Source organism: Microcebus murinus, chromosome 18 (assembly GCF_040939455.1).
Source record: "Microcebus murinus isolate Inina chromosome 18, M.murinus_Inina_mat1.0, whole genome shotgun sequence".
Taxonomy (NCBI): domain Eukaryota; kingdom Metazoa; phylum Chordata; class Mammalia; order Primates; family Cheirogaleidae; genus Microcebus; species Microcebus murinus.
In genome coordinates this window covers 52,726,460-52,848,216 of record NC_134121.1, presented here as the reverse complement: position 1 = coordinate 52,848,216, position 121,757 = coordinate 52,726,460, and the positions used below count along the sequence as shown (strand labels likewise).

At 34.7% G+C, this 121,757-nt stretch overlaps 1 protein-coding gene and 1 non-coding gene across 4 annotated transcripts; both read left to right on the top strand.

Moving 5' to 3' along the window:
- The first annotated feature begins 5,795 nt into the window (after positions 1 to 5,795).
- LOC142862335 (small nucleolar RNA SNORA40) lies at positions 5,796 to 5,903 on the top strand. The gene has a single exon (XR_012913398.1). It is a non-coding gene; the product is annotated as a small nucleolar RNA SNORA40 (small nucleolar RNA).
- A 22,633-nt stretch (positions 5,904 to 28,536) lies between these two features.
- On the top strand, positions 28,537 to 116,183 carry ABCA5 (ATP binding cassette subfamily A member 5). Of its 3 annotated transcripts, XM_012747413.2 has the most exons (41): positions 28,537 to 28,979; positions 31,154 to 31,261; positions 38,262 to 38,296; positions 38,789 to 38,905; positions 40,053 to 40,257; positions 42,794 to 42,955; positions 43,850 to 43,938; positions 47,168 to 47,397; positions 49,996 to 50,137; positions 51,212 to 51,400; positions 53,252 to 53,399; positions 56,630 to 56,798; positions 59,374 to 59,432; positions 67,688 to 67,798; positions 69,892 to 70,067; positions 70,659 to 70,778; positions 71,810 to 71,948; positions 73,519 to 73,609; positions 74,099 to 74,238; positions 76,997 to 77,116; positions 81,498 to 81,699; positions 83,836 to 84,005; positions 86,099 to 86,226; positions 86,657 to 86,794; positions 89,852 to 89,965; positions 93,855 to 94,025; positions 94,973 to 95,086; positions 95,484 to 95,618; positions 96,306 to 96,386; positions 96,904 to 96,995; positions 100,568 to 100,694; positions 101,348 to 101,465; positions 101,566 to 101,657; positions 102,785 to 102,960; positions 103,410 to 103,485; positions 103,608 to 103,702; positions 104,805 to 104,924; positions 106,826 to 106,975; positions 107,410 to 107,489; positions 108,753 to 108,808; positions 109,763 to 116,183. In XM_012747413.2, exons 3-41 carry the CDS (start codon positions 38,282 to 38,284, stop codon positions 109,868 to 109,870), a joined length of 4,965 nt encoding a protein of 1,654 aa, XP_012602867.1. In that variant the 5' UTR covers positions 28,537 to 28,979; positions 31,154 to 31,261; positions 38,262 to 38,281; the 3' UTR covers positions 109,871 to 116,183. The 3 variants fall into 3 exon arrangements, with proteins under 3 accessions (XP_012602867.1, XP_012602868.1, XP_012602869.1); XM_012747414.2 differs by lacking the exon at positions 31,154 to 31,261; XM_012747415.2 differs by lacking the exons at positions 28,537 to 28,979; positions 31,154 to 31,261; positions 38,262 to 38,296; ... (1 more) ...; positions 40,053 to 40,257; positions 47,168 to 47,397 and having other exon boundaries at positions 42,858 to 42,955.
- The last annotated feature ends 5,574 nt before the right edge of the window (positions 116,184 to 121,757 follow it).

The following is a 121,757-nucleotide window of genomic DNA, read 5'->3' as shown; positions in this document are numbered from 1 at the left end:
ATTCATTCTGATTATCCAAAGCCTTTCCTCTATGTCAGTAATTCAAGTCTTAATATATTCTATTCTGTTAATTGTTGTTTCTAATCTTTTATTAAGTTGTATAATTATGTAGTTTTGAACTTTTTGATATTTTTCCTTAGGTGAATATTATCCTTTTTTATTCCATTCTTGATCTATGATTCCTCTAAGGTGGTGCTTTCCCTCTTTCATGCTGCATTCCCTCTTTACCCCATAGGAAAGTTACAAGGTTACCAAGCTAATGCTTTTGCTAAGATTTGAGTGGCTCTGTTTGGACCTTGAGTTTGCTCTGCTATAGTATAGGAGACATCCTGACTCTTTTTTCACAGTATGTGATATCTGTTTTTCCACCTTTTGTGTCATTTTCCTCCATTTGCATGGCCTTTGAACCTGTGTATCCATCAGAGAGAGTGAGCCTCCTTGTTCATTTCTCTATATCACCTCTCACCCCCAACAATAGTTTTTACTAGTCCTCGGTTTAAGAAGAAAAGTAAATGAGCCAACTCAGTTTGATTGTCTACAGATTTGAAAGAGTACTTTTTTCAATATGGCTTGTGGCAGTAGGAGGTGGAGTGGGAAAGGCCTAAGAGAAGGGTGTACAGCCAAGTACTTCTCTGTTTCCCTCTACAGACACTTCCCTTTCTTTCTTTGTTGACTCTTTCGCTATTTGATTACAGTTGCTGATTTTTTTTCTTCCTGGTGATCCTTTTAAAACATAAGGCAAGTGACATCACTTCATTGTGTAAACTTCCTCAGTTGTCCCCCATCTCTTTGAAAGTGAAAGTCAAAGATCTTATACGCCTTTACCTCCATGACCATGTCCACTTCTCTGCCCTAGCTCATTCCACTTTGGCCAGCTGCCTTCCTTGTTATTACTCAAGCACAGGTATTTACCTGCCTCTGGGTCTTTGACCTGGAACATTTCCCTCTCCCCCAGCCCCAACCCGCATCCTCAGGGCTTGCTTCTTCTCCCCCTTGAAGTCTTTGCTCAAACACCACTTTCCTCAAAGTGACCTTCTCTGACGGAGCTATTTAAAACTGTAGCCCTCAACCCTTTCTCTGCTTGTTATTGTCATTTTCTCCATAGCACCTATCACTTTCTAAAACACCACGTCATTTATGTCTTCATTTCATTTCCTGTCTGCCTCTCCTGCTCTGCTCCCCGCTCCCTTCCAAGGTAAGCTTCACGAGCACAGAGAATTTTCTGGCTAAAATAGTTATCTCGCACATAGTATTTAGTATATGTTGGTTGAATTTATTTATTTGTTTGCTTGTTTACTTTGCTCATGATATTAAGGAGAGAAATTCCTTGAGGACATTTCCATTAAAACCTTCTCCCTTCTCACTTACTCTCAACAGCCCATTTAAAGTGCCTTGATGAAGCCCAGTATTGTTGCTAGAAAACCTGTTCCAGTGTGCAGTAAGCTTGTAATCAGGAGTCCTTCCTATTTATCCAAACTGTATCTTTAACCCTAGCCAGCTGGATTTCTTTGTTCAGTGGCGTAATATAGAAATAGACACATAAAGAAAATATCCTTCACTTCTCTGCATTGCAAGCTCTGTTTTGGTGGTAAGATAGATTGGGAAGTTAATAAAAAGGGGAACAAGGCGGCAATTGGAACTTTATTTGACTCTTACTATGACGCTTTTATTTGCCCTTTCTTCTTATATTTTCTCCCACAGCAACAAGAGCCATATTATTAGTTAATCTTCAGCAAGTGGCAATTTCTGCAAGTTACAGAACTGTGAGTTGTGAGAAGGTGGTTTCCTTCAAACTTCACTAGTAGTTTTTCTTGAGCCTCTGAGTCCCGAGGCACTTCAGGTAGTAATAACTAAATCTCTGCTAGCCCTTTCATGGATTCCAGAAGTATTTGGTAAATGAGATATTAATATTGAACATTTATACCATAATATATGTAGTTTAATGATACATAAATCCTTCATTCAAGTCTATCGTATTCTTAACTTCAAACCATCTCAGCTATATCCTTTATGTTATTATGAATTTTTCCCAGTTACCTGTGAAGAAGACTCTTAATAACTTGGTCAATAGACTAAATATGAATAATAATTATCACAATTATGTCTCAGGCATTGTGCCAAGTGCTTAACATGCAACATCTTATTTCATCCTCATAGTAATCTAATGATTTAGGTAAATTAAAGGATAATTTTTAAAAGCTAATTGCTAAAGTCATGACTGTCATACAAGTATAAAATGAACATATACAAATATTAATATAAAATACAAATAGAAAATATCTACAATTTTAATAACTTATTAATTAATGAGGAAACCAAAAAATTGTTATTACTGAGTCACAAGGAAATTCAAAGAACTACGTATGTATAGGCAATTAGGATAGCTGAAATTAATTTGCAAATAAATATAAAAAAAGTTAATAATCCAGAGGCAATGATCAATTGTATCTCAGTGAGCACAATTTAGATTTCTATAGATAAGAATCGTTTGTATTACTATCAGTATTTTATATCTTACAAAGTTATAAAATATTAATAGCTGAAAGACAATGAAAGGTGGAGATAACTGAAAAGGTTGTTTTAGACAGGACACCTAGTATTCTGTTTATTTCCAAGTCCTTCACTGTTATTCCAATTTTATAGATTTTAGGACTCAATACACAGAAATAAAAGATTAGCTTTATATATAAAAGATCTTTAATTTTTGGAAAACAAGAGATGAACTTTAAATAAAGCAAATAATCTCAGAATATTTAAGAAATAAACTCGGAGCTCAAGAAAATATTACCGATCAGTCTTCACATTTTATAGATGGAAGAATCTGAGGTTAAATAATTTGCCCATAGCTGACTGCTGGCAGGGCCAAGAAGAGAACAGAGAAACTCAGGCTTTCTCCAAGAGTATTATTTAAACAAACAGAAACAAAAAATGAAATAGATGTTTGTTGAACAAATGAATGTATTGAATTGCATCAAGATACTTCTGGCAAACCTTAAGTTCCCTATCTTTATTTATGAACAGGATGGAAAGTACAAGAGGGAATGGTGTATCCTGGTATACACCATTAGTATACTCTAAAGGAAGGTACTTGACTCAGAAACAGAGTAGTCACTTTCGCCAAGACCTGGACTTAATAACTATGAAACTTTGAATTTGGGCTGGCCCAGCTCTACTCTGAGAGCACTTCTGTGAAGGCCACATTTTTTTGCAGACCACTTAGGCACAGGTAGGATGATCTACCTGGTGATTTATGATACCTGCAAGCAATATGGTTGATAGTTTCATGTGGCTTATATGCTCCAAATTATCTTGGGATCATAAATTTCCTATCAAGCCAGGGCCATCACCAGCACTTCCCAAAAAACACAGCAATGGCTTTCCCAGAAGTATTGGCTCTTTTCAGTTGCCACCATGGGTTGAATGTGGGCCATAGAGGATCTCATTGCACTGTAGATGCTAACAAGCAAATGTAGCAAAGTGGCGCTCTCTTCCAACCAAACACACGAGGCAACTGGTTCTGCTGGCTATCGGCTTCTTCGGGAGTTCACGGTATCTGGCTCCAGCACATCCTGACAAACACTCTTACAATTACCTACAGAGGGCAGTGCTATTCTAGGCTATGCCAGAACATGGCTCTAGTATGGCTAAGTCCTTGTTCCTAACTGAACTATTGAGTAGTTTGTGCTCTCTGCTCGACGTGCTTTGATATATTAAGCACAGGAAACCTGTCTGTTTTTCAATAAATTAGACTCTTTTAGTGTCACAGCATAGTTTATCTTCCATAATGGAGGATGACATGACCAAGTATAAAATGTAATTTCTATGCAAAGTGTTGAAATTAATTTCAGACATTATTTATAAATTATACTCTTGTGTTGATAAGATATGAAATAATAACCTACTACATCAAAAATTTTAGAAAAAATTCAGCAAGAAAAGTTATGTATGTATAGAGGAAGTGTGGGCATATGTTTATACAAGTGTTTTTTTAATACAACTGCTTATACAGCAGTCTTGTTGTTTATGGATCCCAGATAAAAGTCAAACAATGGATTTCTCCAAAGGTTTTACATTTGCTATGTGAAATTAATATATAATGAGTTAAGCTAGGATGCATCTAATGGCAATAAATATATATTTTATTTATATATCTATAATATGTGTAATACATATTGAAATTATTATGCAGCTTGAATTAAACTAGTTTGGATCTAATGTGTTATCATCTAAAGTTGTATATAGTTTTTAAAAACAAGTTTGTTTAGCCCTTCTACTATATTTCTTTGTTTTCCAACTGAGAATTTTATTGGTTTGCCACTTATAGAGTCTACACTTTGAATATACTGTTATCACATTTAGTGCTCCCAATTGCATAATAATAATATCTATAATGATGTCCATTTTAAAGATAAGGATATTGAATGGTAAGTTACGTGCCGTTGGTAACATAGCCAGAAGGTGGTAAAACTAGAATTAAAACCCCGGAGTTTGTAGACCACACACTTTTAACTAGATAAAACTTGAATATTCTGTGCTAATAGTACAAGGTGAAAAAGTTAAAAAAAAAAGATAAAACTTGAATGGATACATATATTTAATGTGCATTTCTAATTAAAACCAATTTATTGTATTTATTGAAAAAATAATTTTCCCAACTGAAAACCTTTAGTAAGTATAAGATCTTATCTCCTGTAAAGAACATCTCTGTTCTATTAGGTTGTGTCTCCTTTTTCTTTTTGAGACAAAGTATCACTCTATCACACAGGCTGGAGTACAGTGGCATCATCATAGTTCACTGCAACCTCAAACTCCTGGCCCCAAGCGATCCTCTTGTCTCAATCTTCTGAGTAGCTGGGACTACAGGCGCATGCCACAACACCCGGCTAATGGGTTCTGTTTTCTTTAAAAAACTTAGTTAGAAACCTAAGGTGAGCAGTTAGTAATGAAATAGTTCTCCCTGCATTTATTCTTACCTCCTCAACAGGAAGTATTATGTTCCTTTCAGAATGCCTGATACCGTTTCCCCCAAAATAAGACCTACCCATAAAATAAGCCCTACCCCGAAAATAAGACCTAGTGATGGGTGTGGCTGCGCAGTGTATCTGCACAACCCATGCACTTCATAGTGGAGCAGTAAAGAAGACGAGCAGCCCTTCTCATCTGCCCCATTGTGACAGCTACTATCCCAGAGGTGACCTGAACGGTGCAGGCAGCCCCACCAACAAGGTCAGCTCCCACTGTCAAGTCCTGGCCATCCTGTGCATACTGCAATCTGAGGCTTTGAGGGGAAAATAACACATCCCCTGAAAATAAGCCCTAGGGTGTCTTCTTGACTGAAAATAAATATAAGACACTGTCTTATTATGGGGAAACACAGTAGCATACTATCTGTACCACCTTTATGGACTTTCCTCCTTGTAACATGTTATTTCTGTAAATACCTTTTCTTCTCTTCCAGGTAATAATAAACTGTGGGCAGGAGTGCTATCTTCTACATTTGTATCCCTTTTATTTACTACAAGAGTATACCTGTAGTGTGCTTAATAGTAATATCTTATATGAATGAATGACCTTTAACACAACCTCTTTCTGTGCACACACACACACACACACACACACACACACACACACACACACCGTACTTAACTCAATGCATTGGATTTGGGGGGTGGGATTGATGAACAACACAAGAAAAGGAAAAGAGTATGAGAGAAATATTGGAGCAGTAACTAATATAAGAGTTTTGTAGTAGGTTGCATCCATTTGAGGAATAAAGAAATTAAAATTACCAAAAGAGGACAGATATTAGCAAAAACTTATAGACAAGTGCAAAACAAAATCCTCATTTGCAACCTAGAACTCATTGTTCAGTATGAGTTTTGACACTTATGAGAAGGAATATTATAATACCTAAGATATTTTAAAGTGATGGGAATATTGATAACCATAAAAGATATTTCCAGGAATGTAGAATTGATGATCAAAAAGCAAAGGACATTAAGGAAATCTCAGCTATATTGACTTAGTATTCCAATTCCATGTTGACAAAATACATCAAGATGGCCTTCAAAAAAATTTTTATTTTTAATTATTATGGGTACATAATAGTTATATATCTTTATAGGGTACATTGATTTTTTTGATACAAGCATACAATGTGAATTAATCAAATCAGAGTAATTGAGGTACCCATCACCTCAAGCACTTAATATTTGTGTTAGTAACATTTCAATCTGACTCTTTTAGTTATTCTAAAGTATACCGTAACTTATTGTTGGTTATAGCCACTTTGTTGTGCTATCAAATATTTTCATTCTATCTAAATATCTAACTATATTTTTGTACCTATTAACCATCCCCACTTTATCTCCTCCCACCTCCCTTCCCGCTACCCTTCCCACTCTCTGATAACTCATTCTATTCTCTGTCTCCATGACATCAATTGTTTTTGATATTTACCTCCCACATATAAGTGAGAGTATATGAGATTTGTCTTTCTGGCTTGCCTTATTTCACTTAACATAATCTTCTCCAGTTCTATCCATGTTGTTGCAAATGGCAGAATTCCATTCTTTTTGTGGCTATATAATATTCCATTGTGTATGTGTACCATAATTTCTTTATCCAGTCAATGGATAAAGCAAAATGGATAATTTGTTTTCCATTGATGAACAATTTTTAGGTTGATTCCATGTTTTGGATATTGTTAATAGTGCTGCAATAAACATCAGATATCTTTTTGATATACTGAATTCCCATCCTTTGGATATACACCAAGCAGTGGGATTGCTGAGTGATATGGTAGTTCTATTGTCAGTTTTTTTAGGAACCTCCATACTACATAGTGGTTGCACAATTTACATTCCCACCAACAGTGTAAGAGGGTTCTCCTTTCTCCACATTCTCATTAGCATTTGTTATTGCCTAACTTTTTGATAAAACCCATTTTAACAGGGGTGAGATGATATCTTATTGTAGTTTTGATTTGTATTTCTCTGATTAATAATCTTTAGCATTGTTTCACATACCTATTGGCCATTTGTATGTCTTCTTTTGAGAAATGTCTTTTAAGATCCTTTGCCCATTTTCTAATCAAATTATTTGATTTTTTTCTATCAAGTTGTTGGAGTTCTTTATATATTCTAGTTATGAATCACTTGTCACATGGGTAGTTTTCAAATATTTTCTCCAATCTTGTGGGATGTCTCTTCACTTTGTTGATTGTTTCCTTTGCTGTGTAGAAGCTTTTTAGCTTGATGTGATCCCATTTGTCCAATTTTGCTTTGGTTGCCTGTGCTTTGAGGGTGTTACTCAAGAAGTCCTTGCCCAGACCAATGTCCAGAAGCATTTCCCCAATATTTTCTGCTAGTAGTTTTATAGTTTCAGGTCTTTCATTTGAGTCCTTAAGTCATCTCAATTTGATTTTTGTATATAGTAAGAGATAAGGGTCTAGTTTCATTCTTCTGCATATAGATATCCAGTTTTCCCAGCACCATTTATTTTAGAGACTGTCCTTTCCCTACTGTATGTTCTTGGCACCTTTGTCAAAGATAAATTCACTAGAGATGTGTGAATTTATTTCTGGTTTCTCTGTTCTGTTCCATTGGTCTATGTGTCTGTTCTTATGCCAGTATTATGCTGTTTTATTTATTATAGCCCTGAAATACAATTTGAAGTCAAGTAATGTGATTCTAGTCTTGCTACTTTTGCTCAGGATGGATTTGATTATTCTGGGTATTTTGTGGTTCCATATAAATTTTATGATTATTTTTTCTATTTCTGTGAAGAATGTCATTGGTATTTTGATGAGGATTACATTGAATCTATAGATTACTTTGGAGGGTATGTACATTTTAATATTGATTTTTCCAATCCATGAGCATGAAATCTTTCCATTTTTCTGTGTTCTCTTCCACTTCTTTCATCAATGTTTTAGATATCTTTTACTTCTTTAGTTAAGTGTATTCCTAGGCATTTTATTTTATTTGTAGCTATTGTAGATAGGATTACTTTCTTGTTTTCCTTTTCAGGTTGTTTACTATTGGCATATAGAAACCCTACTGATTTTTGTATGTTGATTTTGTATCCTGCAACTTTACTGAATTTGTTTATCAGTTCTAATAGTGGTTTTTTTTTTGTAGAGTCTTTAGGTTTCTCTAGATATAAAATGATATAATCTACAAACAAGGATAATTTGACTTCTTCCTTTCCAATTTAGATGAACTTTATTTCTTTCTCTTATCTGATTGCTCTAGCTAGAACTTCGAGTACTGTGTTAAATAACAGTGGTAAAAGTGGGCATCCTTGTCTGGTTCCAGATCTTAGATGAAAGGCTTTCAGTTTTTCCCAATTCAGTATACACTGCTGTGGGGCTATCATATATGGCTTATATTGTATTGAGGTAAGTTCCTCCTATACCCAGTTTTTTGAGAGTTATTATCATTAAGGGATGCTGTATTTTATTGGTGCTTTCTCATCATCAATTGAAATAATCATGTGGTTTTTGTCCTTTGTTCTGTTGATATATCACATTGATTGGTTTGCTTATATTGAACCATCCTTGCATCCCTGGGATGAATCCCACCTGATGATGATGAATAATCTTTTTAATGTGTTGTTGAATTTGGTTTGGTAGTATTTTGTTGAGAATTTTTGCATCTGTGTTCATCAGAGATATTGATTGGCCCATAGTTTTCTTTTTTGCTGTGTTTTTGTCTGGTTTTGGTATCAAGGTGACACCAGCCTTGTAGAATGAGTTTGGGAGTATTCTCTGCTCCTCAATTTATTGAAATAGTTTAAGTAGGATTGGTACTGGTTCTTCTTTGAATGTCTGGTAGAATTCAGCAGTGAAGCCATTGGGTCCTAAGCTTTTCTTTGGTGAGAGACTTTTTATCACTGCTTTTATCTCATTACTTGTTATTGGTTTATTCAGGTTTTGGATTTCTTCCTGGTTCAATCTTGGTAAGTTGTATATGTCTAAAAATTAATCCATTCCTTCTAGGGCTTACAATTTATTGGCATATAGCTGCTCATAGCAGTCTCCAATGAGCCTTTGAATTTCTGCAGTATCAGTTGTAATGTTTCCTTTTTCATCTCTGATTTTATTTATTTGCCTCTTCTCTTTTTTTTTTAGCCTGGCCGAAAGTATGCTAATTTTGTTCGTCTCCAAAAAACAATCTTTTCATTCATCCTATATTTTATTTATTTATTTTCAAGACAGGGTCATGTGGGCTAGCATGCAATGATGTCATCATAGCTCACAGCAACCTCAAACTCCTGGGCTCAAGTGATCCTTCTGCCTCTGCCTCCTTAGTAGCCAGGACTACAGGTGCATGCCACCATGCCCAACTAATTTTTCTATTTTTTGTAGAGACTGGGTCTCGCTCTTGCTCACGCTGGTCTCAAACTCCTGGCCTTAAATGATCCTCCTGCCTTGGCCTCCTAAAGTCCTAGGATTATAGGTGGGAGCCACTGCATCTGGTATACCCTACATTTTAAAATAGAATTAATTTTTATTTATTTATTTTGAGACAGAGTCTCACTCTGTTGCCCTGGCTAGAGTGCCGTGGCATCAGCCTAGCTCACAGCAACCTCAAACTCCTGGGCTCCAACGATCCTTCTGCCTCAGCCTCCCAAGTAGCTGAGACTACAGGCATGCGCCACCATGCCCGGCTATTTTTTATGTATATTTTTAGTTGGCCAATTAATTTGTTTCTATTTATAGTAGAGACAGGGTCTCACTCTTGCTCAGGCTGGTTTCGGACTCCTGACCTCGAGCGATCCATCCGCCTCAGCTTTCTAGAGTGCTAGGATTACAGGCGTGAGCCACCATGTCTGGCCTAAAATATATTTAATAACATAATCATTTTCCTGTGGTTAAAGAAACAAAAAAATACTTTGTTGTATAATTTTCTATGTTGTGTCACAACATGCACAACTATTAATAATTTCTGAACATTGTATTCTTCTATTTTCATTTTTTTTTTTTTTGAGACAGGGTCTCACTCTGTTGCCCAGGCTAGAGTGCTGTGGCATCAGCCTAGCTCATAGCAACCTCAAACTCCTGGGCTCAAGCGATCCTCCTGCCTCAGCCTCTCAAGTAGCTGAGACTACAGGCATGTGCCACTGCATCACCATGCCCAGCTAATTTTTCTATTTTCAGAAGATATGGGGGTCTCACTCTTGCTCAGGCTGGTCTTGAACTCCTGACCTCAAGCGATCTTCTCACCTCGACCTCCCAGAGTGCTAGGGTTACAGGTGTGAGCCACAGTGCCTAGCCTGTTTTTCTATTTTAAATTGCAAATAAAGAGTATGATGAGTATATATAAACTCACATCTAAGACTACATTCCAGTTACCGACCCTTACTCTCTTCTGCTTTATACCAGGTACACAAGCTAGACTGGTAGAAGTTGAATTACTAGTTCTAAGGGTATGAACATTGCTCAATTGTGTGTCCCTAATTCATATACTGGAGACCTAATCCCCATTGTGACTTTATCTAGAGATAGGATCATTAGGAGGTGAGGTCACAAGGGTGGGACCCTAATCGAATAGGACTGTGATCTTATAAGATTGTAAAAAGAGAAAGATATTTCTCTCTCTCCTCTGTACCCTCACCCTGTGAAAACACTGCAAGAAGGCAACCCCCTACAAGCCAGAAAGAGAGACTTCAGAAATCAAATCAGCTGGCACCTTAATCTTAGACTTACAGAACTGTGAGAAATAAATTTCTGTTGTTTAAGCCACTCAGCCTACGGTCTTTTGTTATGGGCGCAGAAGCAGACTAATAAAACCATTTTTAAAGTTATCAACACACGTTGATATCCTTTCCAGAAGGATGTTACCAATATACACTACTTTAGCAATATGTAAGAAGCCCCATTGCCCTGAACCCCCACCAACATTCAAAAAAATTCTTGAACTTTGTTCTGATATAGATATATCCTAAAAGTTTTTAGAAGTTCATTCTTTTAAAGTTTTGTTTCATCAGAATTGCCCCCTGAGTGTTCCACAATATTCTGAAGTTCCCAGCTTAGTATTTCATAGCGAGAAAAATGTCCATTCAAGAATCCCAAAACATCTCTCCTATGTTTTACCTGTTAAAAAAAAAAAAAAAAAAAAAAGAATCCCAAAACAGGCTGAGCACAGTAGCTCACCCCTGTAATCCTAGCACTCTGGGAGGCCAAGGTGGGTGGATCGTTTGAGCTCAGGAGTTCAAGAACAGCCTGAGCAAGAGCGAAACCCTGTCTCTACCAAAAATAGAAATAAGTTAATTGGACAGCTAAAAATATATAGAAAAAATTAGCTGGGCATGGTGGTGCATGCCTGTAGTCCAAGCTACTTGGGAGGCTGAGGCAGAAGGATTGCTTGAGCCCAGGAGTCTGAGGTTGCTGTGAGCTAGGCTCATGCCACGGTACTCTAGCCAGGGCAACGGAGTGAGACTCTGTCTCAAAAACAAAACAAAACAAAAAAAGAATCCCAAAACAAAATAAACAAAAACATAAGAAAATTTAAAACTTTCCAGAATATTATCATCTCCATTTTTATGTTCATGGAATTAAGAACTTGAGATGATTCCAAGGCCATGTAATAACAGGATCAACAATCAAAGACTATGATATAGCCTCTGCAATTTAAAACACTCATTTGTTTTGGACAGAAAGATGCCATTTTTGTTAGAAAATAGTAATACAGAAAAATTGCCATAGACACAAAAAATACACTCTACCTTTGTAACCTTAAATAAGTCCCTCACTAGTAGAACACTCTTCCTGCAAGCACCCTAAATTTTTGTACGTTTCATGCATATTTTCTCTCCTTCAACTCGCAATAGAAATAAATGGCCTTTCTATTAAGTAGCTAAGAAATAGGCTGGAGTTAAGAACTAAATTTCACTTCCCCATCTAGTTGTATACTAAGAACATTGTACTGTGTTCTTCGACAAAATGCAAATATTTGTATCATAAGTTAGTTTACTATTAAATAGTAACAGAAATTCGCCAATTAACGCCACTGACAATTATCTTCAGGACAAATTCACCATGTTATGACTTTATGGCTGACTCACTTTTCCATTCTTACTCCATTCTTAACTCATCTGTTCCATTCAGTATTACTTTACAGTACATCGTGGACTGTTTTCCTAACTTGGCCTTGAGTTGGCACCCAGTGCAAGGAGATGAAAATATCTTTCACGTCATTCTGTCTTGCCTCATAACATTCTCAAACTGTTTTCCACATTTTAACATTTCAAGGGCAGTTCTTTCCTACTGGATCCTTTTAAAGTGTTGTCTACAGAGTTGATAATAGAACAAAGAAACAGAAAATTAAATTCACCTGTGTTGATCAAGCAGGCAAACAAAGGGTAATTTCTAAAGTCAATCTTACTGAAAACCCAGCCAGCAATGCCCTCAACACAGAAAGTTTTGCTTATGGGCTTTGAGTTTGCATCTTAATGTAATTTTTATAGCATCAATGTTGGTTTTCATCTACCATAAATGGAAAAAATTAAAAAAGCCACCACAAAAACAAACCACTTTGTTGAGGAATTGAAATGATAATTTGAGCAGAATGATGAGTGGATAGGGTATGGAATAAAAATGTCAGCTCTTCATATAGAAAAATGCTCTATTTCAGAAAAAAAAAATACCTCTGGTTCAAGAAAAAAGTGACTTTAGTGATACCTTTCTCTTTTTGAGACAGAGTCTCACTCTGTTGCCCTGGCTGGAGTGCCGTGGCATCAGCCTAGCTCACAGCAACCTCAGATTCCTGGGCTCAAGAAATCCTTCTGCCTCAGCCTCTCGAGTAGCTAGGATTACAGGCATTCGCCACCATGCCCAGCTAATTTTTTCTATATATTTTTAGTTGGCCAATTAATTTGTTTCTATTTTTAGTAGAGACGAGGTCTCACTCTTGCTCAGGCTGGTTTTGAACTCCTGACCTTGAGCCATCCACCTGCCTCAGCCTCCCAGAGTGCTAGGATTACAGGCTTGAGCCACCATTCCCAGCCCTAATTTCTTAAATGTCTGATGTAGGCTTGAAATTGTACAGAAAAATGTAATTAAGTGTGTATAATTTACTTGAAATGAAATTTGGTTCAAATTTAATTATTCTTCGGTGTCCACCGTACTGTGGAAAATGTGTTTTTTAAAGTGTTATAGAAGAATATTTCCTTATATTAAAATCAAATAAAACTGCATGCTGAAAAATAATATCATAGTTTCAATGGAGACTTTGAGAAAAGACTTGTGTGTAATTTAAAGAACATTTTGATTCCCACATAAAATTAGATGGTATTTCTCTTCTTTCTGTTGACCAAAATGCACCCCCTCTGATAGATGGTATCAGAGGATATCCTAGGACAGCGATGGCAATTCCATGTCACTACACTTTGGCCAGGATGTAGGGAATTGAATGTACTGGTATTTCCCCTCAAAGGGAACCTTCTCTAATAATAGACAAGTGTGACATAAAAATACTAACTCAGCTTATCAAGACTGTCCAAAATAATAATGTATCTTGACAAATTTTAGACAAATTAGGCATTATCAAGCCTTGATCTAAAAGAAAAATAATAGTATTGTGTGATTACTGTCTCAGGCTATATGCTAAGTGTGTGACATGTATTACTTCATTTAGTTCTCATAACAGCCCTATGAAATACTTAACTAATATTATCTTTCTACAAAGGAAGAAACCTGTTTGTTTTCCCAAGGTTACACAGCCAGGAGGTATTGGATCTATGATTTGCATCTGCATCTTAAAAGCCAATTTAGTGTTTCTGATCCTGTGCAAAGTCCTCTAGGATATTCTTGTGATAGAAGAGTTAGAATGTTTCTTTGGTTACTATATTATTAAAATGTTATATTTTATAAACAAACTGGATATAAATCAATTTTTCCCATTCCCTGTAAAGCAGCATTAAGATATAAATTTGATATTTTGAAACCAATACCTTAAGTTTTCAACATGCTTGATTTGATAACTGAAAAGCCTGATAAGTAGCCTCAGTTTCCCTAATGTAGCTATGAATGAAGAGGCCTGAGACAGCTCATTGTCTTTGAGCTATTTTATAACTTTGCAGGTTGTGAAAAAGTTGGGGTGAAGCAGATTATTCTTGTCCCTAGAAATGCAAATTAATTTTGTTCAGAGGAATACAACTGATCATTGCTCTGTGCATACTGTTCAATTTTACATCCATTTGTAAATTTAGTTTAGCTTTTCTGATTGCGTGTGTATTGTTTGAAGTCTCCTTTGAACCAGTTGTGACTCCTTACTAATTCCCATTTTTTAAAGAGCTAAGTAAAACATTTATCATATGTTTATTTTGTATTTGTGTACAACTCATGATTTCACCAATTAAAAGAAATTCCTTTAACTCTTCTTTTATTCATTCCTTTCTTCCATTTGGATATCTATTATAGAGGTTGAAAAACCACAGTCCAGGGGCCAAATCCAGCCCCAATCTGTTTTTGTATAGCCCACTGGCTAAAAATATGTGTACATTTTTAGTAGTTAAGAAAAACAATATTTTGTGGCACGTGAAAATGTTACAGAATTCAAACTTTAGTGTCCGTAAATAAAGCTTAATTGGAACACAGCCATGCTCATTAGTTTAAATGTTGTCCAGGGTTGTTTTCCTGCTTCAAAAGCAGGGTTGAGTGGTTGCTATAGAGATCAGGTCTAATCTTCATACCCTTTGGTTCCTCCCTTTTCACCTATATATTTTAACTCTTTCCTAGATCCCTGCCGCTCCTCACCCTCACCAGACTCCACTGACTGAGAGCATTCTGAAGACAACTTAGTTCTCCGCGCACAGGAGAATCCTTGAGGACTTCCTTAGGTCTGAAGGCACCAGGGGGGCTGCCCACTGTATTGCTATTTTGTTCCCCTTGTTTGTCTTCTCTCCTACAAAGCAATCTCTTCTTAACTCTTCCTCTGCTCACCCTCTGCCTCCTCCCTAATCCAGCCAAGTAGTATGACAAAAAATTACATTCAATTTTTTGAATTTCATTATTTTATATCTTGGATTATATAAATTTTTAAAGTGTGGAAATTTGTCTTCTTTCTTGTTATATAAGTAGTGTATCTAAGATCCCCAGTTTTGCCTCTTGGCCTGCAAAATCTAAAATATATTATCTCTAGCCCTTTGCAGAAAATGTTTGCCTCACCCCTACCCCTTCTATAAAGGAAAGGTACAGTTCTACTCCCTGGGTGTATAGCAGGAACCAAGAAAGAAGTAGTGCCTGCCCTTTCAGAACTTCTGTTCTTACAGGAGAGACTACAAATAAGCAAATTGATAATGATACATGTGTAGGGGGTATCCTTGTTCTTAGAAAATACCTACCACAATATTTAGGGGGTAAAAGGTTATAAGGTATGAAACTTAGTCTCAAGTGGTGCAGAAAACAAAACAAAAACTCTGTGTGTGTGTGTCCACAAAATTTAAAGAGGGAAAGGGTGTTACCCAAGGATTCTGCACTTAGCTACATTATGATTCATGTGTTAAGGTAAAAGAATGATTTTATACACACAAGGAAGTACATCACTCTTTTATTATTGCTAAAAAAAAAAAACTATTTGAAAACAAAGGCAAATGTAATACTCCAAAAATTCTATGTAGAAAAATAATAGAACTCATAAATAAACCCAGTTATTTTCATTAAAAAACACTAATAAGTTAGATAAACAACTTGTTGGCTGAATTAGATTAAGGGAATAAATGGATGTGTCCAGTGATTCAAAGACATTTAAAATAATTATCTGAGAATGTATTGCACAAATCTATACTGATACATTAGAAAATGGAGAACTTTTTGGAAAATATGAGTTTCCAAAATTTTTTAAGAAGACCAATAACAATAGTGCAAACATAGTGTTGTCAGTAAATAACTCCTGTGAAGTGCCAGCCTTGAACACTTTCAATGGCAGATTCTTTTAAAACTTCAGGAAAGAAAATATGGCAAGTTGTCACTGAAGATTCCCATCCATAATATGGAACTATTTTTGGGAAGTGGCTAAACAGCTAACATAGACACTTCTCTGGCAGCAAAGTAGAGCCACATAGCCATTTCTCATAAAGGAAATGTAGGCATAAGTAATGAATGTCACTTTAGGATCCAGACAGTTAAGAAGAGGGCCTTTTGTTCCTTAATGCTTTCTCAACCTTTCTGTCCTCAAATGGATGAAAATGCCCAGTGTATCCTTTTGAATTGCTATGTAAGAAATACTAAATAAATATCACTCATATTTGACCTATTGTATGTTTTTGGGTCAATTTGTCTATTTGGTCTATTAGTCTATCCTAAGTGATACACTATGTAAGTGTATCTGAACAAGAGGATTATGTTTTCTTTATTATTATTCATACTTTTTCTTTCTTGTTTTTTTTCTTTTTTTTTTTTTTTTGAGACAGAGTCTCACTCTGTTGCCCTGGCTAGAATGTCGTGGCATCAGCCTAGCTCACAGCAACCTCAAACTCCTGGGCTCAAGGGATCCTACTGCCTCAGCCTCCCAAGGAGCTAGGACTACAGGCATGCGCCACCATGCCCGGCTAATTTTTTCTATATATATTTTTAGTTGGTCAATTAATTTCTTTCTATTTTTAGTAGAGATGAGGTCTCGCTCAGGCTGGTTTCTAACTCCTGACCTTGAGTGATCCACCCACCTAGGCCTCCCAGAGTGTTAGGATTACAGGCGTGAGCCACCAGGCCTGGCCTTCTTTCTTGGTTTGTAAAGAATGAATATAAGCCATTTTAAAACTACCACCAAACAACAAAAATAAAAAATTATTTGAAAAATAAAAATTTTCAAAAATAAGTCTATACAAAAAGGCAATCAATCCAACTTAGAAAACTACCTACCCATCTTCTTAGAAAATGACACGAAAATATGCCCAAATAATAGTGGGTGACTTAAAAATATCTAGTAATCTGGGAATCAGAAACGTACAAATGTGACTATTTTTTTTTTTTTTAAATTTGACAAGAGCCCTTCTGAGTCAGCCTTTAGGCTGAAGTGGGAATATGGAGAAATTAAAAGGAACGGGCCTGGCTTTGTGGCACAGTTATGACATTAGTTGTTTATATTTCCTATCCTATCCCTCCTCTAGCATATTAGGTAAGTTTGTATTTCTGTTCCCTCTTGGCATCAAATACCTTCATAAAGTCCTTTGTCACTCTAAAATTCTACCTATGTTAATACCTTATTTTGCATGTTTATCCTTTTAAGTATCCTCCTAAGGAAATGTGCTCTATCATGTCTCTTTCCTTGAGATTAGGGTCATAAAACAACTGCTATAAAGTAACATAAGCCACATTCTACTAAGTATTAATAACATAATATTTATCATGGTTGTTCTCAAATCTGGCTATCAGACTTGTGTGGAAACTCTTGTAAATATAGATTCCCAGGTTCCATAAATTAAAGATTCGTTTTCAGATCTTTGACCTGTTCTGACAATCAACAATAACAAATATACAAATAAAAACTTCTCAGATGAGCCTTCTGCCCAGCTGGTTGTAGGATCTACTGACATCATACTCTTGTCTTATGGTTGGCTGTCTACATGGTATCACCTCTTCACTATCATTTCAGTTTTTTGAGGTCAGGGCCTATGTTTTCCAATTTTGCATCCTCTAGTGGAGTGCCTTGTCCATATCACAGTAAGAACTCAATGACCATTTGTGGAATTCAGTTGAATAATGGTTGAAATTTCTTGCCAGTTATATGCATATCACTGTACCTTTTTTTCTATATAGTGACAAAAGTATTATGATTTTCATAGTCATAATTATAAATATTCTTATTTATATTAATAGTATATAAAGTAACTTTTCTCTCAGATATGTAAAAGGATTAGATATAAAAGCACCAAATGGAAAGAAAAATAAACACTAAAAGAAATACTAACAGAGGTCGGGCGTGGTGGCTCACACCTGTAATCCTAGTACTCTGAGAAGCCAAGGCAGGCAGATTGTTTGAGTTCAGGAGTTTGAGACCAGCCTGAACAAGAGCGAGACCCTGCCTCTATTAAAAAAATTGAAAGAAATCAGCTGGACAACTAATACATACATATATATACATACATACATATATATATATATATATATATATATATATATATTAGCTGGGTATGGTGGTACATGCCTGTAGTTCCAGCTACTCGGGAGGCTGAAGCATGAGGAGGAGGAATGCTTGAGCTCAGGAGTTTAAGGTTGCTATGAGCTAGACTGATGCCATGGCACTTTAGCCCAGGCAATAGAGTGAGACTGTCTCAAAAAAAAAAAAAAAAGAAAAAGAAAAAAAAAGAAATACTAACAGAAAATATAATTGACTTTTTGAGAGCTTTGGGAATCAGCGGTGATTTTTTAAGCTTAGAAAACCTGGATCAAGAAAGATAAATATGTGCTTCTCATATTATTTCTTCTCATTTCCAGTGTCTTTTGGCAGACATTGCTAATAGATGACGGCATTCTTTTACACCAAAGTGGGACAGGGCTTGAGAATACTTCCTAACCCAGTATTCCAGACAGCCAATAAGGAATTATGTGATGAGCAATGTGAATGAAAAATCAGTTGTCCTTTTTGAAATAAAAGAAAAAGTAGTGAAGTTTGATTAATTTAAAATGTTATTTCTTAATTTTTTTTAGTCCTTTCTTGCTTTCCATTTGAGTGATTTTTTTCTTCATGTATAAGTTATATATCTACTTTTTAGAAGTATACTCGTGGGAAATTAGTGTGATGATGATGCAAGTGTCTTCAAGTCCATCACCAACGGGCTAGCCTAGACAGGCTCACAGACCAAAATTAAGATGCTGAAATCATGTTTATTAAATCAATTTAAAGCATACAGAAGGAAGCAAGGAGACACAGTAGGTTAATAACGTAGTTAGGAAAGGGTACAATTGGTATGTTAGGATCAAATTACCTGAATTCTATATTACAAATTGTTCATGTCATCTCTCCTATTCTTCAAAGTATCAACTTTTCCCAATAACATTGTGGTTTATAAGGACCCAAGTCGAGGATGAGCAAAGTAGGATCCACAGATGGAAGGTGCCTAGAACCAATTCATATTTTCTCTACCAGAAAGACTCAGGGACTAGTATGCCTGGCTTTAGTTATAACCTTGTTGGGCACCCATGGATTTTATCCAAATGTCTTGAGCAGAGGGCAGAAGGGGCCTCATCTGTCTCTAGAATGCTTACCTAGACCTTCTATCCCTTCTGTCTCTGTGTTCACAACACATGTGCTCTGCTTACTTTATCAGTTTCTAACTCTAACATATCCATATATCTTCTCTTCTTCCTTTCCTTTCCTTTTTTTTTTTTCTAGTCCCTGAATTGAATATTCTTGAATGATGCAGCAAATACACGACAGGAATAACTTTTGAAATTTTTAACATGCATACTTGATTTCACAATGTCCAAAATTAATCAATAACTGTAGCCTCCTCTCAAAAAACAGAATTTAGAAAGAGCATATTCCACCCTGACTTCCTCTTCTTTCATGTTATAGCATTTTAATTTTCTTGATTATTATATATCATTCATATGCTTTTTTTTTTTTTAAGACAGAGTCTCGCTTTGTTGCCCAGGCTAGAGTGAGTACCATGGCGTCAGCCTAGCTCACAGCAACCTCAAACTCCTGGGCTCAAGCAATCCTGCTGCCTCAGCTGGGACTACAGGCATGCACCACCATGCCAGGCTAAGTTTTTCTATATATATTAGTTAGCCAATTAATTTCTTTCTATTTTTAGTAGAGACGGGGTCTCGTTCTTGTTCAGGCTGGTTTGGAACTCCTGACCTCAGGCAATCCACCTGCCTTGGCCCCCCAGAGTGCTAGGATTATAGGCGTGCAGATGGTTTTTTTAAAAAAATTTATCCTGTTAAGGACTAACTGTATTCTTCCATGAGTCATTTTTTTCTTTATATATGAGAAATTCTCTGCCATTTTCTCTTTGAATAGTGCTTTCCCTCCATTTTTATTTCTTTTTGGAATTTCTATTAGATATGTGTTTGAACTTCTTATATCCTTAAGGATGTAATATAACTTCACTTTATATTCTGTATTGTTTTAATCCTCTGTGCTATACTGTGGGTAATTTCCTCAAATTTATTTTCCAATTTAATAATCATCTCTTCCACTGTATCTAGTCTATTTAATCTATCTGTTGAGGTTTTTTTTTTTTTTCAATAGAACATAAGCTCTGTGATAATAGGGAATTTGCATGCCTTATTCACTATTTCATCGCCAGCACCTAGAACAATGCTAGAGCTTTGTGGATGTTCAATAAATATTTGTCAAAAGTATTAATGAGTTGATAAATTCCTATTCTTTTTCAAAGATTTCTATTTTTTATCTTATCTTGTTCCTTCACTTGACTTTTATTTTCCTTCTTTTATGTTTTTAATCATTTTATGGATTTTTCTTTGGTAGTCACTTTCAGGTTGGTTTATTAACTCAAATTGTTTGGGCACTGATTTTTCTATTTGTCGTATTTTTACTCTGCCTTGTGGTGGACTGTTCCCTTATGTGACATGCAAATTTTACTGAGAGCTCATCTTTAGTAATGGTTGTTTATTTTGTGGGATTCTGTTGTGTCCTGAGCTATGCAAGTGTCCTTATCAAGGATCTTAACATTTCCTTCTGTGAGGGCCTGGCAGTTTCTCTGTTTCTAAGCTTAGGATTCTATTTTCAAATGATAATGTTCAATTGGAAATAAACTGCAACAATCAATTTTCATGGGAACCATTATTCTCAGCCCCACCCAACCTAGATTACTGAGTTAGAAGATAAGCTTCTTAGGCCTCAAAAAGTGAAAACCTCTTTTGAGTTCTAGTTTATGCAGGAATGTTGTTATTTCTAGCTCAAATGTCATTCCTAGGTAGAAAGATGATTTGGTTCCACAGGTCGTGCTAGTGAATTTCATCCAAGAGACTATTATTAAGAATCACCATCTCATTTTTGATTCTTAGAGTTTTTGGCAATAGAATATGGATATTACTATTAAAATCAATTCACCAAATAATACTGTGCTAAATATTTCAGGGTATACAGATGACTAACATAGTTTCTATACTCAAGATGCAAACATTATATAATACAAAGGCTAAGAAAGGTTTATAAATAATCATAAGGCAGAAAGTCTTCAAGTGTTATAGAGATGCACATAGCTCTTTAGAATAATGCATGTTACATTTATTATTAAATAAATTACTGAGCTTGTTAAAACAGTGACAAGGGAATCAGAAGGCATTTTCTAATAGTACTAAGAGGAAACACTTCATGGTAGTGGTGCTAGTTGAAATGTGCCTTGAAGAATGATTGGGATTTCTAAAAGTAAAAATGGAAAGGGGAGGGAGTGGCTTTTCCAAGTACAAGGAAAAGCGTTAGTTTAGACAAGGGGCTGGGAGGGTGGAAGGCATCCAATAGGGAACAAGTAGTCTAATTTTCCGGATCAGGATGTTAGAATGACAGTATTATTAGAAAGTAAAAATAAAGAAATGAAAATAAAACATAGAGTAGGAGGGTGGTACAAGGTGGGCAGGAATTTAAAGGTAATTTAATTTTACATTTCTTACTGTCATATTTATCCAAAAAGAAAGGGTGATGTTGAGTTAATTTTTAAGGATAAATTTCAGAATTAGGATCACTTAAAATTTAGATTGGGCAGTGTTTTCTTCTTAATGACCTCTGATTGGTTAGTTTCACTAGTTGCCAGGAAGGTAAACTGAATCAGCACTTTTGTCTTTCAGGCATACAAGTACCATCTAGTGGCAAAAAAAGGCAACCACAAGAATGGAATTCTCTCTATATAGAAAACATTTACTTGTTTATTTTTTCACTTGTTAATTTATATTATGATTAGCTAATGACAGTGGGCCATGTTCTACCTGGATAGGAAAATGGATTAGTCTAAAACAGTAACATTGCTTGATTATTAGAGTAAGAGAATGTGAGATCAGATTCAAATGGATTATGGATAAAGAGCTTATTAAATATGAGGTATTTGAGAATTTTACATCAGGAACTTAACACCAAATTATATTTTGGCAATAAAACTTAAATGAGGATATGAGCTTGTAGGCAGAGTTGAAAAAACCAAAGTCAGTGTAAATGAGAAAAAGGCTGAAATAGTGAAGGTAACAGTATTCTTCCAGAATGTTCTCTCTTTCCCCTTTGCCTAACTCTTACTTAATCTTCAGTCCTAAATTTAGATATGACTTCTTCTGGACATTTCTTGACAACCCAAGTCTGTTTTAGATGACTATCCAATGTCCTCCTACAGACCATGATGCTACTGACCACACTTCATTGTCACTTTCTGTTTAATAGCCTTCACTACAGTGTATATTCCTGAACAGCTGGTACCATGTCTGTTTCATCCACTGTTCTATCTCAAATGCTCAGCATAGTACCTGACATATAATAGGCACTCACAAATATTTACAGAATGAGTGACATATTAATGAAGAAAGTAACTGTAATGGAAATGTGCAGGTTACAAATATTAAAAGTTAGCTTAAATAAGAAAATAAAAATATTTTCAGAAAGTAGTGGAAAAAATTTTTCTTTACTTTATATTGATTCTTTTTTTTTTTTTTTTTTTTTTTTTTGAGACAGAGTCTCACTTTGTTGCCCAGGCTAGAGTGAGTGCCGTGGCATCAGCCTGGCTCACAGCAACCTCAATCTCCTGGGCTCAGCGATCCTACTGCCTCAGCCTCCCGAGTAGCTGGGACTACAGGCATGCGCCACCATGCCCGGCTAATTTTTTGTATATATATTTTTAGTTGGTCAATTAATTTATTTCTATTTTTGGTAGAGATGGGGTCTCGCTCAGGCTGGTTTCGAACTCCTGACCTTGAGTGATCCACCCTCCTCGGCCTCCCAGAGTGCTAGGATTACAGGCGTGAGCCACCGCGCCCGGCCTTATATTGATTCTTTATATGATGTCTATTTATTTGTAATTTTTGGTGCTTTATATTATAGTTTTCAGAGTACTTAACTTCTTTCTGCCTTGGTGGAGGAAACATAAGAGTACATAGCTCATGTGTCATTATAGAGATTAAATAAAGGACTATACATAAGCATATAGAACAGTGTATATAGTACATATTATGCCTTATGTGTCTTAACAGTTAGATTTTATTATTTCTCATATTTCATCTCATAAACTTTCTGAAGCAACCCAGAGAGTCAAAGAAGACAGCTATTTTATAATCTTATTTTACAAATTAGGAAACTAGTGATTACGAAAGATAACTATGAGTAATATGTGATTATGGAGAAACCTCAGTTATTAAGTTTCTGAATCCACAATAGCTAAGTAATCATTCATTGTCCTTTCTATGGCATCATGTAGCTGGCTTAGAGGGAGATAAGAAAAGAAATGACATTTCGATGCTAAATAATCACAGTGCTACGATGCAGAGAATGAAAATAAATTTTCTATTGCTGCTGTAATAAATTGCAACAACATGATTTAAAACAACCCAAATTTATTATCTTACCATTATGTAGGTTAGAAGTCCAACATACTGGTCTTTTTTGGATAAAGTCAGGCTGTTGGCAGGGCTCTGTTCCTTTCTGGAAGCTGTAGGGCAGGGTCTGTTTCCTTCATTTTTCCAACTTCTAGAGGCCACCCACATTACTTCCTCCCATCTTCAAAGCCAGCAAGGGTGGGATGGGTTCTTTTCACATCACATCACTCTGGCATCCTCTTCTGTCCCCCTCTTCTACTTTTAAGGACCTTTGTGATTACATTGGCTCCCATGAGACAATCAAGGATAAGCTCCCTATTTTCAGGTTAGCTAATTAGTAAACTTAATTCCATCTGTCATCTTAATTCCATCTTTCCACATCCGTAACATATTCATAGGTTCCAGGGATTAGGATGAGGATATCTTTGGAGAGGTCATTATTAGTGAATTCTAAGGGAATAGCATCCAGGGAATGAAAGGAAAGAGGCAGGTGGGGCTTGCATTTTCAAATGGAAGTGTCAAGGGTGCAGGGTAACCCTCACATTGATCTTGACAGACACAAAAACCTCTGGATGTATTTTGCATGGCTAATCTAGAATCTATCCTACTTTGCACTGTACAGTTTTATTTTTTTAACTTGAATGTAGAACTTTTCACATGTTTCTCTTAAATTTTATCTTTTAGGTTTTAGCTCAGAGTTTAAACTGTTAAAATAATTTTGTGTTTTGGCTCTGTCTTCAATCATATGTTCTGTGCTATGTAGTTTTTGTTTCATCCACTGATTTGACCAGAATGATTTATATGTCTTCACTGTTGTAACTTATGAAAAAATATGAACAAAAGTCTGCATATAATTATCCAACTAACTTTGAATTCACTTAATTATATCAGGCTTTTACTTTAGGTTCTTAAAGACAAGGTATCATGAAAGACTAGGTTAAATGCTTTGCTGAGATTAATTTATAATATGGCTAAAAAATTCCATCTTAACTCTTAAGATCAAATAAAAAAGAAGTATGGTATGCATGACTTGTTTTATTTTAGTTGCTTTGGTTCCTAGCGACCACCAAACCCTTTAATACATTATATACTCTGAAATTTTACTTTTCTGTTCTACAGTTTTCAGTGTCTACCTTTACATCATTTTTAAAAAGATGATCTATCATCTTTTTCAGTTTTTACAGTTTCTCAGAACTTACCAGCAATGGGTCTTAGGTTACCTGCAGACAGCTGTGGGATATAATTTGAGCCTGGAAACATGAACTTATTTGAAACACACAGGTGTTCTTTTACTGCCTCCTCACCTATCTCAAATTTCAGTTATCTTCCTATATTGTTTCACCTCTATCAATTTAAAGTCCATTTTCTTTACTGAAGAGAGAAAGAAAACATAAATTCAGTCTAGACTATCTTTAACCTTTACATTATTCTTTTAGGTAAATCGCAAACTTTGTGTTTATAAGAACCTACAAAAGCTTATTTACCTTTGCCCTCTAAAACATTCTCTATTTTAATTAAACTAATTTTCCCAACTTTTCTTCTTGATGTTACCAAGTAACTCGGCTCTCAATGATTTTTCTATACCACTTTATAATTTACACCATATAATTTAACAGTAAAACTAATATTATCTTACCTTGTTTGATGATTTTTAATTATTTTTTGTCTCTCAGAATAATTGTTGATTTCTTTACCTTTCTTTTGGTTCACCTGGAAACCTGGGGCTCTTATGAAGCAAGAATACTAGGCATGTGGTAAGTACTCAGTGGTTGGTTGAATTTTAAATATCATATTTGGCTGTATGTTCTTCAAATGTCAATTTTCTAGAATAATTTTCCTATTTGGAGACAGAAAGGATAAAATACTTGAAAAATTTTTTCTTATAATATAAACAATATTAATAATAGTGTTAGTAGCAGCAATAAATATCAAACAAACTAAAACTACCTTTAGAAATCATTTCCTTCTCCAACCTCTCCCATGGAACCCTCCACCAATCATTAATTCATCATTTCCTAAGCTATTGAATAAAAATTTCAGCCACATTTGGCATATTCTATTGGTAAAGATGCTTGATTCCCTGTCTACTTTGTCAGCTAAGACTACATTTCTTTGTCTTGCCTCATTCTAAACAAAAGGACCAATTTGAAATTCTGTGAAATTATACCTAATTTAAACTCTGAATTTAGAAACCACATCACTTCTCTCGGCAGCATTTTTAGCTTTCTAGAAATGTTAAATGTTTAAAAACAAACACTAGTGTTTAATAATAATATTGAAAAATGCCCATGTAATTTTTAATGTATTTATAATCATGCAAACTAATGTACTAATTTGACATGGGAAAAATTTGCTGTGACAATTTAGTAATTACGCTCTTAATTTTGGCAAAAATAGAATAGGAAATCCATTAAATAAGGCTTTGGCGTCTAACAAATAAAAAAGTAACACAAGTAGAATCCATTGTTCCCCAGCAGGAGGTTAGGTTGTAGGATGGTATTTAGGGTAGCAAGCCTAATTCTTTCTCTACATTAAATAGTGTCAAAATTCTGATTCACTGTTAATTTTGTACAGCTAGGCAACTTGTTAAATCTCAGTCTGCAACTCCTTTGATCTCTGTATTCCCATCTGATTTATTTAAGAAATTTATTAATGAGATATGGGGATTTGGGTTGCCGCCATGGCAACCCAGCAGTATGGCTTGTTTTTATTTCCTAGATACAAAAGCTCAGAAAGGAACAATATATCTTCCCTGCAGCTGCTTATTTAGTACTGGGCAGGATCTGGTAACTACAGAAATTTGGATTGAGATTATGTGGCTAAATTGTTTACAAGGTACAAAGTGTGATAAACAGCCTGCTCAAAAAGACAGTAAAATATGCCGTGGCCCATATATTAATTTGTAGCAATTTTTTTATTGAAAGGTCTTATCATTCATCCTATAAGAAGAATTTGACATACTCACTTTCCATGACTAGATAGTTTTTGTTGAGTGAGTGGTGACATTTTGTGGAGCTGATAATATTTGCATACTCTTTTGTACATGCGTTTTCTCACTGGTAGCATTATCAACAACATTTACTGTATACTGTGATGTAGAAGATCTGAAAATTTAAATTGGTATAAAAGAAAAGCTCTTAATTTCAGACTACTTACCACGTTTCATTGAAGAGATAGTAAAATAAATAAAATGATGTGAACGAGATGGTAGCGTGTGTGCAGTTGAGAAAGGAGTGAGGTCATTTTGTCTGGAGTGATGAGAGTTTTAGAGAAGAATTGGGCTTTGGTCATGTCATTTTGAAGCAATAGTCGAAGAGTAAGCCAGACAATGAATGACAGAGAACATTATGAGGAAAAGAAACTCAGAAACAAATTGTTAGGTTTCAGTCAGAAACAGTCGGTTCTTGGCGTTCTCATGGCCGAAGAATGACCAGACACGCCAAAATTAGGCAAGCAGGTAATTGAGGTTTATTGAGGAGAGAAAGGTAGGTATATAGGGCAAAAGCAAGATAAAGTCTTAAAGAGCATGGTACATACTCCACACACGATGACCGGATCCAGTGTCACATCAGAACCAGCAAGAGGAAGGGCCGAGAGAGAGCGCTTGGCTGTGGGCTGGGTCTTATTTTATAATGCCTGTTAGGCACCGCCCTCATAGTTCAGAGGTCACCAGAGCACCACTTTGATTGGACAGTTGGGAGTCATATGGCCTGAGCCTTAACTACGCACAGGGGTTCTAGGTCACTTTTCGGACTTTATGGTAACCATAGGGCTTGGCCTGTGGGCTAGAGAGTCCTCTGCATTCTTTTTTGCAGCTGGCGGGCCAAGTTCTGATTGGCTGATTCAGTCAGGGTTGGGCCAGAACAAGATGGGGGCAATAGCACCCACTTTTGTCCCTAGGGGACCCAGGATACCTTACTATCTACCTCACAAAATGCGTAGAATAGTTGTAGGAATGAGTAGACTTCTGAAGTTAAAGCAAGTTAAAGGTACTAGTGAGAAATGCCTTTGGAGCGTTGGGGTGAAAGTATAGTTCAGTAACATTTTTGCCAAGTTTATCTTTGACCTACATTTATTTACTAGGCTACTGAGAATGCATTCTTCTGAATTTGTAGCTAAAATGTTTTAGATCTTTGAAAAAGAGACAAAATATATCATGAATAGTTTCCATTTGCTGCCTTCTTTAGTTTTCTGTTGCAGTTTCTGGACATTCTTGTTCCTCCTCTGCCTGACTCCCACTGCCCTATCTTTTAATCATCATGGATTCTGATGAACCTCTTTGACTTCCTATTTAATTCATATTCAGTAAGAAAAGTAAAACTTGATTCCTTGATTTTGTGTGTGTGTGTGTCTTTAGAATTTAGAAAGCAGAGTGATTTGTTGGGGAGATTTGGGTTAAATTTGAGAAGCAGAAAAAACAAAGATAAGTTTAAAAACTACATGATGTACACAGGTTTGACAGAATTTTTTCTTTAAAAAAAGGTCTTTGTGCAGGGAAATGTGACTATACAGAAAACTGGAGAGGAAAATATTCAATGTTAGTATTGTGAGCTTTTATTTTCCCCACAATAACTTTTGACCACTATTTAGGTCACTTCGAAACTCAAAACACATTGTATTTTTAGCGAAACAAGTGCGGTATACAATCTCCCACAGATGCCATATGTCTCAGGCCGTTTGGAAAATTCAAGATCTGCCACATTCCTAGACTTTGATGCAGACGCTGCAGGAACTACAAGCATCCTCAATGTGCAGCCGGCCTAGGCAGGTGAGAACCGGTGAGGAGGAGAAGCTGGCGAGGACTAGGCAGCAGTTATGGAAATGGGACACAGCACTCCAGACGCTGCGGAGGGCGCTTGTAGAGGCCCACCCAGTGCCAGCAAACAGATAAAGGATTCTTAAATCTAGAAAGGGCTAGGGAGGCAGATGAGGAGCCAGCTGCGGGCCAAGGTCACCCGCTAGAAGGCGGCAGGGCTGCGACTTCAAGCCTGTTGTTTTGCCCGTGCCTCAAGAGATAGGGTGGCGACATCTCCACAGAGGAGGACGATCCAAGTCGCCGAAAGCCCTGGGAATGAGTCTCGAGGCCCGGTTCCAGCGGCTCTGGGGACAGGCAGGCCCGGGGGACCCAGGCCACCGTGAGTCAGCGCTCACCCCGCCCCCAGGGGCGCTCCCCTTCCGGGCGCGCGGCGCGGCCTGCGTAGGCCTGGGCGCGCGAGGCCGCGTGGCGGGAGCGTGCGCGTACGCGGGACTGCGTTTCCTAGGAGCCTCGCCATTAGGTGCTTTAGGCAGGAGGCGGGGTGCGAGTTTGGCGCCGCGTGCTCCCCTCTCAGGCGCGCTGCCGGTCTTGCCTGCGCCAGTGTGCGCCGGGGCCGCGCGACGGGGGCGCGCAAGTGCGCGGGGCCGCTCCCTCACCCATTTCCAAGCTCTGTCACTCCCACGGTCTCCGCTGACTGAGCGAGCCCGGGCCTGACGACGCTGCAGCTCCGGCCCTGAGGTGAGAAGGGCGTCGTGGCGAGCGGCGCTTGAGGCCCTCTTGGGTCAAGCCGGTCCTGGGGTACTGAGGGGGTCCGGGAGCAGCGGCTGTAGGCGGCCTCTGCTGAGGGGAGGGAAGGGGAGTCGGGGTCTGAGGTGTGGGGCACAGCGGGCTCGGCAGGGGCGGAGGTGGCGAGCTGAGGGAAACGAGCAAACCTCTCGTTTGCCCGAGGAAGCGCGATTTGCCCGCCCGAGGGCTGCAGGGGTGTGGATGGCGGGGCTCTGGGCCGAGGACGCCGCGGGGAACCGTGGGGACCGAGTCTGGCCGTGGGACAGTGCGACGCTGCAGTTGGTCGGACGTGGTCGAGTCCATCCTCAGAGCAGCCTTTGAGAGAGAACGAAAACAGAATGTTGTCGCAGCAAATTTTCCTCCGAACAGCTGGATAATTAGCACTTGCTGTTTATTCCTTGGGGGGTTTTGGTGCTGCTCATTATCGCGTCTGTGAAAAGGAGTTTGGGTGAGAAGAAAATGCGCAGGTCTCGCTTGACGCGATTTGGGGAGGAAATACCCTGCTTCCTAAAACACTCAGAAAAGCTCCCGGCGTGGGAATATTTCAGCGGGTGGGAAAGCTAGGTAGGGCTTGAGACGATAATAGCTAAAGGAGGGTTTCTCCAGGACTCCTTAGGCTTCTGTTTACGTTTTGGATAACTAAATCTGAAAATAATAAAGATAACCACGTTTACTTTCTGTCGTGGGCCTTCTGAAGGAATCTAAGGGGAAAAAAGTATTTGTTGGACCCTAGCTATGTGCCAAGTTCAGTAGTATCTCGTTTAATTCTGACAGCAGCTCTGTGAGGCTGGGGGTGTTATTCTAGTTGGGCAGCTGTGCAAAATGGGCCTCAAAGTGGTTAAGTTAATTTACTAAGGTCGCACCTTAGTAAAAAGGTGCAGCTGAGATTTCAACCCAGGGATGCTGGGCTCTAATTCTGGTGCTTTATGCACTATATTTTGTGTTTGCCCAGAGAGCACTATTTTTTATATATATATATATTTTTTTTAGGGAAGAGTCCATAGGAGAGAATATGGTTAGGGCAGTTAGGGTGTTTGGGGTATTTGTATTAAAATCAAACTAAAGAGGCACTCATTTTCCAATATGTGCTGTTTAAGTGTATTTCCCTTCAAATGGGGTTTAGTATAGAGAAATCTTACATTGACTATAAGAACAAATTTGTTAATGTTCATTCAGTGTCTTTTACATTCCAGATACTTATACTGTGTGCCAAGAGTACCAAGATGAATACAATTTATAATCTCCATTCTGGAGTTTGATTGAGAGAGTCACTGTATAAAAGAATTTTGTAACATTCCATGAAATCATATCTTTACTAGTATGTGCATTGTTTTATTAAAAATAGTTTTAAGCACAAACTTTTAGAAACATGTATGATAAAGTTTATTGGATAACTTGTGGTTTGTGTACCATTGCATTGTTTTATCCTTCAGCAAAAAATACTATCATAAAACTTAGGTTATGTTATATTGACAATTAGTATTTTGTTTTAGTGACCAGCTTCAGTAAATTTTAAAACAATAGAAAAGATGAGAGCATTTATAATTTGTAAGGTAAAAGGCATATTTTATAGTGCTTTTATTTTATTGATCGAAGCCAATAATGTAGCTGGGCCGGAATTTCTTTCATGTGCCAGGTATGTTTTAATCTCTCCTTCCAAAAAAAAAAAAACCTCAGTTTAATTTGGTATTATTATAGCTAATACCAAATTCCATTTAAGTTTTTGTGGTTCAGAGTTCTAATAAAAACTGCCTTTAGTTTAAGCTGAAATGGCACATTGTTGAAATGTTACTTTAGGCACAGATGTAGGTGGGGGATGGAAAGAATAGGGGCAGATTTTTAAAGTTTCTTCTGATTGCTTCAGTTTTTTCAGTGAAATAGGAATCAAGGTCCCAATCTGAGGGTGATACTACAAATGGGAGCTTTGAAGGTTTGGGTATTGGGAGAGGAAATGGACTAGTGAAATCTGTGATTGCCAGGAAATTAAACAATTACAATTACGTGTGAAAAAGTGCAGTAGAGAAAATGTATGGGTACACAAAATAAGGGTGTCTAATTTTGCATACCAGGTGTTTCATTTTCTTTTTTCATTTTTTTCTTTTTCTAAATTTTTTTTTTAATTGCAGCATATTATGGGGATACAAATGTTTAGATTACATATATCGCCTTTGCCTCACCTGAGTCAGAGCTCCAAGAGTGTCTATCTCCTAGATGGTGCAGACTGCACCCATTAGGTGTGTATATACTCATCCCTTCATCCCCCATCCCATCTGCCCGACACCTGATAAATGTTGCTACTGTATGTACACTTAAGTGTTAATCAGTTAATACCAATTTGATGGTGAGTATATGTGATGCTTGTTTTTCCATTCTTGTGATACTTAGTAGAATGGACTCCAGCTCTATCTAGGATAATACAAGAGGTACTAGATCACCATTGATTTTTGTGGCTGGATAGAACTCCATGGTATACATATACCACATTTTATTAATCCACTCATGTATTGATGGGCACTTGGGTTGTTTCCACATCTTTGCAATTGTGAAATGTGCTGCTGTAGACATTTGAGTGCAAATGTCTTTTTTTATAGAATGTCTTTTTTCCCTTGGATAGATGCCCAGTAATGGGATTGCTGGATCAAATGGTAGTTCTATGTGTAGTTCTTTGAGGTGTCTCCATGTTACTGTCCACAGAGGTTGTACTAGTTTGTAGTCTCACCAGCAGTGTATGAGTGTTACTATCTCTCCACATCCATGCCAACATTTATTGTTTTGGGACTTTTTGATAAAGGCCATTCTCATTGAAGTTAAGTGATATTTCATTGTGGTTTTGATTTGCATTCCCCTGATGATTAGAGATGTTGAGCATTTTTTCATATGTTTGTTGGTCATTAGTCCATCTTCTTTTGAAAAGTTTCTGTTCATGTCCTTGGCCCACTTTTTTGATAGGGTCGTTTGATATTTTCTTGCTGATTTTCCTGAGTTCTATATAGACTCTAGTTATCAGCCCTTTATTAGATGTGTAGCCTGTGAATATTTTCTCCCATTCTGTAGGTTGTCTGTTTGCTCCCATGATAGTTTCCTTGGCTGTACAGAAGCCTTTTAATTTAATCATGTCTCATTTATTTATTTTTGTTGTTGCTGTGATTGCCTTTGGGGTCTTTTTCATAAATTCTTTGCCTAGGCCAATGTCTATAAAAGTTTTACCAATATTTTCTTCTAGATTTCTTATAGTTACATGCGTTAGGTTTAAGTCTTTTATCTTCCCTGAGTTGATTTTTGTGAGAGGTGAAAGTCCTGGATCCTATTTCAGTCTTCTACATATAGCTATCCAATTTTCCCGGCACCAGTTATTGAATAAGGATTCTTTTCCCCAGTTTATGTTTTTGTCTGCTTTGTCAAAGATCAGATGGCTATATGAAGATGGTTTTATATCTGAGTTCTCAGTTCTTTTCCATTGGTCTATGTCGCAGTGGTTGTGCTAGTGTTATACTGTTTTAGTTACTATAGCCTTGTGATATAGCTTGAAGTCTGGTCAATTGATGCCTCCCAATTTGTTCTTTTTGCTTAAGATGGCTTTTGCTATACAAGGTCTCCTCTGGTTCCATACGAAGCATAGAATTATTTTTTCTAGATCTGCAAAAAATTATGTTGGTATTTTAATAGGGATTGCATTGAGTCTGTAAAGTCACTTTGGGTAGTATAGACATTTTAACAATGTTGATTTTGCTGACCCATGAGCATGGTATGGTTTTTTACCTGTTTATGTCCTCTGCTATTTCCTGCCTCAGTGTTTGGTAGTTCTAGCAAACCAACCCCAAACCCAGCAGAAGAAAAGAAATAACAAAGATCAGAGCAAAACCTAAATAAAATCAATAACATACCAGGTATTTCATAATCCATTTCCAGTGCTTGCCTTTACAATGTCATCTAGAATATACATCAGCACCCCTTGCCCCAATTCACTTTGCCTTGTACCTCTGCTTTTCCATAAGTCAAGCCATTTTGGGAGTCTAGCTTTTCCATTTTCTTTCTGCTTGGAAATTCCATTCTACTCTTTCACCCAATTGCACTTATCACATTACACTAAATTTTATCTATATGCAACGATGTTAACAGTGCCTAACTTTTTTTTGCACCATAATATTTGTTGCATAAATCCTTCAGTACATGTTAAGTGAATATTCTACTTTTCTTGCTCCCCCTTTTCCTTTTAAGCCTGTATCAAAAGTTAGCAAACTTTTTTCTGTAAAGAGCTAGATAGTAAATCTTTTAGGTTTTGCAGACCGTATGGTCGGTCTGTCGATAACTGTGCCATTATAGCACGAAGGTAGTCATAGACAATATGTAAATGAATGAGCATGGCTGTATTCCAGTAACATTTATTTATAGACACTGAAATTTGAATTTCATGTAATTTTTACATGTCACAAGATTATTCTTTGATTCTTTTTTGACCATTTAAAAATGTAGAAACACTGCTGGCTCATGAGCGGTGCAAAACATGTGGTGGGCTGGATTTAGCCCCCACCTCCTCTAGTGTAGTTTTCAGACCCTTGATCTTTAAGGACTTTCAGGAAGCCTTGATAAAGGAATCTGTGGTAAGATGAAATTGGTTATAATATTGCCATTTATTATAGAGAAGCAAAGATAAATAAGAAGATCTTTTTTTCATCAAGGATCTCATAGTCAAGTTCAATATTAAGACATATAAACAAATAATCACACAGTATGGTTACTATAATTACAGTTGTATTTATTGGGTATAGAGGTAGAACAAAGGAGTGGTAATCAGCTCTGAGTCAACCTTAACAATGAGATTTAGCTGATATGATTAAATATTGAGTTTAGTTGGGCACAAAAGTCTGAGAATAGTCACCCAGAGGAAAACAGGCTCCAAAAAGATGGGGCCACTGCTCTAAAATGGAGAGATTTGATGGTTGTTTATAGGCAAGGTCTGAGGAAGTTTAACAGGATTACATCATTTTCCATAAAAGGTTAGTGCATAGTTACAGCAATTTACTGGTTATAGGCAGTGTTTCTTTTTTGGGAAGGATGTACTTAACCTTCCACGTTAAGGATATAATAGTCAAGGGGTCTTTTGTCCTAGTTGCCATCTGATCTGAGCTGGGAACAAGAATATAATGAAGGAAGTTAATCTATAACAAAAGGTCAGTAATGAAGAGGTTAAGCTCCAGTGACTCAGTCTCCAAAGTTAACCTTCCTCAGGCCCTAACAACTTTTAGAAGGCCCATATAGACAGCCTATTTGTTTCCTTTCACATCTGCTTGGGCAGACTAGAAGTGACCTCTAACAGTCATCTGTTGGAGGTAGGAAACATATTTTTGGCTAAGAGCCTTTCTGAGAATCTTTCAAGAATGCTAAGAAGGTGACTGACCACATCTCTTAGCAGGATGGCTCTAAACATCAAAATGGCTCAATTTCTTTATTTAATAGGATATAATCTTAATTCATTCCCTACAGAAATAAACATGGATTTGTTTTTTTAATTAGGTCTATATATAAAAATAAATTTAAAATTTTCAAGGGTATTTAACTGTTACATAATAAAAGGGATTTATTTCACTGATATTTAGTGTCTCTTCAGTACTGTGCACCTTTCTCCCCAAGGGCAAATGTTAATTGCCAGAGACAATGCGGTCTCAACACCTCAAGAGGAAGCAAAATATTTTTCCAAGGACTCCATAATTTGCAAAGTATCTTTACAGTGGAGTTAGTATTATATTATTATGCAGAGCAGTCCTTGCTTGATTTGTAGCCCTTTTCAAATTGCCCCTGCTTTGACACTGTAGGTTGGAGGGTACAGGTGACTGAGGAGGGCATATGTTCATTGTTGAGTCAGTTTGCAAAGACTGGACTACAGCTTTGAAGTTACTGTTTTAGATGAACATTAAACTTTAAAAGGTTTATGAACAACCAATGTTAAGAATGTTTCATTCTTCTTCAATTTAACATTTTCACATGATTAGCTTAGAGCTTACGAATGTAAGAAGCATCAGATTATTGAGGTCATAACACTGATTTGTCGCGCCCGCCTCGCCAGCAAGGAAGACGTGGCAACTGGAGTTCTTCTGACAGTGCTTTAATGGGGTTCCCTTTAGACTTACATGATGCGGAAGACCCAGCCCGGCAGCGCGCAGGCTGCTATATACCCTAGAAGCACAACCCCTAAGCTGGGATAGGCCGCTCAGCTGTCGAGCCACCAAAGCATTAGTCCATAGCAGGACCCTTCGTTTGCATGCTTGCGCCACAGGGCAACCGACAATTGCGCGTGCGCTGAACTTGTTTGCTGCTCTAGGCAAAGCCGGAAACAGGCGCCAACTTGTAATGGCGTTGACACCGCGCCCCACACTGATTCATCTGTATAACTTTTCATTTGTCTTAATTTTCTACACATGAGGTCTTGAACTCCTGAGCTCAAGCAATTCTCCTGCCTTAGCCTCCCAAGTAGCTGGAACTGTAGGCATGCGATCATCTGTATAATCTGATAATAGATTTCATACTTTCTTTTCATGTTTTTTTCTCTTTGTACTTTTGCCATCCATTCTGGGGAATTTCCTTGACTCAGTTTTCATCTAGATCACTAATGTGGGCCCAATGTGGTGGTTCACACCTGTAATCCTAGCACTTTGGGAGGCTGAGGCAGGAGAATTGCTTGAGGAATTTGAGACCAGCCTGAACAACATGGTGAGACCCCATCTGTCCAACAAATAGAAAGATTTGCTGAATGTGATGGTGCACATCTGTATTCCTGGCTAGTTGGGAGTCTGAGGCAGGAGGATTGCTTGAACCCAGGAGTTTGAGGTTGCAGTGAGCTATGATGACACCACTACACTCTAGCCTGGGCCACAGAGTGAGACCCTGTCTCAAAAAAACCAACAAAAAAACCACTAATTTGTCTTTAGATGCCATTTCCTCCATCTCTTGATGTTTTTATTTCTATCAGTCTATTCATTTCCATGTTCTCTAATTATCTTTTTCTTAATTGCATTGTTCTTGTTTTGAGAATATGATATATTCTGTGTTATTCCTTTGGGGATATTAGCTATACTTTTGTACACAGTAGTGATCAACATATATTATTATTTGCCATGTACCAGGTACAGTTTTCAGCTTTATATGTAGTAGTTCTTTTAGTCATTCTAACTACTCAAAGAGGTGGGTACTATTATTACTCATTTTACAGATGACAAAACAGGCACAGAAAAGTTAAATAACTTGTCCAAGGTCTCAAAGCTAGTATGTGGCAGAGATAGAATTCATGTTTAGTTGTTTTGGCTTCACAGGTCACACTCTTAAGCAATATATTCTTCTACTTCAGGCATTAGTAGTTCTTGTGTTTATTGATTTTGGTGCCTTTGTTATATTGGTTAAGTTGCTTTTGGTTGTAAGAAATAGAAGCTAATATGGAAGCTAATAGGGCATTTTACATACTCCAAGGAAGAAAAATCAAGTTTTGAGCATGGTAGGTATCACACTTTAGAAGAAAGCTTAGTAGCAAGAGTGTCTGAACTTTCTTAAATATTGCTATCAATGTAACTGAGTATCCATGACTTCCATCCAGTCTCTGAGTATCTTAGTTAAAAATTCCATAGTCCCAGGAGAAAATTTAATTGTTAAAACTCAAGAGTAGTGGGGATGGTGATGGTTTGTGTATGTGTTAGGGCGGTATGTGGGGAGTACAGTTTAGTTCTGCTTTAAAAATCTCTGACTAGCAGTAGAGTGTGGAGAGAAGGACAGGTTCACGGACTTCAGACAAGGCCGTTAGAGACTCAATCTTGATTTCAGAGAGCAGCTCTTAAAGAAGGGAAAATATTGTGAGTCCATCAGCTACTCTATGAGGGGACTGTTACTTATAAATGAAGAATTAAGCATTTAACATTCAATTTGAATTAATAATTTAGTAGTATCCACCAAATCAATGTGTTTTGGCAGTTACCTTGAATGTGTTTGTGCTATCTTGGTTAGTGTTTCTATGTTTGTCTTGTAGCAAATCATCCTTGAATGAATATAGCTTTTTCTTCCTTCCTTTCTTTTTTCCTTTGGCCTAGAGATGCTTATCAATTCTTTACCAAATATGATATAATATTAATGAGGCTGTTGGAAGAATTTATTTTAATGTATCCTCCACTTTTGACTGCTTTTGCTTTATTATTTTTAATTTACTTATTTAATATGTTTACATTATGTCTCAATGTTTAATTAGTAATTTATTGCTTTTTAACTACAAATACATATTAATTGGAAAATAGAAAAAAAAAGCACAAAGAAAGTAAAAGTCATTTATAACCCTATTGCTAATTTTAAAAGAAATCTTTCTAGTCTTCTAGTCTTTCTTCTGCACATATAAAGAGGATGATCATTTAAACCAAACTTTAATTATATATATTTACTTTTTTGGAGAAGACAAACTGCCTCTAAAAAGTTGTCTGCTTTCTTTACCTTGGTGGAGATGGTCAGCCAGCTTAAAACAGATTGTCCTTGGTCTAGAGGGGAGTCCTATCAGTGGCATCCATTAGGTAGGTTTATATAAAACAAGGGAGTACCAATTGCTCTGGAAGAAGGTGTAACAGGATCTTTTTTTCATCTACTTTAAGCAGCTTTCTCAATAGCTCTTAGTATGCATACATTCTACATTACTGGAGTGAGCATTACTTGATCCTGTTCAATTCCTATTATTAAATAGGAATGACAGAGATTGTAGTTGAGACTCTAGCCACTTTTTTGAGATCCAGCTAGAAAGCTAGGGTTTATTTGCTTCATTATGCCACACACTTCTGCAACTGTAAACCACCACATACATTTAGGGCTCAGTGGCAGGAGGTAGAGAAGAAAAGCAGTGGGGACTGGCCCTACCCCTCTTAGAACTATAGCTGTATTGAATGGAGAGGAAGGTTCTCCTGCCTTGGAATTTTGGCTGCAATACTTTCATTTCTGTAGTCTGGTACTGCCACCATAGGATTGCTTGGGGATAGGGACGTAAGAGAATTCAGAAAAGAAAAAAAAGATTTGTTATTTCTACATTGTCCCTGATCATTAAGACTGCCCTTTCCAATTCCACAATCCAGAACTAAAGTGCTGCTTCTGGAGTTCTCTCTGTGATCAGTTAAGGGGATACCAAAGGAGAAAAAGCTGTAAGCTCACTGCTGGTTTGGCAGTATTTCAAATTCTGATCTTTCTCCCCTGTTTCACATGCTGCTATTTACTTTTCAGAGTCCTCAAATTGCTGCTCCATGCATTCTGTCCAGGTAGGAGAGACGGCTTGATGTATGTTTAATTCCATTTTACCTGGGACTGAAACATGACTATTGGTTTTTGTCATTAAAAATGACATGTGTTTTATGCAGCAGTCCCCATCCTTTTTGACACCAGAGAGCAGTTTCATGGAAGATGACTTTTCCATGGATCATAGGCTGGGTCGGGAACGGGAAGTGGTGGGGGGGAAGGCGGCAGAGTTCAGGTAGTGATGCCCGTGATGGGGAATATAGATGGAGCTTCTCTCACTTGCCTGCAGCTCACCTCCTGCTGTGAATAGACCAGGTTCCTATGTTTCATAGAAGACAATTTTTCCACTGAGGGGTGGGGACCGGGGAGGCGGAGCTCAGTGGTGATGCATGGCCCAGTTCCTAAAAGCCCACAGATCAGTGCCCAGCTGCTGCTCTGGGATGGGAACTGCCCCTGTGCTATGTGATTCTTCCAGGTTTGTTTGCTTTGTGTTTTTTTCTCCTCTCCTTTAATAGGCTGATACAGAAAACATGGCCACTGCAATTAGGAAGGTGGGAGTTTGGAGACAGACCAGAACACTCTTACTAAAGAATTACCTAATTAAATGCAGAACTAAAAAAAGTAGTGTTCAGGTAAGTTAAATGACTCTCTCTTATGCTTTGTTGCAGTTTATTTCGCTTTGACCTGTTCTGTCTTTAAGAAATGATTTATTTTGCTGAATATATTTTTATTGTAATTTTATTTTTCTTGCTCTCTTTAATTTGCCTCTACAGTAAAAACTTGTGTTAGTCACAAAAAAACTGAATTATTTGATGCTTTCTAAATGTTAAAAATTTTCACCAGCAAATGGGTATTAACGGATCAACACTTAAGTGGACATATAGGAATAACATTCACTGGGTGTTGGTCGGGTGGGGCGGGCATGGGCAATATATGTAACCTTGACATTTGTACCCCTATAATATGCTGAAATAAAAATAAATAAATAAAAATAAATGTTAAAAATTTTAATAATGATTCCTGCATTTTGTTAATTTCTAACATCAGTGCTAAATTTTGAACCTTTAGGCATGCATTTCCTGTTTCATGAACTGACGTTCTACAATAACTTTGTGGAACATTATTCTCACTTTAATTTTCCACAGCCTCCCATTTTATGGACTGTGGGTTGAGTTGTCCAAGATTATTAAAATTTTATTACAGATTTGTACCGACAGCATACATTACTTTAAGTGTTTTTTTAAGGCTGGTCAAGCATACATTACTTTTAAAGGTAAAAGAACTCTGGCTAACCAGCTAGTAATAATTTTAAATGATGAAAATACATTGTTCATCTTCATGATTTTAGTAGTATAAATTTAGTTATAATTAAAGTATGATTTCTAATCCAGGACTGAATAAAGACATTTTTATTGTGATTTCTGTAGAGATGTTTGGTAAGTTACTTTAAATAAAATCACATGAGTAAATTTATGTTTTATATCAATAATTTAAGATGTTTAAATATTACCCTTTATATTATTTTAATATGTGACTGGATTTTTAAAATATTTCAGTAAAACTGAATGCAACGGAAAAATTATCTGATATGCCTGTTGGGTTGGGTAAGATGCTCAACACAATACTTTTGGGATAGAATTGCTTTTACTTTTTGTATATTAGAAAAGATCACCAATTTTCTCATCTTTTTTCTTACTATTAGTTATATTTTCATAGAAATCTTGATGATTTTTGCTGTAATTATTATGCTTTGTAATCACTTTGTTTCTTTTATTATAGGAAATTCTTTTTCCATTATTTTTTTTAATTTGGTTAATACTAATTAGCATGATGCATCCAAATAAGAAATATGAAGAAGTGCCTGATATAGAACTTAATCCTATGGACAAAGTTATCCTCTCTAACCTAATTCTTGGATATACTCCAGTGACTAATATAACAAGCAGCATCATGCAGAAAGTGTCTACTGAGCACCTTGTTGATGGTATTGTGAGCTTATGTACCTATTCTGTCTATAACACAAAGCTTGTTCAATATTGATCAGCTTGCTTTACTGAGTAAATAGTCTTAACACTTACAGATGTGGTCTTCCACCAAAGTATAGTTTTAATTTTAATTATAGTATAATTTAGTTCTGCCTTATGTTTCTTGTGAAACATTATATTCTTGGTGTAGGTAGCATATTTTATGTATTTTCATATTTTATATTTAATTTTTAGACCATTTATAGAATAGTATAAGTATATTTGTATAGGATGAAAGATTTGATGGAATATTTCATTTTGATTCTGACTGTCATATAATAATTGAGAAGCTAGAAATATATGATCAAGATTATAAAGCAGTAATCTTTTCAGCTTGCCCTACCTATTTATGGAGGTATATGGTATAAACTGAAGTAATACCTAAGTTTGGAGACTTTGACTATGGCAAAGTCCCTAAGTTTGTTTTTCTCAATGTGTACTTCTCACAAAGAAATGGACTAGAAAACAGTGTAAGAGTGAGGTGCCAGTGAGCTGAGCCTAAAGTGGCTGTGAGAGAACCTAAAGCAAGAACTGGAGAAAGTATCTGAAATGTTTATACTGTCAGTGATTAAACAATGAAATGCTGAATTGTAGAAAATAGCAGATTAGCATGTTGGTTTATGTCATATAGGGTAGTTGTGATTGACTTCTATTATATATCATCACATTATTGGATAGTACATCACTGAATGGAATATGCAAGTTATGCAGTCAGAAGCCAAGTAACTTTTTACCCATTGGTTTCTTTTTCAGTTTATTTCTATTTAATATTATTAACAGACATATATGGGTATATTATATGTTTGTTGGTCCATCATGTTAAACACAGGTCGCATGGGTTGCTGTAAGAGTTTAGTGTACATGCTCAAAAAACTCATCAGAGGCCGGGCGCGGTGGCTCACGCCTGTAATCCTAGCACTCTGGGAGGCCGAGGCGGGCGGATTGCTCGAGGTTGGGAGTTCGAAACCAGCCTGAGCGAGACCCTGTCTCTACTAAAAATAGAAAGAAATTAATTGACCAACTAAAAGTATATATACAAAAAATTAGCCGGGCATGGTGGTGCATGCCTGTAGTCCCAGCTACTCGGGAGGCTGAGGCAGGAGGATCGCTTGAGCCCAGGAGTTTGAGGTTGCTGTGAGCTAGGCTGACGCCACGGCACTCACTCTAGCCTGGGCAACAAAAGTGAGACTCTGTCTCAAAAAAAAAAAAAAAAAAAAACTCATCAGAAATGTTAAGAATGAAATTCATTGGTAATTTTGAATAGGAGGAAAGGGTATAAAGAAATGCAAGTCAGTGTGTATTAACTTAGATACCAAAATAGTAGGAATATATTAATATATAGTTTTTTTTTTTAAGTTCTATCTTTTTAAAAATAGAACTATCTGAAAATGGGTTGTACAGTGTAGAGACATACATGATAACATCACTGGCAGGATGTCAAACTAACACCCCCTTTATTTAGGTCAATCCTAGAGTTCCATGTCCACCTTAAAGGTCTGGAAAATCATTTAACATTTAAGTTATACTTCAAAATTTACAAAGAATTTTCATGTTTGTTACTTCACTTCATCTTCACAACAACACAGTGTGATCAGTTAGGTATTATGGATGAGGACACTAAAGTTTGGAGAGTTAAATTGCTTACCTGCTCACACAGCTAAGGAATGATGAAGTTAAGTGCTAATCCTATGTTCTTTCCATTTCTCCAGATGTTCTGAAGCTTTTGTAGTGAAGATTAGTTGCTTATAAACAAAACTGCTATAAAATATTTAAAAATTGGTCTTATCTGATGTGAAAGAGTGATTACAATATTTTCTGCATGTATCTTCTAAGAAAGGAAATTAATACTGGATTTAAATGGCAATTTTTATTCAAAGAAGGGTTGTGTCATAGTTACTAAAATACATACTTAGTTTCTGAGAAGGATTAGGGAATTTTCTTCATAAGAAGAAATATTTAAAAATAAAATATTCATTCATTTATTATGAAGTTATTTGTTTTAAGATAGTAAATAAACCACGTTACTTATCATTTTATAATTTTATTACTGCCTGAAATCTTAGTTTAAATTTGAGAGTCTATCTGAAAGTAAGCCTGCTGGTCAATGTACTTTAAAGAAACAAGATGGTATCAAAACTATTCAGTATTAAAGTTTGGTACAATTCATTGAAGTTCTGAGAAATAGCAATCTCTTGATGAAATATGAGTTTTGCATACTGTTTCATACTATACTTGATCATTTTCATAACTATTACCCTGACATATAATTTCTGTAATCAAATGACACCTGAGTAGTCTGTAAAATTGTACTATTCTTTTATTATGTGTTATTTAGTATTACATTCTTGGAGGAGCTGTCTTCATTTTTTAAGAAGTTAGAGAATAAAACAAATGTGCTTATAAAATATTCCATTCATCAAAAATAACTGTAACTTTGACCTGTGTTATAGTAAGCTATTTAAATTTGTGAGTTAACTATATTAAAATATTTTGCAGTCGTAATTACTGAAGAATATGTAAATGAAAAAGAAATGCTAGCATCGAGCCATTCTAAGACCGGCAACTTTGTAGGTGTGGTTTTCAAAGACTTCATGTCCTACGAACTCCGTTTTTTTCCTGATATGATTCCAGTATCTTCTATTTATATGGATTCAAGAGGTAAACAGCCCTAAATAATCATTGAAAGTCAATTAAATGCATATCTTTTGCTGCTTATAGTTCATATGCAAAATTTGATATAGTCCAATATTGGCATTTTAGAATTTACTTGTTCAGATAGGAAAACTATCTAGTATAGCATAAAAATATTTGTGTTTAGACAAATATCTATATGTACATAATATAAAATGTATTTATATAATATCCATTTTAATTTTAATACATTTATATATTATGATAGCATAAAGCAAAATTGTATTTTGAATTAAATGATTTTTCTAAATCTATATATTTTTTCAATGTAATTGCTTTTGCTTATGGTATGGTACAAACCTTTAAAATCTCAAGGTCTTCCACCAATAAACTTGATTAGTTTTACATATGAAACATAGAAAACAGCCTTCAGTTGTTTAAACCTGTGAATAGATACTATCAACCACAAATATTTATTGAACATTGTTAAAGTCAGTATGCCAAGTACTGAATTTGTGACTCGATTCCAAATAGCCCTTACTGAAAATTCTTTTTTTCTGTTTGCTTAAGCTTGACTTTTCCTTGCATATGGAAGTGGTTTGAAGCTAGCTCACTATAGAATGACATACCTTAAACAGAAATGAAACTTATTATAACTATGTTTATAATTAATTTCTCTCTTTACATTTTTATTCATTTACTATTCAGTATTCTAACACATGTAACCATTTTATTTCAGAATTTAAAATAAACTATCAGGAATCTTATAGATATTTGCCTTTGAAGAGCAATAGCTTATTTTCTTTTGTCCTGTAAAGACTGATTGATTACATGATTTTGGTAACGCTGCGTATGTTATCTTTAGAAGAATGCACTTGCATGTTTTATAAAATCTTAAGTCTCACTTTTTTCTCCCCATAGCTGGCTGTTCAAAGTCATGTGAGGCTGCTCAGTACTGGTCCTCAGGGTTCACAGTTTTACAGGCATCCATAGATGCTGCCATTATACAGGTAAGTATGATAAAGGAAGAAAAACAAAACCCCAAACAATTTTTTAATAATTATTTCCTAATTCTTTACAGTAAGATTTGGTTTTACTGCTCTCAAATGTACAAAATACATCAAAATATTTATGTCATTAAATATGAAATGTCTGATTTCAAACCAAAAGTTTAGTTTATTACATCTGAAACAAGAAGCAGTATAATTAATCAAAGTATGTGCGTAAACTATCAACACAGTTTTTTTTATTTTTGAGACAGAGTCTCACTCTGTTGCCCAGACTAGCGTGCCGTGGCATCAGCCTAGCTCACAGCGACCTCAAACTCCTGGGCTCCAGTGATCCTCCTGCCTCAGCCTCCCGAGTAGCTGGGACTATAGGCCTGCGCCACCATGCCCGGCTAATTTTTTCTATATATTTTTAGTTGACCAATTAATCTCTTTCTATTTTTAGTAGAGACAGGGTCTCACTCTTGCTCAGGCTGGTTTCAAACTCCTGACCTTGAGTGATCTTCCCACCTCAGCCTCCCAGAGTGCTAGGATTACAGGCGTGAACCACCACGCCTAGACTATCAACACAGTTTTGCCATCTTAATGGTAGCTTGTTTATGCCAGCAGCGAAGAAACCTGGAGAAAGAGTGGTGATGAGATTGCAAAAGGTGTTTTCCACAGCTTGTTGAGAATTGAATATTTTTCCATGCAAGAAGTGGTCTAAAGCCAGGAAGAAGTGGTGGTCAGTTAGTCCAAGATCTGGTGAATACAGTGGATGACAGAGTTTTGAAGTCCAGGCTCTAGTTTGAGCAGTGTTGTTTGTGCGACATGTGGTCAAGTTTTGTCTTGCAAGAGGATTGGCCTGTCTCTATTGACCAATCTCAGCTGCTTAATCAATCATAAGCATCCTCATCATTTCCTCCAATTGGTTGTAGTAGACATTTGCTGTAATTGATTGACCAAGTTTCATGAAGCTGTAGTGGGTAATATCAGCATTGGACCACCAAATGGACACCATTAGCTTTTTTTGATGAATATTTGGTTTTGGACTGTCTTTCGGCACTTCATCTTTATCAACCATTGTGCCGAATGTTTGTGATTGTCAAAAAGAGTCCATTTTTCATCACATGTAACAATACAATGTAGAAATGGTTTGCCTTTATGTTGTGACAGCAAAAAAGGCAAGCTTTGAGATAATTTCTCTTCAGACTCTTTTTTAATTCATGTACCCATGCATCTAACTTCTTTACCTTGCCAATTTGTTTCAAAATGGTTCAGTATTGTTGGAATAGTAATGTCAGACCTTGCTGCTAATTCATGCATAGGCTGAGATGAATTTGCTTCCACTATAGCTTTCAGCTCATCATTATGCAACTTGGTTTCAGGTCGCCCACATGGTTCATTTTCAAGATTAAAATCACCAGAACGGAACCTCTCCAACTACGTACTGTGTGTTCATTAGTCACACCCTTCTCAAACACTTTGTTGATATTTTGAGCTGTTGGTGCTGCATTTGTTCCATGATGGAACTCATGTTAAAAAAAAATCACATGAATTTTTTTTTTTTTTGAGACAGAGTCTCACTTTGTTGCCCAGGCTAGAGTGAGTGCCGTGGCGTCAGCCTAGCTCACAGCAACCTCAAACTCCTGGGCTCAAGCGATCCTGCTGCCTCAGCCTCCCGAGTAGCTGGGACTACAGGCATGTACCACCATGCCCGGCTAATTTTTTTTTCTATATATATCAGTTGGCCAATTAATTTCTTTCTATTTATAGTAGAGATGGGGTCTCACTCTTGCTCAGGTTGGTTTCGAACTCCTGAACTCAAACGATCCACCTGCCTCGGCCTCCCAGAGAGCTAGGATTACAGGCGTGAGCTACCGGGCCCGGCATCACATGAATTTTTTATCCGTGGTTCATTGCTCTAAAAAAATTGGAAAGATAATCACAAGCCAAACCATGCTTTTGAAAGAATGAGGATGTACCTTCACAATAAAAGTAAAATAAGAAGTGACAAAGTGAAATGTCACAGGTATCAGCTGTTAAACTTAGTACTTAAGGAAATCAGTCATTTCAGACTTAATAGCCTAAACATGGAACTTATTACAACTTTTTAAAGAAAAAAGATAACCAAGAAGTCTTATTTTCATGAAATTTATTTTTAAAAATCTTAATTTTGTGTCTGGGCTAGATAGCAGTAAGATCAATTTCCTTGGTTAGAATTCAAACTATTCAAATTAAACATATCTCATTCCTCCATGTTCTGTAAGTATATGCTTCTTTTTTTCTTTTTTTTTTCTGTTTGCTTTTTCTAATTGCAATTTACTTTGCCACAAAATAATTGTAATTTAAAAAATGTATAACAACAATGTTTTCTACTAAACTATGTATATTTAGACTATGTATGAGTAGTGAGAGAGCTGGAATCAAGACCTTGTATAGGAGTCCTATCTCTTTTAGTTGTTAGACTGCTGTATAGTAAAATGACTGCAATAATATACTTCTCTTGGCAGCATTGTTGTAAGAACCAAAACAGATGATGCATGTAGAATTGTTGTACAAACTCTTGCAACGTAGTGTAAATGTAATGAGGATATGTAGTATTACACAAATTTAATAGTACAGAAGTTTAAGGTAAAGATAGTAAAATATGAGATATATCACATTGATGATTTTATAGGGCTTATTTTTGTTTTGGCCAAAGATTGTAGCCATCCACTACCCAGACCATACTTGGGTAAATAGGCAGGACAGATCTCATTTTAGGCATTCAGTTGAATGTTAAAAATATCATATGGCATAAATAGTTTTATTATTTTGTCTGTATGTGCTACATGTACAGATTTCAAAGCAATAGGAGATATTTAAAAGAACAGTTTTGAAACAAGAATGATGACACTAATAATCATTCCTAAATTCCTAAATTTTGAAGGTGTATACTTTTTTTTAAGATGCAATAATTATCATCTTGAGATGATAATTGTGCAATTTTATTTTTTTTGACAAATTATTTAATCAAAATTTGTATACTCACCAACTTTAAACTTTATTGTATGCTTTCGGAATGAATTAAATGCAGCATTCTACTCTATCTTCATGTGGAGGTCACTCACTTTATTTCAAGTGTGTAGCTTTTTGAGGATTATATTTGTACTAGGTTATTCACTATGTTTGGGAATATAATTGTCACATTTTATTAGGGACTTCTATGAGAACTAAATTAATTTAATGTGTTTACATTTTCTAATTATAGTTGAAGACCAATGTTTCTCTTTGGAAGGAGCTGGAGTCAACTAAAGCTGTTATTATGGGAGAAACTGCTGTTGTAGAAATAGATATCTTTCCCCGAGGAGTAATTTTAATATACCTAGTTATAGCCTTTTCACCTTTTGGGTACTTTTTGGCAATTCATATCGTAGCAGAAAAGGAAAAAAAATTAAAAGAATTTTTAAAGATAATGGGACTTCATGACACTGCCTTTTGGTACGTTATTAAAATTTATTACTTAGTATAATTAAAATTTATATTAAATATACAGTTTTCAGAATTATAGTTTTGATATTTACCCAGCTTAATGGTGCTGCTTTAGAGGTGCTGCTTCTGTTTCCTTATGATGATGACCTTTTTCTTGGAATTTGAGACTAGTCAACAAGCTTCAACAACTTATTAGCTTGCTTTAACATAAAGGATGAAGAATTGGAAAGCTTATATTGCCAATACATGTTTACATTTTATTTCACATTTTGTTTGAATCCATGAGACATGCTCCATATATTTCATTGTATATTTCAGAATATGGAAAATATTAAATCCTGAAAGTTAGAAATTATTTGTTATAGTCCTCCCCTAATATTATAGCATATACATGATATTAAAAATTTAGTTAAAATAATTCAAGTCCATATGTACAGTATGTAGACTTTTTTTTCATGGAAAGTTTTAGTTACTTGGGTGAATTAAGATAAAGAAAATGCAAATAATTTATAGAGAAACAGTTTTTAAAAACGTATTCACACAAAACTGTGTCAGCATTTTAATACAATCATAATTTCATAGAAGTATACATTTTTATAAATATTATGAGTGTATTTTCCTTACTCTTCCCACTATGTAATAAGAAAATTTGTTTGAAGCTCATTTTGGGATAAGGTTAATACTGTGCATGTGAGTTGCTATTGTCTATTTTATAAAACTTTATTACAGTTAGCCCATTGTAACAATTATAACACTTTAAATTATGGGTTTATTGTGTATAACATATTTTCTTGCTTTTCTTCTGTTATTTTAGAAGTGATTGGCTTTTAAGATGTAATGGATTATTAAAGTATTTTGTGAGGAAACAGTAGCTAGATGAAATTAGTCAAATCATTCTCTTTTTTTTTTTTTGAGACAGAGTCTCACTTTGTTGCCTAGGCTAGAGTGAGTGCCGCGGCGTCAGCCTAGCTCACAGCAACCTCAGACTCCTGGGCTCAAGCGATCCTTCTGTCTCAGCCTCCCAAGTAGCTGGGACTACAGGCATGCGCCACCATGCCCGGCTAATTTTTTCTATATATATTAGTTGGCCAATTAGTTTCTTTCTATTTATAGTAGAGACGGGGTCTCGCTCTTGCTCAGGCTGGTTTTGAACTCCCGACCTCGAGCAATCCGCCCGCCTCGGCCTCCCAGAGAGCTAGGATTACAGGCGTGAGCCACCGCGCCCGGCCCAAATCATTCTCTTAATGCCTCAGTTTTGCCTCTGTAAAATGATTCAATTTTGGTGATTTTGCTACCTTTTAGCCTTAACTCAATGATTTTTTTTTTTTTTTTGGAGACAGAGTCTCGCTTTGTTGCCCAGGCTAGAGTGAGTGCCCTGGCGTCAGCCTAGCTCACAGCAACCTCAAACTCCTGGGCTTACGCCATCCTGCTGTCTCAGCCTCTTAAGTAGCTGGGACTACAGGCATGCGCCACCATGCCCAGCTTATTTTTTCTATATATATATTAGTTGGCCAATTAATTTCTTTTTTTATTTATGTTTTATAGTAGAGACGGGGTCTCGCTCTTGCTCAGGCTGGTCTAAACTCCAGAGCTCAAGGGATCCTCCCACCTCAGCCTCCCAGAGTGCTAGGATTACAGGCGTGAGCCACCGCGCCTGGCCTTAACTCAATGATTTTATGACAACATGCATTAAATCATGAGCTACTAACTTGAAAAAATAAATATATAATAAAACTAATACTGTAGCAATTCCATTGAGCTCTGATTTGAAGAGAAATCTTAAGTAAAAATAATGAATTCATTGTTGATCTTGTTGATCTCACATTGTGTAGTTATGTAGTAGTAATTATGTCATTGATTAGTGAAATAGCTTTTATTACAGTTACAAAAGCTATCGGAAGTTTCATTGCTGCACATACAATAAAGAAAATTATTATATTGATTCATTAAATTCTTGTATTTTAAGAAAATCTGAGGTATTGTACACTGTTGAATTTTAAGACTATTATATTTAAATTAATCATGAAGAGCCAGGCGTGGTGGCTCACTCCTGTAATTTCAGTGCTTTGGGAGGCCAAGGTGGGAGGATTGCTTGAGTCCAGGAGTTTAAAACCAGCCTGGGCAACAGAGGGAGACCCCATCTTTGCAAAAAAAAGAAAAATTACCTGGGCATAGTGAGTGGTATGTACTTGCAGTCCTATATTCTTGGGAGGCTGAGGCAGGAGGATTACCTGAGCACAGGAGTTTGAGGCTGCAGTGAGCTATGTCACGCCACTGCACTCCAGCCTGGGCAACAGAACTAGACGCGGACTCTAAAACATAAATAATTAATCATGAATTGCTATTAATTTCTATAGCTCTTTTGATTCTTTGGAGAATACTATTTTATCTCTACATCAGATTACACTTTTACGAAAACTTAACTAATGCTGTATTTCAATTATTTAAAAGAGTATTAATTTTCAGTACATGAACATACACAGAAATGAGTACACTGACTTTTAAGGATAAAATGGCTAAAATAAATATGACATTTTGTTTAAAATGATTGTTTAACTGTTAAAGCCTATGCATTTGACCATAAATGTATTTGTATTCCCATTTTAGGCTTTCCTGGGTTCTTCTGTATACCAGTTTGATTTTTCTTATGTCCCTTCTTATGGCAGTCATTGCAACAGTTTCTTCGTTATTCCCTCGAAGTAGCAGCATAGTAATATTTCTACTTTTTTTCCTGTATGGATTGTCATCTGTAAGTATTTTAACTTGACATGGAAATAAAGAACTTTCAAACTACTTGATAATACAGAAAAATTTTTTTCTTTGGTTTACTTATAGTAACAGATTATTACTTGGCTATTGATAAATGACTTAGTAATAAGTGATATAACATTATTATACCTCCATAGTTTTAAGAAAGTTACAAAATATTCTCAGGTTTAGATTTAATTTTTTTCTACATGATGTATTTCACATACATTTCCTCTGAATATACCTGTTATTATCTTTAGGTGACCATATATGTAAATAAGATTGTCTAGTACTAGATGTTTTTTCTTTGTCTTCATGAAATCCTGTCAGTTTCAAGTTAATTTATGCAATAGGATGATGATTTTTAAAGATATGTCTTTGTAAATGTAGTTCTTTAACAGTCTTGATAGTCTTTTGGCATATTGGCTGAATACTTGGGTATCAGTGATCAGTCTTTGTTTTTTGTTTGTTTGTTTGTTTTATTTTTATTTTTTTTAGTGCTGCCTTTTGGCTGATAGTCTTTGTTTTAAGAGGTTCCAACTTCCATTTTGTTTGGTTTATGTGCCTCTCCTCTATCAGTTAAATATTTTGGCTATCACCCCTGTTCATTACAGTGGTAAATTATAAGTAACTCTCATAGTTCCAAGTATAATTGCCTGCTTTTGTTTGTTTGTTTGTTTTTAACTGGCTTTCTATCTTATCAACACAGGAAGTTTAAAAGATGGGTCTGGTATTTAAAAGTTTGTGGACTTATTGTTTTGTTCATGTATTTTACACATCTAACTGCAGAAACACATGGCTGTATATGGCTTCTGTAGTGTACAGTTGGTCATCATGCTAATCTTTGATATACCTATAAAATGCAGTATTTAATTGTTAATTTAAATTTTTACATGTATATCACTATTTATATGAAAATAAAATGCCTTACCATAGTTTTTAGAAATTATAGTTGTATTTTAATTAATGTATTTTCCAGTGAAAATAACTTGTTCTTTCAAAAACAAAATTTAATTTTGGTTTCATACCGGTGTATATGAACAATGCAATTAATGTTAATATTTATGTTTTATAGGTATTTTTTGCCTTAATGCTGACACCTCTTTTCAAAAAATCAAAGCATGTGGGAATAGTTGAATTTTTTGTCACTGTGGCTTTTGGATTTATCGGCCTTTTAATAGTCCTCATGGAAAGTTTTCCCAAATCATTAGTATGGCTTTTCAGTCCATTCTGTCAATGTACATTTTTGATTGGTATTGCACAGGTAGGTAACATTAATTTTGTATTCACTAAATTTTTTCTTGATTTGCAAAATATTATTTTAAAAGTTCAGCATGAGAAAGGATGATTTTTGAGTACTAGAGTACATTTTATATCTAGTTTTATTTATATTTTTTCCAATTTTACATTTTCAGTTAAATGTTCTGTTGATAAGTTCTTTACTTTTTACATTAGTATATCTTTGTAATCTGTTTCACTGCAAAAACTCAGTTTGTTAGAGCAGCAGTCCCCAACTTTTTTGGCACCAGAGACTGGGTTTCGTGGAAGACAGTTTTTCCATGGACAGGGGCTGGTGGGGCTGGTTTCAGGATGATTCAAGCTCATTATGTCCATTACATTTGCATTCGCTTCTCAGTGCTAGCGTTGGTCTCAGCTCCACCTCCACCTCAGATCATCAGACATTAGATTCTTATAAAGAGCATTCAACCTGGATCCCTCACACAACTCAGAACTCTCACATGCACAATTTACAGTAGGGTTCTTGCTCCTTTGAGACACCGCTGCTGATCTGACAAGAGGCAGAGCTCAGGTTTTGATGTGAGCAGTGGTGAGTGGCTATAAATACAGATGAAGCCTCTCTTGCTGTGTAGCCCTCTTCCTAACAAACCAGGGACCTGTACAGGCCTGGGGGTTGGGGACACCAGTGTTATAGTCATTGGTTTAAATGTCAGGTAATTCTGATTGCTCTATGGCTTAGTTACATTGCTACCATTTGTAAATTTATCTCAAAAGAATGCCTGGCAGAAAGTTGTGTGTGGAGCAGAACAAATATAGTAAGTGTAGAGGTGAAATAAGTAGGCCTGGTAACTTTTATAGGCCTAGGCTTCATAGAACTGTCATTTATCTAAATAATATTTGGATTTATAAATTTGATTTTTAATAGTCCTTACAGTAGTTAGGTTAACTAACCTTAAGTAGTTAGGTTCTAAATGAAAAAAATCTTATGAGACACTGCTTTTTATAATAGAACATAAATTTGAATAATGTACAAATAAAAAACATAATTACTAAATGTAAGAGATTACTCATGTTGGTTGGGTAGAACATTGACTTAAGAGATTTAATTAAGATAGGTTATTTATTATCTTTGAGTGAAACATTTTAATTACTTGAAACCTAAGAGCTATTGTTACACATTTAGAGAGTCCACTGGGCCACCTTTCTCTTATGAAGGAAGAATTATAGATTCATAGGTTTTTGTTATTAATGAAAGGGCCTCTCGTTGTCATTTAATTCATCTACTTCATTTTGCAGATCAGGGGACTGAAATCCAGAGTAGTGAAATTAAAATTTATTCACTTAATGGCAGGGCTGGGACCTAAATGAGGCTTCAACCTCTCATACATTTTTCTTTCTATTCTATCACATATATTATGAATACTTTAACAATTGTGTTAATTAATCAAAATACCTTTTCTCTTTTCAATATTGGAAAGATATCATAATTTTATACTCTAATATTTAATTTATTTGATTTCTAAATGGACTATAACCTTTTTGTTTACATTACTTACTATTAACATCATGCTTTACTTTTATTTCATTTGATAATCATAACATTAGAATTAAGTCCCCCTAGAGTGGATGTATCCTATCTGAAGCACAGCATTAAAAACATGATTGAAAGGAATTGTGATAAACTTATATTTGGGTAAAGTCTTTATTGTTTTCCTTATAAATTTATATTACTGATTTGGTAAACTGTATAAATCTGTTAAAAGGCCTGGTTTGGTACTATTTGTTACTCTGGATATAATGAATAATGCTAAGTAGTGTTAGCTTTTGTTTGTTTGTATCATATTTACATAATAAAGTTTATGTTTCTATTTTTCAGGTCATGCATTTAGAAGATTTTAATGAAGGTGCTTTATTTTCAAATTTAACTGAAGGCCCATATCCTCTAATTATTACTCTTATCATGCTAGTACTTAATAGTATATTCTATGTCCTCTTGGCTGTCTATCTTGATCAAGTCATTCCAGGTATATGGGTATTTATTAAATTTTACTTAAAGATTTTTAGGTTTTTTTGACCACTTAGGGTCAATTTAATTTTAATTTTTTTTATAATCAGAGTATCCTAAGTCATATTCATTGTTACAGCTTTTAAATTGATTTAAAATAAGTATATTTTATACCTTATGCCTTAGCCACTAGTGAACATAAGGAGCTTGTGTAAAAAGAGAACAGATTTTTTTTTCATTTCTGTAGATATAGGGGGTATGAGTTTTTTTTATTACGTGGATGAATGGTATAACGCTGAAGTCAGGACTTTTGGTATACCCATCACAAGAATACTGTATATTGTACCCAATAGGTAGATTTTTATCCCTTACCCCCCCTCCCATACTTCCCCCTTCTTAGTTTTTAATGTCCATTACACTACTTTATGACCACATATACCCCTCGTTTAGCTCCCACTTATAAGCGAAAACATGTGGTATATGTTTTCCTATTCCTGATATTCCTTAGGATAATGCTCTCTAGTTCATTCAAGTTGCTGCAAAAGACATTGTTTCATTCCTTTTTATGGCTGAGTAGTAGTGTGTGTGTGTGTGTGTATGTGTGTGTGTGTACCGTGTTTCCCCGAAAATAAGACAGCGTCTTATATTTATTTTTCCTCAAGAAGACACCCTACGGCTTATTTTCAGGGGATGTGTTATTTTCCCCTCAAAGCCTCAGCTTGCTGCAGCACGCACAGGATGGCCAGGACCTGATAGGAGGAGCTGACCTTGTTGGTGGAGCTGCCTTCACCTTACGGTCACCTCAGGGATAGTAGTTGTCACAATGGGGCAGATGAGAAGGGCTGCTTGTCTTCTTTACTGCTCTAAGATGAAATGCATGGGTTATGCAAATACACTGCGTTGCCACGCCCATCACTAGGTCTTATTTTTGGGGTAGGGCTTATATTGTACAAATGCATAGAAATCCTGCTAGGGCTTATTTTATGAGTAGGTCTTATTTTTGGGGAAACATAGTACATACACACACATCCCCCAAATTTTCTTTATCCATTCCTTAGTTGATGAGCACTCAGGTTGATTCCATATCTTGCAATTGTGAATCATGATGCAATAAACATTTGGGTGGAGAGCAGTTTGTTTTGAAAGCCTTAAGTCTCTAGCTGATTTTTTTAACTTGCTCCTTCTCATGTCAGTCTTTTTTAACTAAAGTATTTTATTTTATCCTTTAAGGTCCAAAACTACAAAGTATCATTCCCCTCATCTCCTGTTGTGCATCTATAGCCAATATAGCCAATTCCTTTATATTCAATAGTAACATTAAATATCCAACACCTTTTCTGTCCCCTTGAGTTCTTCATTACTCTTATCTATATTCTGTGCCTGTACTGCCCTTATATGGTAACTACTAACCATATATAGCTTTTTAAATTTAAATTAATTAAAAGTAAATAAATTAACAATTTATTTTCTTAGTAGCACAAGCCCCATTTTAAGTACTCAGTGGCCACATGTGGCTGTTAGTTATCAAATTGCATGGTACAGATATAGAACTTTTTCATAATTGCAGAAAGTTGTATAACACTTGTCTAGACCACTGTGGTATCTCTCATTTAGTTACCAACCTCAAGTCTTTCTAAGCACTTCAACACTTTTTAAATCACATTTATTATGTGCTCAGAAACTTTGCTGGGCATATTCTGGTGAATTAAATAGAAACTCTTTATATATTAATGTCTTCCACGATACTTCTGTATATGTAATCTCTTATCCTCCTCATCCTCATTATTATACTTGATATCTGTCTATACAGTCTTATTTACCTATTTAAAGGTATATGCAGTACATCAGACTATTTTTAGCTACTCTTAACAGAAAACCTTTCTAATTGGCTTACACAAGGAGAAATTAACTGTCTCACTTAAAAGGAAATACAGAGATAAGATGGATTCCAAGTTGGTTGACTTGCTCAACTATGTCATCAGGGACCTACTTTCTCTGTGTTTTTGCCACCTTTGTTTCAGTCTGGCAGATTTGCTTTCCTCAGGGCTGTAAGCAATAACTGGGTGTTATGCTTCTTTGTTGATGTCCAGTGGAAGAGGAAGGATGCACATCTTCCTCCAGCTAAGCCCTTTGCTTCTATCTGGTTGATTACATGCTTGCTGCTAGAACAGTAACAGTCACCAGAGGAATGCTGAGTACCGATTAAATGAATCAGAATCTACTCTGTGTTTGGGATGAGATCCCTTTGAAACATATGGCCACCCTAAAAGAAGAATAGATATTTCAAAAATGAGGGGTACAGGTTTTTCTGGGGGAAAGGGGAAAAATGGAACATGCTGTGTGGGCAGTTATTACTGTCTACCATTTCTAAGCCTCATATTTCAGTCCTATTGCTGTGTTGTTCTCCTAGTTCTGTAAAGTCTCACAATGAACTATAGCCTCTTTTCTAAATACTACCTGTGTTCAAAAACCATCTAAGATGGCACTCATTCAAGCCTGAGCTCATTCAGCCTGCATTATATTCTAGCCATTTGGTATATACTTGTACACATAAAGATATAAGTTTCTTTAGCATAGAAAATGTGTTTTGGTCACCTTTATATCCCCATGAACTCTCATCAGCTCTGAAATTATTTATGGACTAGAATAAAACTTTGATTTTTTCACATAATGTTGATTTCATACTTTATACCTAAACTTTATTATTTTTATTTATTTATTTATTTATTTATTTATTTTTTCTTTTGAGACAGTCTCGCTTTCTTGCCCAGGCTAGAGTGAGTGCTGTGGCATCAGCCTAGCACACAGCAACCTCAAACTCCTGGGCTCAAGCAATCCTACTGCTTCAGCCTCCCGAGTACCTGGGACTACAGGCACGTGCCACCATGCCAGGCTAATTTATATTTATTTATATATATATATATTTTAGTTGGCCAATTAATTTCTTTCTATTTTTATAGTAGAGACGGGGTCTCGTTCAGGCTGGTTTTGAACTCCTGACCTTGAGCAATCCGCCCGCCTCGGCCTCCCAGAGTGCTAGGATTACAAGCGTGAGCCACCGCGCACAGCCTAAACTTCATTATTTTTAAATGACAAAAAATTAGTAATTGTGTACAACATGATCTTTGGAAATATGTATACATTGTGGAATGATACGTGCACTTTAGATGTAGGTTGTCATGTGTTTCAAATACTGCCTTTATGATTTAAAAACTAAGATAATTCAGTTTCTTAATGTTTATTTTTCAGGGGAATTTGGCTTACGGAGATCATCTTTATATTTTCTGAAGCCATCATATTGGTCAAAGAGCAAAAGAAATTATAAGGAGTTATCAGAGGGCAATGTTAATGGGAATATTAGTTTTAATGAAGTTGTTGAGCCTGTTTCTTCAGAATTTGTAGGAAAAGAAGCCATAAGGTATGATTCAGTCTTTGGCAATTTAGGTATAAGAGCTGCTGATAGAACCTACCACATTTAACTTCTGTACTTTAAAGATGTATGTTAGTATGGTGTCTTAGATTTGGTAGGCACTTCATGATTTTAAAACATGGTATTAATAAAGGCTATTTTTATGTTCTTCTTTTCTTTCTTTTTTTTTTTGAAACAGAGTCTTACTCTGTTGCCTTGGCTAGAGTGCCATGGCATCAGCCTAGCTCATAGCAACCTCAAACTCCTGGGCCCAAGCAGTCCTGCTGTCTCAGCCCCCGAGTAACTGGGACTACAGGCATGCACCACCGTGCCCGGCTAATTTTTTCTATATATTTTAGTTGGCCAATTAATTTTCTTTCTATTTTAGTAGAGACAGGGTCTCACTCTTGCTCAGGTCGGTTTCAAACTCCTGACCTTGAGCTATCCTCCCTCCTTGGCCCCCCAGAGTGCTAGGATTACAGGCATGAGCCACTGCACCTGGCCTATGTTCTTATTTTTCTTTGCAGCCATTTAGAATAAAGTTGTTGCTAGGTTTGAAATTTTATGTTTCAGTGGAAATTTTTAAAAGTAATAATACCCAGTGTTTATATAATTAATCTTAAAGGCTTTCCCATTTTGTAATTCAAAACAGAACAAATATTCTGTGATTTTATTCATGCTACATTGTCTTATACTACATATATTATCCTCTGTTAAAACTTTAGGGTTTTGTGACATAATTAGAATATCTCTTTAATTTTTAAGAATCACAGAAATTAGTTACTATTCCTTGCTAGATCTGTTACTAGCAAATTTTAAAAAACGAAGAAGAAAAGAAATAAAAATTTAAAAAATGAAGTATGTTTTTTAAATTTAAGAAAAATATAAAAGCAGAGACTCAAAATTCTTAAGATGATGTAATCAGTGGGCCATTGGTCTTCTTTCTCAAGGATAAAATTTAAACTAACAAAACCATTAGTTTCTTTAAAAAAATAAAAAAATGTAAGGTGGAATTGAGAGAATCTTTCACATTTAGAATGGTTTGAAATGTGTGCTGACCTTAAATAACACCTGGTTTATATCCCCATTCACTGATGTAACAAGTATTTGATTAATCAGATGAAAAGAAATGTATAAACTGTGTGAATCAAATGCTTCTTTATACACACACACATATATGTATATATATATATTATATATATATATAGGCAGGATCTTGCTGTATTGCCTAGGCTCTGGTGTGGAGTGGCATGATTGTAGCTCTCTGTAACCTTGAACTCCTGGGCTCAAGCAATCTTCCCCCTCCTGAGTAATTGGACTGTATGCATGCACCACCATGCATCATCACTTATTTTTAGATGTTGACTTGGCATGAAAAATGAATGAATGGCACTTAAAATGGAGAGGAATGCTGTACTTTTCTCTTGTAGCTTCTTTGAAATAAGTTTATGGTAGACCCATGAACAACATGAGGTTGAACTGCACAGGTCCACTTATTCACGGATTTTTTTCAATGAATATATCAGAAAATTTTTTGGAGATTTGCAACAATTTGAAGAATAGCAAAAAAATTAAAAGGTTAGGTATGTCATGAATGCATAAAATATATGTAGATGTGAGTGTATTTTATCACTTAATACCATAAAATATACACAAATCTGTTATGGAAAGTTAAACTTTACCAAAACTTAAAGACTTACCATACACAGTGCCATTCACAGTCAAGAGAAATGTAAACAAACATGAAGATGCAGTATTAAATCATAGCTGCATAAAATTAACTATACTCTATACTGTAGTACTATAATTTCGTAGCCACCTCCAATTGCAGTAAGCTTAACTGTTGCAAGTATCTGCTTTAACACTGTGTGTCACTGTCTCCTTGCAAGCAGTTCATCTCTCCAGTAAATTACATATCACAATAAAAAGTAATCTCTTGTGGTTCTTGTATATTTTTTATCATGTTTAGTGTAGTACTGTGAACCTTGAATACATACCACCATGAGATCCATAGGAAGTGTGACTAGTGATGCTGGAAGTGCTCCCAAGAAGCAGAGAAAAGTGATGGCATTAAAAAATAGTTGACTTGTTTGATATGTAGCATAGATTAAGGTCTGCAGCTTTGGTTTCCTACCATGTCATACAATTTATCTTGTAAACAAATGGTGTAAACTTATAGTATCAATAAATACAATACAGCACTGTAAACTACCTTCCTTACAGTTTTCTAAACATTTTCTAGCTTTATTGTAAGAATATAGTATTAATGTATAACATACAAAATATGTGTTAATTGCTTCCGTTATTAGTAAAGCTTCCAGTCAACAGTAGGCTATTAGTAGTTTAGTTTTGGGGGAGTCAAAAGTTATATATTCAGATTTTTGATTGTGTGAGGGGTTTGTATCCCTGACTCCTGAGTTCAAGGGTCAACTATAGTTATTGTCAACTTTCTTTGATTTTTTGTTTTAGTAGGAAGGTACCTTATTATTCCTATTAAATATGACAGCTTTGATAAAAAATATTACACATACTTTAAATACTTATAAATTGCTTTAAATACTTAAAATAGAAAACTGTTTTTCAGAATCAGTGGTATTCAGAAGACATACAGAAAGAAAGGTGAAAATGTCGAAGCTTTGAGAAGTAAGTAGCTTTCCTAGTATTTAGTCCATAGTATTAAAGTACAAATGGAAAAGCAATTTGCCTAGCTTGTGGAAAATTTAAACTTCTCTGCCATAATTTTCTGTCTTGCTTTTAAAGATCCTTTCATTTATTTAAATGATTAATATCTGTAATAAAACTAACATTAAAATTGTAAGGGCAAAAAGTAATATTTGCTAAGATGGCAAATACTCAATTATTCAAACAAGTCTATATTCTTTTTCATTTTATTATTATGCATGTGTATATGTGTTAGTTGCTTTTTAAAAATTCTTTTGGCCTAACATAGGGTTTCTTAACCTCAGCACTACTGACATTTTGGTCCTGATAATTCTTTGTTGTGTAGAACCATCCTGAGAATTGTAGAACATTTAGCAGTGTGTTATGTCAGTGTTCTCCAGAATTAATAGAATACACACACACAACAGACACACACAGGACAAGTGTGAGGGCAGAGTTGGAGAGGTGGTAGAAGTTTAAGAAATTGCTTCGTGAGGTTGTGGAGCCTGGTAAGTCCAAAAATGCATACAGTAATTTGGAAACTCAAGACAGAGTTGAAGTTGCAATCTTGGGTCCAAAGTTCATAGACAGGTCAACAGGCTGGAAACTCATGCAGGAATCTATGTTATATTCTTGAGTCAGAACTCCTCCTCTAAGAAATCTCAGTTTTTCCCTTAAGGCCTTAAACTGATTGGATGAGGTTTACCATTATTAGCAAGGGTAATCTGCTTCAAGTCAGGTGATTATAAAAGTTATTGACATCTACAGTGACACCTACACTAGTATTTGACCAAATGACTAGGCACCATAGCCTGGCCAGATTGACCCATAAAATTAACCATCACAAGAAGCATTTCTGGCTTCTACCCATTAGGTGCCCATACTAACCACTGTATCCCAGTTGTGACAACCAAAAATGTCTCCAGGCTTTGCCAAATGTCTTTTGAGGAGCAAATTAACTAAGTAAGTAGGGTATAGTGGTATATTGCTAATATGGTTTTAATTTGCATTTGCCCAATAACTAATGTTGTTGATCACTTTTTTCATATGATTATTGGTATTTGGATGTTTTCTTTTGTGAAATACCTATTAAGTTTTTCTTACATTTTGGGTTCAACACCTTTGTTAGATAATAGATATTTAAATATCTTATCCCAGTCTCTGAGGCTTGCCTTTTAATTCTGCTAATAGTGTCTTTTGATGAACTTAAGTTCTTAATTTAAATGAAGTCCAATTTATAAATCAATTCTTTTATAGTTACAGTGCTTTTTGAGTCTTTATTCAACATTTTAGATTATATATCACTTTCAATGTAAGTTATTCAACTAGAGGTTATTGCCAATGCAAAGAGGCAAGAGAAAGAAACAAATGGCATCCAGATTAGAAAGGAAGCAATAAAACTTTATTTGCAGTTGACATGATTATCTATTTTAAAAATCTGATTAAATCTATGAGAAAATTAGTAGAACTAAACAGTGAGTTTAACAAGGTGACAGGATACAAAATAAACATAGAAAAATTAATTGTATTTCTAATATGTTACCAACAAGTAATCAGAAATTAAAATTAAAAATATCATTTATTATAGCATCAAAAACATTGTATGCTTAATAGATAAATCATACAAAAGATGTCAAAGACTCATTTTCTGAAAAGTACAAAACAATGCTAAGAGAAATGAAGAAGACTTAAATAAGTGGAGAGCAATACCATGTGCATGGGTCAGAAAACTCAATGTTCAGATGTGAGTTCTACCCAAATTTCAGTAGATTCAAACTCAACCACAAATCTATTAGGCTTTTTTTTTGTTGTAAATTTTGACAAATCAATTCTAATATTTATATAAAAATGCAGATGACCTAGAATAGTCCAAACAACTTTGAAAAAGAACAACAAAATTGTAGGAGTACCATTACCTTGTTTCAAGACTTCATATAAATGCTATAGTAATCAAGACAGTGTAGTTTTGGCATAAAAACAACAGAAAAATGGATCAATGAAATAGAGGAGAGAGTATAGAAATAGACATATATGGTTAACTGATTTTCAACACAGATGGAAAAATTTACTAAAGGATAGATTTTTTAATGAATGTTGTTGAAACAGTTACATATCCATATGTAAACAAAACAAAAACCAGAAAAAAGTGAACTTTGTTCTATCCTGGGTACCATATACAAAAATTAACAGAAAATATATCATACACCTAAATGTAAAACCAAACACAGTAAAACTTCAAGAGTAAAGAATAGGAGAAATCTTGTTAGACCTTGGATTAGATAAAAGTTTTTTCAATATACCACCAAAAGCATAAATCATAAAATAGCTCATTGATAAATTGGACTATCAAAATTAAAAAATCTTGTTGTAAGATACTGTTAAAGAAATAAAACAAAAACAAACCCACATACCTGGAGGAAATATTTGTAAATCGTGTATCTAATAAAGGACTTGTGTCCAGAGTATATAAAGATGTCTCAAAACTCAATGTTAAGAAAATAATCCAATTAATTAATAAATGGACAGAATATTTGAATATACTTTTTGCCAAAGAAGGAAAAAAGGTAGTGAATAAGCAGATGAGAAGATGTCCAACATCATTGCTCAATAGGGCCATGCAAATTAAGACCATAATCAGATATCACTACTTATTAAAATGATTGAAATTAAGAGACTGATCATACCATATATTGGTGATCATGTAGAAGAATAAGAACTCTCAAACACTGCTGGAGGGAATGTAAAATGGTACAACTACTTTTGAAGATAGTTTGGCAGTTTATCAAAAAGTTAAACATATACCTGCTATGTGATCTAGCCATTTCACTTCTAGGTATTTAGCCAAGAGAAATCAAAGCATAAGTCTGTACAAATACTTATACATAAATGATCATTGCAAATTTATTTGTAATAACCAAAACTGGAAACAACTCAAATGTCTATCTCCAGATAAATGGATAAACCAAATGGTATAGCCATACGATGGAATGCTATTCAGCAATAAAAAGGAATGCACTATTAATACAATCTATAGCATGGGTGAATCTCAAATTATTTTAAGTAAAAGATGCCGGACATAAAGAGTATTGTCAGGAGATTCCCCAGCTGGCAGGGCTGAAAACAGGGTGTCACGCAGGAATAAGAAATGAGACAATAGAGGAGAAAGAGTGGGGTCAGGGGACTCAAGGCTTTCCAAACCAAGAGTCTTGAGAGTAATTTCTCACTCATTTATTTTAAGAACAAAAGATCATCCTAAATCATACAAGCAAACAATGTTCTATAGAGATCCCACATGCAAACAAGTTCTAAAGATTTCTAGAAAGATTACAATAACCAGGTACAGGTCATTCAGGTCGGCTTTAAAGATCCACTGAGTAAGATATCCAGGTGCACAATCTATTTCTAGCCTAAAATAAAATAAGAACATAAATCTTGGGATCATGGCCAGTCCAGTTTTCCAGCAGGTTGGATGTTCCTGATTGTAATCCTGGAGCAGTTTTCCGCCCCAGGAGAGAAACTGTTTTCAGTTCACCTTGTCCTTGGAATGTCCTTACCATTTGGAAAATAGCCACAGCTATACAGACTGTCATGTCTGCAGAGGTTTCTACACCAGCAGTCTCTCCAGGTCACCCCAACATTTCTAAGCTACCCCAACAGGGTACATACTATATACTTTTATATAACATTATAGAAAAACTATAGTGAAAGAAAACAGATTAGTGCTTGCCTAGAGGTGGGCAGAGGTGGGTGGTAAGAGGCAGGAGAAAGAAGTTTTAAAGGGGCATCAAGAATTTTCTGTTGGAAAGGTTATGTTCATTATCTTGATAGTGGTAATGATTGTATAGTTGTATATACATGTTAAAACTTACTAAATTACTGACATATATATAATTTATTATAAACCATATCTCAGTAATGCTGTTTAAGAAAATTAAATGGTTATATATGTTATCTTTTAGCTTTTGGTTTCTATTCTCTTCTACTGATCTATTTATCCTTGTTCCCACATTGTTTTAACTACTGCAGTTTTTTTTTTTTTTTTTTTTTTTGAGACAGAGTCTCACTTTGTTGTCCAGGCTAGAGTGAGTGCCGTGGCGTCAGCCTAGCTCACAGCAACCTCAAACTCCTGGGCTCAAGCGATCCTCCTGCCTCAGCCTCCCGAGTAGCTGGGACTACTGGCATGCGCCACCATGCCCGGCTAATTTTTTTTTTATATATATCAGTTGGCCAATTAATTTCTTTCTATTTATAGTAGAGACGGGGTCTCGCTCTTGCTCAGGCTGGTTTTGAACTCCTGACCTTGAGCAATCCGCCCACCTCGGCCTCCCAAGAGCTAGGATTACAGGCGTGAGCCACAGCGCCCGGCCACTACTGCAGTTTTATAGTTAGTTTTGATAACTTTAAATTTTGTATTTTGGGGTCTTTATATTCCCATGTAAATGTTAGAATCAGCTTGTCAATTTCCACCATAATGTCTGTTTTGGTGAGTTGTTTATTTTCAAAGAAGTTGTCCATTTCATTTAAATTGCCAAAATTAGTTGTAATTTATAATTGTTTTGATAGATCTTACAGTGTGTTTATTAATTTCATTACCCTTTTTTTAAGGAATCAACCTTTTGCTTTGTTGATTTTCTCTATTAAAATTTGCTTTGCATTTTACTGATTTATATATTACTATTTTTGTTATTCTGTATTACTACTTTCTTTGGGTTTAATTTGTCCTGATTCTTGTAGCTTCTTGATATGGAATTAGTTACCTATTTCTGTGTTATAAACCACCCTAAAGCTTAATGAGCTAAGGCAACCGCTATTTTACTATGCCTAAGGAGTCTGGTTTGGCTGGAGAATTCTTAAGTTACCTTGTGGTTTATCTGGGACTGGCCTCACATAGTTGGCTGTTAACAGGCTAATTCCTGTAGTGGGCTGTAGGTGGGGTTGTTTGCCTGTTCTACATGATCTTTCATCCTCCAGTAGGCTAGCTGGAGGATGCAATTCAGTATATTTCATTATGCCATTTTTCTTTCTCCCTTTACTAACTTCTTAGTTATACATGTCTTTTATAATAGTAATTACTTGTTCAACATCTTTGACTGATTATTGACTAATAAATTAGTGCTTTACTATTCTCCAGATAAGGAAGACTAGGACCTTACTTTTTATCCCTGCTATAACTCATATACTATTATTTTCATGTATTTTAATCTTACATGTAGTTTAAACCAAAGATAATATTGTTTTTAAAAGTTCCTTTAGATTTACCAGTATACTTAACATTTCATTTATCTTCATTACTTCCTACATCTGATCTTCCATCTAGGATAATTTTCCTTCTGCATGAAGATCTTTTAGTACTTTCTTTAATGCAGGTCATTTTTTTTTTTAATATCTTTTTTACACCTTTCGTTTTGAAGGGTATTTGTGTGAGTGTATAATTTTAATCTTGGCAGTTATTTTCTTTCAGGGCTATAAAATGTAATTCTGTTGTCTTCTTATTTCCATTGTTTAGGCTGCAGAGAGCTATCAGTTTTATTATTACTCTGTTGTTGGTACTGTTTATAACCTTTTCCATGACTATTTTTAAAGATCTTTCTGGTTGGTTTTTAGTATATTTTTGCAGTTTTACTACAGTGTACTTCAGGAGTTTTTTTGTTTGTTTTTACATTTATTCTGCTTTGGTTGTGTACTGCTTCTTGAATCTGTGGCTTGATGTCTTTCTTCTGTTTTAGAAAATCTTCAGCCATTTCTTTTCTAATATTGCTTCTGTCCTGTTTTCTCTTTTCTCTTACTTTAGGATTATTATTACTACATGTGACAACTTTTCATTTTATTCCATTTATTTTTTATTCTCTAATCTAAATTGCTTATTCTTTTGCCTCTGTGCTATTGTCTAGATTTTTTCCCCTGACTTTTCTTATTCACTAATTTTTTTCTTTAGTTGGGTCTAATAAGTAAGCTAAACTATCTTTTGAAATCTTAATTTATTAGGTCATTAAGTATGAAAGGTCCAATTTCCTTAAGTTCTAAGTTTGACAGTTGATATCTCTGACATTTCACTTGGACACTTCTTGAGTTTTTTTTTTTTTTTTTTATTGTGAGAGTACATCCTGATTCTTTCAAATGCATGTTTTGGCTTATGATTATCTTTCAGATTTTTTTTAAGAGCAATTTTTGTGGAACCATGGATAAGTAAAATATTCATGTTATTTTTCAATATGAGTTCCATCGTGGAACCAATGCAGTGAAGACAGCTAGAAATATCAATGAAGTATTTGGTAAGGATGTGGCTAATGAATGCACAGTACATTGATGGTTTGAGAAGTTCTGTTATGGTGATTTTAATCTTGAAAATCAGCCACACGGCGACCTGAGACCAACGTGGATAATGATGAGCTGAAAGCTATAGTGGAAGCGAATCCATCTCAGCCTACATGTGAATTGGCAGCAAGGTTTGATGTTACTATTCCAACAATACTGGACCATTTGAAACAAATTGGCAAGGTAAAGAAGCTGAATAGATGGGTACTGCATGAATTAAACAAGCATCAGAAGAGAAATCATTTGAAGCTTGCCTTTCTTTGCTGTCATGACATAAAGGCAAACCATTTCTACACTTTATTATTATGTGTGATGAAAAATGGACTCTTTTTGACAATCTCAAGTGTTCAGCACAACGGTTGGATAATGATGAAGTGCCGAAACACAGTCCAAAATTGAATATTCATCAAAAAAAGCTAATGGTGTCTGTTTGGTGGTCCAGTTCTGATATTATCCACTACAGCTTCATGAAACCTGGTCAATCGATTACAGCAGATGTCTACTACAACTAATTGGATGAAATGATGAGGATGCTTGTGATTAAGTAGCTGGTCAGTAGAGACAGTGCAATCCTCTTGCAAGACCACATGTTGTAAAAAACAGTGCTGCTCAAACTGCAGAAGCTGGACTTGGGAACTCTGTCATCCACCATATTCACAAGACCTTGCAACAAGGGCCTACCACTTCTTTCAGACTTTGGACCACTTCATGCAAGGAAAAATATGCAGTTCTCAACAACCTGTTGGAAAAGGCTTTTCACGATTTCATTGCCACTTGCTCTCTAGACTTCTTCACTGTTGGCATAAACCAGCTATTGTTAAGATGGCAAAACTGTGTCAATCTATGGTTTAAAACCGCCACATACTTTGATTAATTGCACTGCTTCTTGTTGAGATATAATAAACTAATGACCTAATATCTGTTTAAGTTTTTGTCTTTTCATTTGTTTTTTTATAGTTTCTAGTTGTTTGCCTGCGTTCACTTGTGAACATGATAGCATAGTTATTTTAAAAGCTTTGTTGTAAGGTGCCAATATCTGCATCTCGTATAGGTCTCTTTCTATTGTCTGTCTTTTCTGTTGCTTTTTGGCCTCATCTTTCCTTCTCCTGACTTTGCTTTTATTTTTCTGTGAAGTAACTATTATACCTCAAAAGGATGCTTTATTAAGTTATATAAGTTCAGAGACACAAATTACATATGTATGTGTTTGTGTATGCAGTTTATCAGTGTTTCACTTTTTGCTTCTTTGAGATAATTATATTCATGGTCTTCCCTTGGCTTTCTTGCTACATCTGCAATTCTTACATTGTACCTTTAAGATACTGTTTTTTGCTTGCCATTTACCTTCCTTCTTTTAACTTGGATTACAGGCCTTGGGATGTGAAACTTTTTCCGTTTTGTTTTATATTTTAGCCTTCTTAGCCTAGAGTCTTGACTAATCATTTCTGCTTCATCATTTCAGACCCTTATCTCCTGTTTTCCTTCCTTCATTTATGTATCCATCCATTGATATTTCTGCATTAAACTGAACCTTTCAGGCCATTCTGGTACTATTAGTTAATTTCTAGTTTTTTGCCAATATATGTAAAGTGCCTGTAAATAATATGCTTGGGAATAAATTTTTATTTATTTTAATTGTCTTGGGAATTCTCAAAAGTCAGTATACAGAAAACTCCCAAATATTTTGTGTACCCCCCTAAATCTTACTGTATGAAAAAATAAAGTTTATTTTTATTTACTTTCATACTATTCATACCATTGACTCTAATAAATAAGCTATTTAATATGCTATCAAATATGCTGGTTACTTTAAATATGCCTATAAATTTATTGCCTTTAAGATTGCACAGGTATTATGAATTGCCTTGAATATCTGAATAGAAATAAAAATCACATTTAAGTCTTCTTTTTTCCTGAACTAGATTTGTCATTTGATATATATGAGGGTCAGATTACTGCATTACTTGGCCACAGTGGAACAGGAAAGAGTACATTGATGAATATTCTTTGTGGACTATGCCCACCTTCTGATGGTGAGTTTTCTGACTTAAAAAAAAAAATCTCCTACTTCATTTTGTTAGTGTTATTAACCAAAGTTCACAATATGATTATTTATCCATGGAATGTACACTAAATGATGTTTCTCAATGACTTGGGACCTAGTTTTGTATCTGTAAAGGTGTTTTCTCTTTTTCTGGACTACACACATTTGGTTGTTTTTAATAGAAAATAAAAATGATTCCATCATGTTTAATAAAGTAAAAAGGACCTAATTTTGTACATGTTTCTACCACATCTTTATGTGTGTGTGTATTTGTGTATACATATATATGTTGTTTACATGTGTGTTTATTCTTCATTTACAAGGAAAGAAAAATCAGTAATTTAGTTGAAATTTAAATCAGACTTATAGACTATTTTAGGTTGAGAAAATACAGATTTCTAAATGTGTAGCAATAGTAAAAAACTTTATGATAAATGTCCATACCATCTCTTAAAATAGAATTTTAAGAGCAGTACCTCAGAAGTATAGTTCTGATATGTGATTGTTCTGTAGGTGAGAATTCAGTGTAGCAGCCCCACATTTTCACAATTACCAAATAGGATGGCAGTACAATTAATATATTACTTTACAAAAGGGCCGATTTTTTTGTTTTGTTTTGTTGTTTTGAGACTGAGTCTTGCTCTGTCGCCCAGGCTAGAGTGTTGTGGCGTCAGCCTAGCTCACAGCAACTTCAAACTCCTAACCTCAAGTGATCCTCCTGCCTGCCTCAGCCTCTCAGAGTACTAGGAATATAGGTGTGAGCCACCATGCCTGGCCCAAAAGGGCTAAATTATATTGAATCTGCATTTCAACCCTTTAAATGTAGTTTAACTTTTAAAATTAGTTTGATTTTGTTCTTAATGTGTCATTCTTTGGTGGTCATAATATCTTTAATTTTTATAAGAATTCATGGTTTTAGGCCGGGCGCGGTGGCTCACGCCTGTAATCCTAGCACTCTGGGAGGCTGAGGCGGGCGGATTGCTCGAGGTCAGGAGTTCAAAACCAGCCTGAGCAAGAGCGAGACCCCGTCTCTACTATAAATAGAAAGAAATTAATTGGCCAACTAATATATAGAGAAAAAATTAGCCAGGCATGGTGGCACATGCCTGTAGTCCCAGCTACTTGGGAGGCTGAGGCAGTAGGATTGCTTGAGCCCAGGAGTTTGAGGTTGCTGTGAGCTAGGCTGACGCCACGGCACTCACTCTAGCCTGGGCAACAAAGCAAGACTCTGTCTCAAAAAAAAAAAAAAAAAAGAAAAAAAAGAATTCATGGTTTTTGTTACAATTCTCCATATATTATCACACTGATCTAACAGTTCTTTTTTTTTTTTTTTTTTTTTTTTTGAGACAGAGTCTCGCTTTGTTGCCTAGGCTAGAGTGAGTGCCGTGGCGTCAGCCTAGCTCACAGCAACCTCAAACTCCTGGGCTCAAGCGATCCTTCTGTCTCAGCCTCCCAAGTAGCTGGGACTACAGGCATGAGCCACCATGCCCGGCTAATTTTTTCTATATATATTAGTTGGCCAATTAGTTTCTTTCTATTTATAGTAGAGACGGGGTCTCGCTCTTGCTCAGGCTGGTTTTGAACTCCCGACCTCGAGCAATCCGCCCGCCTCGGCCTCCCAGAGAGCTAGGATTACAGGCGTGAGCCACCGCGCCCGGCCGATCTAACAGTTCTTAAGTGGGATATATTAGTATTCAGTTCATAAAAGAAAAGCTGGAATTCAAACAGATTAAGTAATTTGCCCAAGATCACACAGCTAGCTAGGATAAAACTATGTCTGGAGAATTGTTACTGGAATATAAGTATAAATAATGCACCAATGGATATTTATGTTTAATGTTAAGCTTCCAAGTTTCTTGTTCTTCCCACTATGTAATATGACCAGTAAGTGAAGAAAAATGAGATCAAAATATAAGTGAAATACTAATATGAAAATGAGGATATGTGTTGTATCTTTTAAATTTATGTTGATTCTTACCTTATGCGTCTATTATAATTGAAAAAGTTATTAGGATACTTTTAAACATATACATTTTAAAATAATGTACTTAATATATATTTAAGTATATATTTTGCTTTTAGGGTTTGCATCAATATATGGACACAGAGTTTCAGAAATAGATGAAATGTTTGAAGCAAGAAAAATGATTGGCATTTGTCCACAGTTAGATATACACTTTGATGTTCTGACAGTAGAAGAAAATTTGTCAATTTTGGCTTCAATCAAAGGAATACCACCCAACAGTATAATACAAGAAGTATGTTATTCATATAGAAATCTTTACTTTTATTTCCTGTAAATTAATAACTTTTTGAAATAACTTGTGCAATAAAAATTTGTTTGAAAATCTAAATATAAAACCTTTCCTGAGCCAGTAAACATAGTCATTGCAAAGAATTAGAATTTGGACTAAATGTTATAGCACACATAAAATAGTTCTTGTTTCATCTGAATGATACTCACCTCTCTCCTCCCCTTCCCCTGTCTCATTTCTTCCTTCTTTTCTCTTCCCCCAGCCCTGCTCCATCCCTCACTATTCTCCTCTTCCTCCAACCACATACATTCAGAGCCTTCGCCATGATCCCATCTTATTCCTTCCGCATTACTCGGGAAGGCACAAAAGTAAAACAGATCTTTCCCTCAAGAATCTTGTTATCTGTTATTTTCAAAATTATATATAAATATATGTCAAAATTAAGTTCCATACTAATTGAACATTTTTAAATTTGATATTAAAAGTACTTAACACATATTACTTAAATGATTAAAATACTTAAAAAGTAATATTGATAATTACATAAATGATATGATGTGTTAAAATAACCTTGTTTACACTTTACTTTTACAGGTGCAGAAGGTTTTACTAGATTTAGACATGCAGGCTATCAAAGATAACCAAGCTAACAAATTAAGTGGTGGTCAAAAAAGAAAGCTGTCTTTAGGAATTGCTGTTCTTGGGAATCCAAAGGTAAATAAATACTAGCTTTACAGATGAAATCATTTTAAATTATGTTGAATAAAAAGCAGATTGTAGAAAGATATAATACATTATGTAAAGTTTAAACATACATAAAATACTATATGTTATCATGGATGGAATCATATTAACAAGATTTTAAAACTGAAATCAGAAAGATATATAATATCTCTCTGATACTGGCTACCTTTAGGAGGGGAATGGAAGATACGGACTTTCGTTATGCCATGTTCTATGTCTTTAAAAAATGATCTGAAGGAAATATTTTAAAAAATAACATTGGTTAAATTTGAATGGTGTTTTTAACAGTGTTGTATTGTTCTCTGTAGTTTTTAAAAAATATTTATAATAAGTTCATAATAGAAGTTTAAAAATAGAACAAAATCAGAGAAATAGTTCAATTTGTCACTGTCCTGCTGCTTTGTGTTTGTTTTGTGCTGTTGCCTGCCCTGTAGAAACAGGGAAACAATTCATGCACTGCTTTGCACAGTGCAAGAAAGCTGCCAGGGCATGCAGCTAGGATAATTACTCATTGATCCCCAATCCCCACTATCCAGCCACATTCCCCATTGCTGCTTGGGGATGACTCTGGATTATGGCCTTATGTTAAAGAATTTACCTCCCAGCCCCCACCACTGTGTTTTTAAAATTAAAAATAGTCTTGAACAAGTTGCTTCCCTTGAATTAATATAGAACATCTTTAAAAAGCAGTTGTTACATCTACAAATTTAATTGCTAAGGTTGCGAGCAATATGTTTTTCTTTTTATTTATCTGATTGTTATTATACTTATATATTACAGATGTTAGTCTTTTAGGATTAACCCTAGGAAAATATTCACATGCCAAACTTATAATTTTTAAAATTTATGTGAACTTAAATATGAGTGAAAAGCTCAGATCAGATATATTTCTGATTGAAAATAGTAGCTTGAAATGGGGAAACTTTTTAGTGTTTACATATATTTTACAGATTTTAGTTTTTCTGAGGATTCCCTGCCCTTCCCTACCCCTTTTTACACAGTTACTACTGCTAGATGAACCAACAGCTGGAATGGACCCCTGTTCTCGCCATATTGTTTGGAATCTTTTAAAATACAGAAAAGCCAATCGGGTGACGGTGTTCACTACTCATTTCATGGATGAAGCTGACATTCTTGCTGGTGAGATTTTTGCTTTATTTTGAAGAATTAAGGTCAAAGGGAAGGTGGACATAGAGATGCTAAATCCTGAGGAATAAATGGAGAAACTATGTTACCTAATGTTGTATGTTCATAACAAAAAAGTTAAAAATTTTTTAAATGACATATTTTTATGTTGAATATTTCTAAAATCCCCTTAAGTTTAGTGATTTTCTAGGAAAACTTATAGAACTCAGCATATAGTCATACTCATGGCTATGATTTATTATAGCAAAAGGATACAAAGCAAAATTAGCAAAGGGAAAAGATACCATGTTTCCTCAAAAATAAGACCTACCCATAAAATAAGCCCTAGCAGGATGCGCAATATAAGCCCTACCCCAAAAATAAGACTTAGTGATGGGCGTGGCTACGCAGCGCATCTGCACAGCCCATGCATTTCATGGCGGAGCAGTAAAGAAGACGAGCAGCCCTTCTCATCTGCCTCATCATGACAGCTACTATCCCAGAGGTGACTGGAAAGGTGCGAGCAGCCCCACCACCAAGGTCAGCTTCCCCTGTCAGGTCCTGGTCATCCTATGCGTGCTGCAAGCTGAGGCTTTGAGGGGAAAGTCTCCTCAGTGAAGTGAGGAGCAGGACTCTCTGCTTTAGGTATTGTATGTCCCCAGGGGGAAGAAGGAAAGTTGTGGCTTCCATTTTACTATGATGATGTTCCAGAAGAAGATGACTTAACTATGTTTGAATAAATATAGATTATTGTACCATACTTAAAAAAAAATAACACATCCCCTAAAAATAAGCCCTAGGGTGTCTTTTGAGGGAAAATAAATATAAGACCCTGTCTTATTTTGGGGGAAACATGGTACATGAGGCAAAATCTAGAGGAAACTAGTCACAAGCTTCCAAGAGTCCTCTCCCAGTGAAGTTACACAGGATGTCCTTAATTTCTTTGGCATTGAATTATAACATGTGTGAAGTGTCTACCAGGGAAGGTTATTAGAGACTAAGTGTATAAGATTCTTATTAGGTGCTGGTCATATGTTACCTCTGTCTAACACATATCAAAATTGTAGACTCCCAGAAGGAAAGCAGGAGTTCAGTTTAAATCACATTGTTTGTATAGTTTAGGCATAGTGAGCCACTCTTAATTTGTTTAAGGAATGGTGGGAACCCTCCCCAAATCTAAGTTCCCTGATACCAGCCTAGGGCCAACCTTGTAAGTAGGCCTAAGGATTGCAGTCTCAGACCTACTGTGTAAACTCTTTCCTGGACAATTTTATGCACATACACACATATAAAGAATCCAAGTTTAAGTCAACACATGATTTTTAATAGAGTCAGACTGCTTGGATACAGTTCCTAGCTTTGTTACATAATAGATATATGAAATGTGTAAGCAATATATTTTCTTGCTACTTCAGTATTTGCATCTGAAAAATAGGTGATGATAATCTAGCACCCTCATTATAAGGTTGTTGGTGACTCTTAATGAGATTATAACATGGGTGTCTCTCATGATTATCCATAAAATATAAATGCCAATTAATGCTGTTATTAACTTAGAAATTGAAATATAAATCTTTATTTGCAGATAGAAAAGCTGTCATATCACAAGGAATGTTGAAATGTGTTGGTTCTTCAATTTTCCTCAAGAGTAAATGGGGAATTGGCTATCGCCTAAGGTATCATTCATTTTTTTTTTTTTTTTTTTTTGAGACAGTGTCTTGTTCTGTTGCCCCAGCTAGAGAGCAGTGGCATCAGCATAGCTCACTGCCACCTCCAATTCCTGGCTCAAGCATTCCTCCTGCCTCAGCCTCCCAAGTAGCTGGGATTATAGGCACATGCCACCATGCTCAGCTGATTTTTCTATTTTTTGTAGAAATTGGATCTCATTCTTGGTCAGCCTGGTCTTGCTCTCCTGACCTCAAGCAGTCCTCCTGCATCAGCCTTCCAAAGTGCTAGCATTACAGCATGAGCATGCCTGGCCTATTGATCATTCTTTATTGACTTTATTCTTTATTATACTCTTGATCTACTGTTGTTACTTTTGGGGTTTGTCATAGTGTACTTTGTGACCATATTTTATGGCGCTAAAGTTAATATAAAGCCATCATAATTTACTTTTGGTTTGTTGAATAATCATTAACAAATTGGTTTTTGGTATTCTTTAGCATGTACATAGATAAATATTGTGCCACAGAATCTCTGTCTTCAATGGTTAAGCAGCACATACCAGGAGCTACTTTATTACAACAGAATGACCAACAACTTGTATATAGTTTGCCTTTCAAGGACATGGACAAATTTTCAGGTACTACTTACATTAAGTTTGTTGGGTTTTAAACCAGGGTCTTTTACTGAGAATGGGTTTTCTTGATTTTCTTTTTGTTTACTTCTCTACAATGCTCCCAGATGACCAGAGTTAATGTTCTGATTTTATAACAAATTATATGGTGAACCCCTGAATTGTTTTAATTGAGGCATTATTTTTTAACGTTTTAATGAGGAACTCAAACTCAAGTCTCCTTCTTCTGTTTAGGAATTGCTTAATAGCCAAAAGGTTATTACTGATGTAGGTATGTAGCATAGAATTTTTTTTTTTTTTTTTTTTTTTTTTTTGAGACAGAGTCTCGCTTTGTTGCCTAGGCTAGAGTGAGTGCCGTGGCGTTAGCCTAGCTCACAGCAACCTCAAACTCCGGGGCTCAAGCGATCCTCCTGCCTCAGCCTCCCAAGTAGCTGGGACTACAGGCATGCGCCACCATGCCTGGCTCATTTTTCTATATATATTAGTTGGCCAATTAATTTCTTTCTATTTATAGTAGAGACAGGGTCTCGCTCTTGCTCAGGCTGGTTTCGAACTCCTGACCTCGAGCAATCCGCCCGCCTCGGCCTCCCAGAGAGCTAGGATTACAGGCGTGAGCCACCGCGCCCGGCCTGTAGCATAGAATTTTTATAGCATTTATCTCATAATTAGAAAAAATATTTTCTATAGTAGCTTAATTGTCTTCTTTTTTTTTTTTTTTTTTTTTTGAGACAGAGTCTCACTTTGTTGCCTAGGCTAGAGTGAGTGCCGTGGCGTCAGCCTAGCTCACAGCAACCTCAGACTCCTGGGCTCAAGCGATCCTTCTGTCTCAGCCTCCCAAGTAGCTGGGACTACAGGCATGCGCCACCATGCCCGGCTAATTTTTTCTATATATATTAGTTGGCCAATTAGTTTCTTTCTATTTATAGTAGAGACGGGGTCTCGCTCTTGCTCAGGCTGGTTTTGAACTCCCGACCTCGAGCAATCCGCCCGCCTCGGCCTCCCAGAGAGCTAGGATTACAGGCGTGAGCCACCGCGCCCGGCCTTAATTGTCTTCTTTAAAAAAAAAATCACCAGTTAACTAGATTAAAGTACGTGTGCCAACTTAATGCACTCTGCCTGTCATTTTTAATAACATTTATATACTACTTACGTTGTGCCAGATGCTGGTCTGTGCCTTTTGCAATTATTAGTTTATTTCATTATCTCAATATTTCAACAAATACATGAGATTATTGCTTTTATTTTATAAATGAGGAAATTGAGGCATAGAAAGATTTAAGGAACTTGCCCAAGGTGACAGGTAGAAAGTGGTGGAGCCGAGTTTTAAACCCATGCAGATTGGTTCTAGACCTCATGTTTTTCACCACCATACTTTTTTGCCTTTCGTATTTCTTTGATAAATTGTCACAATATTTCAGGGGATTTCAAAATGTGTTCTGGAAACACTTGAGGGGTCGACCCTAAGACTTCTTGAGGAGTTGATAAAGTCAACATTTTTCCTTAATAATACCAGGATACAATTTGTCTTTTTGAGCCTCAGATTTTCATGATTATACTGTTTTCCAGAGATGGCATGACATATTCTATCACAACAGATTGAATTCAAGAACAAATATGAGAACCCATCAGTCCTCTGTTAAGATGTTTAGACATTAGAGATTTGCAGAAATATAAAATAAAATTACATCTTCTTCTTATTGACTTTTTTGTTTGAAAAAATAAATTTTTTAAAATTTATATTAACACAATAGATTTTGTTATCTTAAAAAGAACATTTAAATGATTTCTATGCATTTTCTAGTATATATTTTTCCTTCACTTTTTAATATAGCAACATTCTCAGGGTTTTTTTTGTTTTGTTTTGTTTTTGTGACAGAGTCTCACTCTGTTGCCTGGGCTACAGTGAGTGCCATGGCATCAGCCTAGCTCCCAGCAACCTCAAACTCCTGCGCTCAAGCAGTCCTTCTGCCTCAGCCTTCTGAGTAGCTGGGACTACAGGCATGTGCCACCATGCCCAGCTAATTTTTTTCTATATATTTTTAGTTGTCCAGCTAATTTCTTTATTTTTTTTTTATTTTTTTTTTTTTTAGTAGAGACGGGGTCTCGCTCTTGCTCAGGCTGGTCTCAAACTCCTGAGCTCAAATGATCCACTTGGCTCAGCTTCCCAGAGTGCTAGGATTACGGAGGAGCTCTGAGGGCTTCTTCCATTGCAAGATTTGTTCTTTTATGCCTAACACTTTTGCATCTACTGGTCTCATTTATGACCAATGATTTAATCACAGTTTTCACACAGAATATTCCTAAATCAATGTTTCTAGGTACATTTCTTCCTAGATGCACATATATCAATAGCATTTCCCTTGGCCTATTTGGGAATTGGTACCAGTTGGTTGTGCTGTGTCTCTCCCTAGATATCCCACTCACATTTACAGTTTAACATGACTTCCACATTGCTCCTTCTGTCCACTATGCTTGACATCATCTGAACACTGGCATCATCTTTGACTTGAACCTCCGTGCCCAGCCACGTTCTCAGTTTTAATTTCAAGTACTGTAAATATTTCTAATTATTTATAATATGATAAATATCTAATATATTTGCCTAAAGAAAATTCCTTTGAGGTTCATAGCAGTTCATGAGAATGTTAAAGGTGTCCTGAGACCAAAGAACCAGGGTGCTAGCAGGGTAAATTTGGTCATATCTTATTTTTAAAAGATATTTTACAATAATTCATGATAGTATGCATTTATTTTTTTCTTTTAGGTTTGTTTTCTGCTCTAGACAGTCATTCAAATTTGGGTGTTATTTCTTATGGTGTTTCCATGACAACTTTGGAAGATGTGTTCTTAAAGCTAGAAGTTGAAGCAGAAATTGACCAAGCAGGTAAAAACATAACTAACAAAACACCTTAGGCAATAAACCAGACAGAGGGTGAATAAGACAAATAATTATATAAGCATGTGAAATTATTCTAGGAATTTGTCCATTTCCTCAATGTTTTTGAGTTTATGTGTGTAGAGATTTTTGTAGTATTCAGATATTTTGTGTTTCCATGGTATCAGTTGTAATATCTTCTTTTTCATTTCTGATTGAACTTATTAGGGTCCTTTCTTTTCTATATCTGGTTAATCTAGCAAGAGGCCTGTCGATTTTGTTTATCTTTTCAAAGAACCAACTTTTTGTTTTGTTAATCTTCTGTATAATTCTTTGGAATTAATTTCATTTAGTTCTGCTCTGACCTTAGTTATTTCTCTTCTTCTGCTGGGTTTAGGATTGGTTTGCTCTTCATTTTCTAATTCCTTGAGATGATTCATTAGATAAAAGGCTGATAATTAAAATCTACAAAGAAATCAAGCAAAGCAGCAAGAAAAAAAATCAAACAACCCCATTAAAAAGTGGGCAAAAGACATGAACAGAAACTTTTCAAAAGAAGAGGCCAAACTAACATATGAAAAAGTGCTCAATATCTCTAATCATCAGGGAAATGCAAATCAAAACCACAAAGAGATATCACCTAACTCCAATGAGAATGGTTTTTTTTTTTTTTTGGAGACAGAGTCTCACTTTGTTGCCCAGGCTAGAGTGAGTGCCGTGGCATCAGCCTCACTCACACAACCTCAAACTCCTGGGCTCAAATGATCCTACTGCCTCAGCCTCCCGAGTAGCTGGGACTACAGGCATGTGCCACCATGCCCGGCTAATTTTTTTTTGTATATATATTTTTAGTTGGTCAATTAATTTCTTTATATTTTTAGTAGAGACAGGGTCTCGCTCAGGCTGGTTTCTAACTCCTGACCTTGAGCAATCCGCCCGCCTCAGCCTCCCAGAGTGCTAGGATTACAGGCGTGAGCCACCGCGCCCGGCTGAGAATGGCTTTTATCCAAAAATCCCCAAACAACAAATGCTTGCTTGGATATGGAGAGATAGGAACACTTAGGTACTGTTGGTGGACTGCAAACTAGTACAACCTCTATGGAAAGTAGTATGGAGATACCTCAAAGAACTAAAAGGAGACATAGCGTTTGATCCAACAATCCCACTATGGGGTATTTACCTAAAGGAAAAAAGGACATTTTATAAAAAAAGATATCTGTACCCAAATGATGATAGTAGCACAATTCACAATTGCAGAAATGTGGAAATAACCCAAGTGCCCATCAGTGCATGAGTGGATTAATAAAATGTTGTATATGTATATCACGGAGTACTATTCAGCCTTAAAAAATGGTGAACTAATACCTCTTGTATTAACCTGGCTGGAACTGGAGACCATTCTAAGTGAAATATCACAAGAGTGGAAAGACAAACACCACATGTACTCACTGTTAAATTGGAACTATTAATAATCAGACAACACGTATGTGTACATATGGAAATACAGCTCTTTGGAAATCAAGCAGGTGGGAGAGGGTTATGATAAGGAAAAGAAAAAGAATAATTCCTGTGCTTTTAGCTTGAGAACTGAGAATGGGATTGCCATTTCTTGAGAATGAGGAAGTGAAAGGTTTATGAAAAGAAGGAATCCAGACATGAATTTTGGCTATATTGTTTGAGATGCATCTGGAGCTAAGTGAAGATGTTATGGCTGAAAATATGAATTTGAAATTACTCATCAATAAATGTTGCTGTGGAATTGGATGAAATCACTTAGGTAGAGAGTGTAGATGAAAGTAGAGGGGCAAGCTCTGAGGTGAGTGGTGGAGAAAGAGCAAAAAAGGTATGACCAAGAAGGAGCAATTATTGCTTATTCTTTTTTCAGAAAAGAACGGAAATGCAAAAGCCTAGAAAAATGGTGTTTCAGGAAAGAGGAAGCAGTCAGTTATTTGTCGATTGCTAGGAAGGATAAGAAGAGGACAGAAAAATAGTTTTGGTACCATATAAGACAGCGAGAGATGGGGAGTGGTGGCTCACGCCTGTAATCCTAGCACTCTAGGAGGCCGAGCGGGCAGATTGCTCAAGGTCAAGAGTTCGAAACCACCCTGAGTAAGAGTGAGACCCCGTCTGTACTAAAAATAGGAAGAAATTAGCTGGACAGCTAAAAATATATAGAAAAAAATTAGCTGGTCATGGTGGCACATGCCTGTAGTTCCAGCTACTTGGAAGGCTAAGGCAGAAGGATTGCTTGAGCCCAGGAGTTTGAGGTTGCTGGGAGCTAGCCTGATGCCATGGCATTCTAGCCCAGAGAACAGAGCAAGATGCAAGACTCTGTCTCAAAAAACAAAAACAAAAACAAAAACAAAAAACAGGGATTTTATAGTGTGGAAGACAGTGGTGATCTTGACAAGAGCAATTTCAATGCTGTGGTAAGGAGCAAGGCTGGATCTGTGTAGTTTAAGGTAAGAATGTGAGTCAAGGAAGCTTTTCTTATAGTTGAAGGTTAGCAAAATGATTGTGATGGTAGATAAGGAGCATGAAGGAAACTGGGATGTTAATTCACAGTTGTTAAGAGTCAGGGTTCTGAGAATATATGTTTTGTAAGAATGCTGAGTGGCTGATGATTAAAGTCATTGTGAGACCAAAGTCAAGAGTAAAGCTGACTATTCCATCATGAAATAAACTTCCAGTAGAAGAGGAAGATTTTTAAAAAAAAAAAAAAAAAAAAAAAGAAATAAACTTCTGTCGTGCTAAACTCAATCAGAAATTTTATAAAAAAATTATTACTAGAATTTTACTTATTCATGGTTTTGGTAGTCAAATTTAAAAATATTGGCCTTCTTCTATGGATACAGTATTTTGTCAGAATTGCCAACTCTAAAATTTCTCCTATGGTATATATTTATAATACCAGATCCTCACTTTTAAATGTGGTCAATGGAGAAGCAATGTGTTTTGGGGTTCTTCATTTTTCTCCTGTTGTCATTTCTGGATCAAAGAAGATTTATCTGAAAAGTGGCTGTATGTGATTTTGTGTTTTTTCTTTCTTTTGAAATTTTGAAGTGATGAAGTTGGCATTCTGCTTTTAATTCATCCCCACAAATTGTGGAAGAATCTGAAATAAAACTTTCTATTGAAAGTCTTTGTGGAATTAAATAACTAAAAATGAAATAAAGCCTTCAAAAGTTTGTTTTGTTTATTATTATGAGTGCTAGTATGTGTATTGGGCCAAAAGTTATAATGTTCTTCTGAAATTTGACTAACTAGTACACTCTATTTAATGTTTGCATTAATAGTCAGTGTCTTTCTATATCTAAAGTTCTGAATGTCTGTTTTTGAATTTAAAATGAAGTCATCAATTGTGTAGCATTTTATTCTTATTACGTATATGTTTATACTTTAATTGATAAAATTTCAACATAAAATATATAAAGAAATTTTTATTCCCAATATATTTAGAATGTTTAACTGTAATTGAAAATGTATATTAAATATTAAAAGTAATTTGAACAACATATCTAATTCACATTACCAAGTTTGCTGTGTCCTTTAAGTGTTATGTTAATAATCTATATGATCACACTACCATTGATCCTGCACAGCTTCAGGAATGCCAGGAAATGATATTGAAATAGGCACTTGGCTCTTAACTCTTCCACAGTCTGCAGATGAAGTTGAAGGACAGATTTTGGCTGAAAACTGAGCTTGAAGCTAAATTTTAATAGAGAAACCAAGTAAAGCCAGGAGAAGTCTCTCAGACATGGAGATGAAAGAGAAGTCAAGTCTTTGTTAAAAATATGATGCTAGGTTGTAGTCACAGAGGAAAAGTTCACATAAAAGTTGAATATTACACAGTTGTGGAGATAATATTTTAAATATGTGCATGCATCAGATCATTTTTGAACTACAGGAGTTATACAGTATGTCTCTTTTGCATCTGGCTTCTTTTACTCAATATTATGTTTGTGAGGTTTAACCATATTGTTACATGTAGCTACACAGTTGTTTGTTCATTTCTATTATTTTATGCTATTACAGGCATATTTCCAACCTATTCATTCACCCATTTATAGACATTTGGGTTCTTTCCAGTTTTATGAGTATTCTGGGTAGGGCTCTTCTAAGAATATTCTTGTGTATGTGTTTAGGTTAACCCTATATATATATATGTATCTTTGTTGTGTTTGTACCTAATGGGAATTTCCTGGGTCATAAGCTATGCATATGTTAAGCTTTAATAGATACTGTCAAAATATCAGAGTTTCATTTGTTCTGCATAATAACCAAAACATGTACTTCTTTAAAATTTACATGCTTCAGAAAGATTTTCATCTTTCTAAAGGAATATACTAAAATTTTCTTTTTGTTTTGCTTTTTTTTGGACAAATAGATTATAGTATATTTACTCAGCAGCCACCAGATGAAGAAATGGATTCAAAATCTTCTGATGAAATGGAGCAGAGCTTACTTATTCTTTCTGAAACCCAGGCTTCTCTAGTGAGCACCATGAGCCTTTGGAAACAGCAGATGTATACAATAGCAAAGTTTCATTTACTTACTTTGAAACGTGAAAGTAAATCAGTGAGATCAGTGTAAGTATAATCATCAGTCTTCTGCCTGATGAATTTTTAAGGATACAAATTGGATTCACAACTTAATTTTTAAAATGTGGACATAAGTAAATAATCTATGTTGTTTTGAAAGATTACAACTATAATTTCAGTGTCAGAGAAAAAAAATATGCATATGGTATCTCATCCCTTAGAGCATTACTCTTTTAAACTAGCATTTATTTTCTCATCTACAAAATGAGGAAGTGACAAATGATATTTTCTAATTATATAATTTTGAATTAGTCACTGTACCTTAAATTTTATTTTACATTTATATTTTTTCAGTATTTTTGCATCTATTAATGTTTATAAACCACTTTTTGTAAATAGCAGGAAAAGTAAATTTTATCCTTATTTATCAGATGAAGAAACTGAAGTTAGAAGGCTACATATTAAGAGCTAGTAGATCCGGGATAAGAATGACATCTTAAGTTAGCTTTAGTCCCTCTCAGTAAGGTTTCCCTAGGGTGGTAGGCATTGAATTATTTGGAAATAACATTAACTACTTTCATGTACCATACACCTATCTTGTTAGATCCAAAATGGTTGTAGTAGGTATAAAACTTTAGAATAAGAATACTGTTATATATTTGAAATATGCTAAATTTATTTGCTCTTTTGACCAAATTTATACTATCAAACAAATGCCAATCAAATATTTGATTTATTCCTATGTAAGCATTACTGAAAAAAAAAACCACATTTATTTAAATCAGCATGTTTAGCTTTATTTAATTGAACATCACTCTCATAAAATGCTCCCTAAAAAACAAAGTATCTTAGTCAGCTTGGAGTGCCATAACAAAATACCATAGACTGGGTGGCTTAAACAGTGGAAATTTATTTTTCTCACAGTTCTGCTGGCCAGAGGTCTGAGATCAGAGTACCAGCATGGTGAAAGCTCTCTTCCTGGCTTGGAGAAGGCCACCATCTTGCTGTGTGTTCACATGACCTTTTTGTGTGTACTCGTCTGCATTCTCTGCATTATCTTTTTGTAAAGGCACTAATCTTATTATGAGGGCCCCACCATCATAACTTTATCTAATATAAATTGTCTTCCACAGATCTTATCTCCAAATACTCCAGATATTCGGAGTTAGGGCTTTAACATACAATTATGGAAGGGTACAAACATTCAGTCCATAACAAAAAGTGTTCTGTGATCAAGTACATTTGGGAAATGTTACAGATTATATTCCCTAATATTAAGGAATCATTCATTAGCATATAAAAACACATGAGAGATTATACAGAAATTTTTTCAACTTTTTTGAACCTGGAGTTTCCAAATATTATTTAATCATGATTTTTTTAAACCTAAAACACTTATTAACTTGTTATGGAACTGGATTTCAATGCATTATGCTTTTGGAAATGCTGACTTAGGTATACTTATAACAATTTAAGAATTATTTAAAAAAAATTATGGGGTATCTGAAAAATTATAAATTGCTAAATAAGTGATCTAATCTCTGGTGATCTAAGCTCTCCAGTGACTTGTTGTGACACTTATTACATATAATGTAGAGATATTTTGTCAGATAAGTAGCTGTCTTTTGGATTGAAGGGCATTGTAGTAGACTTGCTTTGCAAGTCTTAGAGGAGACATGGCAATTATAATGTGATTAAATTATGATTAAGATGAAATTTCAAAGATAACAATTATTCAAAGTTTTGCTATATTTCTATTTCTTACCTTATATCTAAAATATTTTTTTTAGTATATGAAAAGTAAATGGTTAGAAATGAGGCAGGGCTGGAAATATTTCCTTCAGGAGTATAGAGACAAATACTTAAGACATAATGTCTGGTTCTTTAACAGTTATAACCACATGTTTATATGCCCTGTGAAACTTTAAGAGTGACTTTAATCTAAAATATACTTTTATAACTTTTAATTTTGTCTTAAAATTTTGGCTTTTTCTCCAATATTGTCATGAGATCATTCCAGGGAGTAGAATTTCTATTTTTTTTTAAGATTTTTTTTTCTTTTTGTTGTTTTTTTTCAAGGATTATCTTTTGATGGGGTTTAAATCTATACCTATTTAAGGAAGATTTTTTAATAGATTTACATATTAATATGTACCTTGAACTTTTTTTTTTTTTTCTTTTCAGGTTGCTACTGCTTTTAATTTTTTTTGCAGTTCAGATTTTTATGTTTTTGGTGCATCATTCTTTTAAAAATGCTGTGGTTCCCATTAAACTTGTCCCAGACTTGTATTTCCTAAAACCTGAAGATAAACCTCATAAATACAAAACAAGTCTGCTTCTTCAGAATTCTACTGGTGAGAGCGTGTGAAGGTCTGTGAATGAGTGTTGGGTGGAGTATGGGGTTGAAGGGTAGATAAAGGTCAGAGATTTGGATTTTAGAAATATATTTAAGGTAAAGGCGTGGTTTGTATGAAATCTAAGTTAAATATTTATTGATGCTGAAGAATATATTACAGAAATGAAATTTTGTTGTAAGTATAAATAAATGGAAGTTTTAAATATCCTAATTTATACTGTGTATAATCATAAAATTCCTTTTTTTAATAGTAGTGACATTCCTAGCATGTTTTATCTCAAAGTTCATGATAAGTGAAATATACTTAAGTTGAAAAATCCTTTTTAGAAGAGTTACAGTATATAATATTTATGCAGTTATATGTCTACATAGAAATGTTTAATCCTTCAAAGACAATCTGAAGAATTAATTAAAACTAAGAAATATAAGCCTTAGATATAAATATCTATAATTGAGTACATTAGATTTGTAATGGATATTTTTGGATATGCTATTGGTATTCTTACTACATAATTTTCAAATATGAAAAAAAAAATTTTTAAAACATATGCACTTTACCAAAGCTCAAAAATAAAAAACTGACATAGGATTCTGACTTTCAAGGTATTAAAACCTAATATGAAATTTTATTCATATATGCTCAGTTGTTCCTACAACATTCACCATCTATATAGATAACTTTTAGTCCTAAGGTTCTTGAAGACAAAATCAAGATTAGCTAACTCTGGCAAATTTACAACAAAACAAAAGATTTAGTTTAATTTACTTAATGTTGCTTAAATACATTAGAAAGTTGCATTTTATATAACCTTTTCTATGATCACAAATTCTTTGGGGTTTAACATTTCCTAACACTTCACCTAGATTCTAGTATTTTTCCTTTTTGATTCACTATTAGCTGAAGTGCTTTGCCTAGTGTTGAAATAACAAGTGTGGTGTTAGGAATGATTATAAATTACTATTAAATTCACTATTAAAATCTGGTGCTTAGTATATTTACACATATATGTACATATGGTACATATATAATATTCATCAGTATATTCTTTCAGGGAAAGATGCCTTTAGTGATAGAAAATTACTCTTGAATAGAAAATGTTATGTTTTTCATTTTTTTCTTTCATTTAGAATTCTTGTTTTTGGTTTTAATATACATTTTATGTTGCTAAAATGTAATGCTGCATGAAACTTTATACTGTGATAATTGTGACTTTTTTTGTGTCTGGAGGAATTATACATGTATCTCAAATCTTTCTGTTTTGAGTTCATTCTCAATGAACTGCAGAAATTCTAGTATTTTCAAAGTTTGTCTCCTTCCTTATGCTTTTATATTCTTAGAGTTGCTTGCTTATGTATTCCATATTTCCTAGCTTTGCTGCTGGTCCATAATAAAACCACTTTTCCCTTAGGAATCACTGGCCTCTATGTGTATATATACATTGGGTAGTATCTTGCCCTTCTTGCAGAGATATCACAGGTGATATGATTCTTTCAGTTATAATGTAGCTCTCTTCTCAGAATACACAGCCACTCTTGCAAGCTAGAGATAAGAGATCAGTAGTAGTAACATCTAGTGAGTGATGTTATCACACCTTGTCCTATACCTTTCTGAGTTCAGCAGGTTATCTTGTTACCTAAAATTGTCATATAGATTTTTATTCTCACTATTTAACTGAATTCCATATATTATAGGTTAGTTTTCAATGTGAATAAATAGTTGTAGTAGTAGCAGCAGCAGCAGCTAAAATTTGCACAATTGCTATGTGCAGGTTCTGTCCTAAACCCTGTGTATATACTCATTTAATTCTCATGACCACTCTGTGAGGCAGATCTACTTATTTTCTCCATTTTACAAAAGAAGAAACAGGTCTAGAGCATCTAGGTAACTTGCTTGAAGGACAAATAATAGTGTGAATGGTACAACTTGGATATGAAACCAGGCTGACTGGCTCCAGAGCCAATGTCACGTGTTAGCTAATGAAAACAAGATACTTACCTAAAAATAAAGTGATCTTCCCAATGTTATTGGGAACCTATCTTTGTTTCTCATTTAAACTAATTGTTTATTATTTGCTTATTTTCTAACACCAGACTCAGATATCAGTGATCTTATTAGTTTTTTCACAAACTGGAACATAATGGTGACAATGTTTAATGACAGTGACTATGTGTCTGCTGCTCCCCATAGTGCGGCTTTAAATGTGGTGCAGTTAGAAAAGGTAAGACTGATGTATGTGAATGAACACCCATTTGAAAGTTAAAGTTATAAAAAATTAAAATATTTGTTTTAAAATTAATAATTTGCTGATTTTACCTCATTAGTTAGAAATTAGATTTTACTTTTGGAAATAGCTAGCTTGTTTATTTATGATATAGTTTATGTCTTGATGGATGCCCAATATATTATAGAAAGCTACAAGGAATTTAATTTTTATATTATATACTTGTTTAAAATATCAAATATGTACACATTCCAAACCAGATTGTCTTTATCTGTCATTGAATATTATTTCTATGATTTGTGAAGCAGCTTTTTGGTACAGTTAATGAGAATTAACCTAATAGGTGAGGAAAGCTTGGTAAATCACAATACTATATCTATGTATATTTTTATATAGTATGTAATAAATCTCCTTTTTTTTATTGTAGGACTATGTTTTTACAGTAGTTTTCAACAGTACTATGGTTTATTCTTTACCTGTAATGATGAATATAATTAGTAATTACTATCTTTATCATTTAAATGTGACTGAAACCATCCAGATCTGGAGTACCCCATTCTTTCAAGTAAGTAAATGTAGAAAAAACTTCATATGCATATCATAGATAAAATAGTAACTATTAAAAGTCAATCAATAGTAAACAAAATCTGTGGAAATTCATCTTGTAAGGTCTTCTAGTCTTCTAAAAACTTGAGTGGGGGATAATTTACATCAAGTTGTTTAGGATTTCCCAGTATTAGTTTGCTTCAGAATTGAGGAGGTTCTTTTTTGGGCACATATATTTTTATAAAGCATAAGTATTTTTTATAGTAATCATAGAAGAAAAATTAAGATAATTTTAAAGTAAATATTGTTTATCTGAAATCTAGGTATTAGGGTCCTGAAAGCACCTTGATAAATCACTCAGACAACCATTATAACTCTTAGTAGGACTGTTGGATTGTAAATATAAAAAATCAGCTTGAGTCTACAGAAAAGTATTCAAAAGTTTTTCTCTTAACCCATTGTTTTTCATATGCTAAAAAATAAATGGACAAATATAACTGCTTTTTCTATTGTCATACATTTTTAAATAGCTTTATTGAAATATAATTTACACACCATCTAATTGACGCATTTAAAGTGTGTACTTCAGTGTCTATTATGTTCATAGTGTTGTACAACTGTCACCACAACCAGTTCTAGACATATCACCCCCCAAAAAACCCTTGTACTTATTAATAATCACTCCTCATTTCCCCTCCCCATTCCCACTCCCAACCTTAGGCAACCACTAATCCACTCCATAGATTTACTTATTCTAGACATTTCATATAAATGTGGTCTTTTTGGTCTGCCTTCTTGTACTTAGCATACTGTTTTGAAGATTCATTCACTTCTAACAGTGTCTACCTGAAGATAGTGTCAGATCCCAGTTTAAAGTCTCAGTCCCGCAAGACTGCCTCCTACTTTAAATGCTAATCTTAACCCCCAGTTTGTGATCTGTGGTTCTGACCAGCGTGCTATAAATCAGGAGTCCCCATGACTGGCTCCTTGAGTTTAATTTGCTAGAATGGCTCACAGAACTCAGGGAAACATTTTGCTTACATTTACTGGTTTATTAATACAGGGTATAACAAAAGATATAGATGAACAGTGAGATGAGAAGGTAGGACAATGTCTAGAAAGGTCTTGAGCATAGGCATTTCTGTCCTTGTGGATTTGGATTGCTTCAGCTTCCCGGATGCAGATGAGTGGAATTGGGTTGTAAGAGAGGAAAGAAAGGTGAAGAAATTGGATAAGAGAATCTTGTACTTTTTTTATTTTAGAGATTCTTTTAATAAATAGTTCATATCAGAAGAAATGATGAGTGTCTGAGTTAATGGAACAACAGTAGCAGTAGTGACAAAGGCATGTAAAAAATAAGTGGCATAAGTTGATCATTGTTGCATTTGTGAGTTGAGGAGAAAGAAAGATTCTAGTATTTCTTACAGTTTTAGGAAATATGGTGCATAGTAGTTATTTCACCAGTTTTGAGAATAGAGGCAGAAGAAAGATTTTTGTTTTGGTAGAATGGAATGCAGTTTTGAATCTACTGAATGGATTATCCTTGCGGCATTTTCCTGATAAACATTTAGTGAGCGTTTTGGGTATATGAAGCTGGAGAGATTTCTGGACAGGAAATATTTGTGAGTTACCAGTGCATAGGTGATATTAAATAAAGTTGTTGATCATATCTTGTGATTTTTTTAAAATTGTGAAATATTCAAACCTATAGAAAATTAACAGTCATGTGTCTGTCATCCAAATGTTTCAAATGTTAATATCTCATAACACTTGTTTTTCTTTAATAAAACTTTGAAGGTACTGTTGAAATCCCATGTTACCCCTCCCCAACCTTGTTTCCTTCTCTCCTCCATGGAAGTAATCACAGTTCAAAATGTATAATTCCTATACATGTTTTTTATGATGTTACTACATATGTATGTATCTATAACTACTACAAAAGATTTGCAACTTAACATTACCCATCAAACACTGACATATAAACACACTACTTTTTGAAACGGAGGAAACAAATGGAACTTTTTAAAGTTAACTATTCATAGATGTAGTCATATTAATGTTCCACATTCTTTTTTCATCAGTTTCTGTGTTATTGGATCCAACTGTAGCCTTGTTAATCTCTACTTCTTGTATTATTTAGTTTACATATTTGTGGGTTCTCCCTGGGCTTTCCCCTGTCATAACCTATGTTTGGGACAAATTATACAATGTCATATGGCATGAATTAAGGAACTGACCTTATTGCTAAATAGGAACACTCAGAATGCTAGGATCAACAAGATAGGGATGCACTCCATTTCCACATCATCCCATGGAGGGGTGTGCCAGGGCCAGGATGTCTGCTAGGCACAGTATGAGTTCTGTTCTAGTGCAGAGTACCTTCCCTGCTCCATGGGTATATCTTTTTATAGAATAAGGGCAGGAAAATGGCTTTGTTGAGGGTGGAGGATAATACAGTACCCTTGGTCTGCAAGGGTACCCTGGGTAATCTGCATTTGGGCTACCAGCTGTTTACTGGTTGTCTGGGAAAGTTAGCTAGCTGCACCTGGATCCTTGGGCAGGTAGGGACATTGGGACCTGTGGGATTTAAAGTCTTCACTGCTTGGGAGACATTCCTGGATCCATAGGAAGCTGGGTTTGGATACAGCTATTCACAATGGAAAAAAGGAGGGCCCCATGATTCCAGCTGGCCTATAGTCCACATAACCAAAGAAGAGCAACAAAGATCATTCTCAGATATTATCATTGCATAGGCTCATTGGTAGACATGCTAATTGCTTTTCAGATATATTATTATTTTTTATTAAATGGAGTAGCTTAATATTTATGCCAGGTTCTGTGTTGTAGATAAGAAAATGGAAGTACAATGATTTGCTCAGAATCAAATAGCTATTTAATAAGTGGCAGAGTTGGTAGTGTAATCTATAATGTGTTATTTTTCCACTCATCTTTCATAAACTGTGCCTAGGATAAATATTCTAATGTGTTCTCTCTGAGGTTTTGGTATTTTAGGATGTACTAAGATGATATAAAACGATTCTCAGTTCCATTTTTTTATTGTGTGGTTGTTTTTCAGGAAATTACTGACATAGTTTTTAAAATTGAGCTATATTTTCAAACAGCTTTGCTTGGAATTATTGTTACTGCAATGCCACCTTACTTTGCCATGGAAAATGCAGAGAATCATAAGGTAATGACTCAGTTAAAAAAAATTACAGGTATTGTTTGCTAATAATTAATATCATATAGAAAATAACCTATTTGCATGATTGCAAGTCTTAGTAAAATTATTTTAGGAATAAGTAAATGGAGTATAAATACATTTATTATGATTTATTATAATATTGATAACTACTGTTTATTTCTTGAGACTTGGTGCATGCTTTTAAAAAAATTCTCTAATCCTTACAACATTATGAGGTAAGTTTTGTATTACTCACTTTATAAATCAGGAAATTGAATATAGGAGTGTTCCTGTGTTCATGTAACTTGACCAGGTTGACTCATCTTGTTTAAATGTTGGATGTAGGAACTGACTAATCTTTATTAATATATTCTTAACTGGCACTAACCTGCCTTTCCCATTTAACCTTTAATAGAGTGTATTGAATGGTAAAGACATTATTAGTAGCTGAAAAAGAAATATAGGTAAAAAATGATTGTTATCAGTAGGGCCTTTGAAAAAATTGCTAAGTATTAATATGCAGAGGTTCTTTGGTATTCTTTCACTTTCTTTTCTGAACCTATGTGTTTTTTTTTCTGTTTTTTTTTTTTTTGAGACAGAGTCTCGCTTTGTTGCCCAGGCTAGAGTGAGTGCCGTGGCGTCAGCCTAGCTCACAGCAACCTCAAACTCCTGGGCTCAAGCAATCCTTCTGCCTCAGCCTCCCGAGTAGCTGGGACTACAGGCATGCGCCACCATGCCCGGCTAATTTTTTCTCTATATATTAGTTGGCCAATTAATTTCTTTCTATTTATAGTAGAGACAGGGTCTCGCTCTTGCTCAGACTGGTTTTGAACTCCTGACCTCAAGCAATCTGCCTGCTTCGGCCTCCCAGAGTAGGATTACAGGCGTGAGCCACTGCGCCTGGCCTGAACCTATCATTTTATTGTCCTACAGGCCCATAGTGAGCTTGTACAGTCTCTTGGCTGTTCAAAGCCTAATACTTTTCCACTCTGTTGAGATTATATCTTAACTCCTCTAATCAAAATTCTTATCCTCTCTGTGGATGATCTTAATTCAGTGGAAACAAGTTTGTCTAAATTAGTTTACAGAATATGCTGACTAAAGAGATTCATTATATTTAATAAATTTTAATAAAAATTTTATTGTAAATAAATTTTTTTAGTATAAAAGTAACATATGAGTCTCAGTATTTTAAAATAATATTCATTTTTATAGTTATTTAGAAAATACAGAAAAGTATAGAGAAAATAAAAATTTATAATCCCCCTACCACTCAAAGATAAAACTTACTGGACATTTACATTTTTTCTTTTTTGTTTCACCTTCAGTGTTTGTTTTGTTTCTTTGTTTTTGTTTTTTTTTTTTTCTGAGACAGACTCTCTCTCTGTCACCCCAGCTAGAGTGCAGTGGTGTCATCATAGCTCACTGCAACCTCAAACTCCTGGGCTCCAGCGATTCTTCTGCCTCAGCTGTCTGAGTAGCTGGGACTATAGGTGCATACCACCATGCCTGGCTAATTATTATATATTTTGTAGATATGGGGTCTCGCTCTCGTTCAGGCTGGTCTCCAACTGCCCTACCTCAAGCACTCCTCCCACCTAGGCCTTCCAAAATGCTGGGATTATAGGCATGAGATGGCCACTGTGCCTGGCCTTCAGTGTTTTTTATTAAACTTTTTTGAGACAGGATCTGGCTTCGTTACCCCAGGAGTACAGTGGCATCATCATAGCTTGCTGCATCCTCAAAGTCCTTCTGCTAGCATTTACAGGCATGAGCCACCACACCTGGCCTTTTATAATAATTAAAGTTTTTGTTTTGAGATAATTGTGGATCCATACTCAGTTGTAAGAAATGATAGATCCTGTGTCTTCTTTACCAATTTTATCCCAATGATAACATCTTATAAAATTATAATGAAATATCCCAAGAATATTGGCATTGATACAGTTAAGATATAGCACATTTCCATCACCAAAAGATCCTTTCCCTTGGGTTTTATAGCCATTCCTCTCTGTGACCTCTAGCAACCACTAATCTTTTCTCCATTTCTGTAATTTTGATACTTTGAAAATGTACAAATGGAGTACATTTTCTCCATATATAAATGGAGAAAACTCCAAAAATGGAGTTTTCTTTTGGGATTGACTTTTTTCATGAAGCAGAATTCCTTGGAAATTCAACCAATTTCTATGTATCAATAGACCATTCCTTTTTATTGCTGAGTAGTAGTCCATGGTTTAGGTATACCACAGTTTGTTTAACCATTTGCCCGTCAAAGAACATATAGAATGTTTTCAGATTTTGATACTGTAAATTGCTATGAACATTGGTGTATAGATTTTTGTGTGAACATAAGTTTTAATTCCTCTTGGTTAAATGCCAAAGAGTGCAATTGTTGAATTGTATTGTGTTTAATTTTAGAAGAAATTGCCAAATTATTTGCAATAATTTAAAGTCCGATTTTATATTTCTACCACACTGTATGAATGACAAAAGCTTAAATTATCCAAAATAATTGTATTTGATTTGGATTATGTTGTTTTTTTTTTTTTTTGAGACAGAGTCTCGCTTGTTGCCCAGGCTAGAGTGAGTGCCGTGGCGTCAGCCTAGCTCACAGCAACCTCAAACTCCTGGCTCAAGCAATCCTGCTGCCTCAGCCTCCCAAGTAGCTGGGACTACAGGCATGCGCCACCATGTCCGGCTAATTTTATATATATATTAGTTGGCCAATTAATTTATTTCTATTTATAGTAGAGACGGGGTCTCGCTCTTGCTCAGGCTGGTTTCGAACTCCTGACCTCGAGCAATCCGCCCGCCTCAGCCTCCCAGAGTGCTAGGATTACAGGCGTGAGCCACCGCGCCCGGCTTGGATTATGTTTTTATACTTATATTCAAATTTACTATGTCTGATGTTCCTATAATTCATTAAAGATAAAACTTGCTCTTTTTTTGATTTACCCTCTTCTGCCTAACTAATCCCTTATCTCACTCTATGACCAACTCTTTCATATAATTTTTATGTATATGTAATTAATATATGTGTGTATATATATTTTATAGGTAACAAAAATCAACTGAATAAGATTGTTAGGTATTTGGATCTGTGAAAGAGTTTTAAAATTTCAAATTAAATTGTGAGAGTATGAGGTAGGAAAACCATGATCATTTAAGTTTACTATTAACATACATGAAAATGCTATTTGTGGTAGAAATAAAACCTTTTATTTATGTTCTACACCTGTGTACATGAAAGGCTTTCAAATGCATTATCTGTGTATAAAATTTCAAACTTAAGATGAAAGCCCTATGTAAATCCAGAGGGTACTGAGCAATTTATTACTATTTTCATGAAAGTTTAATTTTTAAAAGTGAGAATCTTTTTTTCTGTTAAACATGTCTTTCCATTTATTTTCACAGATTTTCAAAAAAGCAGCAATATTTTGGCTTCTCAGTGTTTGCATAGGTGTAACACTCATGACACCTTTCACTTTATTTTAGTTTTATGTTTCTTACACATACACATGTCTGCTTTACAAGTTTTTTGCCTTATTGCTTATGTTCCTTCAGTTACTCTGTTCACTTATATGACTACTGTATTCTGATTCTTAAAAATTTGGTTGAAATTGTTACATCTTGGAAATAGTGAGCCCATCAGGGAAGTTATATTAATATGAGAAGGACTTTTATTACCTATAGGCCTGGAATGTGACCTTTTTTGTTTAGTTGATATAAGTTATAAATGTATAAGTATGTCAAAAATGGTAAAACGAAGATTTAGTGCACTATAATTAAAAACAGCATACACATTGAAAAAAAAATCTACAATAATTTACTAGTTTTTTATTTGTATATAAATGTCTAAAATTTTAATCAAAATTTTTTTTCCTTTTTTTAGATTAAAGCTTATACACAACTTAAACTTTCAGGTCTTTTGCCATCTGCATATTGGATTGGACAAGCTATAGTTGATATCCCCTTATTTTTTGTGGTTCTTAGTTTGATGTTAGGAAGCTTATTTGCTTTTCATTATGGATTATATTTTTATGCTGTAAGGTTCCTTGCTGTGGTAAGTTAACATCAGTTGTACTCATGCTATTTATAGATGAAATATTATTTTAAAAAACTATAAACTTGGAAATTGGTTAAACAATTTGGTTAATTTTTTTAAAGAAAATAGAGCAAGTATCTAATTATTGTATATAATATATGTAATCACTTCAATTTATAGTACTATACATGATTTTGTAAAACAGTAGATTACTACTATTTTACAATAATTTCTTGAAACAGATTATTTTTGGTGTAGACTACCTACTTGTGTATAATCAGGAATGCTTAAATGTACACCTTCCTTAAAATGTCTTTCTTGGTGGTTCTTATGCCTGAACATAATTTCACAAGGAATAAGTTCTTATTCCATAATTTAAAATATGACTTAAAATACCAAGGAAGAATTGGATTCCCTTTCATGTTCACATGTAAATGACTAATAGACCTTCTCATTGATGATTTTTATAAGAAAAAGAGAAAACAGAGCTAAATGAGATATTGGTGCTGAATGCTAGAGATCATACTGACTTCATATATTAATTTCTACCATATAAAATAATAAATGTTTTTCTGAAAACTTTTAAAATATATTAAATGTTGTATATTAAAATAGTAGCTAATAGTTGATTGAGGAAGAGAAAGTTATAATTAGCTATACTTTTTATAACAAAATAATGAGAGATAGAATTTTACTTGGTACAAAAAACTGTAAATTGTGTTCCGTTTAAATGACCATATTAGTATCGTATTCATAGTAAGTTAAAAGAATGATTTTTATTGATTTAGTAGAAGTGTGGATAATAACCTTTCAAGTTACTACAGTTTCAATTTTTGGAATGATTTGTTGTAGAATAAAAGTTGTAGAATAATTATTCCTTAATATTTTAATATGACTAGTATTTCATATCATGTGTTTTTAGTTATTCATACTTTTACATAAACATACACATTTCTGATTTACAGGTTTTTTGCCTTATTGGTTATGTTCCATCAGTTATTCTGTTCACTTATATCGCCTCTTTCACCTTTAAGAAAATTTTAAACACCAGGGAATTTTGGTCATTTATCTATTCTGTGGTAAGTCATATTTTTTATTATTTCAACTTTTCATAGCCTATGTAGAAGTCATAAACTCTTCCTACTTACATTAAACAATGTTACATGTCTTTTTTAAGCACAGAATTTAGATAGAGAGCTGGCAGCATTTTTTTGAATGTATATTGTCTTCTGCATCATCCATTCTGTGTAGTGATGATACAGAAAGCATTTAACAACTAGTATGCAAGGATACCAGCTACAAACAACTAGTATCAGTGTACTGACGCTCTCTGGCTAAATATCATCCCTAGTTCCCTGTTTTGTAATATTAGAGGATTGAAAACATAGTTAATGCTGAGACCCTAACTTATAAGTAAGGTTGTGTGAAATTTTGAAACACTTTGTCACTGGTTTTCTCATTTTTTTTTCCCTCTAGACGGCGTTGGCTTGTATCGCAATCACTGAAATAACTTTCTTTATGGGATACACAGTTACAACTATTCTCCATTATACCTTTTGTATAGTCATTCCAATCTATCCACTGCTAGGTTGCCTGATTTCATTTATAAAGGTAGTTATGTTAGATATTTTTATATATTAAAAGCACAAATACTGCCTAATGTTTGGGATCTTAGTTCCTATGCTGAAAATAGTAAAATACATTAACTACTTCTACTTGATTTAAATATTATTAATGCAGCAATTTAAAATTTTGTGTGATCTTCTCAAGCATGTCTTTAAACTATAAATTCTCAAAGGAGGAAGATTATGTCCATTATGTGTTCTTTGATGATGTACATAATTAGAAGTGTGATATGGTTTCAGTCAGTAATTGTTTTTAGGAGTTTTTCATGGATTAAATAATGTATTGCACTATAAAGGGATGAGAGAAAATAAAGTATAAGAGATTTTTTCCAAGAAAAAAACAGATTCATTTTCTTAAGCCTGGCTAATTGAAAAAAGTTTCCATGTGATTAGAAAAAAAAATTGTTATGAATTCCTGATTTCAGAAGGCTGATGAATTCTACTCACTACCTACTCCACTTCCCACCCCCTTTTTTGGCTTCAGTTTAATTTGTTTAATTTATATCAACCCTCTTAGAAATATTTTGGGGCAGGGGAGATTTAAGTATGAAATATAAATTATTAATATGAATAACTATTTATAAGAAAATACCTGTTTGAACAAAGTATACTTTTTCATTTTAATCCAGATATTTTACATATCACAGCATATACATTTTCAAATTTGTCTTAGATTTCTTGGAAGAATATGCGAAAAAATGAGGATACCTACAATCCATGGGATAGAGACAAGCTTTTGATGGCTGTTATATCGGTAAGAAATAACAAAAGATGTTGTGAATTAACATGTTACCTTAAGAATAGTTTGGCTGTATAGTTTTAACTGTGTTTAGTTTTTTTCTGGTTGTATAAAAAAGAAAGTGCATGAAAAGTCAAGTGTATTAATGCTCACTAATCTGCATTTCAGTGGTAGTACCTTTCATTTACTAATATTTCCCCTTTAATATACTTAGCCTTTTTACATGTTATTAATTTTATTTAATCATAATTGTGTCTTCCTTAGAAGGAAAAACAAGCTTTTGTATTTGATTATGTCTTATGAAGCTGACAATAAATGAACATTACAGAAGTAGAAGAGTATGTGAAGGATTTGCTAAAAATAATTTTACCTTGATTTGTATTAAAATTCATTTTTAATTATCTTTATGAAAAGCATAAAAAAGTTGTGATTAATTTTCTTGGTAATGGTAAGGAACTTAATGCCTACTTGGCTTTGTTGGCAAAGGAGAAAAAATGATTTAGTGATGAGCTGTTATGTGTTGTTCTTTTAGCCTTATCTGCAGTGCATACTGTGGATTTTCCTCTTACAGCACTATGAGAGAAAATATGGAGGCAGATCAATAAGAAAGGATCCCTTTTTCAGGTCAGTTCATTTCTTTTAAATTTTAATGTTTTTTTGTAAGTATATTTTCACAATTGTGCAACGATTACCATAATATAATTTTAGAACATTTCCAGCACTCCAAAAAGAAGCTTTGTACCCATTAACAGTCATTTTCCTATTCTACCTTCCAGCCCTACGTAACCACTAATTTACTTTCTATCTCTGTCAGATTTACCTATTCTGAACATTTCATGTAACTAGAATTAGACAATGTATAGTCTTTTTTGGGGTAGGGGGGAGTCTGGCTTCTTTTACTCAGCATAATTTTTCCCCTTTTTCTTATATTTATTTTGCAAAATTAACTTTAATGTACACAGTGTGAATTGATGTTTATATACTTCCCATTATGTTTACTGCATTCCCAGTGTTTGAAATATTTATATAATACATTTTAAAACATTTTAAGGAAAGGAAACAATGGAAATACGCTTTGAAAAACTCAAGTCCTCCCCAAAAAACTACTGATTCTTTTAAGTGTCTTAAGTATATTTATTAATAACTTTCATATTTATTTTCACTATAGTTGACATGTTGGAATAACATCAGATTTGTCAGAAAATGTTTTAAAAATTGTTGGGATTTGGACAGTATAATTGGTATCCAGCATATGATTTTACACTTAGCAGGATGTATGGAAGGTTCATCATGTTGTAGCATGTGACAATACTTCATTACCTTTTTCTTGCTGAGTAATATTATATTGTATGTATATATTATACTTTATATCTTTATCAATGAGTTGCTTTCACTTTTGGCTATCATAAGTAATGTTGCTTAGAACATTTGTGTACAAGTGTTTATGTGTACATATATTTTCATTTCATTTCTAGGTGAGTACCTAGAAATGGGATTGCTGGGTCATATGGTAACTCTGTGTTTAACTTTTTGAGAAATTGCCAGGCTGTTTTTCAAAGTAAGAGGTAGTACCATTTTACATTCCTGCTAGAAATTTTTGAGGGTTTTGTTTTTTCCACATCCTTGCCAATATTTGTTATTGTTTGTCTTTTTCATTTAGCAATTCGAGTAGGTGTGAAATGGTGTCTCATGTGGCTTTGATTTGCATTTCCCTAATGATTCATGATGTTTAGCACATTTTCATGTGCTTATTATCCATTTTTAAATCAGCTTAACAATAACCCACAACCCTTAGACCAACTATATTGTCCATTTTTAGATCTTTTGAGAAATGTCTATTCAGATCCTTTGCACATTAAAAAATTGGGTTTATATTATTGAGTTGTAAGAGTTCTTTATATATTCTGGAGACAAGTCCCTTATCAGATATATGATTTGCAAATATTTTTTTCATATCTGTGTATTTTGTTTTTAAAGGTTATTTTACATTTAACAAAGAATTATTTATTAAAGTATAGGTATTGCTACTAAATTAGTTCAGAATTTCTTTTTATATTTCTCACATTTTTTTTGTTTATTTGCTGAATATTAACATACTATAGAAAATTGGAAAGTATAGTTAAATGTATAATGGTTATTTATTAACCATTAGACATTCCTCCATCCATTGAGGACTTTACCATCTAGCTCTTCTTTCTTTTCATTGCCCTTATTTCCATGTCAACTTGGGGAAGATTTCAGCATCCACATAGATAACGTTTTTAATACCCTTTAACCTCTCAGTTTCTGATTTTCTTCAAGCCAGTGACTTTGCTTCTACTTCATTTACTTGCATTAGACTCTACTTCATCTGTTTGCTTCAGAGCCATGCTACCACTGCCCTTAACTTCCATATGTAAAATCTTAAACTTCAATGTCCAACTCTTACCAAGAACTTTCATCTTTCTGCCTCTATTATCAGTCCTTGAGTTTTTCTTATCCTTCTGAATAAATCAGCTAATCCCTGTTTCTACTTTTTCCTGTATCCAGCCTTGCTCACATGATTCAACACTTTACCCCTTTCAGCATCCTTAGCTTTTATATTTCTTTGACCTGTCCACTAAGAATTGTAGTTATTTTTTTCTCCTTTTATTTATTTATTTTTTTCACTCTGTATGATAAAGGTTATCAGGTTTTTTTGTTTTCGTTTTTTTATTTTTTTAATTTTAGCATATTATGGGGGTACAAGTGTTAAGGTTACTTATATTGCCCATGCTCCCCTCCCCCCTCGAGGAAGAGCTTCAAGCATGTCCATCCTCCAAACATTGCACATCTTACTTGTTGTGGTTGTATATACCCCTCTCCTCTTCCCTCTCTCCCACCCTCCCGACACCCGATAAATGTTACTCCTATATGTCCACTTAGGTGTTGATCCGTTAATACCAATTTGCTGGTGAAAAATTGTAGTTATTGGTGAATCTAATTATATGCTGGAAAAAATAACAGTGCCATTTGATAGTACTATACATTTATCTCATATAAATTCATCTCTGTTTTAATACTATTGGGTAACCTACCACATTTTCCTAGTTAGCACCTTCTTATCTTTCTTTTCAGTAGTTATCCCCAGCTTTCTTTGTACTCTTTAAATTTCCAAAATCACTTCACCTTACTTCCTGCTTCTCAGTAAATGATCTTGCCATCTATCAATGAAAACAGAAGCAATTGTTTCTAATTATAAATTTCCACAAATTCGTCCATGTCTTCCATTATTTTTGCCTTTTCCCAATCCCAGAGGAAGCAGTGGCCCTTTCTATTATCCAAGTCTTTATATATTTATGAATATTATTCATTTTTTTATCTCTTTATTTTTCCATTCTGGATCTTGATATATAGGGTATTTTGGATAATTTTGTGGGAGAAGTGAGCAGCACCTTTCTCCCCTATATAAAAGAACTCATAAGTCTCATTTGAACATGAATTCATCTCTAGCTCATATTCCATTATCTCTTTTTCCTTTCATAGCCAAAAACCTTCCCTCTCTAGTTACTCACCTCTCATTCACTCCTTATGCCCTACAATCTGATTTTTGCCCTACAATCTGGTTTTTGCCCTTACCTCTCTATAGAAAATTACTTTCAGTAAGATAACTAATAATTATTTTGTCTTTGCCTTGTTTAGTAGACTCAGTTTATTTAATTAATCTTCGTGCAGCCTTTAATATGATTAACTTTTTTCTCCTTGTAATTTTTTCCTATTCCTTTGTTTTCCATAATGTCATCTCCTTTTGCCTCTTTCTTTACCCTTCTTACTATTACTTTAGAATTGCCTTTGCAAGCACTTCTTCCTCTGCCTGTTCTTAAAAATGGTGTTCCTTTGGGTTCTGACTTCAACCCTCTGTATCTGCTCTTTCTGGGTAATTTCATTTATACACAGGTTATAAATTCTTTGAAGACATAGTTCATGTTTTTTCATCTTTCTTTCTCTGGAATACCTGACACATATAGTCATAAAAAATACTGTTGAATAAATGAATGAATTTAGATGATGTCATCCAAATGCTGTCAATCATTGAAAAATATCACTTGTAATTCTACCTTTCAGAGAAAAAAATCCTACATGTCATGTTGGTGTATTATTTCAGTCTTTTCTTTATATAGGACCTGAATTTCCTACTATTTTAATTATTTGAAAATCTATTATCTTTGTATATTTAGGAAGCTTTCAACAAAGTCTAAAAAAAAGAAATTTCTAGAACCACCAAACAATGAAGATGAAGATGAAGATGTCAAAGCTGAAAGACTAAAGGTCAAAGAGCTGATCAGTTGCCAGTGTTGCGAGGAGGTAATTTAGTCTTTATGGTTAAGTCATACCAAATGTGAAGTAGTCAATTCCCATTTTATGGAAATTAATCTGGAAAATATTTTTCTGTGTATATGAATCAATCTGAAAAAAAATGTTGCCGGGCGCGGTGGCTCACGCCTGTAATCCTAGCACTCTGGGAGGCCGAGGCGGGCGGATTGCTCAAGGTCAGGAGTTCAAAACTAGCCTGAGCGAGACCCCGTCTCTACCATAAAAATAGAAAGAAATTAATTGGCCAACTAATATATATATATATATAAATCAGCCGGGCATGGTGACTTGTGCCTGTAGTCCCAGCTACTTGGGAGGCTGAGGCAGGAGGATCGCTTGAGCCCAGGAGTTTGAGGTTGCTGTGAGCTAGGCTGACGCCACGGCACTCACTCTAGCCTAGGCAAGAAAGCGAGACTCTGTCTCAAAAAAAAAAAAAAAAAAAATGTTGATTGGAAAATATATTTTTGTCTACTTATTTTTGAATAAGCCAGGATTTCCATCATAAATGGATATTTATTTGTATAGTATCCCCCACGTTAGCAATTATAGGTCTTATGATATGGATATGAGGTATGTACAGCCTGTCATTTCATTATAGGCATTTGTTTTATAACTTTCTTTTTAAATCCAACTTCCCTTATTAGAAACCATCCATTATGGTCAGCAATTTGCTTAAAGAATATGACGACAAGAAAGATTTTCTTCTTTCAAGAAAAGTAAAGAAAGTGGCAACTAAATACATCTCTTTCTGTGTGAAAAAAGGCTGGTATTTCATTATTTTTTTCTTAACTTTTCCAGAAGAGCAATTTCCACTTTTAGTTTGATTTGAATGTAATGGCTTTTTTCCTTTCAATTCTTTTAGGAGAGATTTTGGGACTGTTGGGTCCAAATGGTGCAGGCAAAAGCACAATTATTAATATTCTGGTTGGTGATATTGAACCGACTTCAGGCCAGGTATGATATATATAAGGGTGTGGGATATGTTGAATATGATTTACATTTTTAATTAAGATAAATTTTTAATGACAAATGGGATTTGGTATTCAATTTTTATGTTTTAGTATTCTTAGCTTGGTCAAATTATGATTTTTTTGAGACTATCTGCAAAAATAATGTATATGGCAAAATTTTCATACACTCACATATATGGTATTTCTGCTTTTATAATTTTTTACATGTATAGATGATTTGTACACCAACTTTTTTTTTTTTTTTTTTGGAGACAGAGTCTTGCTCCATTGCCTGGCTAGAGTGCCGTGGCTTCAGCCTTGCTCACAGCAACCTCAAACTCTTGGACTTAAGCAATCCTTCTGCCTCAGCCTCCTGTGTAGCTGGGACTACAGGCATGCACCACCATGGCTGGCTAATTTTTTCTATATATTTTTAGTAGAGACAGGGTCTCGCTTTTACTCAGGCTGGTCTTGAACTCCTGACCTCGAGCGATCCTCCCACATTGGCCTCCTAGAGTGCTAGGATTACAGGCGTGAGCCACCATGCCTGACCTGTCCACCAACTTAATGGAAGACAGCTGTATTAACTTCAGGATATATGAGAGCTAGTCTTTATTTTACACTGCCATCAGTTAGTCTTTGATGATAAGCATATCACTCACCATTTTGTAGAAACTTCACAAAACTGCCCTGACCCCATTTCCTGCTTCTCTCTCTCTAGCTTACTGCACACCAGCCACACCTACTCATTGCCTTCCTGGTATGCTAGGCATACTCTTTTCTTTGAGTTTTTGCCCAAAATGACTCCTGTGTTTGGTGATACCTTTCCCCTAGAAATTCAAATGACTCACAAGATTCACTTAACTCTTTAGCTCAAATACTACCTTCCAATCAGCCCCCCTGATGATTCTAGTTAAATTTGCAGCTTGCTTTCTCACCCAACCCTACATTATGATTACTTTTTCTATATATGTCACTGCATTCTAAGATATCCATCATAAAAAAGGAGTGAAAAATCTTACCTGATAATAAATACTCTGGCAATAGGAAAGGGTTTGGATTAATCCACTTGCCACTTCCTTAACATGTAAATTAAGCAAAAATAGTACAAATTCATTTGTATTTCTGTAGGTATTTCTAGGAGATTATTCTTCAGAGGCAGCTGAAGATGATGATTCCATTAAGTGTATGGGTTACTGTCCTCAGATAAACCCACTGTGGCCAGATATTACATTGCAGGAACATTTTGAAATTTATGGAGCTGTGAAAGGAATGAGTGCGAATGACTTGAAAGAAGTCGTAAGCCGGTAAAATAATTGTTTTTAGAATCCATTTGCTACTTGGGTGAAAGGTTTGCATTTTGTATTTTAAAAATTTCATAAAAAGCATTTTTGTACACCATAATTGTTATAGGTGGTATCACTTTTTCATATATTCTTGCATCCTGAGCAAGAATCATACCTTTAGACCAAATTCATATATTCTTTACAAAATTATGATGCTGTAAAAACACAGTTTTTATCTTTCTAATTACAGAATAATGTACCTACAAATGTCATAAAACTTACTTTGATTTAAAGTGAACCATTTTATCAAGATAATAATTTGTTCAAAATGATGTAAATTGGAGATTTTTGTTCTTATCTGGTTATAATCTTCAAATGTGCTAGAAAAAACAATGTCAGTGATCACACACAATTTATATTTGTATTTATGTATATTATGGTATGCTCATTTTGTATTGTCCGTTTTGCAGAATAGCAAATGTACTTGATTTAAAAGAATATCTTCAGAAAACTATAAAGAAACTACCTGCAGGAATCAAGCGAAAGGTACTTTCATTAAACAAATACATCTATTTTTCATTGATGGCTTACTGCCTGATATTGTCTTGATAGACGTCTTCATAATGAAGCCTTATTAATCACTCTCTCCTCCTTTTCTTTATATCTAGTTGTGTTTTGCTCTAAGTATGCTGGGGAATCCTCAGATTACTCTGCTAGATGAACCATCTACAGGTATGGATCCTAAAGCCAAACAGCACATGTGGTGAGTATGACACATGACAATATATCATACTTTAGAAGAAAGGAATGGTGTATTTTATTATAATCGTTTTATATTAGTTATATGTACAACCTGATTTAAAATCCTATACAAAGGATAAAAGAGTAATTAAAAATGAAATATTTAGATTTCTAGAGATTTTCTTTTAAAACTTTTTCATATTTTTATGGAGTGTTCGTAATATTTTATATGTTCCAGAACAGAAATAAGGATATGGGTAGTTATTACAATAAAGAGTTCTGCTGTCCAAATAGTTTTTAAAAGGTTTTTCCGAGTCACTTAACATATAAATTACCTTTCTCATCATAATTTCTTGAATTTATGTTAGAACTCTTTCTAGTACAGTCATGGGTCACCCAGTGACAAGGATATGTTGTGAGAAATGCATCAGTGGATTTCGTTGTTGAGCAAACATCAGAGAGTATACTTTAAAAAACCTAGATGGTCTAGCCTAGTACATACCTAAGCTATATGGTATAGCCTATTGCTCCTTGGCTACAAACCTGTACAGTATGTTACTATACTGAATGCTATAGGCAATTGTATCACAATGGTAAGTATTTGTGTATTTAAACATAGAAAAGATACAGTAAAATATAGTATTATAATCTTTTGGGACCACCATTGTATATATGTAGTCCATTGTTGACTGAAATGTCATTATGGTGAATGACTATAATACTAATTAGTTGAACAATTCTTTGAGCCTTGATTTTTATGTCTATAAAGTATAAGGTTTGGTTTGGATGTATATCAAAGTTTCCTTATGATTCTATGGCTATTTTTGTTATAACATGAAAAGATATCAATTTTTGTAATTCCTTGTTTATCATAATTTTAACCTATATAAACATTTGAAATTATGGAATTTCTTTCAATTTGACAAGCTTTCAAAACTAAGAGAAAATAAATTAGAATAGAAAATTGTAGTTGGTCAGGATATAATATTAACCACAGCAATTGGTAATTTAGTAAGTTTTAATTAACCAAATTAATCAAATAGTTGGATTTTTAAAAACCCAATATTTTCATTAACAAACATGTTTTCCCGTTCCTCTCTTTTTATTTTATTTATGTTTTATAGGAGAGCAATTCGAACTGCATTTAAAAATAAAAAGCGGGCTGCTATTCTAACCACTCATTATATGGAGGAGGCAGAGGCTGTCTGTGACCGAGTGGCTATCATGGTGTCTGGGCAGTTAAGGTAAATGTCTAAACAGCATGCCATTTAGGGAAGGAGACTAGTGGTAGATTTCAAATGTCATCATTTCAAAAACTTACAGTAATGCATATTAATTTAAATGTTAAAAATGTTTTTGTTTTTGTTTTTTTTGATTTTTTGAATCAGTTAGCTTTCTATAGAATTACTTGGAAATACGTTAAGTTTTTCTAAAATGTGCCTGGCTACTTTGAATTTGGAATTGACTTAATATTTCAGTAACTTGGAATATTATTTTTAGGTATAATACTTGTTATTTTAAAAAATGGTTAGGCATTGGATATTGGACTATAACACAGAGTATAAAATAAATATTTGAGTTGATACTTAAAGAAATGATTAAATAAATAAATGTGGGAAGAAAGGCAAATCTTCCTTACAGAGCAATTCCAAATAATATATATATGTAGATATTACCCCCTCCAGGAGGGGAAGCTTAATCTCTCACTGCCCAAGTTTGGGCTGGACTTAGCTAATCTCTTCTAAACAATAGAGTACAGAAAGGAAAATAATAAACTTTATAGTTGAGAGACCTGACAAATACTATTAATACCTTAACTAAGCAATGTTGTATAGATATCATGTACTGCCTGATATGATGTGATGAGAAGGATACTGAAGCTGTTTGATATTCTCTCCAAAATATGTAACCCAAGTCTAATGAGAAAAATATCAGACTAACCCATATCAAGGGACATTCTACCAAAATGTCTGACCAGTACTTCTCAAAACCATCAAAATCATGAAAAAGAAGGAAAGAGTAAGAAACTATTACCTACCATTGGAGACCAAGGCATGACAACTACCATGTTTCCCTGAAAATAAGAGTCTTATATTTATTTTTCTTCAAAAAGACATCCTAGTGCTTGTTTTCAGGGGATGTGTTATTTTTTTAAGGTACAATACAACAATCTACATTTATTCAAATATAGTTAAGTCGTTGTCTTCTGGAGCATCATCATAACTTTCCAAACCCCAAATTCCATCCTGAATTTTTTGCGATTCTATTTCCTTTAGAACCATTGGCCCCAATCTCTCATGTTGAGCAATAGAGCTTTCATGGGGCAGATGAGAAGGGCTGCTGGTCTTCTTTACCGCTCCTGTGACCAAATGCATGGGTTGTGCAGATACACTGCGTAGCCACGCCCATTACTAGGTCTTATTTTCTGGGTAGGGCTTATAGTGCGCAAATGCTTAGAAATCCTGCTAGGGCTTATTTTATGGGTAGGTCTTATTTTCAGGGAAACACGGTAAGTGCAATGTGGTATAGATCCTGAAACAGAAAATGGATACCAGTGGAAAACTGGTAAAATCCAAATAAAGTCTAGAGTTCGTTTTTTTTTTTTCCCCCCAGATAGAGTGTTGCTCTGTTGCCCTGGCTAGAGTGCCATTGCGTCAGCCTAGCTCACAACAACTTCAAATTCCTGGGCTCAAGCAATCCTCCTGCCTTAGCCTCCCAAGTAGCTGGGACTACAGGTGCTCGCCACCATGCCCGGCTAATTTTTTATTTTTATTTTTAGTTGCCTAAATAATATTTTTCTATTTTTAGTAGAGACATGTTATTACTCTTGCTCAGGCTGGTCTTGAACTCCTGACCTCAAGTGATCCTCCTGCCTCAGCCTCCCAGAATGCTAGGATTACAGGTGTGAGTCACCGCACCCTGCCAGTTTCTCACTTTTAACAAATGAATCATGATAATAGAAGATGAGAATATTAGGAAAACTGAAACTGGATGAGGAGTGTGTGGGGATACTGTGTTATCTTTACAACCTTTCTGTTAATGTAAAAGTATATTTTTAAAAAATGGTAGAGATTTAACTGAGAAATTATTCTTTGAAACTATCAAGTCATTTTTTATCTGAGCTTTCTTTTAAAAATTACTTCAGATGCATTGGGACAGTACAACATCTAAAGAGTAAATTTGGAAAAGGCTACTTTTTGGAAATTAAATTAAAGGACTGGATAGAAAACCTAGAAATAGACCGCCTTCAAAGGGAAATTCAGTATATTTTCCCAAATGCGAGCCGCCAGGAAAGGTAAACTCTTTTAAAATGTATTATAATTAAATGTATTATAATTAAAATGTATTGCTCTTTATAGAACAATAATCATAAAAGGTTATATTAAAGATTAAGAGAAAAATTATCTTTTCATTCATAGTTTATATGTATATATATATATCTTAAATTAAAATATCTGTATTATCACCAATACTGGACTAATGAAGTCTGATGGCTGGAGTTTTATATCTGCCTTAGTGTTTGATCTTTTAGTATTCAGTAGTATTTAAACTTTTTAAAGTTCTTACTCAGTAGTAATGATAGAGGTATTTCATTGGCATGGAAGTATTTTATCATTTCAAACAATTTTTATTCAAATATCAAAACAAATTATTAATTTAATTTTGAACTTTAGCTTTAGAACACAATAATTTTGAGTTTTACTAATTTTATCGTATCTTTTTTTTTAGTTTTTCTTCTATTTTGGCCTATAAAATTCCTAAGGAAGATGTTCAGTCCCTTTCACAATCCTTTTCTAAGCTGGAAGAAGGTAAGTGTTTGACAAACATTGTATGGTAGCTCTTGGTTATGAAATAATTTTATTTAATAAGTTTAAAACTGTGGGCTCAGTTTATCATATAAACTATGGTAAATAAGATATTGGTCTAAGGTAAAGATAAATACTAATGCTGTAGGGATTTTATAGATTAGCTATATTATAGTGTAAACCTTTACAGTCTGTAGTGGCCATTGACACAGTTTATCAAATTATATCTATGAGAAAAGTCAGCTTAATTATCTCTCCGCAGTTTTGTCCAGCATCAGGAACATTGAGTTTCTTGAATCCTTATTTTATTCTGGGCTATAGAAGTAGTAAGGCTGTTAAGATTTCAGTGGCAGCAGGAAAGAGAATTCTTAGTGCAGGAGGGTGGACCCCTCAAAGTTTTAAAAATAAGTGGTAGGTAGGATAAATATATATGCTGTGACAGTAGAGAAGGGTGAGTTCCAGAATGGGCCAAATGTTCATATGCAGGTTATTTTATGGCATTTATAAACTATTAAACAACCTGTATTTATGTTTAAGGTTTATTATCAATAATACTTTTCAAAATAACTACAGGATTTTTATGATCATTCTTTATGTGAATATTGAATATAGAAAAATTTCTTGATACTCTACATAGCCTATCATAGCCATGGATTAATGTTCTGTTAGGGGGTTTTTTGAGCTAAGAGCACTAATTATTTCTGTGCCTGTAATGCATGTGTGCACATAGTCAAATAAAGTTTCTGCTTTCCTCATGATTTCTTTATGATTAAAGATAACACCTGAAGTACTTAGGGAGAATTAAATTAAAGGAATGAGATTTGATATTAGATTAGATTGCAAAAGAATCTGAAATAAATGTAGAAAATTTTCTGGAGATATGACCAATATCTTGAATCCAGTTTAAGAAGCAAAAGTAGGCTATAGTGAAGTTGGGGGATGGGTGATAGAGAGCAGGGATCAAAAGAAGAGAAATAACAAAGAAAGAAGAGAATAACAAGGAAAAAAGTTAGAGGAGGGGAAGGAGGAGATAATTAGAAAAGGTAAAATAAGACAAGTGACGTTAAACAGTGCTTAAGGCTGTAAGAACTGTGGGTGTGGGGAAGAGAAAGGAAGTAAGATGGGAAAAATAACATATTTTGGCAGCTTCAAATGAGTTGATTACAGAGATTTTTTTAAAATGGATTGTTAGCAACCTTAGTAGTTATTATCATTTTATTTAAAAAATATCGATAAGTAAAATATTGTTTTTTTATATTTTAATAGCTAAACATACTTTTGCCATTGAAGAATATAGCTTTTCTCAAGCAACACTGGAACAGGTACTATAAAATTAAATTTTTAAAAATTATTTTATAGAAGAAAGTATCCAATTTTAGTTGTTTAAGTTTATATTGGAGAGTGGGAGAGGTTGTGAACCAGAGACAAAGTGTTATAGAATAATCTTAAATTTCGTAAAATTTTAAACAACTTTAGGTTCATTCGTTAATTTTGTTTTTATACTTTTATTTTTAAAATTAATATTTTAATTGGCAAATCATTCATATACATTTATAGGGTACAATGCAATGTTTTGATGCATGTTTATAATACAGAATGATTAATTGCCATTTGCTTATTTTGAATAGCTCAGCCTTTTCAGTTTGGTAAAGTGAGTAATGGCTGGGTGTGCTGTGGCTCACGCCTGTAATCCTAGCACTCTGGGAGGCTGAGGCAGGAGGATCGCTTGAGGTCAGGAGTTTGAGACCAGCCTGAGCAAGAGTGAGACCCTGTCTCTACTAAAAATAGAAAGAAATTAGCTAGACAACTGAAAACATATAGAAAACAAACTTAGCCAGGCATGGTGGCGCATGCCTGTAGTCCCAGCTACTTGGGAGGCTGAGGCAGAAGGATTGCCTGAACCCAGGAGTTTGAGGTTACTGTGAGCTAGCCTGACACCACGGCAATCTAGCCCAGGGAACAGAGCAAGACTCCGTCTTTAAAAAAAAAAGGAAAGTGAGTCATGATAGTGTTATTTCATATTAACATATCTGAAATTATATTGTTTAAATATTTATAAGTCATTATTTAAAAACATAATCTGTTAATTCTCTAAAATAGAATCTATCTTTGTATATAATTAATGGATATAACTTATTTGAATAATATTATCAGTAAATCTTTTAATACTTTTAATGTAGATAAGATATAGATTATACTATTTCTGATTTAGTTAAAAGTTCTTTGAGATAACTGAGATACAGAATACCATATTCATTTATTTCCTTTTGTCCTAGGTTTTTGTAGAACTTACTAAAGAACAGGAAGAAGAAGATAATACTTGTGGAACTTTAAACAGTACACTTTGGTGGGAAAGAACACAAGAAGACAGAGTAGTATTTTGAATTTGTATTGCTCAGTTTGCCCATTGAACTCATTTCTTCTTTTATTTTAACTTTGGTTTAAAAGTTTACTATTTGAATGGTAACTAGAGAACCATGAAAGCACTTGGGATTTTTTAAGCTTTTAATTGAAATGCTGTGGTTGTATTTTGCTTTCTTTAAATAAAATTTATGTGTAATTAAGGGAACCTGCATGTTTGTACTTGAAATATACTGAACTGTAGTCTGTGTGTCATCTTTATCTTTCAAAAACAGTGCTTCTGAATTTATAATTTAAAGGAATAGTAATAGAATAATTTTATTTTGAGTAGTTATCTTTATTATTAAAAGTTTATAGCATCTTGTTATATAAGTAATGTCCCTGTTTAAATAACAAACTAATATGAAACTAGTACATAGAAAAGAGATATAAAGCAATCTGAAAGTTTCTTGCTTCTCTTTTTCTTTTTCTAAAAGAAACTTTGAATGGAAGTTTTCATTCTTAAAAGCTAAAGTGTCAACACTAGAAAATCTCAATGTAGAGGTTTGAGGGCAGTGACATCTACTAGGTGGCAGTCATCAATCATAAATGAAATGATACCTTGTTCTATTAGGTGACTTTAGACATAGGTAAATTATATTTGAAGTTATATTTCTTTCACTTAGAGTAAAATTCAGAGGCATTTTAATTATAATTAAAGGAAGACTTTAATTATAAAGAATCTTATTTAATAGTCTGATTCTTTGACTCTTTGTGTCTAGAATGATAGAAATCTCTAGAGGTGGAGAAATTAAGATATACCTTCTCCCCTAGCACTCATGGAAGATATAAATTTTTTGTCATCTTCCTTGCAAAGGGCACATTTAATTTTATTCTTGACTAAAATAACTTGTTGGGTAATTATTTTTTTTGGTAAACTTTATTATTTGAATCTCTTTTCCTCTATAGAGTTTTAAGTTGATCAGTGCATAGAGATTTATTTAGTAACTCACCTTATACTCACTTTGGAACATGGTGGGATATAAATAAACTCTTTCAAGGGTTATATTAAGAATTAAAAGTGGAATGTACATAAATTCACTTTAATAAGAACCAGCATACCACTGTGATAAGAGTTGAAAGTATGTTTAATATAATCTTAGAAATAATTCCTTATAGAACCCATGTATGGACTATGGGCATAATGTAGTATAAGTAATACTAGTTGACATTATATTTCAACCAAATGAGTAAAAGTATTACCTTTGCAAACCAAAAATATTGCCAATGTGATTATTGCATTACAGAGACTTAAAAAAACAGCAACAGCAAAAAGATTTGGTACAGAGTTACTTTAAATGACCAAACCCTTTTAATGAAGTTATGAATTCTTTAATGTAGCCAAAACATAATGAACTTTTAGCTCTGTTGTGATTTTAGGCTCTAGCAGCTGATTTAGAACAGTGTTCCTTTCTCACTATAAGGTATATGACTGATATTTTCCCTCATTGCTCTGGCAATTGCTATTTACTGTCCTAAAGATAACTACTTAACCAGCTAAGAGGTCTTCTAGCTAATCTAAATAAGCCATTTTACAAGTCCCTGCTTGGATTTTATAACCAACAGTTAAGTTATTTCTCCTTGTAAGATTCAGTTGGCAGTAGCTTGCTTCATGATACCAAATTATAATTTCAGTTTCTTTACCTGAGAATCTCACTTTTACACCTTTTACATTTACTGCATTTACTGCATGATAAATAAATATAATAAAGATACGTTTGAAAGAGCATCTTTACCTTCGTAGATAGATTAATAAATAGCGCATATTTATTTTCTAAGTAAGTCATTGTTAAATGGTGCCGTATGCAGCTCTTCTGTGCAGTAAAAAAAAAAAAAAATGGTGCCGTAAATTTAAAAAGATATCTTTAGTATCTGATATTCATAGGCATGCCTTGGAGCCACTTTTTTGTAACTATGTGTAACCTTGAACACTTAATATAAGCAACAAAACTGTATCTATAGTTTACTAGAACAGTCACTAAAAAAGGTAGTTTTTTTAGAACCTGATCATCCTCAGAAAGATGTGTTATCTTAAAATAGAACATGACTAACATAGAAAATTACCTGCTTTTGCATATACGTTTGGTCATTTTCACTTTACATTTGTGAATGTGTAATCAATGCAAGGTAAACTTTTTTCCTGCAAAGTTAAAGTTGAGATTATGCTGACTGATCATAATCCTGTTCTTATCCATAGTGTTCATTTGGTTACTTCACTATTATTGTATATGAACACATTATCTTGTAAACATTTTTTGAAAGGCATTCAAATTAATTTTTTAAATTTTATACTCAAACTGAATATATTTTGGTCATGAATTAAAATATTCATAGAATTGTTCTGTTCCTTTTTTTTTTCACAGCAACAAAATCTGACTCAGGAGAGAGATAATTTAACTAATTCTTAAGAAAGCAAGGGTAAGTGAGCTGGGAAACAAAGGAACCAGTCAAATATGAAGATTTTTTAGTGTGCAGTTCATATTTTTGAACATATATTACTTTATTTTAAACTGTCTTAAATTACTATTATCAAAACTTTTAATAAATGCATATATTAGGTAAAAGTTGGCTCGACAGCATTGCCTATCTTATATTTTTCATCTGTATTTGAATTTTATTAATAAAAGTATAATAAAAGCCGGAGTTTATGGAGCAAATATATAGTTACTGACTAATAAGGCAAACTTCAGCAGTTAGAAACCAATCAGTTGGTAACAATGGAAAAACATTATGATGACTGTACTTTACATTTTACCTTGTGAGCTCTTAATTTTTTTTCCAGTATGTTCACAGTATGAGGCTATGGCTTTTCTTTAAAAGCATTTTTTCTTTTAAATTGGCACAAATTATCTTGACACTATTTTGGTTTTAATCATTAAAGCACTTTTAGAGTAATTTAATTCAACGAACATTTTAGTGACTGTTTCCAGGAATGGGTTCTTTGGATAAAAGGATGACTATCAGTTTTGGCCCTCTAAGAGTTGCAAGGAAGACAGATACTTATATAGTTAGCTACAATGTGACAGATGCTTTGCTAGTAGTACCTATAGCATTTCATAGGAGCACAAATAATTTTACTTAGGGTAAGTGTTATCATATTTTTTATTGTTTTCTGTTTGTCACTCAACATTTAATTCTGATTGTGCTCTGAATTTGTTAAAATACCATACTATATTTTCATGTAACATATAAATCCTAATAGTCATTAATTTTTTAAAAATAGAAATGCTTATCCTTAATGTATTTTTAATATTGGTAACTTTGAATTTTTCATTTTCTTTCTTGATATAGCATATTAGATAAAATGAAAGAATTTATTCTCAGGTGAATAATTTTTGTATCAGCTATTCTTACACAGTAAAAGCTTACTTATTTTTATTTATATTGTGTTATATGTAAGCAGTTCTCAATGCTATCCTTTAAGAAAAATAAATATGATTATATTAGTAATAAGCTATGAGTTGAAAATTTAAGACATCTTTCATTTTGTATATTGAAATGGATTCTTTGTTATTTAATATTGATAATTGAATGAGTGACTCATATTAAAAATGAAGTAAAAATCTGGCAATAAAATTACTAGTAATTATTTTTTTTAAAGTATCTGAGGGGAGTCTTCAAGTACAGAAGGAACTTTTGATAATTACTTTGTATTTTAAGTCGTATTCAAATTTTAAACTTAAATTAGGTATATTTATAGATCTTTTTATCTCAAATGTATTTTGTGTAAATATAAAGCAGTCACTTTCACTTACACTTTATTACATATAACACATTAAATTATTCCACATATTTAACACTGTTTACATATTTTTCAATTTCCTTAGAATTTTTTTAACGAATTTGATTGAAGCACTTAGGCAATATTTTAAATTTAATGAACGAAGTGCCTAAACAAACAACTCTTGCAAATCAAATAAATTATTTATTTATTTGTTATTTATTTATTTATGTGTTTATTTTTGAGATAGTCTCACTCTGTTGCCTGGGGTAGAGTGCTGTGGTATCAGCCTACGTACAGCAACCTCAAACTCCTGGGCTCAAGCAGTCATTCTGCCTCAGCCTCCTGAGTAGGTGGGACTACAGGCATGCTCCACCATGCCCGGCTAATTTTTTGTATATATTTTTAGTTGTCCAGCTAATTTCTTTCTGCTCTTTTTAGTAGGGATAGTGTCTCACTCTTGCTCAGGCTGGTCTCGAACTCCTGACCTCAAAGTCCACCTGCCTCGGCCTCCCAGAGTGCTAGGATTGCAGGCGTGAGCCACCGCACCCCGCCATTAATTGCGTTTTTAAATTTAAAAAATCAAGTTCTCAAGAATTTCAATCATCTTAAAAATAAACAGTATACACAAAACTACCTGATTATTAGGCATGTTACCACACTTGCATAAATACAGTCATGCACTGTATAACAATGTTTTGGTTATCGATGGGCTGCATACGCAGTGGTGGTCCTGTGAGATGATGTTAATAATACCATATTTTTACTGTATTATGTGTAAGTACACAAATACCATTGTGTTATAGTTGCCTATAGTATTAAAAATAGTAATATGCTATACATTTTTGTAGCCTTGGAGTACTAGACTAAACCATATAGCCTAGAGGTGTAGTAGGCTATACCATCTACCATCTGTCTAGGTTTGTGTAAATGTACTCTATGATGTTCAGACAATGACACAAAATCCTGTAATGATGCATTTCTCAGAATGTATCCATGTTGTTGAGCAACACACATACAAGATTCTTTCATAAATATAGTATCAATATAGTAATTATTTTTACCATGTCTGCATATATACCTTCCCACAGTTACACATTTGCTAATAAGAGGTTGTCTCAGGCTACTAAAATTTACCTCTTTGTAACTGGAGACCAAGAGAGAGATGCTAATTAAGTTTCAGGTTTTTGCAACCCAGTATTTTCCCTGAATACAAGATACAAGTCTTATTGTTATATTTCATCTAAACTTATGATAATAGAACATTCCAAGTTCTTTTATGACTAAAATATAACCTTAATTAATTAAAATGAATCCCTCACCTGGATTGTAATTTTATTTCCCTTTCTGCTTCTTAACTCTTAATAAATGTCATTAACCACAATATTACGATCATTTTACTGACAGTGATACCATTATTGTTTTAGATCACCTTATCTAATTGTTATTCATTAATATATCTTTATCACATAATTGTGGGAAAAGGTATTGAGGACTAGTTCTCTTGTTTATGTATTGACTAGTAATTTCTTTGGCCAAATTATACTATTGATAATATTATGTAATTATTATATAATTGATATTTGTTTTCTGTTCACTGCATTCAAATACTCACACATCAATATATGTGAAATCAAATTTGTGATTTGAGATCAAAATTATTCCTGATTAAGCTTTAAAAGTTGGTAAGAAACTAAATTCTAGTGTCATATCTGTTAATTTTTAAAGGTATTTGTTATAATTTTTTAATAAATAGATAATACATGCAACATAGTTCAAAATTTAGAAGTAGTCAAGAGTAAAAAGTAAGTCATTTGCTCTTCTGATCTTGAAGAGAATAACTTTTCCTACAAAGCCAAAAATGGAAGGTCTTTAGATATATGTAGATACAGCCATTATTTGGCTAAAGAAATAGAGCCAAAAAGGATGACTGTAAGCACCAAGTATGTAGGCTGTAGAATTTACTGTCACCAAATTAAGACACTAGATAGTCTTTTAGAGCCATGCATGATAGTTTCCAAAATCTTTAAGGTTCAAAGATTGCTTTTCATTATTTGTATTCACAAATATTTTGTTCTTTGCCTGTTTTGAATCAAGCATTGTTCTAAGCACTAGGGATCTTGAAATAGATAAAAATCTCTGCCTTCATTGAGCTTTTATTATAAGAGAGTAAGACAAATCACTTGTTTAAATAAAATATATAATGTGTTAGATTGGTGAGGAGTAGGGGGATATGGAGTCTTAGAGTTGAAGTGGGTGAGGCCACACTGAGAAGGTGAGCTGGTACAGCATGTACAAAGGCCCAGAGGCAGACTGTGAGTGGCATGGTTGAAAGAGAAACAGGACCAGTGAGGCTTGAGCTAACTGATCAAGAGGGATACTAGTAGAAGATGGGATCAGAGACATACCAAAGAGATCCTTATGGACATTTTGTGGGCTTTCAGTGAGATCAGAAGTCATTGGAGGGTTCTGGGTAGAAGTGTGAGTCAGATATTTTTGAACAGAAAGAATGTAGTTACTGTGTTGAAAATAAGTGGGTACCCAAAGAATACTGAAAATTAAATAAATAAATAAATGGGATGCAAGTGGGTGAAGTAAGGGAGACCTGTTAGTAGGCCACTGCATTTGATTAAGCAAGAGATGATGAGTCAGGTAAGTGGTAAGAAGTGTTCTGAAGGTAGAGGTATGGGGTGTGAGAGAAAGAAAGTCAGTGACTCCATAGTTTTTTTGGTTTGGTTTTGTCTAAGCTGCTGGAAGAGCAGAAATTATTATCTGACCCTGTCTTCTATTAGTGTTATCAAGTGGATAAAAAAGACTGGAAGTTCAAGTTTGAGGCTGTACGGGAAAGATCAGGAATTCAGTTTTGGACTTAAGTTTGAGATATTCATTAGATATACAAGTGGAGATGTTCACTAGGAAAAGGAAATAAACACTGCAACCAATGTTAGTTTTGGAACCCATTCATAAGCTGAAAGTCAAAGAGTGTCAAGTGGTAGAGTAAAAAGTACAACAAGGTTCTATCTGTAGTGAAACATAGGTAACATTAATTGAGGTACACTGCCAGAAGGCAGGGGTCTTACCCAGAGTAAGTCAATTCTTAGAACAGAACCCAGTGTACCAAAGCATTAGCTGCTGAAGAACTGAAAAGAAGGAAATTGTAAAGTACACAGGACCAGATGGCTTTCTTGAGAAAGCACTGCTAGTAAAGAGGAAAACAACTTTAAAAGATAAGCCATCCCTTGGAGGCTTGATAATGTAGAGAAATAAAGCAGGCAACTGAAGAGTTCTAGAGAAACAAGTTAGTATCACAAAGTCAGAAGGTAGACCACCAAAATCTCCCTATATGGTGCTATTTAGTAAAAAAAAAAAAAAAAAAAAAAATTTACTGTACTAACAGAAAAGCACTCTAGTTTGGAAACTGAGTTAACCACTCCAACCCCCCCACTTCTCTACTGTAGTTCCAAAGACTGGCCCATTGTTCCAGGTTCTAGTGGATACAGTAATGAACCATCTATATACCCCTCCAGGAATAAAGAACTTTTCCAGCTCTTGAGAGTTTTACCAGAAAACAGGCTTCAGTTTTCAACTCCTTAGGGCAGCCTTAGGAAGCTAATACATGCCCCATTCCAGGATTTGCTCCAATAGCAAGGGTTAAATAATAAAATATCTTGGCCAAAGTTGTACTGGTCTTGTTGAAGGAAGAAAGGGACTTTACCACATAAAAGCTACAGGACCTAGCCACAGCTGCCTATATAATAGCTAGGAGAATACACATGGGACTGGATTCTCAGGGTACTTGATCAAGTGGTACAGCATGAAAGTTGGATAAGAGTTTATTTAGGAGTACTCTTCTGGCTTGCAGGATTTTTAACATCCTGCTAAGAACCCCAGGAGGTGGTGTGCAACCATATTGCTAATATGGTTTCCAGAAGCATGGAAAAAGCAATGGCCTACACAATGCCATATATCAATGTTGAAAAGCCACAGTATGTGACAGAAAAAAGAATGATATGACTCAGCAAATCAGGTATCCTTGAGTGAGTTTACTATATGAGGTTGGAAAACATAGTAGATGACTAAATTCCAAACAACAAGGAATGTAATAAAGGGCATACCCACATCACTCCAAAGTTAGTGGTGGCTGTCCTATGAGCTGATGATAAATAATGCCATTATAACACTGGGCTCATGAAAAGCAATGGGTATGATAAAATCCTGAATAATAAAGATTATGTAGCAGAGCTTAATGACTGTAAACCAGGTGGACATAATTATTGTAATGAATAGAACTGCAGAACTCTTGGCATATAACAGCTCTGTCTAAACCCCTTCACTGATAGACCCAACTATAGACCCTTCACTGATGACCCAACCTTAGCATGACTTCTAGTAGCATAAGGTCATGCCCCCGCTCCCTTTAAAAAGCCTGTCTGAGAAAGCTCGCTATTGGAAAAATTCACTATTCTAACCAACATTTGATAGGCCCCTGACCTCCCTTTCTTAGAGCATTTACTAAAAGGGGCTTATAATTATATGTCTCTTGCAATTAAAACCTGTCTCCAGGCCCTGAGGGCCATTCCTAGTAAATGTAGTAATCAAGAAGGATAAGGCCTCTGTCTCCCAGCCTCTATGGGAGGATAGAATCCTAACTTTGATGGTTGTCAGCTAACACAGCTGGCCTAATCACATTTATACTGACTAACACTTTATACTTTTTTACTTCTCTAACTCAACTGAGCCCCTGCAATCCTTTCCTCATTCTCCCTTTAAAACACCCAAATCACCTCTGCAAAAATCAGAAGGGAACTCGGCTCTTTTCCCCAATATTAGTAGTTATCAAATAAAATCTGTTTTCACTGCCTTAATATCAGACCAAGTTCATAGATCACTGCATCTCTAGGGGCCATGTCAGTGGAGCATCAAAAGGGGTAGTACTCAATCTTTACAGTCAAATCCGTGATGGATGATCAGGAGGTTGAGGGCAATTGCCTCAACAAAAGATCATAATCCATGTCCAGTTTTTGGATCTGAGACAAGTTTTTGTACCAACAACCCATTGAAAGTTGGGTCATCAGAGGAATATCATGGTGAGTATATATGATATCTATCCACTCAGATTTCCTCCAAAGAAATAATTTTTTTTTTCTTAAGAGACAAGATCTCTGTTGCTCAGGCTGGAGTGCAATGACAATTATAGCTCACTGCATCCTCCAACTCCTGGACTCAAGTGACCTCAGTCTCCTGAGTACTGGTACTACAGATGTGCACCACCATGCCTCGCCAAATTTTTTTTCATTTTTTAGAAACGGGTCTTGCCCAATTTGATCTTGAACAGCAATCTATAAGCTTTAACTCAAACAGCTGTACCCTGGAGAAGGGAGAATGCCGGAACATTTCAAGGTCTGTTTGACACAGAGACCCAAAACATCACCATGGTTCCTCTATCAGAGTGGGGGCCATTTGAGGTCCAGGTAATAATTAAAATCCTAGCCTCAGTCTAGTTCATAGTGAGTCCATTAGTCTGTAGACTCCTCTGGTGTCCATGTCTCTAGTCCGTGGATTCGTAATTGGAATAGATATACATGGGAATTGGCACAACCTCCACATTGTTTTTCCTTGGCCTATGAAGTAATAACTATTATAGTGGATATATTAGTTTTCTAGGGATACTGTAATAAAGTACCACAAATTGAGTGGCTTAAAACAACAGAAATTTGTTCTCTTCGAGTTGTGTAGGCCAAAAGTTAAAATTCAAGGAGTTGTCTGGGTTGGTTCCGTTTTGCGGACTCAGAGGGAGAATCCTTTCCATGCCTCTTTCCTAGCTTCTGGCAGTTGCTGGAAATCCCTGATGTGCCTTTGCTTATAGCTGCTTAACTCCAATCTGTCACATGGTCATCTTTCCTGTGAATTTGTCGTGTTGTGTCTTCTCTACTAAAGTGGCCACTCATTTTGGATTTACAGCCCACTCTACTTCAGTACAACTTCATCGTATTACATCTGCAAAAACCCTATTTCCAAATAAGGTCACATTCTGAGGTTCCAGGAAGGACATGAATTTTGAGGAGACTATTCAACCCAGTACAATGGGAAACCTGACCTCCCCCTCAGCCAGGATAGAAAATAAAATAATTTATTTTGGGAGAGGGGATGAGGAGGGAATGGAAAAAATTAGTGTTACTATTAAAGACCTGAAGATACAAGTGAGGGGTGGTTTTTATCATATTTCCAATATAATACTCTAATCTTGCCCTTGCAAAAATCAGAGAGATTCTGGAGGAAGACATTAATTTACTGTAAACTCAACCAACTAGTTTCTGGTTAAGCAGCTTAACCAGATGTGCTACTTTTGCAAGAGCAGATTAAGAATAGTTTATGTCACATGGTATTTAACAGCTGATTTGGCATGTGACTTCTTTTCCATTTCAATCAAAAACATTTTGCATTAATCTGGAATGGACAAAAATATACATTTCAGTCTTGCCCTAAGGTTAGATTTAGGTTTTCCTATGCTTTGTCAATGTTCCAGAGAGACTTGGATCAGCTGGATGTTTTACAATATGCCACTTGTCCACTCTTGATGTTTTCATGGATTAGATGAGCATGAAGTGACTAGTACATTGGAGGCATTGGTAAGACATGGTGCTACAGAGGGAGTATATCAAAATCTAATGCAAATGATATTCTACTGGAGAATAATTATCTTTTTACCATCTCCTCTTTACTGTTCAAAATACACTAGATTTCTCCTTAGGATATCTATTTTGTACCAAAATGATTTATGATTATTTAATGCAGGGTATCTTAACCTAGGCACTATTGAAATTTTGAATTGAATACTTTTTTGTTGTAGGGGGTTGTCCTGTGCATTGTAGGATATTTGATGCATCCTTAGCCTCTTTTAGATGCCAGTAACTCCCCATCCCAACCTAGTGACAACCAAACATGTCTCCAGACTTTGCCAAATATCTCTGGGGGGGGGGGAGACAAAATTACCCCAATTTGAAAATACAGAATTCATGCATAGATTTAGGTTGAAAATAGATTCAGTTCATTTACCTAAAGATGTCAGTGGCAAAGTTATCTTTAATACTTTTCTGTAGTGTTTCCATACACAGGTAATGTTTCATACTCTGTGCTCAAAGGGAGCTAGGTTCTTGACTCTGGTTCACTCAGATTGAGGTAGTAGAGAGATCTTTTCAACTTTAATTTTTAACATATCCTATCATAGTTTGATAGATTCTATCTGCAAACTTATTCTAAAGGTTTGTGTGTATATATTCAAATGCTTCTCTTCTTTCAAGGGCCATTTTGAATTAATCTTAGGTTATCTTTTGAATATTTTGTGATCTATCTTCTTCTTGTAAAGTTATTTATCTGCAATCCTTAAGTCATTTCTTAATGAGGTTCCTAGTTTGGGACTAGTCCCTTCTTGGAGGAGGGTGCCAATCACTATTTACAAGCCTATATTATGAATATTAGAGGTAGGTGTCCCAGATAAACATAAACTATCCATAAACAGTGTGGCAGATCCACAAGTCTATGTATCTTTGTTTACATTTTGTAATTCAAAGAATCTTTGAAAAAAATCCTACTGGTACTATTTGACTTACAGTTATTAAAATCATTATGTATATAGTTATTGTAAGATGCAAACCCAGGATCTTATCTTGGTCTTCCTGGACATTTCTATACAGATAAGGACACAAAACCTATACAGCAGACAACTGAGAAAAAAAATCGAGAATTGTATAGAAAGCCACTGGAAGTTTCTTGATCTTTCAGTCTAGTGGATCAAAAAAATTTATAACAACTTCCTACTTAAATTTAAAGCTCTAACTATGCTGGAGGACAATGAATTTCACAGTGGAAATATGACAATGACAAGGGTTTTTTATTCAAAAGTATTTAAAAGTATTTTAGGTCTGACTTCGTAATTAAGGTAATTTTTTTTAGAATCTCAGTAACTACAAGACACACACTTTCTAATCCTACCAAGTGGAAGAAGCAGAATACAAGCTGCAGATGCCCACTACATTTAGTAGAGATGGGCGAGACCCCTTGACCACCAGATGGCAGCAGAGGGTTGTGCTGGAGGGGTACCTTCCTACTCCCTGAAAGGGGTGGAGTAAGGCTGCTTGAGCAGTGGCAGA

Excerpts from the sequence above, each read along its gene's own strand:
- ABCA5 (XM_012747414.2), top strand. Across the intron at positions 84,006-86,098 it reads GCTTCTTCAGAATTCTACTG|ACTCAGATATCAGTGATCTT; the intron begins GTGAGAGCGTGT and ends TTCTAACACCAG. Across the intron at positions 86,227-86,656 it reads ATGTGGTGCAGTTAGAAAAG|GACTATGTTTTTACAGTAGT; the intron begins GTAAGACTGATG and ends TTTTTATTGTAG.